This window comes from Osmerus mordax, chromosome 1, assembly GCF_038355195.1.
Source record: "Osmerus mordax isolate fOsmMor3 chromosome 1, fOsmMor3.pri, whole genome shotgun sequence".
Taxonomy (NCBI): domain Eukaryota; kingdom Metazoa; phylum Chordata; class Actinopteri; order Osmeriformes; family Osmeridae; genus Osmerus; species Osmerus mordax.
This window is the reverse complement of record NC_090050.1, coordinates 9,792,084-9,929,467: the sequence shown is the minus strand read 5'-3', so window position 1 is coordinate 9,929,467 and position 137,384 is coordinate 9,792,084. Positions and strand designations below refer to the sequence as shown.

Here is a 137,384-nt window from a genome sequence, read left to right as displayed (position 1 = left end):
TAAGGTTTGACGTGCAGAGGTTTACTATCTGCTTCCAGTATGAATCCCTCAATAATGTGTACCAAAAAGCATGACTCTGGTACTCACTACAATATATGACTATATGGTATATATGGTTTTCACCTTTTATGAAAGCTCTATAATCAATCTATAGATTGATTATAGAGCTTATACTATGTGACATATGTTAGCTAATAAATACAGACAGTCTAGGCTACACAATACTTAAACAACATGATAGAGGTATGTTTCTTTGTAGGAATAAGAAATAACATACACATTTCAAGTCAGTATATTATCATGCACTCTTTTTGAAGATTTGCCTGCAGGTTTTATCTTCACAGGTGATCTCCTTCAAGAAGAGAGGAAACCAATATTTTCATTAGGAATATATATTCAAGCTATGTGGCTGTATTCTTGGTTAACAAGTTGAGTGGTGTTCTCAAAATGCATGATTCAATACTTACCAGATAGAGCTGGTCTCCCTCTATCCAATGTGTCCACCCTCGATTTTTCTTTTCTCCTTTCTGGACACACACAAGTTTATCGTTTTCCCAGTTGACAATAGTCTGATGGCACAGAAGAAACCAGTTCATGGGGAATGCTTTGCAACAAAGGCCCAATTACAATAAATGAATACATATAATAAAATAATGACAACTTAGAGAAGACTGCTTGCTTTTTAGTGTCACTGTTTCTACCTTGCATGTTCTGTTATCCATTCCTTTGGTCACATCTTCAAACTCTTCACCAATCTTGAATGAGGTTGTAAGGTTCTTGAATGTAGTAAAGGTTTTAATAGTGAAAGAATCACCATTTTGCTCAATCACCTTCTGAGGCTTTAACACACTTGCAATCTTCCGAGTTGCAAAATCAATCCCTGTGCAATACATTTACACGAAGACAAAGGTTATAAGTCAAGAAGAAAAACCCGTTCACAATGCTATCTGAGAATCATTATGTGTGTTTTGCTAAAACCCTAAAACTGATCCAGCCCATGTAACATCCTTGCCTCTGACTGGCCTACATTATGTGTCCTATCTAAATCTAGATGGAAAAAACACAAGGTAGGCCCACACACAGAACTGGGACCAAGGCACAACACTAGGTCTGACAGAATTATTATTATTATTTCTTTGTTGGTGTTTATCGATGATCTAACAATGTAACCACGTTTTCAATAGCAGTAACATTTCTAGAATACTTACCAAGAGCAACCATATAAGCTTCAAAGTTTTCATTGCTTATGATGTCCCAGGTTCCACTGTAGTCGACAGGCATGTTGGATGTAATTTCGGCACCACGATAACTTCAATTGACAAACATTTGGTTTGAGTGAACATATTTGTAGGCACTTTGGTGGGATGTTCCCTGGCGTGATAAAATAGGGCAGGGGTGACCTCTTGCATGGTGGCAAAGTGTACAATGGAGCAGCAGCAGAGGGTGGATCATGACTTTTTGCACACTTGTGTTAGGAAATTGTGCTATTCTCTAGAGGTATGTGCCTCTAAATATGATATAATGAATTGCCCATATGGTGCTATTACTGTTTAACAATCGAACATCATCGCAAAATACAATATTAGGAAAAGGCATAGCAAATATTCTAGGATATTATAGAGAAATAAAGATTAGGCATATCTTAGTAGCCTTGTCACGAAAGTTCACCGTAGTTGCAGCAGCATGTTATTAAGATTAGTGACGTCTTCTAAAATAAAATTTTAATTGCACAGTGTACAAAGACATTTGATCTGTTTGCCCCTTTTTAGGTTAGGAGCATGATGATAAAGTTTCTCTAGGCTACAGAATACAGGATGTTTCATTACGCGCTTGTCTACATGGCATATTTTTTCAGTAGATGGCTACCAAGGAACCAAAGGTCGAAATTGTAAGTTGGGGGGTGTGGTGAGAGAGTGTAGAAATGTATTTAAATTTTTTATCAAATTGTTCTAAGTAAGTGAACAAAAATAATTGTGTTGTTAGACATAAATATGGATGTAGCCATTATCACTAAGCTGTTCTTGTAATAACATCTTGTCTTACAGTCAAATAATAAATGTAGTTTTTGTGATGCTCGTCGTCATTCCTCAAGTTTATGTCCTGACAAGGTGAGTTCAAACATATTTTAGTTTCAACAATAGGTTATTGTTAGCACGTCGTATTTTGAGACGGCAATTTTTAACTGTCTGTTTTTACTCAGACTCAGATCTTCCCGTTATTGTCGGCAGCCTCTCCTAAGCAATCTCTCGGCCTCTATTGTATTATCCTTCATGGCTACAGGTAACATTTCCTTTATCCAAGTCTTGCCTCAATCAGAAAACAAAATGTATGTAAAAATACACACATGTATACGTTATGAAGATACCTAAAGGTTTGTCACCACATCACAAATATTAGTTGTCTATTTCACTCTTTTTTAACTCTCTAACTGTGCCTGACTAGGTTTTGCAGTGATATTCACATTGATGGACCCTGTACCCCAGGGCTTCAGGGCCGCCTACCATATGTTTGGGTTGGTGTCCTTTGGCCAAGGACTGTGTACCATAATCATGACTCTTACAGCAGCAACATGCGTAAGATATCTAGATAAAGCTGCCTCAACCTCATCCATGTGACCTTTGCTTATAGTGCATGTTTATTATAAATGGTCAAATGCAGACATAATAAAGTACTAATTTATCCACAGGCAAAAACCACTCCAGAGTTGTACTACCTGTCATTGATTTTGTCGTCCGCTTGCATTCTCAGTACAGGTAAATTACAATACTGATGTTCTATTTGTTCAGTACCATAATCTGACTGATTGTTGTATGTTTGTAATTTACTAAATTGTGGGTGTCTTCTTTCAGCATTTGTTTCGGTGAAGGGAGGACTCTGGGTAACTCAGAGACTTCCCTCTGTTTGGTCTGAGAGACAATGAAGAAACCAGGCAACAGTGTTACGTTTCACTATTCTCTTTAGAAATCAATATTTAATAGGGTTTCCATGTCAACACACTGTAGGCCCACTGAATGGCAGTATGTGAAGTATAATAATGTGGAAACATTTGTTCTCATTTAGTTTGAAAATGTGTGGTATGTAGTATGTTTCAGTCCTCTGACAAAAGAGAAATTCATAATTTATTGTGAATACCCTTACAAATTACTTTTCTCAATTATCAAGTATGGCCTACTACAAAAGTGGAAACATTGCTTGAAAGTTCCAAGCAAACATGGTCAAGCTAACAACGTTAGGAATGATCATATTCTAAAAGGCACTTTAAATATAAAAATGTATAAGGCCCTACTTAGTCCACTCTCAACAAATTAAAAATCATACCGTCAAATCAAATGGCATGCAACGTAAACCGTGTAACTGTTGATGTTAGATTGAGGGAATCGGGCTAGTAATCCGAAGGTTGCCAGTTCGATTCCCGGTCATGCCAGCTGACGTTGTGTCCTTGGGCAAGGCACTTCACCCTACTTGCCTCGGGGGAATGTCCCTGTACTTACTGTAAGTCGCTCTGGATAAGAGCGTTTGCTAAATGACTAAATGTAATGTAATGTAAATGTAGATTGATTGGAAAACTAAAAAGAGAGGGAACATCAAGAAATTGACCGAACATGGTTACAAAATGATGTAATATTTGGGAATGTGCAGTTGGGGCATGTAATATTTGGAACCATGTACCTGGTAAAATTATATATTAAGCAGCAAAAAAACAATGTAGTTGTCAAAAAGTTTGTGAATTTGTCTATTTTCCATAAGAAAAAAAAATCATATATTGTGTAATTTTGCACATATTATCAGTAGTCTTATCAGGTACATTCACACGTACTTTGGATGCCTCATTCAAAATGCTTTCCTGAGTTCAATCTCTGGCAACCCCTCACACTTCATTTCCCACCAACACACAAGTGCACATTATTGCTGTGTGAGACTGACAGAACAATGTATATGAATCATTACATTCTTGGTCAAAATACAGCATAAAAAGATTCCACCTACAGCAAATTCCTTCTCATTTAATGTACAGCTACATTCTCCTACGGCTACAATTGAACAAAGTCGCTGCTCTGTTACCTCACTTTTCTACCCTAAAAGAGCATCATAGTCTATGTACCATACTAGCTTGCCACTGTTTGGCTGAACTCCAGTTATGGGCCACTTCTTGGGGTCATCCTTGACTCGGCTTAGCTGAGTGACCAGCTCATGCTTGCTCTTACCCATTACAAGCACCGCAACCTTGTGGGCACGATTTAAGACATTAAGGGTGAGGCTCATCCGCTGGTGGGGCTTCACTGGGCTCTCTGTAAGAACCACCAAGCTGTCCCCATGGTTGACCTGGGATCCTGGGAACAAAGAGGCGGTGTGCCCGTCGTAGCCCACGCCCAGCAGAACAAAGTGGAAGCTGGAGGTATTGACCAGATGGAGGATGTCTTTCTCGTAGAGCGGTGCGCCTCGATCTTCTTCCACACACAGTCGCTGGTTGAGCTGAACAGGCATGGGGTGGATGTTAGTGTATGGAATCCTCACGTGCGCGAGCAGGTTGTTGTGAAGATGGAAGAAATTAGAGTCCACCTCTGTTAGGGGAACACATCTCTCATCCACCAACCATACGTGGGTGTCCCTCCAGGGGAAGGAGTAGTGGTGCTCCACCAGCCTCTGGAACAGAGCTATGGGGCTAGAGCCCCCAGACAGGGCCAGGTGGAAGGTGCCTCCCTCCCTCACAGCCGCCTCGGCAGATTCTTGCATGTCGGCAGCCAGCCTCTCCACAAGATCCTCCGACCATGCAGACACCATGTCAGTGCCCTTGTACTTCCCCTGCATCGTCTGGAAACTCGTCGACGCTGCCCCACCCATCATGTCCTGGGAGATCATGACCACGGCTTCACTGGAAAATTTCACTTCCTGTCCTTGCAGGTGGAAGTCCAGCAGGTTGGTATTGTCAGCGCCCCCGGGGTAGATGCGAGGGAAAGAGCCATGCAGGCTTTCCAGAAGGGGAGTCCAGAAGCTCCAGGAGGCCAACAGGTTCTCAGCACTGATGAAGTTTTCCTTTCGGCCGTGGTATAGCTGAGAAATAAGTTCTGTATAGGCCTCCTTCTGCACTATTGGTGTTTGCACATAGTAGTCCGAGATGGGTAATCCCAGTACACTGACAACTTTGTGCTCCGTCACCTCTTTCCACTCACTGTTGATTAGTTGTGGCTTAAAGAGGTTCTTGGTAACTAAAATAGCTGGGTAATGCAGACTACCATGTCCAAAGTAGAATATGATCTGTTTGGGCTTACAGTAAATGCTTTTGTAGTTCTGGACACAAAATATGTCATTCTTGAAGAGAATACGAGCATATCCAACCCTTTCATCAAGCATCTTCCCTGAGGTAAGAATGATTGGCAGTCCATCGTACTGGGCCATGTCAATGTGCACCATTACACCTTCAATACAAAGACATAATCTTGTAAGTGTCTTGAAAAACAATCGTCAACAGCAGAAACTGTGTTTATGAATGTCATACGATAAATGGAAATCACGTTTTTCAGAAGCTCCTCATTCAATGCAGGAATCGAGTTGAAACCTACTCCACACTTACCAGCGAAGGTGGGGGTGAGGCTGACGTGATCCTTGGTCTTGTTCAGTTCTTGCTGGACCTCTGCATTGTATGTTTGGTACTGACCAATGACAGCTTGCCTCTTGTCTAGGGGCTTCAGGACACTGAAGATCTTTAACTTGTTCTGTAGAATGTCATCACAGTTGCTCAAGTTGGCTGGGAGACTGAGGGTCAACAGGGTCATGACCTCCGTCAGATGATTCTGGATCACATCTCTGATGACTCCATACTGGTCATAGAATGAAATACGCCCTGTGTATAGGATAGTCGAACAAGTGGATACCATGACAATTTATTAGACAGATTAAATTAGTTGACAAGTCTGTTGATGCTTGAGTTTTACCCCTCGGCCCACACCAAGTTACATGGACAACTTCTGCAACAATATTCATTCACTCTTCATCTTTATTGTTATTCAATATGGTCAATGGTGGGATTGAGTTTGACACTCCTAGTCTAATGAGAAAGATGAACACAAACCTTTGGCATCCAGGGTTTCCTTCAGAACAATCTCTATTCTCTCAATGTGGTGTTTGTTCCAGATGGGATCCAGAAACTTTTTGTTCTCCTTCCTGAATGGCAATATTCCAGAGACGACCTTTTGATTCGGAGAACAAAACAACAAAAAAACATATTTAGAAATATCGTTTACACATTTCAACCCCCTAAATGAACGATTTTCTTGTGAGCGTGTGGCCGGAGAAATAGCCATATCTTTCGTCACCTGCTTTCCTAGGTAGTGGTCAATCCTATACATTTCCTTATCCGCCAGGGAGTTCGCAAGGTCAGTCACAAGAGTTTGAGCATTGTGGAAATCATGGCCAAAGGGTTTCTCCAGAACCACTCTTAGCCATGCCCCTGTGGCCGGCCTGCAACTGCCGTTGATCTTTTTTGCAATGTCTGTATAGGCAAAGGCTGGCACAGATAGGTAGAAGAGGCGGCCTGCCTCTGTCAACCCCTCTTGTGTAATCTGTTTACGAAGTTGCGTATTCAGCTCCTGGTAATGCTTCGTGGTGTTCAGCTGCTTGTACTGAGCCAGCCGTAGGAACTGCTCCTTCAACAGGGCACAGCGCTCCGCGGACACATCCTTGCTGCATGCCACTCCCTTCAGGATCTTGAACAGTATCGGTTTGGCCTTATCTGCAGGTGACAGTCCCCCGCCATAAAAGGAAAAACTGTGTCCACTACTGACCTGGTTAATGTAGAGCTGGAAGAAACCTTGCCACAAGTACTTCTTCGCCAAGTCACCAGTGCTACCCACTATGACCACAGAGACATGCCCCAGGCTCGGTTCCCCCCCACCCTCCTCGGGATCAGCTCTATGGCCGCACACAGTCACCGAGAGCCACACTGCCCACACAACCTTCCACATGCTTTATTCCGTCCTAGCTCAGCCCCTACAAGGACAAGGAAAACGTTATTACAGAATAGTAAAGCTTTGATAATGCAATAAGGCAATACATACTTCTTTGGCATCAAATTAACTATTGCTGATTCTGTCTGATGCAAGCAGGATCTTAAGGAGGTACTATCGTGCATTTCAGGTCATTTGCTCCTGGGAGTATAATATTTCAAAATATACCTCCTGTAAAATGATGTCATATGCAGATGAGTGAGCTACATTCAAATGATTTAGTCAACAAATTAAATGTATTTTACAGGTATGCATGAGACTCAGATATTGCGGTAATGTCGGGATAATATCCATACTTATCAATGTAAAGGCACTGGTCATTTTAAGGGGTTAAGTCTAGAATACATTTACCTGGTAAACAAACCATATCCCGTAAAGTTACCCAATCACCACTACCAGTAAAGTTGAACCCTGCTTACACAGTGGTTGTTAAAACAAACAACATAGGGCACATACATTTTATACAGCCATGAAAAAAAGTTTGAACAACTCCTTTAAAATATGATTTTATAATTTGTGTTTGTTCTGTATGACCAATAGCCTTGAGTGAATCATTATAAATACAGGCTGGGATATTATTAGTAATAGGATATGACTTAAATTATTGATACTTTCTGCACTGCAGCAGCATCAATGCTCCCAAAATACTCTCAGTCCACTTCTAGACAAGAGTTCTGTTGATAAGACCTTATGTGCCTGGCTGACTCACTTACATAATCACCAAACACAGGCTATCTGGACAGTATGGACCTGTTAGTTTGTCAAGCTAAATGTCTGTTTGTGATATATTCAGCAAACAAAGTCAAACCCAAAGCCACAATTAAATATTTCTATTCACCTCATGGCAATACGACAGTTGCCACAAAGAAAGCAACGATTGTGCTGTACAACTGTCAATAGATTTAGGGTGCTATATCGCATTTGTTTAATATTATGCTGTGAATCTGAATACATCAGCAGCATAGTGTTTTACTTTCCTGGCCGAGTTTGACATGATAATAACACCTTGCTATTGCTAAACATTACTATCTAGCTAGACCTGCCTGCGCTGGTCCAGCTTTGGTCACACGAAGGGCCTATTGACAACCATGTGCGCTAATGTGCATAGCCATCACTACTCATACAAAAGGTTGTCACTGTCAGTTTGCAGTTGTCAAACGCAGATTTCGTGTGCAATAGTTCCTCAAATATTCATAAAAAATGACGTACAAGTCTGTATAACACTATACTACACGTGTCTGAAACGTTAGTAAAAAATCACAATAGGCAATGTGAGATATAAACCAACACATACCTGTTCTCTGTTGGCAAATTAGAAGAATGGTGCAACCTTTGTCAAAGCTTCAGCTCAGTTGCTTCCTCCCAGAACAATCACGTGACATTAAGCTGTGGGCTACACACGTGTGACTGTTTGAGTGTATTTAACCCTTGTGCTGCCTTCGGGTCACATGACCCAAAGGTTCATAACGAACTATCGTTGTGTTTACCCAATTTTACCCAATACAAAAACAAATAAAAACAATTTTATTTTAACCCTTGCAATGTGGGGGGTCTGAGACAGCCCAACGGTTAAAAGAAAATGCTTCACTTTGTTTTTGTATGCGGTAAAGTTGTCGCAATACGACGGTGGGTCACAATGACGGATGGGTCAGAATGACCCGAAGATAAATTAACCCGGTAAGACCCCTTGTTGTAATATTATAACGTCACCTTTAGCTCTCCAAAAAACACATTTTCCAAAAAAAATGTTGGGGAAAGACCACATTTTCATAGACATTGGGTCTTATTGTATTGCCTTGCAATGCCATTGGATACTAAATGTGTATACAGATCTGGCTATTCATAGATGCCACCTACGTCACTTCCAAACAGACCGCCGCCATATGCACTACCGATCTCGCCCAGTATGGCCGCCCACACTAGTGATGGGCATTCCGGCTCTTTTTCATGAGCCGGCTCGTATGGCTCAGCTCACTAAAAAGAGCCGGCTCTTTTGGCTCCCGAACGGCTCTTTAAAAAATACATGTTTTAACTATGAATTTGACTATGATAAGTGTGAAAAAACAATTTGAATTAAATTATGAAATGAAATCATACTCGACCGTAAACACATATCTTAAAAAATGCATAAAAAATGCATTGATTTGTCGTGGCTCTCCTCCGAGTTTTGACTACTCTCTGACTGTGTGAGTTGGCTCGGCCCTCCCTCATGCAGGATTGACAGGAACAGAATGTGAGGATGATCGTGTGCGCCTTTAAGCCTACAAGTATTTTTTTGTTGTTCTTTGAATTAGTCAATTATTTTAAATACAATTAAAATTCATTATATCATAATTATTTAGTTTTCATAGGCTGTATTAATCTATTAAAAATAGAGTCGGCTCTTCAGATATGCGAGCCAGCTCCCGACGTTCACCTTCAAGAGCCGGCTCTTAGAGCCGGATCGTTCGCGAACGACCCATCACTAGCCCACACTGCCAATTTCAATGAGAAAGTGAGACAGAGATATGTCCTTAGCCTATTTGTTTTCTTTGGTTCCTTATTATCTGCCCCAGGCTTGTCCCAATTGGCTTACCATGACAGAGCTAGCTATAAACATTTATCTTGTACATAACCCTCCCCATACAGTGGGGATAGCTTGAATGCTTTCAAGAGTACGGATGTTTATCAATATGCTGTGGCTGGATGGGTGAATGACGTGAAAGTGCGGCACATGGCCACCAAGGACTTATATTTAATCATTTACATTTACATTTACATTTATTCATTTAGCAGACGCTTTTATCCAAAGCGACTTCCAAGAGAGAGCTTTACAAAGTGCATAGGTCACTGATCATAACAACAAGATAGCCAAAAAACATCGCGAGTAGCCAAAATATGAAGCACACATTGTGAACAACCAAAGTAAGTGCCAAAGGGAAGAACCATAAGAGCATGTAGTTAAACAAGTTACAATTAAACAACATGAACAGCTATAAGTGCAAGTGTACCTGTGGAAAAAAGCAAGCAACAGTAATAAAACAATATATCACAGCGAGAACAAAAATTTAAATCAGTTACCACTAACCACAAGAGCAACAAGTCTCTAAGCAAGAGTCATTGTGATCCTTGAGGAAACTAACATCGGGTCAAGCGAACCGTTCCTAAGTACCGTTGTACTCCCGGAACAAGTGCGTCTTGAGCCTTTTCTTGAAGGTGGAGAGACAGTCAGTGTCTCTGATGGAGGTGGGGAGATGATTCCACCACTGGGGGGCCAGACAGGAGAAGAGCTTGTGTTGGGACCGGGCGGTCTTGAGCGGTGGGACCACCAGGCGGTTGTCTGAAGAAGACCTTAGGTGACGGGTGGGGGTGTAAGGCTGCAGGAGAGACTTGATGTAGACGGGTGCAGTCCCGTTCACTGCTCGGAAGGTCAATACCAGGGTCTTGAATCTGATACGGGCCATGATAGGTAGCCAGTGGAGAGAGATGAGTAGCGGGGTAACATGGGAGCGTCTGGGTAGATTGTAGACCAGGCGGGCCGCCGCGTTCTGAATCCTCTGAAGAGGGCGGGTTGCACATGCTGGGAGACCAGCGAGCAGCGAGTTGCAATAGTCCAACTTGGAGAGGACGAGTGCTTGGACTAGCAGCTGGGTGGAGTGCTCAGACAGGTATCTCCTGATCTTCCGGATGTTGTAGAGGGTGAATCTACACGACCGGGAGACCGCAGCAATGTGGGCCGTGAGGGAGAGCTCGTCGTCCATGGTAACCCCAAGGTTCCTGGCAGAGGATGAAGGGGTCACCGTCGCAGATCCCAGGGTGATTGAGAGATCGTGGGAGATGGAGGGTTTAGCCGGGATGATGAGAAGTTCTGTTTTGGCGAGGTTCAGCTGGAGGTGGTGCTCGGTCATCCAGGCGGAGATGTCTGTGAGGCAGGCCTCAATCCTAGCTGAGATCCCCGGATCGGTCGGGGGGAACGACAGGTACAGCTGCGTGTCGTCAGCGTAGCAGTGGTAGGAGAAGCCATGGGAGGTGATGATTGGTCCAAGTGAGGTGGTGTACAGAGAGAAGAGGAGGGGTCCAAGGACGGAGCCCTGTGGGACACCAGTGGAGAGCTGGCGAGGGCCTGACAGTTTGCCTCCCCAGGAAACCTGGTAGGATCTTCCCGACAGGTAGGATGATATCCACTGGAGTGCAGTGCCAGTGATGCCCATCTCAGAAAGTCTGGCGAGCAGGATCTGGTGGTTAACCGTATCAAACGCTGCAGAAAGGTCCAGCAGAATGATAACGGATGACCTGGAAGCCGCTCTGGCAGACTGGAGGGCAGTGGTGACTGAAAGGAGGGCAGTCTCTGTGGAGTGGCCAGTCTTGAAGCCCGATTGGTTGGGGTCAAGCAGGTTGTTCTGAGAGAGAAAGTTAGACATCAAGTTAATCATGGGAAAGTTATTTATTATTTGCCCAAATATCTGCTTGTTGCACAAAGCAGATACTGTTTGTGGAAAGCTTTGGAGGATGGTTGTTAAGGGACAAGTGTAAATGTTTTGGAATGTGGGGGTTGCATGTATGGTGCATTGTTCTGGGACAGGTGTGAATGGTCTGCTGGATGTAAGAGATCTGGGGGGTTGTATCTTCCTTTTAGAATGTTAAGTAGAAAGCACATTAGGCTAGCCAGACAGTATTGTGTGCCTTCAGTGGAATGTACTGCATGAAATAAGTTTCAAATGCATTGGAATTAGGTATACTTGAACATACTCTAACTTTTATTTCCATTTCAGAATGACACCACCAAGGAGAGTTTACTTCAGTATGCATGATGTCATTGATGCTATCCAAAATGGAGAAAGTGATGTTGACATGGAATCAGACACCAGTGATTCGAGTTATGAGGAGGTGGTTGAAAATGTTGAGGAAGTGGAAAAAGAGAATCAGAGACTCACTGACCAACACAAGCCAACCAAACCCCAACATATGCGCTGTCAAGTGGTATGACAACAGGGCAGTCAAACTTGTGTCATCCTTTGCTGGTATTGATTCTGTGCAAAAGATTCAATGCTGGAACAAAGTCACCAAATCCTACATTGAAGTTGAGAGACCTCATATTGTGGGTGCATACAACAAATGCATGGGCGGTGTGGATTTGCTGGACTAATTTGGAGCCAAATAAAAGTTCCTCATGAAATTGCGCCGCTGATACAGTTACATTTTCTGGCACACTATTATCATTGCTGTGATCAATTCCTGTCTCCTCTACAAATGGGACTGCAAGGCTCTCAATATTCCCAAGAAAAAGATGTTGAACAGGAGACTGTTTCAGGCGCAACTAGCTTCCTCTCTCATCCTGACAAACACAGCTGTCAACACACCAAGGAGATGGTGGCCATCTTCAGCCAGTGGGAGCCCTTTGACGTCGATAACTGTGACACCTCAGAGACCTGTGACTGCTCAGAAGAGGTAAACAGGTAGTCAGGTGGCTGAGCGGTTAGAGAATCGGGCTAGTAATCAGAAGGTCGCTGGTTCGATTCCCGGCCGTGCAAATGACGTTGTGTCCTTGGGCAAGGCACTTCACCCTACTTGCCTCGGGGGGAATGTCCCTGTACTTACCGTAAGTCGCTCTGGATAAGAGCGTCTGCTAAATGACTAAATGTAAGAGACCATCCTCAGGTAATGGGGGTCCACCAAATGGGGTCCCAGCCAAGAGGGCATGTGAACCACCAACGGATGTGCGCAGGGACATGGTCGCACATTTCCGGTGAAGACAACGAGAGGACGTTGCAGTCACGGCATAAAAGGATATTCTAATACGCTCTGCAGAACGTGCAGTCTCTGCTTTTCAGAGGAAAGGAACTGCTTTTGGGACTACCATTGCACGTGAACAATGGACCCCGGGGTCTTTTAAGTTTTCATTCTGTTTTTATAATATTTATCCAGTTTTTATTTTGTTTTATAAATTCTGATTAATCAAAATATGACTGTTGGGTGATTATTATTAATGAAATGTACTGTTATAGTGCTATGTAAGCAATCCACACTCAAAATTAACCATTAGTTGTTTTGTGTATTTGTTCTGACAGTATGAGAGCAAATGCTGAAATTCTGCTACCAACTAGGCCCAACGTTGCATTATTACAAAGTTTCCCTAAAAACTTACAAAAGCATATTTTTTTGAATAAATACTTCATTATCTTCATCAGAAGAGTCTTACAACATCATCTGACTTAAAAAAAAAAATTGGGACATTATTTTTATGTTTGGGTCTTACAGGGTTAAAGGACTGTTTAAGAGCTCAATTTATGTGAGCTGGATGTATTTGTGTGCTCTGTTTGCGTGATCATTTGTAGTAAAAAGCTCGCATTGATCTATAGAACAGGTAGGCCTAGAACCGATTGACACGAACAGACCTGCACTACGGTGAAAGTAGACTCGTTTTTTGGGAACAACATTAATTGCTCAAAGTCAATGTAGAATTTATTTGGTTTATCTTCACAACTTGTGTACAGTACTGTAGCCTATCATTGAGTTATCACAATATTTTAATCGTTTTTACAGTCTATCGTTTTTGTGATCAAACTGTTTATTTTAAATTAGGTTACATTTTATTGATCTATCCGTTGAACCTTGCCCAATAGCCTAATTTTGAGCAGGTCATCAGGTCCGACAACCCTTGGGTCAGCTACCTCTCCGTGCTTACCCTTGACTGCCAGCCTGTGGTGGGTCCCTTTCTGTCTGTCGGCCATGAACATTTTAATTATTCGCCACTGTGTTAATTGTACACTGTACATATATATTTTTTTTTTACACAAGATTTTAAAATATAGATTTAGGCTTCATATCGAGACACACTGTTAAAAGTTGGCTTCTTAGCATTATCTGTGAGGAAAGGTGTCTGTAAAGGTAGTTTAATTTTCTCCACTAAAAAAGATTGGCCATTTGTTGTTATCACAACCCTGTTTGTGCAGCATTGATTAGCTGCCTGCATCATCACTCACCCTCAGACCCACCTCATAGAAAGCAGGTGCACTATTGTTGAAGACCACAGTGTTAGTTACACCTTCTGGTCTCTAAGTATGTTTACACACAGATGTCATGCCAGATTAGAATTAGGGTCAGATGCATTAAACTGCTTTCTAAGTAGGACCACAGCAGGTAGATGTGTTTTGTCTGACAGTGTCAGTGACATAGTTTTTTTGTTTTTGTTTCAGAAGGCAAAATATGTCTGTTCTATTACGTGTATGTTCTACACCTCCCACCTCAGCCTCAGCCACCCCACACACACTAAACGTACATGCATGCTCCTAGACCAAGCAACCTAGCAAACTCACGCACACCCTCACATGCAGCTGTAAGGCCTGACCAAACCACAGAGCCCTCCCAAGTAGGCCATCCACTGTGAAATGTAAACGCCAAACAAGGCACAACTTCCTGAGTGTGTGTGCGCGTGTGAGAGTGTGAATATGCATGTGTCTGTAAGAATGTGTGTGTGTGTGTGTGTGTGTGTCAATGGGCCCATGCAGAGCCTGCTAGCCCAGCTGTTGCTGTCGCAAACCTAACTTGTGAGGCCTGGCAAGCTCTGCTAGATACAAGCAGGAGGGCCACAGTGTGTGATATCAGCCCCCTACCCCAGGCATTCTCCTCAGCCCCTGGCTTCCTTCCTTCCCTTTGTTTAGGCGGGCTCCGGGGCAGACTTCGTCAAGCTGAGCACACAAAGCAACGCACATAAATGTGTACTGTCATCTTTATTGGAGCCCTTTGCCAACATGCATCACATTTACCACAACACATCACATTTACCACAACACATCACTTGATGACATTTCTCTTTTAATAGCTCAGTCTTTCCCCACTCCTACATGTATTACCAGACAAGCCTGTCCCTGTGGGGGTGAGACACAAACCCCAATACACAACCTTCATTTCATCCTTAAGGAAGTATTTTGGAGTAAATGATAGAGAATATTCTGCTATAGTGTCAGTAACGACATAACTTTTTTATAAAGATTGGCTTTTGCTGAAACAAAAGATTTCCTTTTAAATCTTACGTATTTGACTTGACAGAATAGTACTCCAAAATTCCTCTACAACAAAGTCTAGATACCAAAAATCCCTCATGTAGTCACCGTGATAATAATGAGTGAGAGGGCAGCAGTTCAAGTTTGTGGTGATGAGCAACATTCAAAATATGATGCGATAAGGAAGACCTTTCAGTGCATGATAAACAATGTTTTGAGTCACTCTGGTGCATTGTCACATTACTTATCTTCCTGAAGTGAAAACTTGTCTGAACATGTTCATTTTGTTCCTCATTCTTTTGTTCTTCCATCAAAAACATGGGTCCTGTGTTACACACAGACGCCCGCCCAAATTCCTTTTGATAGAGGTAGTGTTTTATGGGACCAAGGTTTCAGTGTGAGAATCCCAAAAGGTTGTGAAAGAGAACCTTATGGAATGTACACCATGTTACAGATCACAGTATGGAGTATTTAGCAATGCTGTAGGCCTGTGTCTTAGCAACATGAAGTCACAAAGTTGTGATTTTTTATGTGCTATGGTAGCTGTTCAAACCCCTAAATAATTTGTAAACATATAAAATATAAATGTGAAAGTTATTTCTGTTTTGTAATTTCCTTTAGTGTACTGTTTTACATGAAGAAGAAAAGACGAAGAGAATCGAAGACTAATCACAAACTAAAATCATAATCAACATCATGCATACGACTTTGTGCTAAGACACTTGTGTCACAAAATGTTTTTAACAATACATTTTGATTATGAAAACAAATGTGAGCACTTCTAGAATTGTTATCACTGATCATCTAGTACAGGTGCCCTAACCGTGAGAATTGGAGAAAACGGTAGGCCCATTTGATGTCGGCATTACACAAAAACTCCCCAGAGCTCACAGTGGTGCTCCTCCTCTCTGTTTGCTGATACCACAAGAGGTGCAAGAAAAGTGGGGGAGTGGGGTGACAGAGCCTGAATGACGTGGTGTCGATGCTGCCGCTGCTCAGTGACCCTCAAAATGCAGACCTGGCCCCCAGTGTGAAGTACTTTTGTGTTGGCAGACCCCTATGAAGCAGAGGACCAGTAAAGGGGGGGTGGTGTGGGCGTGCCTACAATCCACTCTTCAGCAGGACGCATGCTCCATAGGTGGATAAAGAAGCCTGTATTGTAATGAAAGCATTTGCATACTTGTGCGCCAGAAAGGGTGTTAACCTTTGACACCTATGTGAAACGACTGACAACAGAAACCACTCTCCGATTTTCTGTGTATTAACATTCTTGAAACACATAACACCTCACTTTACTTCAGCGTCTCTCGAGGCTGTAGAGAGAAGAGTGTTTAATCCTTATGAGTGCCCATGGAACTTCCTTCAGATGAAAGTGTGTGCTAACTTCAAACCTATAATGGTCAATCTAATGTTACCGGGTCTAAAGATAACCTCAGACAGGTCTGAAGAGAACGATCACGTGGTGATCAGACAACTCGGTTTTGACAAAGATGACAAAGCTGACAATCCCAGTTGGGATTTATACAAAAACAAATGAGGCCCACTTTACTCATTCCTGAAATTATTACGACATTGCGTTGTCTTTAGCAAAGATGTGTATACATTTTAAAGATGATGATCGATGATGACAAATGGGGATGACAAATATCTCCAGTTATATCCAAAAAAGGAACCAACGGCGCCAGTAAGGGAGTTTTTCTGCATTAATTAATGTTATCTGCTTTCTTCAACAACAGTCCAAAGCCAACACACTCCAACGTGCACTTAACTCGTTAATCCATTTTTAACCAACAACTTTCACTCTCTCTGTTGTATGATTAATGTCCGTGTATGGTAACATCAGACAAGACAATGTATGTGTCTGCTGTTGATTTTTCGGTGTCTTTGTCCGGGCCACTGGTTGTGTTCGGCTGTCAGTTCAAGGAGCTCTCATGAGTTCTGTCCAAGTACACGCCTCTCGACAATGAGGACTTGACTCTGACATTCCTTCAGATAAGAGTTGCTAGGTGATGCCATTGTCCAGGCTTTTTGTATTCACATATTCATACCCAAATTGTGAGGTTCTTTATGAAAACTGTCTCATTAGTAGTCATATATTCATACCAGTCCACCCCCCTACTTGACCCCTCCCTTTCCTGGCGTGGGAAAAACTTGTCTTAGGTAAGACATTGTGGAAGACAGTTAGAATGAGCAACGGTCCTCAACTTCCTCATTTATGACATGCTACTTTACCACACAAGTAAATGCTTTTGTTGAATGTTCCAGATGTTTTGGAAGTAGCATAGGCCCTACTGTATAAGACCCAGTTGTAAATAATTGTAATTTAATTGAGATGGGTTCCTTGCAAATCCAGTTGTAAAAGCTAGGCTTATCAATGTTTTCAATTAGGCTAGTGAAATTTGAATTAGTCTGTTGCATTTCATCCAGCACAGTCAGAAAATGTTTTTATTGTTCTTTTGTTTGGAATAAATTGAAACTTTTTTGAAGATAGATTTATTATGAATTAGCATGTGCCGATTTGTTTATTTGACATATTTAAAGATATATTTAAAGAGAATAATGGAGGAAATCAGTTTTCGTGTGTTTCCCCGTTCGCAAAGCTTACAATGATTTACATCAATACACATTCGTTTTGAACAGGTAGGCTGCAGTACGACAGCCTAGACCACACCCCTCCAGCATACCATATTTGGAATGGGCCAGCATTCCAGGCGGAGCTCATGACGCCACCTGTTTCTCAATGGACTTTCGAGAGAACAGTCGAGAGTAGAGTAGCCACACTTAAGTTTTTGAGGTACTACCACCGGTGACTGAGACGGAGGAGCTAAAAGATAAGAAAATGGATTCCCGTCGTGCACATTTTTATTCCTTGTTTTTGTACATATTCATGAACCTTGTATTTATTAGTCTACAATCTAAAGAACGTAAGTAGTCTTCTATTTTATTTCACGATTATAACTCATCAAGGCTTGTGCTCAAGATACGTTAAAATGTATGGAAGAGTTGTAGCTGCTTTTAATGTTTTAGTTGGGCTAGTTGTTTAAATTATAGTTTTACTTTAGCCAAAACATTTTCTGATAATTTCTTGGTGGTTATGTCATTTGAATAATTTTAAATAGTTAAACTGTTAAATATAGGCTAGAATAAAGATATAATTAAGATATGCTGAAATGTACACTATTATATCTATTGTATTATTTATATGAAGGCTATAACACCAGCATTGGGCTACATTATGAAAAAATTTAGCACATCCTTTATAATAACAGAATAAAATTTAGTTGTAACATTCTAAACCTTGGTGTACATTTACAATTCATAAATATCTGAAAAGGGGCAAAATTAAGCAACTAGGGTAGGTTTGTTCATTTGGAAATTAAACTGTAAACAACAAACAGAACTACAGAATAATGTCCCAGACTGTACATTTGAATGGTGGTGTATTGTTAAAGGGAAGAGATAATGTGTGGGTTTATAATTCATCTAGCCACAGCTTTGTATGAGTATTTAATCCAGAAGTTTCATGTTTTATGCTTTGTCACTACCCCCGCTTTTCTCAGCCATCATTAAGCTGACTCCTAAAATGCAGAGGTCATGGTGAATGAAACTTTCACACAAACGGAAACGCTTGATTTAAACGTTATGGAAAGGCATGTGCCCCCCATAAGGCTGTTGTGACCTGGCTAGTTGGACACTGTCACCCTGTTCATATTGTGACCTGGCTAGTTGGACACTGTCACCCTGTTCACAATCCCCCTGTTGTTAAAGTTAGGCTTCATTTCTGTAATGACGCTATTGCGACAGTTGAATTCAAATATCAATATGTATGTTTCTGTCTGTAGAAGTTCTTCTGGACATGAAAGCCTCAGGAAGTGAGCTGGGCTGGTTGACCATGCCATATGAGGAGGGGGTAAGTATTTATACCACACTGAGACATTGTACGAATTCCAGTCCTGCTGATTTGTATCGAGAATATCTTTCTTCGGCAATACACTACAGGGCAGTGTAGATGTAGACCTATCCCAAATATAAAATGAAAGTCTGCAAGTATTTACATGGACAAATTTTGACATTGTATTCATTTATCAGATGCTTCATCCAAAGCAATATACAAATAGTGCATACAGTATGTGTTACATTTGAATAGGACCATAATGTGTGTGCTTCTGAAGAAGAGTTGTGAAGGCATTCTTTCTGCTTGCTCCTTCCATTTGAATAGCTTTCTGGGAACGATGGAATGAGTGGCAGCTAAAGAACTTTTGGCAAAGCTGGTCTGCTCTTGTTTTAAAGCAACCCTTTCATAACGGAACAGTGGATGTCATTACAGTGTTAGGTTTTGAGTTGCATAGAAATTCACAGAACAGGAGTGCATTCTCTAAAAGTGAACGCTCAACAGGTTGTTATCATTCCTACAGAGTCCACACAAAGCTAGATGTTGTGTTTTTTATATATTTGTAGAGAGAGGGTGAGCTGAGATATAAACTTGGGAGGATCAATCAAGACAGAACATGAGCTGAAGAGAAAGGAAAGCAGGCTGGTTATGTGGGAGAACCTTTCCTCTATCTATAGTTCTGTGGCCACCTGACTAAAATAAGCAACAAGACGTGGTTAGGTCCAGTTTTGTGACTACTTTCCTCGTGGAACACTCACGTTCACACATCCAGAGTTTCTCATTGTAGCTTGTTTTCTGATGTTTGTCCATTCTCATCCAACTTCCTCAACCATTTCTAACAAAAAACGATACATTAAATACATTGCATGCCATTAAGCGCCACTCTCTTCAATCTACTTGTGTATTTCATTTCTCTTTCTCAGTAACTAGATTTGAGTTTGAAATTAAAGGACCAGTAAAACATCCATAGATGGTGGCCAGCTGAGGTGTTAAATGAATTCATGATGGTTATTCTTTTAAAAGGCCCTCATTTAATTAATGGAGGCTTTTAAATGTTTCTACCAGGCAAGCGTTTCCATCTCTTCCCTCTCCTAAAAGTCCATAATTACAGCCAATATTACACTCATGTTTTTGCCATGAGCTCATAAAACTCATTTAACTGGCATAGTGTTTGTTGGTATTCCGCAGCAGTAGCTTATTTGTTCTAGAAGATGAATGTCTGTCTCTCGTATTCACCGTGCCACATCCCAAAGCGTCTGTTTGTGGAAACCACACACGTTGTGAGCACAGCACATGTCCAGACCAATTCCCCACCTCGTGTAAAGTAGCACGGCAGCTTGTGCCGTTTATGGGCGTCTCACTACACATGCAAGGAGTTGTCTTAACAATTCCAACAACTGGTCCTTAACAAGAACAAAGTCCCTCAACCCTTCTCTAATTCTGTGAAAGCAAGGCCTCCCTCTTTATTCCTGTGTCTGACTGACAGTGACCCCTGCCCTCTAAACTCTTCTCTTCCCACCCGCCCCCTCTCTGTTGCAGTGGGAGATAGTCCAGACGGTGGTGAATGGCTCCCTTCTCTACACCTACAGCGTGTGTAAGATAGATGCTGGTGACCAGGACAATTGGCTGCGTACCACATTCATCCAGCGCCGGCCAGGGGCCACCAGAGTCTCGGTGGAGCTCCGCTTTGTGGTGCGGGACTGCAACACCTTCGACGGCGCCTCGCTGTCCTGCAAAGAGACGATCAACTTGTTCCTCTCCGAGGCCGACGCCGACGTGGGCACCACCTTCCGGAAGGGCCAGTTCCGCAAAGTGGCCACCATCGCCCCAGACGAGATCACCCGGGGCCGGGATCTGAAGATCAACCTGGAGACCAGGACGGTGGGGCCTCTATCCAGGAAGGGCTTCTATCTGGCCTTCCAGGACATGGGGGCTTGTGTGGCACTGCTCTCTGTGAGGGTGTACTACAAGATGTGCCCGGCCACCGTGCGGAACCTGGCGGCCTTCCCAGAGACGGTGGCCGATGCTTTGAAGGAGGTGGAGGGAACATGTGTGGAGAAGGCCATCAGCCAGGGCTCCCCACGCATTTACTGCACAGCTAAAGGAGAGTGGGTGGTGCCCGTGGGACAGTGCCAATGCCTCGCCGGCTATGAAGCCGTCGGAGATTCCTGCCAAGGTAAGACCTGACTATGCTTTGTTGACGGTTGTTTGTTTTTAAAGGCAGCTGTATTTAGACAAGCATTGATTGAGCCCATAACCACTATGTGGGCTATGTTTGAGAAATGACTGCAAAGGAATGTTAATTGTGGTATCCTTCTGTTATCTCACACGTCTCACCAAAGACAAGCTGCTCATTTTTGTTGGGGAGTAAGTCAAGAAAAGTAGGACTTTTTTGTCTTTTAGGATGACATGAAAAGGGATTTGGAATAATTTGTTGGTTTTGTTTTAATGAGGGGACTTTATGACAGAAGTCCTACCAACCCACAGCTTTTGTATACAGTCTATAAACTGTATATATACAGCAGCGACTTTTTTAGGTTTGAAGTAAGTATTGCTGTTAATGAATCATCTTACCTGTTCCGGTTGGACAATACATTCTTTCCACTGTCTCACAGCGTGTAAGAATGGGGCGGGGTAAGGACACACAGAGTGTGAGTGTGGGGGAGAAATGGAGATAGATAGCAGATTGTACATCTAAGAATTACACTTGAGTCCACTGCGAAACACTTCAGCACTGTGTACAGTAACATCGGGTCTGTTTGCTCGCTTTGTTTGTATGGAAGTTGCCCTGTCTTGGGTATTCCGGGGTGTGGTATGTTGAACTATCTGGAGGAAACGTGGGTGGAGAGAGGGGAAGGAGAGACTGAAAGGGAGGGACAGACATGTCTGCTCGTTGAGCTGTGGGGATTTTCTACAAGGCATTCTTTCGCCCTCACGTCACCTACAGTAAGTGATTGACCAAGGAGAGTCGTGTGAATGTGCCCGCAGAAGACTACCTGAGCGGTGTGTCTTCTCCACGCAGCTGTTTGTGTGCATCCGTTGCCATGGCTGCCAAAACCACAGATTACAGGGATAGTGCCGACACGCCTATCTCGAGGTATTCTGAGTCAGAATGTGGTTTATGACTATAGGTTCCCTTGTTGAGCTACTAGTGATTCTGGTCACCTTGGGTGGCAGAATGAGTTCAAAGCTGGACTCTAACCCAATGACTTCTCATGGGCAGTCACCTACAAAAACATTATTTGGAGTCTTTTCAAATAATTCCAGTTCTAAAAGATTGGCTGTGAGAGCACTTCAAAAAAGGAGATAGTTAAACTCTGGAATGTTCCAGAGGTCCCAGACGTAGGAATATATCTGCACCTGAAACGGAAGACTGCAGGCCATTCGGCAGGAAGAGGGAAATATTAATGACCGGAAAAAGGCAGATTCCAAACTCCAAGATGACCATGTTATCAGGATACAGAAAACATGTTTTGTCACCTTTATAAATGTTAGAACTTGTTATAAAAGAAGAAATGCATTGACTATTTTAAATTCATTCATTACTTAGACCCTAAAAGAAATGCATGTCTTAGAACCTAATTTATAGATTTCACATGAAACACAGTGGCTACACTTTTTAATTTCCGTTGAAGTAAAAGAGCCCACTAGCCTTCCTGTTCCGGAAGAACTCAGTTCTGTTGATTATACACGTTTTAAAATATACAGTCATTGACATCTATCCTATATCCACTTTGTTTTTCAAATCCCAACATGTCTGAGCTGCTAGATGTCTAAGATTTCAGTCTAGGTTCAAATGTGCTGGGAACAAAGAGCTGAGGAGGAATGTAGAGTGACACAAATAAGCAGGTTGTACGTGAGAAGGAGAGAGGAAGGGCAGTAGGTCGACAGTTGGCGTATGAGGTTTGTTAGGTGCGTGGCTGCTTAGTTGGGTGTGCTGGTGTAATTTAGTCAAGAGGATTAGTAGACCCACAGGCCAGCTGTTAGCCAATGACATCCCCTGCTTTGCTCTTCTTTGCTCTTTCATCCGGTCGTTAACACACGCAACAAGCTCCCTAATCCATGTTCCCACTCATTAGAACAATGGATCGACATAGAGAGCAGAAAACAGATTCAATTAACCGACGCATTGGTGTGCACATAAGTCCTTTCATAAGAGTCTTTAATCAGAAGACCTCTATGAGGCAATTCTTCAAACACGTTCTCAACCAGGACCAGACTGATAACCAACCTTTTTAAATGAATGTAGCACAAATAACACAATGTCGCACAAAATCAAATAAACACATTTATTTTGTGTAGTACTATGTAATGATCCACCACAATCAAAGTGCAACAGTCCACCAAAACAGAAGTTTTTCGTCCAAACCCCTCAAAGAAATTCAAACATCTGGAATGTTCTTTCTCTACAAAAATTACTTTCCCCCATTGATGAATGCTGAGCACATGCCACTATTCTAATGTCCGAAGGTTCTAATGACTCAACATTCAAAATTCAACATATTTATGGCACCACTCTGTCCAATCTCAGCAACAATAGATGAATAGGTCCAGAGGGGTGGTTGGTACGTGACAGAGGCCCTGCTGCTTCAGCTCAAGATGAAAAAGGCAGGCCCCCTTTTCTTATGCGAGAGACCCCTAGCCACCCCCACACACCCCCGCACACCCCAAGTGACTCCCCAGGGAGAGCTTCTGTTGGCACTCAGGACCTTAACCCATCCCCCATCCACCCGTCTATTCATCGAAATCCCTTCTACTCATACTCAGACTCGCTCCCATTCAACTATTGTAGGGATAGTTGTAACACAGGGGTCCGTCTGCCATGCTGGTTAAGTAAGAAGCTGATCCCTGATGGCTCTCCTCTCCCCCCGGCCACCAATACACAGGTCACATGAAAGCCTGACCCCTAGGGATATAGGAAATGAATGGAGGAAAAACAATCTCTCAAAAGAACCCCTTCTCCCGTGTTCTTTAAGTAAACAGTCCCCTCACTCGTCCCCCATGATAGATGTGCGTTCAGACTCCATCAGCACAGTCACAGACTCCCTTCAGCGGCCCTTCTTCCTCCAGACTTCCCCTCTCCCCCACTCCATCCTGGTATGCTGTCATTCCTAGCGGTCACAGGAAGAGAGGAAGGAAGGAGGGAAGGAGAGGCTCAGCACAGCATCCCGGTTTCTGTCCACCACACACTCGTTAACCCCTGGCCCTGAAAGGGGATTTTTTTTCGCTATATTCAGAAGTCAAATGAAACACCTTCAGTGTGCACAAGGCTAACCGCAGATATTTGGTTCAAAAGAGAGTTCAAAAAGGGAAGGGTTGAGGGATTATCTGGGGGGGACTCAGTGTCATCCGGTTTACTCTGTCAGTGCGACTTGAGAAGAGGACTGGAGGCAGCTAGAACAAGTGGAGGCAAATCTTAAGGAAAACCCCATTCCTTGCCTTCAGTTTTGTTCTTACGGGGTAACCACAGAAGGGGCTCCTGGCCAAGCCCGGGTGATGGACAGTTTTATTGTAGAAACGGGATCTCATTTCACAATTTTGAGTTCTTAAGTTTGCGTGTGTGTGTGTGTACTATGACTGATACGCACGCACTTGTCTCCCACAGCGTGTACACAAGGCTCCTATAAGCCGGCAGCGTCCAATGAGTCGTGTGAGATCTGTCCTGCGAACACCAAGGCCTCCTCCCCCGGCGCCCTCCTGTGTCCGTGTAAGGAAGGCTTCTACCGCTCCCCCTCTGACCCACCCACATCAGCCTGTTCTGGTAAGCCTCCCTTTCAGCGCGCGACGACAAACACAGTAGAGCCAGGTGGCTGAGCGGTTAGAGAATCGTGCTAGTAATCTGAAGGTTTCCAGTTCGATTCTTGGCTGTGCAAAATGACGTTGTGTCCTTGGGCAAGGCACTTCACCCTACTTGCCTCGGGGGAATGTCCCTGTACTTACTGTAAGTCGCTCTGGATAAGAGCGTCTGCTAAATGACTAAATGTAAACACGTCCCCCTCGGGCTGAGCGTAGACTAACTGGCCTTCGGAAGCAGGTTGTTCTTCCCAATTATGCAATTGCCCAACCGGTTCTTCATCACAATGACGACTTGGCAGTAGTGGCAGTTTGAAAAGGATGTGGCTTATGTGTGACAACTCCACTCATGTCTGCTTCCTCTCACCCCCCCCCCCCCCCCCCCAGCACTCCCCAGTGCCCCTCGTGACCTGTCCTCCACCACCCTGTCGGCCGACGGGCGTCTGCAGCTCTCCTGGGCGCCCCCGCTGGTGACGGGCGGCCGCAGTGACATCACCTACAGCGTGGTGTGCGAGCACTGCGACGGGGCCTTTTGTGTTCCCTGCGGGGAGATGGTCCGCTTCAAGCCAGGCTCCGCAGACCTGCGGGACACCGTGGTAACGGCCAGCGGGCTGGAGCCCCACCTTAACTACACCTTCACCGTGGACGCCCACAGCGGGGTGTCTCAGTACAGCAGCGAGACACCCAGCAGCACCATCACCACTGCTCTGCACTACACAGGTTAGGGTCAGCTCAAGTCAGTGGCCACCATGGTCGCCCTGTCTCAACTCTGTCTAGCATGGCCATGTCTAAGAAAACAAAACAACCATTGAACAGGATGTTTGATTGTCTTTCTTTATCCTCTACTTCCTCCTTTGATCCTTCCTCTTCCCCCAGATCCCCCCAGAGTGACATCCATCCACCTGGATGAGCGTGGCCCCACCAGCCTGTCTCTGTCCTGGGCCCTCTCGCGTCGAGCTCCAGCTCATATCAACCACCGCTATGAACTCATGTTCCGCAGGAAGGTAGGAGACACAAGGACTTCCTTTGTTTTCTTTTCCTTTTATTTCTTTTGTTGTGTTTTCTTTCTTCCTTCCATGTGAATCTCCTCTCAGTAACCCCCCCCTCTCTCTCTCTGCCCCATGCAGGAGGATGAGAGCGAGCGCGACGTCACCACGTATACAGTCCTAGTTCTGGACAAAAACTCGGCCCAGATTGGGGACCTCTCCCCTGGTACCACCTACATATTCCGGGTCCAGGCCTTAAGTCCTGAAGGCCACCCTGGCAGCTACAGCATGGAGCATGAGTTCCGCACGCTGGCTCTACGTAAGTGTCCTATCAAACAACAAACAAGAGGGGATTGAGTGTCTTTTTGTCGAGCTCTTTAATTGGCAGTTTGTGTTCAAAACTAATAGCTCCTTTCCTGTTCTTTCAGCGGAGTCTCAGATCCAGAGCAGCTCCACGTGGGCTGTGGGAGCTGTCATTGGAGGAGGGGTCATGCTGATTATCGTTGTGGTGGTTCTACTGCTGCACAGACGGTTAGAAAAAAACACTACTCAACATAGTCCTTCTCTGGCCTGTCTGTCCCTAGATAAAGCCTGGCACCACATGGGCTGCCTGCAAAGATAACCTACTTTAACTGAAGGACGTACATTTTGAAGAGTTCAGGACATGGTTTATCTTACATTTTGAAGATCTAAAAGTTACCATTCTGATGCTTCTCACAGGAGATTGATTTCCCATGGGAGAGGTGGACCTGAGGACCCGTACTTTTCCAACACAGGTAAAGACTACAATACCCATGGAGGCTGAACACTAATCCCACATTGCCTTAGACCAAGGTCTAATTCCGTAGAATCCGTAAGAGCATGTCAGTGTCCCTCGTTTCCATATTAACATTATTCCACTATTACCTCCTCAGATCAGCTGAAGCCTCTGAAGACTTATGTTGATCCGCACATGTACGAGGACCCCAACATAGCCGTCCTGAAGTTTGCCAGTGAGATTCATCCTAGTCACATCACCAAACAGAAGGTCATTGGAGCAGGTATGAGTGAAATCTATGATACTGTTTTGCAAATGGGATTGGCTGCTTATCTACAGGAGTTAGCGGATGTTGGTGTTTACCTGTCTTCACCTGTCTGCCTCAGGAGAGTTTGGAGAGGTGTTCTGGGGAGTCCTGAAGGGCCCGGGGCGGAAGGAGGTGGCAGTTGCCATCAAGACTTTAAAGCCAGGATACACAGAGAAACAGAGGCAGGACTTCCTGAGTGAAGCCAGCATCATGGGCCAGTTCTCCCATCAGAATATCATCCGTCTGGAGGGAGTGGTCACCAAATGTGAGTCCCTCCTCAATGACACGCACTGTATGCTCATCAACCTCCAGTTAGTGCAGTGTTAGTCGTGGATGTTATCAAGAAGCCTCTCCCATTTCCTCTATTGATTTGTAACTTTTCTTTTATCTTGTTCACCAGTTAAACACGCCATGATTGTGACAGAGTACATGGAGAATGGAGCTCTGGATAACTATCTAAGGGTAGGTCCATGTTTACATTTGTATGACAAAGAAGATATGTTGTCAGTGAATGTTATCCGACTGCATGGATGTTCAAAGAATAAGCACTCATTTTGCGAATGTCTCTGGTGTTCAGGACCATGATGGGGAGATAGCTTCGTACCAGCTGGTGGGTATGCTGCGTGGCATCGCCGCGGGTATGAAGTACCTGTCAGACATGAACTACGTCCATCGCGATCTCGCTGCCAGGAACGTTCTAGTCAACAGCCACCTGGAGTGTAAAGTTTCTGACTTCGGCCTTTCTCGAGTGTTGGAGGATGACCCGGAAGGCACCTACACTACCAGCGTGAGTCCTACTGACAAAGATCAGATATTCCTCTTCTGCACAGTCAATACTCTGAACTTCCTGATGTGTAACAACAAAATAATTGACGAGCAGTTCTAACCCTAACCCACCAGAGGTGGTCTTTGTCTTCAGTCCCATTAACATGCTGTGTCTATGTCAGGGAGGAAAAATCCCCATCCGATGGACAGCTCCCGAAGCCATTGCCTACAGGAAGTTCACATCGGCCAGCGATGTGTGGAGCTTTGGCATTGTCATGTGGGAGGTCATGGCCTTTGGAGAACGGCCATACTGGGACATGAGCAATCATGAGGTAAACACACAAGATCTCTGTACTCTACTCTGTTGCCTTTGGAGTCTGTATGTGTGGTGTTGAAGGATGCTTTAACAAAAGACCAAGTTCTCACACACCTCGTCACATAAAGCAGTCGGCGTTCACTCATAAATAACAGCGGCACACGCTCCCGAATGGGAAACATCAGGGGATAGTGAAAACAGTCTAACTCGGCCTCTACCTCATTTCCTCAGGTGATGAAGGCCATCAACGAAGCCTTCCGGCTGCCCGCCCCGATGGACTGTCCATCCACGGTGTACCAGCTGATGTTGCAGTGCTGGCTACAGGATCGCTCCAAACGACCCCGCTTCCCCGACATTGTCAACATCTTGGACAAGCTGCTCCAAAGCCCAGAGTCTTTAAAAACCATTGCTGACTTTGACCCACGGTATGTGGAGAACGAACCTGCTGTGTCCTCCACCAGATTAGAAAGCGAAATTGAGATGATAGATATTATTGGAATTATATGTGTTGATGAGTGGATGGTTGATGACTCATTTAGTTCCTTGGTGGTCCTCCCCCAGAGTGTCCATCCGACTTCCCAGCACCAGTGGCTGTGACGGCACTACATTCCGGTCGGTGTCGGAGTGGCTGGAGTCCATCAAGATGAGCCAGTACAATGAAAGCTTTGCCTGTGCAGGAATCACAAGCATGGAGCAGGTGCTAGCCATGAGGCCTGAGTAAGTGCACACATGTTGACAGACACATGGCCCAGATGCAACATTGTCACAGTGCATTAGCATAGCTGGCACACTGCTATTTAGGGGGAACACAGAGAGGGTATTCAGATCTGCCTCGGACATTTGTCATTTGGTATTTTTGAATGTGGCAATACTATACTCTCATCTCATGCCCATTTCATTCACACCATTCTTCTGTGCCGCGCCCTACCTCAACAGGACATTTGTGCGCTGCTTGATTATGAATCCCATAGCTTAAACATGGCTTTGCTCTCTTCTATTTAATGTGTTAATTTTATTTTGACATCTGCTAGCAAGTATGTTAAGTGATTCTTACATTAATGTATTCATTCTTCATTTGATCATTTGGAAACCTAATATGAGAATATGATTGAAATAATGACATGTATGGTAATAGTCTGTCTTCTCCTTCTTAGGGATATCAGGAACATTGGAGTGAGGCTACCCGGTCACATGAAAAGAATTGCCTACAGCATCCTTGGTCTGAAGGACCAGACAAGCACACTCAGTGTGTTTGCAGTGTGACCCAATAATGTGATTCCCCAGAATCAGACTGCACTGACCGCACATTTTTACAGGCACACTGAATACGGAGAAAAGAGTTGGTGGGGCAGGATATGACTGAGCTATGACCAGGATTATTTACTCAGACTTGGCAATCTATATATACGGTGTGACTGAAGAGGACCCTGCCCTGGCCACTCAGAAAAGACTGAGATTATACACTTTGAAGTACTTTATGCCAAGAAAATTAATAAAAAAGTATGTATCATATGTACATAATGTTTTATATTATCAGACATGTAAACATAATGACAGATTGGAAAACAGCCTTAAAAAGGAAAAAGATAGATCTGAAACTGTTCTGTGTTGTATTTTTCTAAACTGGAAGTCTTACGAGAAAACAGGGAGGAACGGGAACAAATCATTCCAACATCGATTTCTCAACCCTAATGAGGCTTTGCAATAACTCATAAATAGAAGAGTAATTTTACCATTTTAGGAATTGTATTTTGATTTATTGTGCTCAGGGCAACTTATCATATCAATACACTCCTCCATTTTTGTTAGCTAACTGTTTTATTTTGTCTGTCTACAATCCAACTCTAAGTGTTCCTTTCCTATTGTTGTTATTTTTTTACACTTTGTCCACAAGTAGTCTTACAATGTTTTATTTTCAGTTGTATTTAATATTTATTGTATTGCATATTTATTGAAAGACACTGACCTGGCACATTTAAAATAAATATTGTATGTTACTGTACCAATAAAATCAGTGTTGAATACAAGTCTTGTGGGTTGGGTCTAACAGTCATTCTCCAGTTGGTAAGAGACAGAGTCAGATGGTGACTACCAGATAGCTAGGAATGTCACAGCTCTACACAACTGTTGACTCATTCATAAGCTTCTGTGTCTGTGCTAAATTCCCCTTTCTTCTGTTAAATCATCTTTATTACCCTTTTGTTTATAGTTCTGTTTGCTTTTTAACCGCGGCTTCCATGTAATGCCGTACAGAAACGGAGAGCGACAAGTAGTGCAGGAATAACTGAAGGTGGGTGCGTGGATGAGTTTGCAGTGTTGGATGTTACAGCATTCATCTTTCAATTCTTGCACTCTCCCTTCTGACAAATATAGCACACTGTTCTCTGACCTAACATTTACACACCCTTGCTCACACACTCTAGTCAAGAATCCCTCTAGCTGACAGTATAAAAGAGTAGCAGGGGAGAAATGCGAAGAGCTTTCCTACAGAACACATGGGACTGGTAAAGTACAGTACATGAAACCAACCTCCTCTGCATCATACACTCTCAGGCCTCAATGGAGAACAGTGAAGATATCCTCCCTCGAGAATTAGGATCGTCCACAACTGTACCCAATGATCAACAGAAATGTGCAGGTCAGTCAGAATTGCAGATATGTTTTCATGTATTTTTGGTCCAAACTATTTTTTTTTTATCTCTATAGTTATGCTGTTCAAATATTCAAGGCTTTTATTCAAGGCTTTTACAACCAGGTCACACTCATCCCACGGGAAAGATCCAGACTTTTGGGGACATTTATCAGTTCACAGTAGATGTGAGTGAATTTTCTCTTGAGGATGTTGTGATCACTACTTCAAATAATCTCATAGAGGTCCGTGCAGAAAAGGTGAGTTGTTTAGAGACACACATTCTTATTGACTTTACTCTATGCTGTGTTGATGGCCACGGTCTATTTCTTGATTTTCTTCACTTTTGTCCTTAGTATGCTGAGAATGGCACAGCCATAAACACTTCTGTTCACAAATGCCAGTTTCCAGTGGACGTGGATCCCGTATTATTAGGGCCGTATTATCGTTTTGTCCCTTTAGTAAATCGAACACACATTTAAGTATAACGGCTTGTTTTTGGTTGTTTCGGGGTTTTTTGAATAATGAAATAACCATATAACACACATGGGAGCCATTATTCGTTGTTTTAATTATTCCATATCCTTTATGCTGGTATCTGCAAAAAATGAAAAATAGACTCGTAATATTGTTTTGTCCATTTTGGATGTCAGAACCAGATTATGGGGAAAGGCTTGGTTTCTGTTGTTTTGTTTCATTTTGGAATTACGGAATATCTATATAACACAAATGGTATAACGAGCCATTTCCTTATTTGTTTGATCGGCCGTATTATGCATACTGGCACAAGTGAAAAAGAGAGAGAGGGGGAGAGATGTGAAACTATTGTGTGTTGGGTGTTATTACTTGCGAACACCAGAGGGCAGCAACGACTAGCTTTTAAAAAAAAATCCTGTGATCTGCAGGCCTACAATCTTGACGACATAGCAGCAGGTTCTTTAGTAGAAGACACACACCAAACTGTAGGCACATGTTGACCGCGTTTGCTAGTTGCTACTTAATTAATCTTTGATGAACCCTAGTTTCTTTAATATATATTAGAAACATTACAAGACGGGGCCCCCGTGTGTGTTCAAACAAGGCCAAAAGTGCCAGACGGTATCAGATGAAAAAGACAATCACACCCGTGCAGAATCACTCCCCAACCCTCCCTCCCCCCACCTAAATTACCGCTTTCAGCTCTGTTGTACGTTTTAATGAAGTACATTGATGCAATCATAGTGAGCAAGTTGAGGTCATGTGGGCTACCTTTGCAGTTTACATAGACACACAACTGACAGAGGCACTGTTGTGGATACTTTTCTGTTCTGATCATATTCTATGTCCAAATTCAACTTCTTCAAAGTCCAAAAACAGCACGGAGCAGCAACGAGAGGGTTCCCAGGAAAATCTGATTTCTTTTGTCTGTGCTACACCTTTCATATCCAACAAATTACACCCCTGAACTTTTAAAACAGATCTATTGGCCTACTACAATTGTAAATATCCTATGACTTCTGCTCCAATTTGGCCTTGATGCAATGCCATCTAATATTTTCTGCTGTTTCTGCAACATTTTTGGGAACTATCCAGGGACCAAACCAGTACCTTGCGCCCAGTTCCTCTATTCTGCCCTACTATAGTAGCCTACAACTCTGTATTAACCTGTCGGACACGCCTCCGAGCGTGAACTGTGGGAAGGCAAGCAGTGCAGAGGGCGTTAAAAAACGCTGTAGTTAGTATCTCATAATTATGACTTACGTATCTCATAATTATGACTTAATTTGTCATCTTTTTTTTTTTTTACTGGCGGAAATGGGCTTCCATATCCATATGGTTGAGTATGATTTGAGTATGATAAATTTCCCCGACACAATAGTGATCACTGGTTGAGAAAAATCCTCGCAGTTGTGAAGCCGCCTGGTGTTTGAAATGTGCAAATGCATCTCTTGACTCATCTCGTGAGTCTTGAATGGATAAAAGTATGGATAGGGGACTTTTATTCTGAAATGTTATGGTTGTCAAGGAACTTGCAAGAGTTTGAGGAAGAGACTACGGTAGCTACAAGTAGCATGTCTGTTATCCATGTATGCTGTTATCTACCGAAACTTGATCTATTTTGATAATTGTTATCACATTTTAATTGATGAACTGCAGCAAGATAACTATTGTAATTATTTAATCTGATGACCACATTTAGCTTAATATATATGCCTAGGCGATATGGCAGTAATGCTTGATCCAGGGTCATTAATAGTAGCGGATTGGCATCGATCCTTAGAGAGCAAGGACTTTTTTGGTCGAATTCTGTTCAAGAAAAGACGCAGACACTTTGGTGGGAACCTTTTTTATGTTTACATCGTAACCAGTAATACGTTCAATGTCTCATAACATATTATAGTTCTTTTAAGTCTGCACCCTTGTTTTACTAGAATTGTGTTTTAGGCCTTCTAGAGGCTCCAGTGATGCCTCCCAATGTTGCTGTGGACACAGCCCACTACAAGGTCTTCCTCTCGGGGAAAAGCGGAGTGGGCAAGACGGCGCTTGCTGCGCGTCTGGCTGGACTGAACATTCCAAAGTTGCACTACGAAACAACAGGCAGGGCGACCTATGTTCTTCCTTATGCTTTCTATGTAAAACTAAACTAGCTAGCAAGCACATTTGCGAGAGAAAAAAATCTATTCAGGCAAGAACCTCAACATTTAGCCAGTTCTGCTAACAGTAAAGTTGTATTTAACATGGTTTGAGATTGACAATGTCTTGCAGGAATTGAAGCCACAGTGATTTATTGGCCTGTGAAGCTTAGAGAGAGTGGACGTGTGCTCTTCTTCCGCTTGCAGCTGTTCGACTGTGGGGAGAACGCCTTGCGTAGATTTGACCATTTGCTTCCAGTATGCACCACATTCACATCACACGCACGGAATATGATTCAACAAAACAGCAACATTAAATCGCGGAATAAAAAGTGAAAGACTGCAGTGTTTGTATCTTGTGTTTCAGTCTTGTAAGGAACAGGTGGACGCCATCCTCTTCCTCTTCTCGTTTACTGACAGAGCCTCGTTTGATGACCTGACCAACCAGATTGCCAAGAGCCGGTCTGAACCCTCAGACAGAGCTGTCAGACTGGTGGTTGGAACAAAGTATCCTACAACACCCATGTTCAGGAAACAGGAAACTTTGCATGTTTAAATCGATGAAATCCATCTTTGCCCTTGACAGTGCTCTCAGGTTCGACCTCTTCATGCACACGGATGTGACACAGAGCGAGGTCGGAAGCTTCCAGGAGGTCCTGGGGCTGCCTGTGTTCTGTGTGGGGGGTGAGGTCAGCGACGGGCTGGATGAGGTGGCACCCCTCCTCAACTGCCTGGCTGAGCATCTGTGGCATCAGGACTGCGTGGCAGCCAGCAAGACCACCACCCTCCCCTTACAGCCAGGAATGACGAGTATGAGCTCAATGAACTGAAATGCATTGGTCAGTTGGACTACAGTGTACGCATCGCAAATGGTACCCAGAGGGGATAAAGGATGACCTCAGAGCAGCAACAGAACATTTATGACGAGATGACATGCAGTTTTGATGGTTGGTAGGTTTGCCAGTGTACCACCCGATGTCATAAAAAGGTATTTGTTAACAATGTACTTTATAGTATTAATTCAAAATGTATATTGAACCAGGGACACATCTCCAACTGCACACATCTGAAGATTTAGAACAAAGACAAGTTTAATATAAATTTATGAATTAAAAAAAAGGGTGAAGAGCATTCATCGTTGTCTCAAGGATCTGTCACTGTTGACTTTGTAGTGGATAGAGCCTTCATCCATGTCTGTAGGTCGGACCTTAAAAACACATTTACGGCGTATAAATTCGAGAACATGCTACCTCCTCAGTCGCCATTTAGGTTTTACATTCGAGATGGTACAACGCAGCAGATTCTCACATTGTGTGCGACACCAGTATGAGGGCAATGGCCTGGCCTGCATGGTTCCGAGACAGTCGCAGCAAGAAGGATTCCGAGGGCAGACCAGTGACCTCTTTTAACGGCTCCGTGCACACATGGCTGGGAAACGCAGCATAATCCAGCACACTGAAACGCAGACCCCTGTGAGGTAGAGAAGAGGAGGTATGGGTTTGTGATGAACATGAGTGAAACAACGAAGCAATGTGTTGTGCGGGAATCTCCACGTGTGTAAACCCCTACTTTTTCAAGGAGATCAGCAACAAGTCATTGAAGAGGTGGATGTAGATTTCCTTGAAGGTCACCTTGGTGCCCCACGAGCTTCCCAGCAGCGGCTGCCTCAGAGAGCCCTCATGCAACAGATAACGTCCACTAATGATCAAAGCGATTGACTGGTGAGAGGAGAAAAATGTTTGTGAGATGCAATGTTTCTACTTTGAGGCATCCCTGACATATTTGGGTAAAAGGGATTTCCGTCACCGGTTCCCCTCTCAGTCAAGAAGTGAAAGTTCTCACAGACGTCACCCGAGTAGCACGAGAAAGAATAACCTTGACTTTGCGGAAGTACACAAGCTTCTCCAAGTGTACTAGTTCCTCAATCTGTTTCATCCGCTGGGTCTGCTCATTACACTCCGACACAATCTGGTCTCAGCAGCAGAGATGGACAAGGGGAGGAAATTATACATTTTATGTAAAATAAAAATCTACAGTAACAGTCAAAAGTTTGGACACAATGGGAAAATGTGTCCAACTTTTGACTGGTCATTTACATCTATGGATCCCCCACCTTGTGTATAGCTTCGATAGCCTCTCTGAGACAAGGAACTGAATCCGAGTCTTTTTCAGTCAACTTCACGATGCTCTGAAATGAAAGCCGAGATTCACTGGACTGGCAGACATGGTCCCTGGCTACTGAGTCACGCGTGTCTTTGAGGCTGAGAAAAAAAAATCTTAATTTGTTACCTCCATTATAATCTTCAGACGAGTAATTCGCTGGAATGGCAGGACCAGGAAGGACTTCAGCCTCTGTCTTTGACACACCGAATCACTCTCTAGCTTTGTCACCGCAAGCAGAAACTCCCTGTTCTCCTGCCTAAATGAAGAGCATAAACAGCAGCGTAAACGGGAGTCAGGTGGCTGAGCGGTGAGGGAGTCGGGCTAGTAATCAGAAGGTTGCCAGTTCAATTCCCGGCCGTGCCAAAATGACACTGTGTCCTTGGGCAAGGCACTTCACCCTACTTGCCTCGGGGGGAATGTCCCTGTACTTACTGTAAGTCGCTCTGGATAAGAGCGTCTGCTAAATGACTAAATGTAAATGTAAACAAACAGCAGTGTAAACAAAAGACAAGTCAAAACAAGGACCCTCCAAAGACTCAGTGGAGACTAACAGCAGCCTCTTGAAGAGGGCCTCCTGGTACATCATGTTGGTCACATAGGGCACGTAGAGGGAGCGAAACACCGGGCAGTGGCGCAGGACAATGTCCCCAACCTGGGATATCATCACATCCTCCCCCAGGCGAACCTCGAGGTCCTTCAGAAACCTGGGAGAATGAGTACACAAAGAGGAACATTGATAAGACCATGACACAGGATGTGCAAATCGAATCAAAAGAGCCTCACCTCTCACTAGCTGTCTGCACGACGCAGAGGTTAGAGAACAGAATGCGATGCTCCATCTTGGACAGGGTCAGTCTCAGTGTCTTCGATGTGAAGAAGTGATTGATGACGACACCTAGGCTCTTCAGATAGGACGCCTCAGAGACGATCATCTCAAACTTGGACTTCGGAAAACCAAAAGGCAAACATTGCACATCGAGTGGACGGTACGACAAACGTGAATGTACAAGAGGAAACTAACTGGGTTTGTACAGGGTCGACGTGTTCGGTGCCCACATGCAGTACCTCCTGTAGGCGAATCTCTCCAAGGGCCAGGGAGGTGAGCAGCCTTCGCTCCCTCACCTCAGCAAGTTCCTGCCAAAGTGTACACGGCGTCACCTTGAGGATGTGCTGTGGGGGGGAGGCGGTGTCCAGACTGGTGCAAGGTGGGCTCTGAAGGCCCAGGAGACACTGGGAGGTCACTAGCTTGGACAAGTTCATCATGTCACCTTTTCCAGAGGTTTTACAATAGTCCTGATACAGAGGGCCTGGGAAGGAATTAGTGGATGAAACCAGGTAAAGCAAGGCACGCATGGTGACAATTCACTGTTTGAGACCCATCAACACAGGTAGTGATTTAATAAACACCAACAAAAGGAATAATGCACTCAAATCTCACTGTTGAATACTTACAACCATGAATGTACTTGGATTTAAAATTTGTCGCAGGTTTATGCTTTCCAAATGACCTAGAAAGAACAAAATCACTTTAGGAAGCCACTTCCTTAAGGTTAGAAGGTAATTGATGCAATTAATTTGTTTGCAGTTATATAAACTTATACCATTGGTGTTTGGCCTTTGAGTCTGAGGAGTCCTTGTTCTGGTCAGGCACAGGGCATGGCTGAGACTCCGGTGAGTCACACCCTCCATGACCCCACATATGGAAAGCCACAGACTTGAGTGCTGAAGTTATGCCCCCAGGAGTGCTAACCACAGAACACTACACCGTTATCACACAACAACAAATATGGAAATCTAAACTTTGTATATGGTGAAGCTGTATACCCAAACAAGTGGTCCAGTTGGTTTGCAGCCTCGCTCCCCTTATCCTCGGTTACACCGTTCATCTGTTTGGTGCAACCCTCAGCACTCGCATAATCACTGTTATCAGACCAGGAACAACCAAGGTCATGCTGAGACATTGTGCGCTCACCTGCTGACAGAAGACAGGCCAGTGTTGTCAGACATACGCACACATGCAGTAGTTGATTGATCCCGGGAAGTAAAGAAATTCACAAAACTATTATGGATGTAAAGCTTGTGCAAGATAGGATTAGATCATCACAAGTGACAAGACCAACCTGCTTCAGAAGGGATTCGGCAGTCAGTAGGTACAGCTGGGCGTTGCTGTGACTCGTTACATCATCAAGCACCCCAATCACAACAAGTACTTGCAGGTGTGCAGGCTTAGGAACATTCTTGCAACGTGAGGAGACGCCGACCCTAAAACTGCATAAAAAGCTTCAGGGATGTAAAAACAAAGGACAGACAGATCTTAAGCATTTTTTAAATTCCGAACTTGAAAAGGATGGGGAAGATAGAACACTCAAATGACGGTAATTAGAAATAAACAGTTTTTTATTTATTTTTTATTTGCATGTTTAAATTTGGTACAAGATAAAAGTAAATACTTTGATCAGCCTGCCTGACGTTGGGACATCGGCATAAAATAATTATTCTTATCCTAAGTTGTTTTGACAGCTTGACCAGATGACACCTATTGAAGATGGATGATTTCACTAATGATGAAGCTATATAATTAGGTGAAACTGGAACTACTGAAAGGTCTAAAATCAATAGATCGGAATTTCTAAGATGTGCTATGCCAGTGTTGCAAGCACAACACACTGAAGACAATCTCCTAACCCTACCAGCTCACTTTCACATTAAATGGCCCAAAATCTATGCATTGCTTTCATACCACATATTCCCATAAATCCTTTCCATCGCTCCCCTGTGCATCGCAGAGGAAAAGGAAAAAATATTCCCGCTTGATCTGACCTAAAATACTGGTTTATCAACCATAAAAACACCCTTAAATCCCAGAAGATTGGCAATGGCTGCATGACAGGATGACTTGCCATGACTGCTAAGTGATGAAAAGGATTCAGCAGCACGCATAGAAACACCTCCTGAAATGTAGCAGTATCCACAGTGTTAGTGTTTGAATAGGCTTGGTTGGCTTTATTTAAAGAATTGAGGATCGTTTTAGTCAAAGCAAAGGAAAATAACTAACAGGAAAAACAAAACAACTCACCCCCCCCTAAAAAAAATACATTTCAGCTTTAAAATGACTACTGGGGCATGGCTAGAACGTTGATATAATATCTACCTCAGTGAATCAGGTTCTACCTCACACAGAAAACTAATCATCGATGGATATCCTCTCGCTCATTACTCCATCAATTAGGCGTTCAAATGTAATTAGAACCAAGTACATGGGGGCCTTTAAAATATTTGGGGCAAAAACATCGATGCGAGGACATTTAACATACCAAATCATTTTTTTTTTAAACCCATCAAACAAAGGCCTTCGGAGACATCAACAGTAGCTGAATGCACACACTCACCCCCACCTACTAAACCCAGTTAACAAATGCCAGCTGTTTTTAGCTTTACGGTCTGTCAGACACACACACAGCGTTGAACCCCCCTTTCTCCCTGTAGCAGAAGGAACAAGCGGCTGAGATGTCAGTATCAAGAACGAGACAAAGGTATAAAAACACTAAAGATGTCGAGAGGAGAGCGTGCGGGCCTTCTCAGGTGGGCACAGTGATGTTTCGGGCCAGAAGGGCCATCAGAGCCAGCTCCACACTCCCCCGGGCTTGTTCCAGAGCCTCGGCCGCCTCCCCGGCAGAGAAACCAGCCGCCTGGATCCTCTGGATGTGCTCTGACGGAAACCGTCCCGGCGAGAGTCCTGGAGCGGAGAACAGCCGGGCGGAGGAGCTGGCCTGGGGGTTGGAGGGGGAGGAGGAGAGGGGCGACACGCTAGGGGCCTCCTCCGGGGAGCCCACGGCCAGCGACAAGGGGCTCAGCTGACCGGGCTCCAGCCGGAGGTCGAGAGCGTCCGGGGCGTCGGAGGCGCCCGAGGCTCTTCCGTCGGCCACGCCCCGCCCCTGCTGGCCCTCCGGGGGCTCCCGGAGGGTCAGGTTGCCTTGACGAGGAGAGGGGCCCTCCGTTTCCGTCACGCCGGCATCCTTCGACCCGCGTCTGTCCGCTCTCCTTCCCCAGGAGCGGTCCGAGGCCTGCGGACGTCCCTGTCCCTTCGTCGCCTCGGTGGCCGTCTCCGTCCCCGGGGTCTCCTCCTCCTGGCCGGAGGAGCCAGGCACCAGACACGCGGGCGGCGCGTCTCTGGCAGGCACAGCAGCGTGGTTTGCTTTGGCATCGCTCGTGTCTGCACCAGTGGTGATGATGGCAGTAGAGGGGGGAGGGTCGGGGTTCTCAGGGGTCGGGGCGGTCCGGAGGGGCTCCGCTTGGCGGTTGCCGTCCAGTCCCTCGGCATCCAAGCGAAAGGGACGGGAGGGGGAGCAGGAGGCGCTGCGGTCCTGGGCCGGGGCGTGGCTGTTGGACACCAGCAGCTCGTGGAGCTCCAGCAGGGCTGCGGCCAGGGAGGGGATGTTGTCCGAGCCGGGGCCGCGCTCGCCCTCTGGCTGGTCCCTCTCAGACGGCACCGCTCCCTGGGAGGAGGGAGACTCCATCTCAGCAGAGCCGGGCTGCTGGTCCGGCACGCCATCGCGGGCCGAGGCTGGGATACAGGTCCCCAGGGGCAGGGAGGGGGCAGTGGACATGGGCTGATGTTGGGGACTGCCTTCCCCCTCTGTGGCCCGTGGAGCCCTCGGAGATGTCCCCTCGGTACTGGCTGACACGTCCCCTTCCTGCTCCATGGGCTGTGTGGGGGACAGATCATCTGGGTGGGGGAGGAGCTGGCCTTCCGCCCCCACCTCGGAGCCAGTGTCCGCCTCTGGAGCAGTGGGTACCTGACCCTCTGCATCTGCTGGTGGAGGAGTGCCAGTCGCAGCCTTGTCTGCTGGGGGAGGGGAGGACGTGGACAGTAGGTCTAGAGCTGACGGGGTGGGTGGAGGAGGAGGTAGGGTAGGGTTGGTAGTAGCTGGGGGAGAAGCTTTGGGGGCTGTAGGAGCGGTGGCCTGGATCTGGGACGAGGACCCAGGAACTCCCGGGGAGCCAGGCTGACTGGGGCTCTGCCCCGCTGTCGGAGCCTGGTGCATGGAGGCTGGAGCTGATTCGGAGCGGCCAAGGCTTCGGAGATGGCTTGGCGTAGACGAGGTTGAGGTGGCTGTTTGATTGAGGGGTCTGGGCATTGGGAATGGTGAGGAGCTTGGTGAGGTAGTTTGTCCATCTGCAGTGTCTATCATGGTAGAAACGGCAGAATCATAATGATTAGAAGCAAACTCAAGTCGGAAACGTCGGAAACCTGCTATGGATCAGTCTCACAAACCATGCTTTTTGTTTTTGGGTCCATGCCAGCTTTTGAAATGAAATATGATACATAGAAATGATGAGACACCTAATCATCGACTTAACTTATAAACGGGAAAGACTTTCGTATGATAGTCGTTCGATAATTCCATTACCAGTTTTCCTATCATATCGCTTCCAATAAGCTGGAAATAACAGATCCGACAACAAAATATGTAGAGCGGAGAAAAGGAAAGAAACGTCATTGGACTTAGCTAGCTTGGTCTCTGTAGATGTGCAGTACCTGGTTGGTAGGACCCTCTCCAGCTGGCTTCTCCAAAAGAATCAGTGCTGTCCTGCTCAGGGTTAGGGCACACACCACACATCATGCAGAGGGACGCAGAGAGTTAGCACTCGCACAGAGCATGCGTCACACGGTCAACCTTTTCACTCCCAGTGGTGAAGAGTGTATCAGCCAAAGAACTAGGACCTAGGACCCTCAAAAAGGGGGTCACTGTACGATCACATCTGCTGTCATCTGACCTCAGAGCACAATTGGGCTCAAAAGGGGGATTTCTTTTTCCTGAACTGTAAAAACAAAACCTTTTTAACCAATTCACTTTCTAATAATAATAATACTTTCACCACACAAAACTTGACCGCAGCAATTATAAGGCCCCGCTTGAAGTCCCAACTTTAGAAGGCTTGTTTACCAGTTACATATGACGCAACTTGTACTTGGCCGCTGGTAAACTCGGGTCTCAATTTCACCACCTCCCGGGCCTTCTGCAGATACGTTTTCAAAGATGACATGAGGCGATGACACCAAGTGATCTTTATGCAGACGACTGCATAAACGGGGCTCGCGAGTCCGAAGCGTCGAAACCGGGCGCATGCAAACGTGGGCTCATGTCCGAACAAGCTGGGAGGTCCACTCCTCCCCGGCCCTCAAGGTTTCCCCTCCCCCGCTTCCCCTTACCGCTCTCCTGCACAGATCTCTCCAGCGCCTCAGCAAGCTCCCTGTCGGCCATTTCCTCTTGGCGAATGTCCTCGCGACCCTCGGCCCCGTACGCCAGGCGGGCGCACTCGGGTAACTCCGATTCGGGCAAAAAGTGAGTTTCGGTGCCCGTGGTGCCAATCAGGACCAAGTTCTTCTTCAGGTCGATAGAACACTAAGGATAAAGATGGGAACATATGAATTTGGAGTGTCGTTTTCCACCCCGGAATGTAATGCTGTGACACACAGTGGGAGTTGTATTTCCGGGGGGGCCGGAGCAGATACCTGATGTCTCTTCAGCATGTCTAGGCCCAGCAACATGTCCATAGGCTGATCCTCCAGGATAGAGAAGGAGCAGGGCAAGAAGTCTCCTTCTATCTGCACTTGAGCTTGACAAGACCAAACGCAAAAGACCAGGCACAGAGTTGCTTAGGTGACAGAATACACACTAGCTAAGGCACAGCCATGATTACAGTTCTGCTAAAAACTCACATCCGGAATAGATCTTGCCATAGTCGCAAACAGGTTGAATACGACTATAAACACTGAAATGCTACTTAAGTGGGAGGTTAAATCGTTGAAAGAGCAGAGCCGTACCAAGGTGCACTCTGCCGATGATCTTCTGGGTCCCCACGCCCTTGGCGATGCCTGCCCAGCGCCGGTCCACCAGACGCATGATGTTACAGCGCTCGGCACAGGCCTGACTCATGATTGTCATCTGGGCTCCTGGTGCGCCCAAGACCCCGCGGAGGTAAAGAGGAGGGGAGGAGGATGTGGATGTGAATGATCAGGCAACCTTTTTCACGGATTTACGTAGAAGGGACATATTAGAGACGCGTGGAATATGGTTACCTGAGTCCACAAAAGCCTTCACAGGATGCCCGTTGACTTTGCAGTTGATGTAGAGCATAACCACCTGCCCGAAACTCTCTGGAGCCTCTTCCATGGCAATGGTCATGTTTTCTTCAACATTATGCTGCCTGGGGCACAAAGATATGACGACACATTGTAGAGATGTTCCATGAGGACGTGGCAGACTAGCCTTGCGTACTTCAAATTGGTCACAGACATTTATTGGTCTAGGGCCTATTTAGTTACCCCCCAGTCCCACCTCTGACCTGCATTCAAGCCCTCCATGTTGCTGCCCCACATTATTGAATAGACTACCTGATGTCCTCCTCAATCTTAGCCTGAGCGTCCAAGTCAAACGGGTCGGCAGTCAGCAGTCGGATCCTCTCCTGCTCCCTGCGCGCACGGTCCTGCTGCTGCTCCGACAGCACTTTAGTGAAACGCTCTGGAATACACACAGTCAGACAATATGAAGCTCTGGACTAGACACAGTCAGACAATATGAAGCTCTGGAATACACACAGACAATATGAAGCTCTGGAATACACACAGTCAGACAATATGAAGCTCTGGACTAGACACAGTCAGACAATATGAAGCTCTGGAATACACACAGACAATATGAAGCTCTGGAATACACACAGTCAGACAATATGAAGCTCTGGAATACACACAGTCAGACAATATGAAACTCTGGAATACACACAGTCAGACAATATGAAGCTCTGGAATACACACAGACAATATGAAGCTCTGGACTAGACACAGTCAGACAATATGAAGCTCTGGAATACACACAGACAATATGAAGCTCTGGAATACACACAGTCAGACAATATGAAGCTCTGGACTAGACACGGTCAGACAATACAGTCTTTCCTCTAGGATTTTTTTTAGCGGTGGGGGCAAGTCTGTCCGAGCCCCCCCCCCCCCCCCCCCCCCCCCCCCGCGCGCGCTATCGCTATCGAATCGACATGTGCAATTTCGCTAGCAGGGGAAGAATACAAACAACGACAATCACCAGTTAACTAATTTAAATTTGCAAGAACTATAGACTAATACAATAACAGGCTTAAATGAACTGACAACATAAGTTACGACTTACAGTTCTCAAGGACGCACACACGCAATCTCAACTGCGCTGTGAAGCGATTGTCCGTGCTATTCTCCGATATGCACTCTAACAATCACTGCTTGTAGACGGCCTAAAATGTTGTACAGCCCTATTTCTGATACCGTGGCGGAAGACATTTTTTCAAAAAATCAACATAGCGGAAACACTGCAATATGAAGCTTGGAATAGACACAGTCAGACAATATGAAGCTCTGGAATAGACACAGTCACACAATATGAAGCTCTTAAATAGACACAGTCAGACAATATGAAGCTCTTAAATAGACACAGTCACACAATATGAAGCTCTTAAATAGACACAGTCACACAATATGAAGCTCTTAAATAGACACAGTCCCTCACCCAGGTCTCCACTTAGCAGGGCTTCAGCCAGCGGTGGGTTGCGCTCCTTGAGGAGCGACAGCTCGTGAGGGTTGGCCAGAAGCATCTGCTGGAGCAAGGCTGGATCATCCAGTCCCTGTGGAGAAGAAGCAGAGCCACCCAGGGTTGGGGGTGCAGGAGGGGGCGGAGAACGTTGCTGCTGCTGGGAGTTTGGAGACTGATGTGGCTGCTGCTGCTGCTGCCTTGTGGCAGGCCGTTGACTAGCAGTGGAGGTGCCTGGGACTGCGATGGAACTGAAGTCAATACGAGGCAGACCTAAGGGGTTAAGACGGAACAGGGAAGGTAACATTTTGACATGAGAATGGATTACACTTCAAAGTATATTGTCCAATCTCAACTTTAAGTGATAATGGGGCTTATCGTTTCCAATGGATTTAAAGGGAAATCATTTGTTAACGTAATCAGAGAGAAATCAAGTATGGCTCTCATTCCTTCAGCTTCCTGAAGAGCAATTTCGAATCAACAATTTACCTGAGAAAGCTGGCGGAGGCCGTCTGTCAGCCTGTCGAAGAACCACCACATCCCCATCCTTCAAACCATAGGTCCCCAAGGCACGAGTCAGGTCTTTAAGAGGTTGCTCTATATATAATATCTGGAAAAACAGGTTAATCGATAAAGTAACAAATGTCTGGCAACAATCAGTGAGGCAAAATTCCCTTCATCTTCACAGTATAGAGAAACACCGAGTCATTTATGCTCTAGCTTATAATCAAAATACAGTGGCGAGAGCTCAAGTATCAGACAGACATCCAGATAACACTAAAAACAAGCAAAGCTAACAAGTTAGCTAGCCATTGCAAGTAGCTCCAAGACATATGCTAGCATAGTTAAGCTAGCTATATAGCTTAGCTAGCTAGCATCTTTTGTTTTACCTGAATTTCTCCAGCCGGGATCCCTGATTCTAGTTCACAAAGCGCTACGAAGTCTCTAAGTTCGAGCTCTGGAGACACATCTAGGGCAAATGTTGTTTCTGGAAGGTCCCTCGGTGCGCAGAATACGGTCACCAGCATTGCTGTTCTTGGGCTGGTCAGTGTAGCTAGCTAGCTAACTTGTAACTTGCTGTGATAGAATATTTTAGCTTGGGTGTAGTTTCTTGTATCACTCTCAAGCTAATAGCTAAATATGTCCGCGTATATTTGTAAGCAAACACAAATGTCAATAAAAACGCGCATCGAAGTGCAATTAGCTTACTAACATGACATAACGAAATGTCAAATGACATTCATGCCAACGAAACATTAAAATAGTGTCTGGTCGGTCCCTTTATTAGCTTTCGGTTCCACTTGTGAACCAAACAACCGTTACCGTATTCCGACAGCTGCTACATTTGCAATGTGTTGTCGTAATTACGATCGCCACCCTTTGACGACGCCACCACCACAATGTAAATCCGTTTTCCACCCCGATCACTACTCAGAAAGTATTTAAGTAGCACAATTTATTCAACTGTGCAACCCATACCTATTACTTCTGGTACCACACTTTGATCATTTACATATATGTTATGTGCAACTATAAGATATATAGAAATAGGTAGGCTATATGGCCAGGATATGATGTAACCTACATTACACTGTGAACAGAAGGTCGAAACTTAACCTGTCTGTCAGCTCATTATGAGAGTACGTTAAGTCTATTCTTAATTTACAACCGTAAAAATATGACCGTTTTTTCTCCATGGAGGAAGTTGCGTGTTAGCAGGAAACGTTGTAGACTATTTCCATGGAATCCAGTCTCAACTTCTGACTAAAAACAAACCAGTTTCCGTTAACCCACAGTCACACTTAGGAAGCAGTCTAGAGATTGTACATCTCTTGTAAAAAAATAAAAAAGACAAAAGAAAGTGCACTTCTTAATGTTTCTATACACGATATCCTGTTGTTCATAATATATAAACAAATCCTTATATAAACATTATTTGCCAGAGTGACACCCTTAAATACAATACAATAAAGTAGTCATGTTGACTTGGCTTTACATCACACTGTACTTTATTTTTAACCACTATCAGTCACTTTTTAAAGCCGATAGCACAACAACTTTCAGTGTGCCTCAGTGGGTCAGATCCTGCACTTCACATCCAGGTGGTGTGCCTCCAACAATCTTGTCCTCAATGTGCAGAAGGTGAAGGAGCTGCTTGTGGGGCTGTAGTGGTGGAGCATGTCTCCAACTTTACTTTTCTTGGAGTCCACATCAAAAAGGACCTCTCCTGGAAATCAATGACCTTCTCCCTCATGAAGAAGGCCCAACAACGTCTGTATGAGGAGGCTGAGGAGTGCCCACCTGTTACCCAGAATCATTCTTTAACCACTGCACCTGAAAGCATCTTGACCAGCTGCATCTCAGTGTGGTACAGTAAATCCACATCCTGCAGAAGGTCGTCAAGTCGGATCAGCATATCACTGGTACCCAGCTCCAAGCCATAAAATACAATCATCATATCAATGTAGGCAGATGAGCAGAGCTCTCAGCATCAGCGATCCCACGCACCACCCCAACACCATCCCAACACCATCCCATGCACCACCCCAACACCATCCCATGCACCACCCCAACACCACCGCTACAGGAGCCTCCCAGCCTGTACTACCAGGCTCACAAACAGCTTCTTCTTCCCCCAGGCTGTTACCCGACTGAACCCAACTACTCACTCATTCACTCACTCACTCACTCACTCATTATACTATTAAAAGATCTAAACTATCATCTCAGTATGCCTGCGCCTTGTCCATTAATTGTATATAGCGGGAGAAGTTATCCTTTACCTCTCAGCGTGAGAAATGGTTGAAATGCGTGAGAAATACAAAGTGTTGCGTGAGAGCGTGAGAAATGGCTGAAATGCGTGAGTCTCACAGCGAATGCGTGAGACTTGAGAGCCCTGGAAGTAATATTTTTGAAATATAACTTAAAATAGACAAAGAATGGGCAAATGGGAATAGTAAGACAACAAACATGTTTTACAGGTAATACAATTTTATTTAGGCATCCGACCGAGAAATGATGCCAGATGTGTGTCAGATGATGAAACACAGATAGGCCCACACAGAACATCCTTGGACCGCTTTTCTATGGTAGGCTCAAAGGAAGGAAATTACGGGGATTTATTCATTCAAAAAAAAAAAGTCTTTAGTTCCTTTTATCACAAAAATTTAAGCCAGTGAAATGTTGCCGTACATTTTTAATTCAATATGCATGAATTAGGCTACACTAGCCTAGGACATAATTAAATAGGCCTATTCATTCATATTGGGAGTGTAGTTTAAACAACTCTGCAATGCTTTGTAATACATTATTATGCTATGTTAAGGGTGGTTTTAGAAAATACAGTAACTTTTTTCTACTTACGTAAACAAACATTATGGCCATGCATATTATAGCCAACTCGATATGGTATATATTTGGGTGTAGCCTATATTTCTAGGTCGGTCTATGTAGGCTAAAAGCAGGCAGATATTGTTCCGATGAATAACAAGCTGGTTACTATACATCAAGGAAAGGAGGCGTGTGCATAAAGGTTCAGTTGATTCAACACTAAGATCACACGCAGAGATACCAAAGTATCTGTCATCTGAGGTTTTGATCTTTTTGCATAGAGATTCTGATTTTAAATTGGTTTCTGTCTTTTGCCTTCTAAAGGTATAGTCTAGCAGCTGTGCTCATATCTAAGGCTTTTTCCCAAATCTCATAATGAACTTGAGTGGAATTAGTGCTCTTGTAACGCTAATGTGCTCTATTAACGTTCCGGGACTGTATGTGGCTGGAGTGTGCGGTAAAGGTAAAGCAGCCTATATTCAAAATTACCATTGCTATGTCTAAACTGGTGTTACGGTATAGCCTATAGTTTTGAAGTCCTAATTTAGATTGAGATAATGCTAATCATAATGGACATAAAGTATAGGCTAATCACATATTTATGTGATATGTGATATTTTTTATTTGTTAGATTCACTTTAAGTTATCCTCCTATTATTACTATATTATTTGTGCTTATACTACAGGTAGTTCAGACCTCGAAATGGGACTATCTGAGCCATGGTAGATACTAGGTAGTATGATATAGTCTACTATGAGGATATTTCTCTGCATCGAACATAGGTTATTAGTAAACACGTTTATTCATCATCATGTTACAATGTTCTGCATACTGAATATAAATGATCCAATTTGTATTGTCTTGCTGGTACTGAAGGGAAGAGTTTACCACTAAACTAACTTCAGGAACTTATCTTCTTGATATATCAGGATATATCCCAAATGTGCTGTGTTGCAGTCATGCCACGTCCTCTCTTGGTTTATTGATTAATTATATCTGTTCAATATATTTTCTTTATCAAGGTAAGAGGATAGATTCAAGAAAAGGGTGTGCTGACTGTTCCGAAAACAGTTACCAGCCAACACCAAATGATTCACAGTTTTGTCAGCCATGTACCATTTGTTCCAACAGTAAGTCATACATCCTTTCTTATCTTTATAAGTGTTCTTATACATTACCTGTATCTTCTGTCTCATCATATAGTCTGTCTCTCAATTGGTGATATTATTAGTAAGCCTATATACGGTATTAATGGTATTATTATCTAAGGCAAGGACAAGATACACATTGCCCAATTAATTTGTTCTATCTAGAGCGTTGGAGTGTAGAGGTGAACACGTGCACAAGGATTATGGACACAACCTGCAAATGCCAGGATGGATTTGTCCCCATGAATAACAAATCTTATGCATGCAAGTGTGACAAGGGATCAGGAATAAAGCATGTGGAAGGTAAAGGTTGAGCTCAAAATACATCATATGATTATCTTTAATGAGGTTTGTAGTCTGTTTGTGTTCATTTGCCATTGAGTCCAATTTCTTTGTCTTAGGTCAACCAATATGCCGTGAGTGCGAGAATGGATTCTTTACATCAGAAAAGGACGTTTCTTGTGTGAAATGGAAAGAGTTAGTACATTCAATAGTCTTTTCTATTTTGTTATGATATGTTTAAATTATGTTTTTGATATGATGCTGTAACATAGTATAGACTTTACACTCAATATAACAATGTAATATAGTAGTGCTACATCTTTTCCTGCAGCATTGGAGACTTTACAGTTTTGTACTAACCTTGTATTTCCTTGTGTTCCAGATGTAGTAGTGGAGTTAGAGTGAGTGGCACTAAGACGTCGGATGTGATCTGCAACAATAATTCAGAAATCAGGATTCCCCCCACTCCACCCCCCTCTCCTCTCACCATCCAGACGAGATTCTCCAAGAGACCCCCCCTTGAGCTGACTTCTCCTACCTTTATATCAACCCCCTCCAAAAACGAGAATGGTAGTTCAATTACAAACCTCAAATATGGTCAATGTTCTTTGCTCCCAGCTCTGTGGCATCTCCATGGCCAACTAATCTTATTTTGTATAATCTCAGCTAGCCAAGACTTGCGTCTAAAATATTGACGTAGACATTAACAACGGTGTTGTTTCTGTTCGGCAGGAACATTACCCTTGACCTTAGGCTTAATCTTTGGACTTACTCTGCTGGTGTTGGTTTTCCTGACCTACAAATTTACCATCACTCCTTGTGTTGAAAACTACAAGTTGCAAATAGTAAAAACAGGTATGAGGCTCCTTTATAGATTATAAATTGGACTGTACCATATTCTTGTGCTTAAACGAGTTGGGAATGAGCAGGTAAACATTTACATTTACATTTAGTCATTTAGCAGACGCTCTTATCCAGAGCGACTTACAGTAAGTACAGGGACATTCCCCCCGAGGCAAGTAGGGTGAAGTGCCTTTCCCAAGGACACAACGTCAGTTGGCATGACCGGGAATCGAACTGGCAACCTTCAGATTACTAGCCCGATTCCCTCACATTCCCTCCCTCACTGAGCTGCCTCAGCCACCTCAGTGTTTAGGGAGCTCCCTCCCTAAACACTGTGCAGAGTATCTTTTACATTCATAGTCAATATGTATTCTGACTGTTGTTTTCCCCCAGCTCAGGGCTCATGTCGAAGGCCAGTTGAGGAAAGTGGGGACAATACTCTGTCCTCTCTGGTTAAATCAGGTGCTGAGGAGCCATGATAGAACACAAACCATCCAAGAAAAAGAAAGTATCTTCATCACTGCCAGTATTTGTCAGTTAACTTATTCTGAAACATTGTCAATATTTGACATCAGTGTATTTTTTTGGGATTAAAGTGTATCAAATACATTAAATCAACACATTTGTAAAAAGTTACTTATCAATCAACTCCTGTCTTACTTAGACATTGATGAATGTAGCTGACTAAGGACTGTCAATGCTAAATATATCTACTGTCTGATGTTACAGATGGGCTAACGACAAATTCTGAGAAACTGTTAAGTTTACTATTTCATAGGCATGTACATAATTAATGCTTTTCTGGATAAATATGTATTTGCTGAAAATCTCTCTGTGTGAAAAATGTCTATGTGTGCATTGCTTATTCTGTCTGGAGATGAGTAGGGCTTAGATTTTGTTTCTCTGATGTTATGCTAATGTATTTCGATAAAGTTCTTTGGGTAATGTTGAGTTCTGAGAATCTGAGACGTTGGGACTTGAACTGGTGAAACAAAGAGACAAACAGGAGGAGGAGTGGTTTCAGAAGCAGAGTTAGAGGTTTCCCCTACAGTGGTTTTAAGCCTACCTCGTTTCCATGAGAAACCTGGTATGAGATTGAACCTGCAGAGTAGCAAATATATGAATACTGTCACATGATAAAGACTTTGTTAGTAATCATCTACTATTCAGGGCACAAAAATCATCAATTTATTAACTCTTTTACTCAGCACCTCGCATGTTAGATATTGCTTTAAATGGAAAGTCAAAAGATTTTCTGTCTAAAAACAACTTTTTCCTCTCCCTACTTTCGTCATTATTATGATTATTATCAGTTTCAGGGAAAGGTCACCACATCTGTCGTGGAAAAACAATCAGTGCACCTTGAACAGTGAAATGTCCTGGCACCTTGTTTAAAAAAAACGCATCAAAATGCAACAAGTCTGTTTTTTAAACGCGACAAATTCTGCTGTGTGTGTGCCTGTTTGCGTGCAAAGTAAAGGTATTTCAAGCACTAGTACCGTCACTTTCAAATTGATTTTTGATCTCTGTCAAATTGACTTGGCGCTGCTTTATTAAATGTACAGGATAGCAAGTTTCAGGGAGAAAAACAATGATCAAATTTTAATCTTACATTCTTTTTTTTGGTACAAGATTGTTAGCAACACAAAGTGCTTTTGTCAGGGAGTCAAAGCAGGAGTCCCACATTGTAATGTTACCAAATCTTTCATGATGTGTCATCATTTAATCCAAGTTGGACTACTGCAACTCGCTGCTCGCCGGTCTCCCAGCATGCGCAACCCGCCTTCTCCAGGATTCAGAACGCAGCGGCCCGCCTGGTCTTCAATCTACCCAGACGCTCCCATGTTACCCCACTCCTCATCTCCCTCCACTGGCTTCCCATCATGGCCCGTATCAGATTCAAGACCCTGGTACTGACCTTCCGAGCGGTGAACGGGACTGCGCCCGACTACATCAAGTCTCTCCTCCAGCCTTACACCCCCACTCGCCACCTACGGTCTTCTTCTGACAACCGTCTTGATCAGTGACCTATGCACTTTTGTAAAGCTCTCTCTTGGAAGTCGCTTTGGATAAAAGCGTCTGCTAAATGAATAAACTATGTAATGTAAATGTTTAATCAACAACCCACAACAATTCTCTGTTATTTTGATCAAGTTTATTTTTTATTCATGGAAATAAAATGGCCTTTACAATATTCTATTGTGTTGTGTTTAATAAAGACAAACCATTGGCTATATTTTTCAAAATAATGAAAAACAAGAACAATATTATAAATGTTTACATTCATTCTAAAGGATCAAGTAAATTTCCAAACAACATCCTTCATAAATTAACGAGTAGAATGTTAATATATTATGAACATAATTGTGTATTACAGTATCATATACTATCATATTACTTATTACCATGCATGGTTGCATTTTGTAAATTGTTCTGATACTGCTGTCTTAATGACAGTTTACATGTCATTCATCCTGTGGGTAGTTGTGAGTAGGCTTTGTTAACAGTGATACCTCACTTACGGAAAATTGTATGTCTGAAAGTTACGTAGATGGAGTGTGACATTTCAGGTTATCCAACATCCACCACGTGCTTTTGGTGGTCATATGCTGCAGCTGACGTCTCTGAGTTGGTGGTAGCAAGTGTGACGTACATTTGTGGCACCTTCCCATTTCAGGCTAGGGGTGTGTGTGTGTGTGTGTTTGTGGGTAGCATACAGTGACAGAGATAAAGAGGAAGAGAAAGACAGTGAATTGAAGTTCATTGTGACAGTGTTTGAGAACATGTAAGCCACACATTGGTGGGTGTGAAACAAGAAATAGGGGTATCACCAAACTTGACTCAGAGTGAGAAAGGTCTTGCACTTGCTTATGGTGTAATCATAAAAACAAAGAATGGAATACCTCCTCATTACACAAGAAAACTGTTCATAGCATCCGCAAAAATCCTTGCATATGTACAGATGTTTTTTATACCTTCATTCACCATGTGATGTAACCAGGGGCGTCTTAATAGCACTTGAGGCCCCTGGGCTATGGACTAATCGCACAATCGCACGAGTTGCTTGTATTGTTATTTACATTCCGTTGCACGGTTTAGGCTGAAATTCAGTTTTTGTGGTAAAAAGTGCCTTGTGTCAACGAAGGGAACTCAGTGCTAGCTTACGTCACAACGTCAGCACACGTTAGCAACGACGCATGGATACAACGTGCATTGCTGTTGCACAGCAAGTATCGTATTGTGCAGTGGTGTACTAGCATTATACATTTAAGCAATTCAAGACTTGCATGTACAGTAAGTAATGTCACAATAAATTATGTATTTAAACTCAAGCTTGTGTGGTGCGTCGCTGTATTCAATGCCACAGCCTAAACTTTGTCAAAACAAACGTTAATTTCTGGCGCATTCAAACAATCCCCTCAGTGAAGTTTGGCTATAAACAGCAGCTAGGCTAGCTTGCTCGTAGCACAATTCAGCTTCTCCACGCAGGGCTCTACTGTAGACTGAGACCAAAAAGTCGCGTTTGGGGGCATATTTTCAGTTAGCAGATGGTACCGTTTGAATCGCTATTCCATCTGAAAAATACTGCCAGTGACAACGTTGTTAGAATAGCTTGTCTCAAAGGGGGTTCAGCTTGTTTCATATTAAATGGACCCATCTGCAACCGACGCAAGCAAGCACACCCTACAAATTGTACCCTCTCTAGTTTTTGTTACATTTTGTTTAGATAAGGGGGAGGGGGGGCCTCCCCTGCCTCCACATACAACACCAGATGCCACTGAGCAGAGTAATGACATCGCGAATACGGACGTTTATCATCATTATTATTTTGTATTATTATTAAGAGGCCCCTGATTGGTCGAGGCCCCGGGCTTAAGCCCAGGTAAACCCGTGTACTATTAAGGCGCCACTGGATGTAACACGCACGTGCAGAGAACAAGGCACTGTGCCATCATACCACCTTTACTTTTAATCACCCCAGTACTTACCTCACCCTATCTTTCAGCAAACCCCATAACAAGGCCCTCCAAACCCCTTCTTCTTTTTTAGCACCATCCTACTCACTAAACGTACTTGCGCTTTGTGACTGCGACCACAGCTTCGTAGCAGTACATAGCATGGTAACCACAAAGGCCGGCGTGACGTCTGCATGTCGTCTCATAAAACCTGTCAGGGAGTTGAGCGGAGAGGAAACTGACAAGAATGGACGTGTTTCATCTTTATCAGACAGTTATTTGTTTTTTGACTGTTTGGACAATTGGACTGGCGGTAAATTGCAATAATAATCAGTTTGAGAGAAATGGATTATGTTGTGATGTTTGTCCTCCAGGTAAGCAATGCTAACAATTGCAACATATAGGGAATGACAAAACAATTTATTTTATAAAGTTTAGATGTTTATTTACAGTTGTAGTTGAATAAAATGAAATCAATGCAGCCACATCAACACAATATTTCTCTCTGTTTTGATTGTGTTGTCGAACATTCTTTCTTGCTCTTAGGAAAATATGTCAAGGAGACCTGCACTAAGGATAAAACCACTGTCTGTGTCAACTGCCCAGAGGGCTATTTCTCTGAGTACCCTGACAGACTTCAGAGCTGTCTGCCATGCCTCCAATGTGAACAGGGTAAATTAATTTGACATGAGCTTCAATGGTTCAAAATGGAGAGCAAATTTGTTTTCATCCTCACTACATCTGAGAATCCCTATCTATTTCCTTGGTGCCATTAACGTTTGAAAACTACTATTAACTTGTCAAAACATAGTATACCACAACACAAGAATATCTAAAGCTCAGAGGACTATCTGATTGACATATTATGAGAAACTGCACTTATGGTACTGAAATGCATCGTCCTTCTGAATTGACCAGATTTGTCCGTGCTATCAATGTCAAATTGTAAATGTCATGTGTTTTATATTTCTCTGTGGTACTTCATCTTTATCACCTGGACATATTGTGTCTTTTCACTGCAGATTATAACAGAAAATGCACCCTGACCACAAATGCAAAGTGCTCATGTCGATCTGGTTTCCGGTGCTCAGACCATGTCTGCTCAAAATGTGAAGAGGACAAGAAATGCCAAAAGGGGGAGGAACTGAAGATGACCGGTAAAAAAACACTCAGGTTTTGAAAGAGAAGGTTCCTTATTATTTCACATTCAACAACCAGGTTTTCCCTCAATTGCAGGTTCCAGGGATTATTCCTTTAAGTGTGATCCATGCCCTGATAACACATACTCTGACACAAGGGAGGGTATCTGCAAGCAGTTTACACGGTAAGATGACTATGTAGAGACATTGTGTCATCAGAGTAGAGCTTTACACATTTACCATCTGAACTAACAATGTGTACTCTGGTACCACTGAATGTGGCAACTTCTAATGTACAGGTGTGGTGACATTGGTCTCGCAGTGGGATTTCCTGGAAACAAGACCCACAACTCAAATTGCCATGCTCATGCTCATGGTATGTTGAACATGACCATCTAAAACATTGAGATGTATTATAATGCATTGTTTTGATGAATCACTTGGTCGTCCATCAGCCCAGAGTGGCACCCTGCAGATTACAGCCATTGGACTCTTCTTGTTTGCCTTTGCCCTCCTGATATTTCTCTCCCAAACCTGCATAAAGAAAATCAGGCAGAGAAAACGCAAAGCCAGTGAGTACCAAAGATATATTTGATTATGTCTCATCACACTTTTATTTAATTAAGTAATCAAATAAACTTGCATTAATAACTAGTTTTACAGTAAACAGCAATGAGTGGCTTGAGTGCTATTCAGTGGAAGAAACAGTCTGCCAATGTCCTCTCCCTCACAGGAAACTGTCCTGTAGCAATCATCTCAGCAAATGTTCCAGAAACATCTTGGTGTCCTCTGTCGAAAGAGGAGATTGGGAACCAGCTGATCCAGCAGATCAAGCTAAACTCAATACATAACAGCGTTCTCTCTCTGGAACACCAGCAAACTATGCTCTGACCAGAATGGTTATCATGGTCAGATCTCTGAACTGAAAGAGATTACATTGAATTGAAGATTGCAGGACATTAAATTGCTGGTGTTTTCTGTTGAGATCCTACCCTGCATTTGATTTACAGTAGTTACCTTTTCTCATATAAACTACTTTTAAGTGACAATATACTACAGTTTAACTGGTGAACTAATTGACGAATCTGACATCCCTCTGATCTGACTAATTCCTCTGATCAGGGTGGCATTCTATAAAATGTTATTCTGATCTTTTCATGCTCATTTGTTTGTCTAAAGTGATTTTTTTTCTTTCTGTTTGTAGTTTGTAGTTTGTTCATTTAGTTTACTTGCAACTAGAAAGTAATGTTCTCTGTTTATAATTGACATTTATTTTTTTAGATTTGTCGTGTGCACTGCATAAATACTTAAGTGCAGATGTAGTCTTTTACATAAATCTTTTCAATTGGTTTTGTAAATAATAATGTGAAACATGTGTGAGTCAGGTGGCTGAGCGGTTAGGGAATCGGGTTGGTAATCAGAAGGTTGCCAGTTCAATTCCCTGTGCCAAGTTTGTGCCAAATGACGTTGTGTCCTTGGGCAAGGCACTTCACCCTACTTGCCTCGGGGAGAATGTCCCTGTACTTACTGTAAGTCGCTCTGGATAAGAGCTTCTGCTAAATGACTAAATGTAAATGTGTAACACATGAACAGTGACATAGGTTAATGCAATCAATACTTTTTTTCAGATGACTGGTATGCATATGTTATGCAATAAATGTATAAATCATACATAGTCATGGATTGGATTTAAGTAAGAGAAGGGTATAATTATGAACGCATCCACGTGGGGGCGTTGTGAGGCATGGGCAAGGACTAAGTCATATGACAGCTGACAACCAGCCAGCCACCACCACGCACTTCCTTGTCACTTTTGCGGAAACGCCAAACAGACAACAACAATTACAGCAAAGTTCAGTGAGCACGTCCACCCGAAAATGCTGGCCCTCATAAACCGGCTTTTAGACTGGTTCAAGTCACTGTTTTGGAAAGAGGAGATGGAGTTGACTCTTGTTGGACTTCAATACTCGGGGAAAACCACATTTGTTAATGTGATCGCTGTAAGTCTTCTAGCCTCAGTGTTAGCAACCTAACACTTTAGCACTCTTGACGACTTCTAGCTAGCTAACAGCTAGGCTAGCCAATTAGCTAGCTACTACGAGCTGTGTAACTATCTTAGCACATCCTCATCAGCTTAGCACACACATTGTAGCTAGGCTAGCTACATCACTAGCTATTGTTATTGTACTCGGCTTGTTTCCCTCAGCTTTTGAATAGCTCGAGGAAACAGAGTAGACAGCTAGTGTAGCTCTATTGATGGACTACCTACAAACTCAGAGCTAGGCTTACCATGTCAGCTAGCTGCTAGCGTTAAGTGTTTCCAGCATCCCCAACTTATGAACGTGCAACATCGTAGGGATCACATAGCGCTTGCTTAGCTACATGTTTACCAACAATGGAAAACTAGCTTGGCTACTGTAGCCATGTATTTTATTTAGTTTCCCGTAGATAGCTGGAGATCAGGCTACTATAGACAGCCACATTTGAATGAATTCCATATTCTGCTCCATATGGTGGTGTCATTCAACATAGTGGTGCAGTTTCTTAGAACATCCTGGGTAAATATTACTGGATGTAGCACAACTCATATCAATTAGGTTTGGTTTACCATCTGCCAGTGTTTTAGTCCACATAGGTAACCTAACCCAGTGACACAGCTTTAGATAACAATGAGTATATCTTTAGCTCAAGAGTGCCTTAAGATAAAATAAAGTAGACCAAAAGAATCTATCTTCTCTGTACATTTAAATTCAAAAGGTTTTCATTTTAATTGTACACTGCTGTTATTATGCTCCATGTTGTTTCAAAGTTGCACCACATCAATATTGGTATCTACCTCCATCAGTCTAACCATGAGTTGGCATTGACCATGGCTGAACCTGAGAGCTCCCCCTGTTGCCCCAGCAGCAGTAGTTATAGTGTTAACTGGTTCTGCTGTATTGTACTGTGTACGCCAAGGTCTTCTCAAAATCACTGCCTTGTTATTTTGCCACAGTGAATCAAAACACTAACAGAACATTCAACATTTTGTGACAAAGCTAGTGGATGTGAACACTTTTTGGCTTGCTCTTTTGCAACGAGTTGCACAAAAACAAGCTCTACTGTATTGTGCAAACTGTATATTACCAGTATTTCAAAAGGATGGCTAGAATACAATAATCTCTGGAATTTTTTTATCTTTCCTATTGGGGCTGGACACATTTGAACACTGATATCATGACATCTAAGAACTGACAATAGCAATGCTATGCATTCTAACTCTGATGCTACATGCTTGCCTTTCACCTATTTATTGTATTCTCAGTAATAAGTCAATATGTATAATCCATGTTCGTATGTTCAACCCTGTTCTGTGACACATTTGTGACTAAGATCCCTGTAAATGATGTAGCAGTGATTGGTGATGGTCAGAATTGTATGAATGGACACAGTGGGGGTGGTGCTCACAGGCTTCAGTCATGAGATCTCTGCATTCACTTCCACTTAGTTTTTGCTCAGGTGACTTTGCTAGTCATGTGGTACTACAAGTGAGCCAAAATATAACTGATTGCTACCACAGAGACTGTAAGGATGCAAGAAAGGGGGCACTTCTGAAGTCTTTCTTATGAAAATGAAATTCTAACAGTTTAAGTCCTATTGTCACTGTTAAAGAACAAATATGTCTTTCCTTATGTATAGCTGGATTTCCCCTCACTGCCTCTCTGTCTCGGGGAGGTTTCCTTTTTCTAAATCCACATAAGAATCTTGGAAATCTGATATTTACTGCTGAAGCCGTGACCACTCAGAAGCCTTTAGCTTACTTTGGCATTGCAAAAGTGCAATGTACAGTCGTGGCCATAGGTTTTGGCAATGACATGTTGTGTTGTGCAAAGTTTGCTGGTTCAGTATTTGAGGAAAATGTTTTCACATGTTTCTATAGAATACTGGAATACAATAAGGAACATTTCATATTTCTTTCAAGCTTTTTTGGAGCGAAAATGTTCAATATTTGCAAATAGTCCCCTCTTGACAGCAATCAATCTGCTCTTAAAATCCAATCAGAATGTTAGAGGGATTTCACCTGGCTAGAACTAGTTCACACTTTCCCCTGTGCTGATGATATGACTTACTGAAATTAAGTCATTTTATGCCAAGGCCCAGCAAGCTTTGCAAACACAAAATGTATGTCGCTCCCAATACTTTTGGCCACGGCTGTACAGCTATAATAGTATTGGTTTTGTGACTATACATGTTTTGTCTTCTATTTCAGTCTGGGCAGTTCAGTGAAGATATGATTCCCACAGTTGGATTCAACATGAGAAAAGTCACAAAAGGAAACGTCACCATCAAGGTAGGTATTATCAGCCCCGTATATTCAAATAGATGAGATTCAACTGGATTTGTTATAAAAATAGTAACATTTTATAAAGTTAGAGTAGAGCGTAGAGCTCTCCGTCACTGTTGACCTCACCTCTCGCTTGGCAAGACACCTAGGCGTCATCCTTGATGACAACCTGCAAGCACCTGGCTTGCACTTTGGAGGACATTGCTAGTGGCACCTTCAAAACCTGGACCTTTCTGCATGGTGTATTTGAGATCCGGATAGCACATCTCGCCACCAGACTGCACCTACAAAACTGTTTTTTGATGTTGCCATTAAAAGTACTATGTGACATTGTCGTTGAGATGTTGTACTGTGCCGGGTGAAATGCCACCCGTTCCCTGGCTCTAACCACCACGATGCTGTTAGAACTGCACTTCTGATCCCTGCTCAGCTGCGGGGCTCTCTGTATGCACTGTTTATGTCACTTTCAAGAAATCAATCGTATGTATTTATGCAGCACATTTAAGAACAAGTGTCAACCATTTTGCCTCAGAAACTAAGCAGATCGAGCTTTGGACTAAAGTCTTTGCTAAATGAATACAATTTAAATGTCTGTAGCTTTGTCATGTTACAGCTGTGGCATCTAGTGTCAGTCGGTAGGACGCCCCTTTTATATATATATATATATATATTTCTAAAACATATTTCATGCTTCTAATTTTCCAGATCTGGGACATAGGGGGACAGCCAAGGTTCCGGAGCATGTGGGAGCGCTACTGTCGTGGAGTCAATGCCATTGTGTACGTACCCTTACGTTTGGCCTTCCATGACAGTCTTCATCGGCACCATGGTGTAAGAGTTATGGTTAACGGTGTAAACAACAGTTGTGGTTCCTGAACATTTAGGATGATAAAAAAGCATGACCTTTTATGATACTTTGTGTTTTTTTGTGTTCAATTATTTAGATACATGGCGGATGCAGTTGTGGTTCCTGAACATTTAGGATGATAAAAAAGCAGGACCTTTTTTGATACTATATATGCTTTTTTTGGTGTTCAATTATTTAGATACATGGTGGATGCAGCAGATAAAGAGAAAGTGGAAGCATCCAGAAATGAGCTGCATAATTTATTAGACAAGCCGCAATTGCAAGGAATTCCTGTGAGTACCTGTATGCAGGAAATAACATTCTATACAGATGACTTCAGTTTGACACTATAGGCTTTCACGTCTTTCATCTGCTTTGAAAAACGTGCAACATTCATAAAATGGAGGGATGTTTTGCCACAAGAAACCTGAAATGTTGTCCATTTTCAGGTGTTGGTACTCGGCAACAAAAGAGATCTCCCCAGTGCCTTAGACGAGAAGCAGCTCATTGAAAGAATGTGAGTCAGAAGGATGTCATGGGAAACAAGGGACAGTGTACCAGAGCTCTACTACCTAGTGGACTCAACACAGTCACAAGCCTTTTCTATTATATTCCTCCCATGTGATTCTAATGTAATATTTTTTATTTCAAGAGAAACCATCTGGAAACAAATATGCATTGGTTTTTACTGTTATAACATTCTTCCGACAGCATATTGTTTACATGCCAAGAGGAGTGTTTTGGAGCTTTTGTTTATGCTCTGCCTGGATTTTCTAAATGGACATAAATTGATTCCAAAATGAACAAGGACATTTTCTTAGAGCAGTGTTTCACTCCAAATGTATATCTGGCGTCTATAACGGTGACCACATTTTTTTTCGTGCTTTAGCTTAACCCTTGAGCTGCCTTCGAGTCACAATGACCCGAAGGTTCACAACGACCCATCGTCGTGTTGCGACAACTTAACCCAATACAAGAACAAAGTGAAGCTCTTTTTTTTCAACCTTCGTGCTGATGGGGGGGGGGGTGTCTTTTTATTTGTGTGAGCCCGACGGTTAAAAGAAAATGCTTCACTTTATTTTTGTATGAGACAAAGTTGTCGCAACACGACAGTGGGTCACAATGACTTAAGGGTCACAATGACCCTAAGGTAACACAAGGGATTTATTCATGCTTCCCACTGTTTCATTGCGTTGGAGGAATGTTTATGAGTCACTTTCTTCGGTTCTGCAGGAATCTGGCAGCAATCCAAGACAGAGAGATTTGCTGCTATTCTATTTCCTGCAAAGAAAAGGACAACATAGGTGGGTGAGGGCTGTAGAGGCGGCGTCGGCATGTGTCAGTGTCCTATGTCGCAGGCCTCTGTATCACACACTGATCTAACCATCAGTCACTCCTTACCAACCCTCTGTTCCTCTCCACCTTTCCAGACATCACACTGCAGTGGCTCATCCAGCACTCCAAATCCCGGAGAAGTTGAAAGTGCAGGATCAGTCTCCCAGCTACATCTGCCATGTTCCCCCCCTGTTCACTTTGTGAAATGCAGTTGTCCCACCAACTCACTATGCTGCCCTCCTCTGCTCGTGTCTCCCTGTTACTGTTTCGCCCCCTGGTTCTCCCTCTAACCCCTGTAATGCACTACTAGATGTCCCCTACATCTCTACCATAGACACAAAATCTGCATTATATCTTCTGGAATTTGCAACTTTGGCCTTCGATACTGAGAATATCAGTCATAATCTGCTGGCTAAATGACAGGTATATCCAGTTGTGTAAGCCCCCAAATCCTGTTGTCTGTAACACCAGTAGTGTTGGGGATGGATTGGCACCATATCCTCAGGATGACTGTTTAGTCAGTCTATGGGGTCTCTAGAATCATGAATGATACTAGGTGATTCTATAAGTGTTCTCAAGATAGTCCAGTAGTGAAGGAGAGGAATCCAAGTGGACTCCTTCCTGTCTATGTTATGTTTAACTGTGAGATTGTATTTTTTTTTTATGGCTATTGCTTTTTTTTTGCCAAATCAAAGCGTATCTCTCAAGGAAATTTATATTGTTTTAGAGAAGAGAGCAATGAAGTAAAAAAAGAAAAACAAACATTAAAAATGTAGTTTTGTAGTTCAGAAGGTATGTATGAATATCAAGCTGGCAAGATTTTTACTGAGAAAGCTGAGCATATCTGAATGTGATTTTATTTAAAGTTTGAATGTACGGAAGGTAAATTTGTATTGGATTGTGTGGATATCAGCCTTTATTGTGTGTAATTAGCCTCAGTGGAATGATGTCCTCTGTGCTGTCTATAAGCTTGGAGAGAGAGAGAGTGGCAGAAATTACAGTGCCTTGTGCAATATCTCTCACCTCTGAAGCAAAGCAGCATGAAAGGTGTGCCTACTTCAGCAAATAAAAAATTTAAAACCCACTCATATTCAATAAATCAAATGGCATGCTTTTTAATTTAGACGGTGGTGTTATTGTATTCACACGCACAGATTTCTTTACATCCGCCGTGTTCAACATGTTGTGTGGTTTCTACTCATCCACTCAATATTTCATAAATATTGTAGTACTGGTAATAAGCAATGTCAGAATGAGTGTCACTGTCGCCTAAATCGATGAAAATGAACTTTCTGGGACTTCTGCTTGTGGCTATTTTCCATTGGCCAGAAAGATGTCTTGCTCTAATGACGAGGCATGCCACAATTCAGAGGTAGGATTCTGATGGACATGCAGTCAGCCAATTGCAGTGACTTGCCTGTACCTACATTCTAATGACGACTTGACTGAAGGTCCAATCACACTTCAAACCCGGGGAGGGGCTGGTTTGTTGACAGGAAGCAGAAAGTGGTGCGTTATCAGACAGCCTCTTTGTGGCTTTTGACCAAAGAACAGTTGGTGCAAAATACTTCAATCGTATTTACCTCGAAGGTCAGAGGAAGTTAATTATGGTTTTTAAGACCGACTCTGGGCAAAGATGCAATGGAGGTCAATAGTAGTTGGTCTTCTCGTGCTGAGACTGACTCTCAGTTGTCTGTTATGGTTAGCGTTTGGTTTGGTACCGAGCTGGGGTTTCAACTTCCCTTTAAATTTTAATTTCAATTTGCACAAAATAGAGCTGTTCAGAGAGAACGAGGGGGTGACCGTGAAGACTAACTCTTGGTCACAGCAAACACAGAACCATGGAGAAAGTGACACACGACAGACCTCATGTCCCAAGATGGGTGATGACTCCAGCAAAAGGTCTTACCTGAATCTCTTTGATGGCAACAGGGACGAATATGCAAGGAAGTACAACTCCTTCCCAGACACCCTCAAGACAAAAATGAGACATATGGCTAAAGAAATGTTTTACTTTGGATATGACAACTACATGAAATATGCCTTTCCCGAGGATGAGCTGAATCCTATTGACTGTCAAGGAAGGGGGCCTGACGTTCTGAACCCGTGAGTCTTCCAAAAAGTGAAATAATACGTATTGTAGACATTCAGCACACATTTAGGTCTATGTGATCTGTTAAGAGACCGAGGTATTCCAGTTGGTTAATGGACTGAGCCGTTTTATGTGGCCAAAATTTGCGTGGACAGTAAGCAAATGAGTGACTGTAAAGTCTGAGAATTTCAAGTTTACTTCTGCCACGAAGCAAGTTATGTAGTTAGTACAACATTCCTGATAACTGAAAGCTGTTTCTGGAGTTTTTACCATGACAGTCAAATAGCTTTCAATGGTTCACTTTTGTAACTTGGTTCATAGTGCTAAGAAAGGGTCTAATTATGTTCTCTCAATTCAATATAGCCTAGATCTAGTGAATAACCCATGTTCTGATTGGTTGTATTTGTGTGTATTTTCTTTCAGGTCAAACATCAACATCAATGATGTCTTGGGAAACTATTCCCTCACACTCATTGACACCTTAGACACTCTTGTGGTAAAACATTTTGGTTTTATTTGTGTGAGCTTCAGACAAGTTAGGCTGTATAGTCTTTCAGATCAAATAGAATAGCTTACCTATGTGAAAGATAGTGATGTATGTCCCCTTGAACAATAGGTAGTTAGTGGTGGTTCTGCTCTGCACCAATGTGAAGCTAGGGCTTCATGATTTAGTGTCCGGCATTCAGTAAAGGACTAATGGTTAGTTTCTCTTTTCAGGTGCTGGGCAACGTCTCAGAGTTTCACAGAGCTGTTAAGTTAGTGATAGAAACTGTGTCCTTTGACAAGGACTCAACAGTGCAAGTGTTTGAGGCAAACATCAGGTATACATGACTTTCCTTCAAATGTTTATCTGGTTTTCTACATTCTATGTCTAGATTCTAGAAACAAGTGTGTCAGGGAAGTGTTTCATTTCCATGGTAAATCATAAGATGTGTTAAATCCTAATCTGGCTAAAGGCTGCATGGCATGCCTGATAATGGCAGTTATAAAGCTCCAGGAAACTGCCAATAATGTGTCTAATCCAGAAAAGTCGAGATCATATGTTGTAGAGTAGAACTAAGTACATTTGTCTCCAACCCTACCAAAAATGTCAGCAGTCTTAATCACTGACTTGCTTTCCTTTTTTGTCTTTTTAAAAGGATTTTAGGAAGCCTTATCTCATCTCACATTCTCCTGACTGACTCCAAACATCCCTTTGGAAATGTGGGCCTGAAGGACTATGATAACGAGCTGCTCCACTTGGCCCACGACCTGGCCGTGCGCCTGCTTCCCGCCTTCCAGAACACAGGCACCGGCATCCCCTACCCCAGGGTGAGAACATGCTGCTGCTGTGGATGCTAACGGTCCACGCAAAGCCCGAGGGGGAGATATCAGTGCTCTGGAAATCCACTCTCACACTCACTCTCTTGACAGTTGCCTTTTGCTCGTGACCTTTGATCCTGGGTTTGGTTTCCCCTTTCCCAGGTGAACCTGAAGAACGGGGTTCCTCCGGACAGCATCAACGAGACCTGCACGGCAGGGGCGGGCTCTCTGCTTGTGGAGTTTGGGATCCTCAGCCGCCTGATAGGGGACTCGACGTTTGAATGGGTCGCTCGACGGGCTGTCCGGGCCCTCTGGAGTCTGAGAAGCAATGAGACCGGCTTGCTAGGTCAGTAGAGAAGGTTTGGCATCGGTGTTACGTTAAGCACAACTTGACTATATAGCAATACATCCTTGAAGTTACACAGGAACTGCTGTGCAGTTCCACATCATTACGGTTTAGCGGTACAAGCTGTTGGGATGGGAGAGGTTGGGCTTTCCAGGGTTAAGTGGGTGTTACCGTCGATCTTGTTTTGCTGACACAAGTTTCAACCGCCCCGTTACTGACACTGTGATCCAAATCAACGTACAAGGGAGGATTTGAACATGCATCTTCTTGTTCTGCAGTCAACTGCTGTACCAGTAAACTACACTGTGCCATTTGTTTGAACATTTGTCTCTACATCAACTTTGTTTTTGCCGACCACCTCTTCAACCTGCAGGGAATGTGGTGAACATCCAGACAGGCCAGTGGGTTGGCAAGCAGAGCGGTCTAGGAGCTGGGATGGACTCCTTCTATGAGTATCTGCTCAAGTCCTACATCCTGTTTGGAGAGAAGGAGGACTACCGGATGTTCCAAGCCGCTTACGGGAGCATCCAGAATCACCTCAGAAGAGGGTCAGTACTGCACTATGGAATTAGAAAGTCTGGATGCTATCTTGAGTACGTTGGTGGGCCCCCTGTTGTAGATCGGGGTGTTTCTATAAACAGCAAGACGCTCTTTCTCTGAACCACACGCTTCCATACGCAGTTTTCAGCATGCACGTTCTACGCCGCCCTGTTTCCCCATGCAGGAGGGAGTCCTGTAACGAAGGGGAAGGCGACCCACCGCTCTATGTCAATGTGAACATGTTCAGTGGCCAGATCATGAACACCTGGATCGACTCCCTGCAAGCGTTCTTCCCTGGTCTCCAGGTAGGATTGTGGGGGCTCAAGCGAATGATCTCCCCGAAAATACACTTGAATATACCAAAAATATACAAGAAAAAGTCTGAAATGTACGTGATCGTTTTGCGTCATCAACATCAACGTCACCTCTGCATTGTGTGGCATAATGGACTGCTGCCTCACCCATGACATTGATCCCTGTTATCTCATTTACCTGACCTGAATTTGAAACTTGATCCATCATACACTTATCATATGTATATTTCTGTTGTCTCTGGAAGAAATAATCTGCATCGTCGTCTTCTGTTACCTTTGACGGCCTTTTTAGGTTTTGAGTGGAGATGTGGAGAATGCCATATGCTTGCATGCCTTCTACTATGCCATCTGGAAGCGCTTCGGGGCTCTTCCTGAGAGGTACAACTGGCATCTGCAGGCTCCGGATGTCCTCTTCTACCCTCTGAGGCCAGAGCTGGTGGAGTCCACCTACCTACTGTATCAGGTACCAGGACATGACCCGCCCCACGTCCAACACATGAACAGTTAGCAGCAAAGTTAGCAAAGCAGCAGTTAACTTTTAGTATTTCATGCTGTCCCAAGATCAATTAAAAGCCAAGTCTGGTCCATTGCCAACTTCTCTTAGATATATTTCCTGCAAATCTTTTGGAGGGTGAAGGTTTTACTGTATGTGTGTCAATATACCCGCAGGCATGTGCAGTTTATAGTGTGGTTTGACCCAAATTGTCCTTGCAGGCAAACAAACATTGATCATTTTGTAACCGTACATAATCTAAATGACAAGAAATGCATTGCTGTCTAAAGATATGCGTTTCTAATTGTATGTGGAATTCCAAAATAGTCTGTTTAAGTTAAAACACTTTCTTTTCTTTTTTACCTCACAGGCAACTAAGAATCCATTCTATTTACACGTTGGAATGGATATCCTTCAGAGTCTGGAGAAACATGCCAAAGTCAGGTGAGAGACGTCGCTGTTTTCACACAGAATCAGAAGGGGGATAAATGGTGTCGTTTCACAGAAACAGGATCAAGAAGTGCAGTGATTTCGACGCATTTCAATAGTCATGAAACTCCTAGGTGTGGTTACGCTACTCTTCACCATGTGGTGGACAAATCCAAAGAGGATCGCATGGAGAGCTTCTTCCTCAGCGAGACCTGTAAATACCTTTACCTGGTATGTACAGCGGGTTCCGCCTGGGGTTTTGGATCAGATGTCCCATCCCTTAGCTCAGTCAAAGGAAGCCCACACCCTCCAATGAGAACACCTGTCTTTGTCTCCCGCAGCTGTTCGACGACGACAACCCGCTGCACAAATCGGAGAATAAGTACATCTTCACCACCGAGGGCCACATGGTGCCTATAGACGAGCGCTTCCGGGAGAAGCAGTGCAACGACCTGTTCCCCTGCCTGGAAGACGCTCCGCCCGACTGGCACCCCACCAGCCGGCCTCCCAGCAACAGCACCAACGTAAACCCCCCCCCCCCCCCCTCCCCACACACACACTCACTCCTGCTGGGGCTTCTATGTCTCTGTGGAACTGCCCACTGTGCCCCCACAAGAGCGTGTTTGAGGGGGCTCGTTGTGGGGCCCGCTTGCTCCTTCTGTCCCCCCCCGCCCCCCCCCCCCCCCCCCCTGCCTGTAAAGTCACACGTCCGTGTCCTCTGCTTCTCTCCAGTGCGACCGGATCTCCGAGGAGAGACGCTACGCGCTGCCTCTGAAGAGCGTGTACATGAGGCAGATCGATCACATGGTGGGACTGTTCTGAGCTGGAGGCTGGAGGGGGAGCCGTAGGAGGGGGCGCCCGTCCACGCCCCCTCACTCCCAGCTGTAGTGAGGGGGTGCGCTCAGAGGTGGGTGGCCTCCTCTGAGCGTGCCCCCCCCCCCCCCCCCCCCCCCCCCCGCTTGGGTTGTCTACCGCTCAGGACCGGGAGAGAAAAGACCAACGTTAGGCAACACTTTCAAATCGAAGTTTGTTCATGTGTTGTATTCATTGAAAGTATACGCAGCCTTTGAGTCCTTCTTTGATTCAAACTTTTTTGGGGAATTTAAGAGGAGACGTAACCCGTTTTGTGGAATCTTGTTCCACAACATTTTCGAGTGTGTGAGTCACTACGGGGTTGGGTTTGAGTATGACTGAGATTAGTTTTTGTTCAGGAATGAATGACACAAAAAGGGCTTTCCTGTTTTTAGGTATTGGTTTAGGTGTGTGTGTACGCGCATGTGTACATTTTCGGAACAAACACCTATGTGAATATTGTGCTGTTGAGGGAACAGTGGCATCCAGTTCCACATTAAGTTTGAAGCTGCTTACTACACAGAGAGATCTCACTACACAGTGACTAGTGCCTCACATCAAATAGGATTTTCACTTGACCTAGTGTTATTTGTCAAGGGCTTTACACTAACAAATGGGCAAGATTCTTAACACAACTAGTCACACGATGGATGTAAATTGGGCAGCTGCCTGTTTCCTAGATTGTGCATTGTCCATTATCTTATATAAATTGTTCACATACACAATTACGTTTAACATTTTGAAAATTCTTGCAGAAAGAGTTACAAGTGCATGTGGAAATAAACAGAACATGACATGGTGATAGGTTTTCAGGACTACACAGACCCTTTAAAAGTGCCTTTGGCCTTTTGGTAGCTGAATCCGGAGCCGTGCTTTAGTCCACTAGTTGTGATGCTCATCAGTAGTTGACGTTAGCGTCACAGCAGGTTGACTCAAACTAAGACAGGTCTGAAGCTAAGTCTGCTTTTTAGGAACCTCATGATGTTGAATCAAGAGGAGAAGTATTTATCTCTACGAGGCCATGAACATTATGCCAAGATGGGCACCATTCCTTAATAGTATGTGTGGTGTTGTATCGTATTGACACTGATCATGGCACAGGCTCTCTCTGACACAGGGACTGTCAGGACTGAACAAAGCCATAACTTTGTCATTTCGTCGGTGGATGTTTGTGTGTAAAGTTTCTCGAACAGAATGGATGTGAATTTCAATAGCCAAGCATGAATAATACCGATGTGTTACCTGTCCACAGAGTTTATATGCTGCATAGTTATTTGAACATGGGTGTACCAAGTAACCATAGTGACCTGTAGGGTTATGGGACATCACTATGTGTATTGGCATGAGCCTATATCACACCATGCTCAGACAAAGCCCCCCTCACCTAGGGTGTAACCCCAGGAAGATACTCAGGGATTGACGAATATCACTTTCTTTTTGTTGTTGCAGTGAATACTATTGTTGATGACTGTCTTAACATCTTGCTGCCTACCGTGACAAGGCCCGACCTTGTGCATTTTTGGGGGGATCATAAAACAGATTTGTTTTTAAATGATTTTAATTTTGTTTGATTTCTTACTGAAATGTCTCTTGTCAATGTCTGCAATAAATGCAAAATACTGTTCATGATACTATTTAGTGCGAGTGCTTTATCCCAAACTGCAGTCCTACATTTGCAAATCGAATGTTACACACATTCTGTATTGGTGCCATAAGGAATCACAACAATCACAATTTTTACATTTTCTACGGAAGCTTTAATAAGATCATTTCAGACTTCTTTCATAATTTTCATTTATGTACAGACTCCAGGGCTCAAAGGCCTACATGTTTGTAATTCCTTGCAACACATATTTCAAAATGTTGCTTTAGCACAGTCACTGAACAATGGAGCAGAACAACACTGGAGGGTTCCTCACTGTGATATTTCACTAACTACCGTGTAAGTAGAACTGGCCCAATGAGACACGATAAAGGTCTTCTCCCGCTTGTCGTTTATTCCTCGTTCGAATTCCTAGTTACAAATAACGGTGTTTTCTAAGATGTGTGCGACATCTACGTGTCCGACGCCTTTTAGCTGACGAACGACTCTTTGCGTCGTAACAGAAGTTGAAGTGCATATGCAGGTGTGGAGAGGCCTTCTTCTTTTGTTAGCAGTTTGGCTTTGTGGGCCTTTACTATAGCTCAGATATGTTTGCCTTACGACGCACTTGCACTCACTGATGGGCCTGAGAAGACATGTCGCTGTTTGCCATCAGAAGCGTCTACATCTCCACTACAGTTTGCTTAGCACTGCGACGAAAATGAATTTCTATTCCAGAAGGTTGTGATGTAACAGCTTTACTAAGATCAACTTGTAATGGACATCAGTACAGGGCGTATCCGCTAACTCTCAGGTCACACCTAGGTTAGGTTTGTTACTTCAACTGGTCTTAAACTACCGTGGTAGTCTTTGGACAAAAAACTGATGTGTATTTTTGAACGATCAAATTCATAGATGTATGCGTGCGTACATTTGGGTGCGTGTGTCTGAGTGTTTGCAGAGACCATTTCTTGTCCTGGCTCTCATTGGATGTCCTGTTGGGTTGAGGAGTGAATGTCCACACATTGAATATAGGTAGCTTAGGAGTGATGGGTCAAGATTAGACCAACACCCTGAAAGAAAGACAGACATTGTCACTAGCTAACAAGACCTTATTTACCAGATGGCATTGTGCATAGTGAAGGGAACAATAAGGTGTGCTTCCCGGACCAGAGACCAAAACCCTTACCTGCTCCGGGCCATGCACAGCGTGGCTCTTAGAAGAGACCACAGTCCTTGAGATTTTCTTTAATGATGATGTCAGTTACGGCATCAAACACAAACTTGACGTTCTCTGTGTCTGTGGCACAAGTCATGTGCGAGTAGACCTCCTTGACGTCTCGTGCCAAGTTGAGGTCCAGGAACTGGAGTTTGATGTAGTTACCGGCGTCCTCATAGGTGTTGGGGCCTGTCATGAAGATTTAGAACGTTTTGTCACACCTGAGGATCTGACTATCATCTAGTCTCGTGAAAACGCTTCCTGTTGCGTTTTCAGAAGGCATACAAGGAGTACATTTGAAAAAGAAAATGGGCCAGACTGAATGAGATCTGCAATTGAGGTCTCACCATCATAGTCAGGGAAGCACATGCTGAGGTGAGCCTTCTTGATCTTCTCAGTGAAGACATCTTTCTTGTTGAGGAAGAGTACAATAGAGGTGGTGCGAAAGTAGCGGTGGTTGCAGATACTGTTGAACAAGTGAAGACTCTCATGCATTCGATTCTAAACCGGAAGGAAATCATGTAAAAAAGAGATACATTTGATTATAATCCAAGGAAACGTAATCAAACAGCTTCACTACAGTTAAGTCTACTGTAAAACAACACATCCCAATCATAGGAGGAGAATAAAGACTAATGACTAACACCACTGTGAAGTGCAGTGACCATGTTTCTGCAGCGATACCTACATGCTGGGGGCTGGCTACCAGGACAGTTAGCACAAGAACACATCAACTTGTTGGGACACATCAACACATCAACAATCCTTGGGCAAGGCACTTCACCCTGCTTGCCTCGGGGGAATGTCCCTGTATTTACTGTAAGTCGCTCTGGATAAGAGCTTCTGCTAAATGACTAAATGTAAATGTAAACTTGACGCTTAAGGCCATCACAATCGATACGATTCGTTTATATCTCATTCTATGATACGGCTTATTCGATCTGTCGTGTCTAAATCAAGCTCCTTCTCGTCAGGTCACCGTATCTCACCACTTCATCGTCCTCCACCAGCACCATGTCGTAGGCGCTCAGAGCAGCGATGAAGATGATGCAGGTCACCCCCTCGAAGCAGTGGATCCATTTCTTCCTCTCAGACCTCTGGCCTCCGACGTCAAACATCCTGCGAGAGAGACGGGGAGAGACGTCAGCTTTCGTTCTACCTTCACGTCTCCAGACGCCGAGTGGCGTTTCCGCGGTTTCCGTGTCTGGCGTCGTTTCGTATCCTGAGAGGAAGACTCACCTGAAGTTCAGATCTTTCAATCCGAACTGAGTCTCGATGATACCGGTGGTCTTCACTCTTGATCGCAGCATGTCCTGCTCGGTGGGGATGTACCCTGGCTGGATTAGCCTCTCCAGGTCCTTCAGGTAGCTACGAGGGAGACACAAGTCACGTTTAGACATTCCAACGCAAAGGACAGCTCGGGAGACTTTCAAAGAAGAGAGGATGTTCGTTTGGAGAGAGAGCCGTAGAGAAGATGACCCACTATCCAGCTGAGTCGTTGAGCTGGTACTCAGAAGCTCTGTCGTAGCACGCCTGGATCCCAGAATCCTTCCAGAGACGGATGATGATCTCTGCCAGCTCCTTGGGCATGGAGCCCTCCTCTATGGTGTCGGCCAAGTGCATGAGCTTCCGGGCGTCGTCCTAACAACACACTGTCTGTTACAAACCGATAAACACTGGTAGAGAGCAGGCGGACACACTTTTTGAGAACGCGTTTGCCAAACAGAAGCGAGTCAGCGGAATGATCACCATCGGAAGGTCGGAAGAAAGGAAGTGGCTGCATTTTGGTGAGGAAACGGGAGGACGCCTGCATAGAGCAGCTGTAGAAATACACAGATAACGATGACCTTGTTACCTGTGAGGCACGGGGACACCTACCTGCTGAGCGGGATCGCCATAGCCAATGTTGAGGGTCGTCATGGCCTTGACAATAGCCATGGCGGACTGCAAGGTGTTGCTGTAGATGATGGTGACAAACTCCATACTCTCTTCAAGTGAGTAACCATCTTGATGGATGATTCTGTGGAGTGCAGAAGATAGGCCATGGAGGAAGAACATGCACATAAACATACACAGTCGTGGATTCACAGGTCACAGAAACGCAGAACATTTTGAGGGTCAGCACTCACTTCATCTGTTTGACAATTGTGCTTTTTCCTGATTCTCCAGCACCTGTAGACAGAAAGGGACAACAGTCAGACAGTGTGGAGAAGTAGCACCAACTGTCAATATATCTGCCAAAAACATTGGTAAACAGTTGTGTACATTGTAGTCCTTACAATACAAGCCATTACATTCAGTTCAGGCCATCTTTGTAAATAAGAATTTGAAGAATTTGTTCTTAATGATCTTGCCTGGGTCAATAAAAAAATAAATAAAATGGCTTATTTGGAGGGACTTTCATTGTCAGTCTTTGGGGCAGGTTTAAAAATCGAAAAGAATCATGATGTTTACCAGGTGTGACCACAAGGGCTCAGTGTTTAGTCATAATTATATCTAAAGGGACGGTTCTGCCAATGTGCATTTTACCAGTATAAACAAAACAGAGAAATGATTGCAATCTGCCGCTCTATTGACAATTCCCAAATTCTGCTTCCTGTTTTTCTCTCAACTTTGCAACTCTGCAGGATAATTGATCCTTGGTGATTTGAACAAACACTTTGAATTTACCAGTGGTGACCACTGGGGTGTGGTGGCCTGCTGTAAAACCATCTCAAACCTTGCTCCTCCTCAGTGCTGGCCGCCAGCACCCTGACCTAGTGGGAATCCACCTGTGGGTGGGAATCTCATTACTAAGCCCCCCATAGCTGATGTCAGGGGGAATATTTTCTGTCCCTGACCTACATGATCATAAAGATGTAAGGCCCCTGACAGCGCTGAGGGGGAGTGACTTCACCTGATTATGATTACCCGATCAGCTTGAGTCAGATTCAGTCCCCTACAATCCATGACTGGGATATTTCTAAGTACTATACAGCTGATGAGGAATTTGGTGGTTGGAAAAAGAACGTCTTGGATCTCTCCATGTATGTCTATGGATCCACCGTATCGACAAATCCTTTTCTTTTCACCTAAGTACATAAATGTTTGTTAGGTGCTGAGGGAGGTGAAGGATCTCCTGGTCAGTGGGGCTTTGAGGAGTTTGTCTTTGGGTTAGGCTGATGGCTTAGTGAGTAGCACAGCGAACCCTGTGGACTGGAACAGTTGTTGTTTTAGGATTATAAAAGATTGAGGCGAGCAATTACCAAAGTGTTTCAATCAACACAGTGACAGGGGTGGATAAGCTGTTTTCAGCTCCAGCAGAGTTTGCAAGGAAGATAATCCACAGGAGATAGTAGCTTGCACCCTCTTGGCAGGTACATCAATGTTCCTAATGTACATTTAGAAACTACTTTAAAGACTACTGAACTTCTATGAGACACATTTGTTTAACACGTTATATTTAGAATGACGGTCTATTCTGTTTAAGGGCTCTATAGCAGTATCTATGAAATTACAAGTTACCAAAAGACACAAAGCAGTGATCAAGCCCACAAATTGTCTAAAGCAAATATTATCTGAAGTATGAACGTTTTTCCAACATCTTTAGTACTTTCATAAAGTCCGTGAAGTATGAAAATAAATGGCCTGAGATTCCCAACAACGCCTGTCCTAAGTAATATAAACAGTGGAATGAGAAACTCGGAATCAAACTTTCCCAGAGTAGTCCTTGGGAGGGACTTTTTAACAATCTCCTCACGCCAAAAGTACATGATCATGCCCTAGGGTCCTGTTAGGGGGGTTTCTGAAGACGGAGTTTGTTTACGGGTGACTCAGATGGGAGCTCCAGAAGGATACCTGACTTCCATTCTTTATACCACCTTTCCTGTGCCTCAGGCCCCCTAGACCACCAGTCCACCAGTCCCCCAGCTCCCCAGGCCTTCCCCCAGAGACAGCCAAACATTACCCAGCAGCAGCAGCTTGACTGTCCTGGCGTCCTTGTCGGCATCCTCCTTCAGCTTCTTCTCCAGCTCCCTGGAGTGCTTCTCCTCACTACTCGCTCCTGCCCCCATTCTCACTCACCGGCTTCGGCCCTGATACTCACAACCAAATGGCGGGAAAAAAAAATGGAAGGTCCTAGCAGATTGCCTACAGGCCGCCTGGTGCCGTCAACTACGCCGCTGGCCAAGTCAACTGCTACTAACCAACACTGGCAAATTGCTGAGTGTTTCCCTGTCTTAGGGAGGATTTGGGGCATCCTCTGTCCACCTGATCAGGTTCGGCCAATGAGCCACAAGGACAGGAGGGTTCTGGCGCTCGGAAGGAGGGAGTGCGAGGCAGGGGTGCGCTTGGTGTGCGAGCATACGACCTCACCTTCGTTTTTAGGGGACTTTGCTGTGCTCAGCTGAAGATGCACATCGGCTCAAGTGCTTATCTGCCCTCACTGTTCTCAGCTGTCTTTAAAAGAGGAGTGGAAAGAAGGAGACTGAGTTGTGTTTGTCTCTGATGGTAAGACGGAAGTAAAGGGTTCTACACTAGTATACTGTGCGGACACATAACTGCTCGAATGACTGTGAGGTGTGAATAACGAGCACAGTGTTTTCGTTTGGTTTCTGGTCGACGATGGAGGACTCCTGGAAGGCATTTGCCTTTGTCCGTCTCATGTATGAAACCTAGATTAAAACACACCAGGACAATGTCCACCACAGCCCTTCGTGTAGTAACAAAACTGTACACACTGATATCCTATGCACTACTGCAAATTGAGGGGTGAGTTATAAAGTACTTAAAGAGCTTTGCATTCTCACCTGACAGATCTCATTGACCTCAATCTGAAGACGGCAAGATATCCTAATCTACTCTCGTGTGTCCTTTTAGAGAGAAAGGGAGAGAGAGATAGACAGACAGACAGAGAGAGAGAGATAAATAGTGACACCATTACCATGCTCTCCTCTTGTACATTAACACAGATACCAATCACTGGCCCACAAAATAAACTGCCTGTATTTATAAAATATAGAGCTTTAATTTATTAGTCAGCAACATCGATGAGAAAGGAGAGATACTGTACTCATTTATAGAAGTCATTACAATAACATCAAATGTGCATTATACCCTATGTAACCTTTCCTCTTAAACCCCACGGGCTAAGATTACAGAAGAAAAAACGATGCAAATGTTGGAAATAAACTGATAGATTTTACAGAGGGAGAGGGAAAGAGAGATATAGAGAGAGAGGAAGAGAGGTAGGTCTAAAACCCATTTCTTTGTTATGTATTCCACCATAAGGGTGAACCTGTCTTTCCTGCCTTCCCCTGACACTATCCCCACGTTCCCACAGAGAGAGAGACGTCCACTGACATCCACAACAACATAGCATTTTTGGACTAATATCATATACGTTACATATACATTTCATGCACACAATGAAAAGCCACCATCCCAAGATTTTGGCATGTGTTTTTCTGTGTTTCGATGTGTTCAGACATCCTAGTGGTTTTAATTATGTACAAAACGTTCCGTTTGGAAGCAGAGTTGTCGGAGGAAAGATCTGTGGCATATTAAACGTCTCGATGTGTTTTGGGAAGATGCCATCAGCACCACCTGATCAAGCAGTGCTGAATAAACAGCTCAGGCAATACACCGGACACCAAAGAGCCCCATTCTCCCCTAAATGGAGCTTAGCGTGCGTTTGCTCAGGAAGACTGACGACAGCTGCTCAAAATCCACTTGAATCAGCGACAACTCACGGCTACACACTACAATCTTCCACTCTTCCTCCGGTACGTCTACATGGCCAGCCTGCGTTCTGCTCTCTCCGCTTCCCCCAGGCTCCATCCAACCTTGGCAGGGGGACGGCACCACATCTGACCCACGGGCGACCGGTCACACCAGCGCTGACCCTGGACACTCTCCCGGGGTCCGGGACCACAAGCTTGCGAATCAAACAATCCCGCTCCTTTAAGTGTCTTCAGACACTCGTCAACTTGGACAACTCCCAACAGTGTTGATGTTGACTTGTGATATCATTTCACCATCGTCCTCAGACACTTATGTTGCTGACCTGAAGTTATGGCAATATGGGCATCTAGTGGAATGCAAACTATAACTGTATAGTTCTGTTCGGATCAGTTTGGAAGCAAGAAATACATTTGACAAGTTATTATACTCTCCCATAGACAAAAACACAATACATGCGTTGGATGTGAAGTATATGCCACAAATACCAACAAATGTTACGTATTATTCACCAACGACCAATTCAGGTAGTGGATGATGCTCTGTGGGTCTCTTGTGCACAAACAAATTGTGAAAACTTACATAGCTGCTTGCTGGAGATTCTCAGTTTTAGTGTGGACAACAACAGGCTCTTTTCCCTCAAAACAGCTTTTCTAAGCATCACATTCTCAAGGATACAACATTGAGATGTAATAATTACACATAAACAAAACAACACCCCACAGTAACTACTTTGGAAGAGACTTGGCAGGTATTGTAGATGTAGCAGGAAGGGGGGGGGGGGGGGCTCAAGGAGAAAAGGATGGAAGCCTCCTTCAGCAGTCTGTGGAAGAACGACAAGGTTCTGGGTCTTTTCAAACCCATTGGTCAGCTAACCCTACGGCACCTCCCATCACACAGGTGTGGCCAATGAATATACTCAAAGCTGCAGTCTGTGGGCTTTCCCTTTCTCTGCATTCATTAAAATGCCTTATCTTAAGAGTCCATTGGCTGTGTCCCTTAATAGAGTCAGCTGTTCATTCTGAAGGTCCTGGATAGTGTTCCATATCAGAGGCTGGTCACCACCAACAGTTGAAGTTGATCCAACATGCAGCCAGTGGACTATAACCTTTCTTAAAGAATCTACATCAGTCCTCCAATGTCCATGTCCATAAATCCATGTCCATGATATATACACTTTCAGTTCTCTTCATGTTCTATGAAGTGCTGCTGTTTCTCCAAACAACAAAGCATAAAGATATTTGTAATATAACACAATTTGTAATAAACAATACAACTAACGACAATAATATCATAATAACAACAATATTTGCACAGATTTACCTATTCACAAAAAAACGTTCCTAGTTAAGTACAAAGAAATGCACAGAATCCTACTATGTACAACCTACAATAAATACTGTGTAACTTTTCCAACAGTTAAGAAGATCCTGTTTGCTGATGGCGTTTCTTGGGGGGGGTGTTGAGCTTTGGGTTTTCGAATCCTGTGTGGAGGTCTTTCCCATGTAAGGGTGTGCAGAGAGGGAGACAGATACAAGAGAGGGTGGGGGGGGGAGAGGAGATGTAGAGGAGGGGTGCGTGAGAGGGGGCCGTCCCCGGGGGGGGGGGGGGCAGGGCCCTCATGTATCGACCGGGGTGGTGTGCTCATCGTGATGCCGGCGGTTGCGAGGCTTCTTCTGCTCCTTGAGCTCCTTCAGTCCCTTGGCCTTGCTGACCCCTGGGGAGGCCTCCGCCAGGCTGCCTTCCCCCAGCTGCCAGTAGTCCTGGCAGTACTGGTTGATGAGGCCCATCTCAGGCTGGCTCAGGATGGTCAGCAGGTCCTTGTACTGGCCGGCGCTGGGCGTCCAGGCGCTGGACTGGAGGGGCGGCAGGGCGGGGCTGCCCGTCTCCACCAGCACGTTGTTGACGGTGCGCCCGGAGAGCACCACCAGCTGCAGCTTGACCAGGGTGTGCTTGAAGTTCTTCTCGGTGGACGTGCACTGGTAGACGCCGCTGTCGGACGCCTGCAGGGAGCGCAGGAGCAGGCCCTGCTCCGTCTTCAGCAGGCGGCCCTCCGAGCGGATCTGGACGGGGCAGAGGGGGGGGGGAGAGGGCGGTTAGCATCACCCGCGAGCGCGCACAGGCTCACGCCGGGCTGTTCCGTCGTCGCCTTTATAGGCAGAAGGCCTGGCTCAATCGGACAGGGGCAGAGGTTATGACAGTGTATGACAGGGCGCTGTGCTCTCACCTCCTTCCTCCTGTCACTGTTCTCCCTCTGCAGGTGCCACTTGAGAGACACGTGAGGGGAGCGCGCCTGGCACTCCAGGAAGGTGGTGCTGCCCTCCACCCCGTACTGAACCATCTCCAGGGTGTTCTTATTGGCTGCGGCACAACGTCACATGGGTTTAGACATCCGCCCGACCCGAGGTCAAGACAGCGATATGAATGCATGCATGCAGACACGAAGGAATTCAAACTCTTTCATAATGAAACGCACAACGTGCTGCGTTTACAAAGCGCTGTTGGTGCGAGAGTGACTTTCTTCCAGCGCTGCCTAGGTGCGCATGTGTGAGGACAGAGCGTGCGTGAGGACAGAGCGTGCGTGAGGGCAGAGCGTGCGTGAGGGCAGAGCGTGCGTGAGGGCAGAGCGTGCGTGAGGGCAGAGCGTGCGTGAGGACAGAGCGTGCGTGAGGACAGAGCGTGCGTGAGGACAGAGCGTGCGTGAGGGCAGAGCGTGCGTGAGGGCAGAGCGTGCGTGAGAGCAGAGCGTGCGTGAGGGCAGAGCGTGCGTGAGGGCAGAGCGTGTGTGAGGGCAGAGCGTGCGTGAGGGCAGAGCGTGTGTGAGGGCAGAGCGTGCGCGAGGGCAGAGCGTGTTCTCACCGTTAGAGTTGTAGCCGCGGCACTGGCGGATTGGGTTGCCGTACTTCACATCCTGCCGGCGGCTGCGCCTGGAGGGGTCAGATCAACATTCCCCAAATAAAGAGGTTAACTACAACATGCTCTACACCACCACACCTCTGTGTGGTCCACGTCGACATGAGGTCAAACGTTCCCAAAGGGACTTAAGGCCCTCATACACACACACACACATTTTCTTGGTCTCTCTCTCTCTTTCTTGATCCTCACCTCTTCTGGGAGGCAGAGTAGCGTGAGCAGGAGTTGCCGTCCCAGGCGCAGTAGGGGTCTCTGGCCAGGCAGCAGTCGGCGCAGGCCTCCCCGTACACGTCACAGCGGTGCAGGGCCAGGTGGGTGACGCCCAGCACGGAGCCCACGTACAGCTGTTGCTGTAGGGAGAGAAACAGGACAAGGGATGAAAGGCGTGAGAGAGGGAGAGAGGGGAGAGAGACGGCCTTCTCAGATAAGAGCGGCTTTGTGACGTGGGTTTCCAAATGGGGTCGGAAAATGTAAACCTACCCTCTTGGAGGAAATCTTCATGGTGGTGATGGGGGTCGGAATCTGAAAGGGTAAAGGTTGGCGGGAGGTCAGGGTTGAGGTCGATACGCAGGGCCGAAGGTGAGGACAAAGAAGAAAAGGAGAGAGAGAGAGAAAGAGAGCGAGAGAAAGAGAGAGAGAGAAAGAAAGAGAGAAAGAGAGAGAAAGACAGAGAGAGAGACTCACCCTGAACACTTCCACCTCCTCCAGGACCAGCTCCTCAGTCTGCAGGTCGTCTCTGGGCAGGACGATCACCTTCTGCACCGTGCCGCGGTCTGGGAACACGCCAGACAGCCGCCGTCACTCACAACCCCTGGGTCACCTCCCACCTCTGCCTCTCTACCCCTCGCAACCCCCTCCCCCCCCGGCGCCCTCCTCCCATAACTGTCTGCATCCCCCAACCCGACACTGTGAGAACACCAGGGAGGATGGTCTCCCGCGTGGCGGAGAGTTCCGCGCCCGGGCCCGTTCGTCATGGAGATGAGCTCCGCCGAACGCAGCAGCTCGAGGGGCTCCTACTCTCTGATCCAGCTGTGATTAATCGTCCGAGGGAGAGAGAGAGCGAGCGAGGCCGTGAGAAGCTCTGCCAGAGGGAGAGAGCGGGCCGGCCTTACGCAACGCTCGCAAACCCTCCCCTCCCTCTACGATAACCCCAGCGTGCGATCCAGTAGGAGAGCGAGTTCCCAAGGCTTTCCGAGACCACCGCACGTCGTGGAAGACCGCGAGAGCCCGACATCCCGTGGACTCACCTGTCCCAAGAAACAGCACCTCGTAGCTCCCGTCCGCGGCCGCCACCTGGTCCACGGTGATGGTGGTGAACTCGTAGTCCACGTTGGTGCGCACCACCAGGGGGCGCTTGTGCACTGGGTACACAGAGTTGTACATGGTCGGGTGGTTCCTCATGAAGTTGATGACCTCGTCGGGGTAGTCCTTAGTGGACTTCATGTTGGGGGTGAACGTGCCTCCGGGACACTGCGTTTGCGAGGAGAGAAGAAGTCGTTGAAATAACAAATCGAAAGCCCCAGCGAGTACTTGAATAAAAGGTATTTTAGTCAAGAGTGATGAGGATGATTATGTTGATGATAGTGATTACGGAGACCGCGATGATGATGATGATGATGATGATGATGATGATGATGATGATAATGATGATTGAAAACTGGAATTTGCGTGCCCGGGTCTGCGTCTGTTTGCGCAAATGTGTCACACACTCAACCGGGCGTGTTTAGCCAGCCACGTACCGTCCCAGGACGAGGGTAAGGGATCTTCCCAGTGTAGGCCACCCACTGGTAGTTGGGACCTTCCTTGTGGGCGAAGGGTCCGTTGAAGACCTGCCGGATGTCAGCCATGGAGTAGACACACACCGCAGAGCCCTTGAACACCGAGCTAAAGATAAGAGATAAAGACAAAGGCAGGTGAGAATCTGTAAGCATGGCAACCAAGCCCATTCCAACTCACTCACGTCCCCACACTCACACACACACACCTGGACGCACATAACCCTTTCGTGTACACGCGTCGAGTGTACTCGAACACGGTGACGCATGCGCGCTCTCGATCCAACCGAAGCGTCGCCGAGCCCGTTTGACACGATGACGTTCAGCGGCAAACGCCCACACATGCGGGATTCGGATCATGCCGGCATCTTACTGCCGCTGAGAAGGGCGGGCTGTGTTTATGTCTGATGTCACAGACACCTCTCATTACCGCTTCTTTCCGTTGTTATCAACTGTGCCGCCGGCTGGGGGATCCACCGACCGAGAGACGGGGAAACGATTGTAGCACATGTGACAGGGAGACGCCCAGATCCTGTTGGTGACGCCTCGCCGCGTTTCAGCTCCCTCTGCGTGCGTTTACATCCACTCGACGTCTCCCTTTACACACGTGAGGCTTGACGACCGCTTCCCTGAATCCTAATGCCGAGTGCTGACTGACGGCCTGTCATCAAAGCTGACCCCATGAGGGGCTGTCCTCTCTCTCTCTCTTCCCCCCCCCTCTCTCTCCCCTCTCTCTCTCTCTCTCCCTCTCTCTCTCTCTCCCCTCTCTCTCTTTCCCTCTCTCTCTCTCTTCCCCTCTCTCTCCCTCTTTCTCTCTCTGGGGACCCTCGGCCTCAGAGCCCTGGGCCCATTTCCTCTCAGGTCTTTGTAGTCGGCTCGGCGGCGCAGCATGCGAGGAGAGGAGTGCCTCAATAAGGGAGAGACGGGCGAGCAGGTGCCTTCAGGCCGAATGAATATGGATGGAGGACCGGAGAGCACAGAGGGAAGCCCCGGCCCATCTGGCTCGCATCAACAGGTCAGGAGACAGGACACGAGTCGGGAGTTTTTGGTCGTTTGTTTGGTTGCATTGTTAGTTTGTCAGTCGGTACTCACCCCGAAACGGAGAACACTCCGTAGATGACCGGGTTCTTGGTGTCCTGAGTGGGCTGGATGTACACGTCCCCTGTTAGACAGACAGAGAATCCGTCAGAGGAGCAGTTCAAGTGGTACTGCGCGGTGTATGTCGGCTATACCCATAGTAGATGATGGTTTCTGAAAGGTCGATGTGGGATAAAGGGGAGCGTTTGATGTCTATCCCACAGGCTGTACAGGCCTGCCAGGTTAGCCAGCGGCTTGACGTTTTCTGACCGTGAGCCGTAAGCGTGACATGGAGGCAGTTTCTCCTTCCTCCCTTTACACGAGAGGCAGGTTCCAGGAGAGGCCCGTGGGGCCATAGTGAGGTCTTCCATCCCAGCCCTTCCTGAGCAAACACCCGATCCTGAGTTAGAGTTCTAGACACAGAGGTCTCTGGAGGAACGGGACTTTAATTGGAGCCATATGGATTCCAAAAGGGTGAGGCTGTTCATCCAATGGCTTTAATGAGCAACAAGTGAAAGGAAAAACAAAAACGGGAACATTTAAATCAATTCAAAATAGACTACCTCAGAACAACACTGTTCCAGACTGTTTTATGACCAGGGAAATAAGTCAGGGGAGAATATCTAATGGCTCAGCATGGACGAGGACGTACAGAGTCTATAGGAGCACGCAGCCACAAGTCCCTGGGAAGGCCAGTCGCTACGAATATCTAATACGATAAGATGAAGCATGGAACACTCTCCTCTCTGTCTATAACTTGGGACATTTTTCCAGGGCATTTATGAGACAAGGGCAATCATGTGGCACACCCCAGGGTTAACAAGGCCCTCACCCCACATCACTCCAATCTATGTCACACGCTTGCTTCAAAGGCAACAGAGCGACACAGCCCACTCTCTGTCCCCAGCCTCCGCGTCCCTCTGGACTGAGAGTCACGTTCAAGAAACAGAACCTCCCTTTTCCGCCCGAAGGCGCAAGTCATATCATCCAGTACGGATCGCAGTATGGAGAACGTCCAACCGATACCGTAAAGAGCTTTCACCACGCCCCCTCCCCCCCCCCCTGCTTTGTAGTGATTCGCTCATAGTTGTAGCGGTCGTATTATCGCTTTGACATTTATGAGCTGTAATCATCACAAAAGAAAATCCTTTTTGCTGGCAGGGTAAAAGGGTGACGAGAAGGGGGCGCAAACAAGAGCAGGAATTAACTTCTGGCAACCGGGAAGATGTTTCGTAACCCATCTGACGCCAGTTTGACGGAACTCCCGGCTCCAGACTAAGAGGGAGGGGGAGAGAAAACGTCCATAAAACAAAAACGAAACAAGTTGCATCACCGACTTTGACTTGAAACTGTCAGAGCAGGTTAAGAGCACGAGGCTGATGCCCATGTGCTGATTCTGGGCAATACAGAAAGAAGACATGTAGGAGAGAGAGAGACAAAGAAAGACAGAAAGAAATATCGTGTACAGGATATATATATCGAGAGTTACTGCCGAGAAAGAGAGAGGATGAGAGAGAGGCAATGACAGACAGCGGGAGAAGAGAACAAATGAATGAGGGATGTAAGTCTTTTCCTCAACGGTCCTGTTTAACCAGAGAGGACGAGGGGCTGTCGGATGACGGCAGACAGTATTTGGCCGTGTCTCTGATGGCTGCTTGGACGGCAAGCAGACTAATAAAAGCCACACTGCTCCCTCGGTGACACCAAAAATAACACAGAGCCAACATTTCCAAACAAAAAGCCGTTGCTCAAGAAATGAAGACAAAAAAAAAGACAAATAAAAGAGACTGTGTCTGCTGATCCGAGGCAGAAGATCACTCAGACAAGATGACTCAGGCCCAGAATAGCCTTCAACATCATATTTTAGAACATGCAATAAAGTCTACACACACACACACCCATTCATCCTCGTAGTTTTGACTGAAACATGGGCCCTACGGGATGCCTGTCAGCTCTCTTCAGATCGACATTCTTTACCGTGCCTGCTGTAGCTTACAGACTGGGCAGGCTGTATGCTTTTAGTCCTTTTCTCCCCAGGTTTCCCAGCATCTCCTAGCCCCTTCTCCCTGACCCCTCACAGCCCCTCTCTGAGCCTCCTCCGAGCTCCACCAGCACCAGGAACACGCAGAGATCACTCATCTGCTGCCCACGGTTGAGGGGGAACCACAGCACAGAAGGCAGGGCTGTCGTACTGTACCTCAGGTCGACCATGTGACCTCACTCGGGGGGTGACCCTGCCTGTGCTCAGGATTGGGTTCACCCCCCTAGAGGGACCGTGGCACTGACAGAAGAGAAACACACCGTGTTTGGGGGAAGTTTGCCTCTAATAGCCGCCATAAGCTACAATTTGAATACAGCAGGGTCACCCAGTAGATCATCATTCATCATCATTTTACCCTTCTCTCTGTCTGTCTCTCTCCCTCTCGTCAGAAACACACTTGTGATATACCTCTCGCTAACTCTTAACATGTGTAGTATCAGTCATCCAGAGGACATAAACCTCAGACGCCTCGCTGTTCCATAAAACCGCTCGTACGCGATTCCCACGTCTGTGTGTGTGTGTGTGTGTGCGTGCACCAGAGCCGACATCGTCCGTGAGACGTCAAATGAAAAGGGAGTGTGGCTGATGTTGAGCACGCGTCGAGCTCGCTCGACGGCGGTGTCGACTGACAAAAGCAGGAAGACTTACGGAGCTCGTCGAAGTGCGTCTCGATCCCGTCTGCCCCGGGCACGGAGCAGATGAGCCGGGCCTTCAGGAAGGTGCTCCACTTGTTGACCAGGCAGCAGTGACCACCATCGTCATTCTGAGGGGGGAGGAGGGGTAAAAGACACTGTAACACCCCCTGGAAACCACCACAAGTGGAACAGTCCACATAGATCCAACCCAACAGCTGTTTGCGATGACTCAAGAGGAAGGAGCCACGTCTGGCTCGGAGGGGACGTTCGCTCCGTGTCGCGTTCTGTGTGTCCGCCCCCATCTGCTGGGGATGCGTGCCAGCCTACAGTACATTTCCGAGGTGGGGAGCAGAAACCCAGAGAACTGGGTGACAGAACGGCCCACAGCCTCTCACACGTCAAGAACTGTGAAGCGTGGGAAAAGAACGGGAGTCTTAGCACTTCTAGAAGTTCTGCACTACTAGACGTTCCGGAGTGTCTGGGTTCACATGGAAGGATCTGTTTGTGTCTGGGTTTGGTTGTTCGCTCAGGAATCCTGCAGCACTCCAGTATCCTGGTCTGAATGTTCCATTACTGTATCTGTTTCATCCAGGTTCAGGAAATGTATCGAGTCAAACTCTAAACCATATGCTCCGAGTCTGCGGGTTTTAGGTTTGTTTAGGCGCAGTCATGTGGGCATCTGTGAAGCCCTTTGTGACACTGCTTGTAAAAATGGCCGTTCAAATACAATTTGATTTGGAGTCAAGGGGGGCTATAGTATTCAATGGAGGACAGGGGCAGAGGGAAGACAGACCATGGACAGAATGACAGACAGACGGCAGACGAAACCTAGACAGACCCTAGACAAGCAGACAGACAGGATTGGATTTAATATGAGACACACTGCAGTGAGAGCGAGAGGTCACCCCCTAACACCCCCCCCCCCCAGGAGCATAAACACAACCACACCACAACTGGGACTCACACTGTTGAATAAACATTGCTCCGAAATCCCCAGTACATGCTTGTATGCATATGTTCATGTATGTTTACACGGCGGGGAAAAAGGCAAACTCTCCCACTGTTACAGTTTATGATTAAGAAACAAAAACATTCCTTCGAAAGACAATACGATATCCTTCATGTAGACTGGCAGTTAAGGAAAAGGGGGAGGGCAAGTGGTATGGGTCTCCAGCAGTGTTGAACGGCCAGAGACAGCACGTGCTTGGTGGGACCCGTCCCGACGTCAACATGACAACGGGACCAGGTACCAACTTGTGAGGTTGCTCTATGGGGGTCCCACTCACCAGGCAGATGCGGCCGATCCTGGACTGAGCCATGGGGCTCTGGCCCATCTCGGACGCCTTCTCCCGGAAGAAGAAGTACAGCTTGTCGTCGTTCTTTTCCGCACTGTCTGGGATGAGGTGTGCGTGGATGAATGTGGGGTCTGAAAGAAAGAGAGAGTTATCTTAGGACTATTTTAAGCCTAAGCAAGAGAGAAAGAGCAGACAACAAGAAACAGCCAGCCATACGGGAATCCCACTGCCAGACACTTCTGCCTGTATACAGTGCTGGTCATACAGCAGAGCCCCCAGGGAGAGACTCCCCACTCTATCTGTCGCCTGCTACGGAGCTAAGAGGCTAGCATCATCCTCCGGGATGTGTGGCTGTCTTTCATGTGTGAAACGACCACGCAGAGGGTGAGATCGACCAATAAGAACGTTACCGTTTAACCATCGAGAGTTGTACTGGTCTGTCCTCATGGCTGTATTCTTTCCCAGCGTCCGGAAGATGGCCGAATCAGTCCCCATGAAGTCAATGTAGACCCCCGCATAGAGCTCTCCATCTGCCAGTAAGAAATAAGGGGAGAAGAGGGTGGTAGGGAAGAAAGGATGACAGGTTATATACCATGTCAGGTGTACAGTAATAACACAAAGGAACGTTTCAACTAAAGAAAGAGCAGTCTGTTTGTATATTTGTATGAGGCACAGCCCTGAGGGCAAGTTATGTACAGGATGGTAGCTGCTTTCTAAGTGTTAGGTCTGTTGGGGCTACAGGACGTTTTAGACACACACACACACACACGCACGCACACACACACACACACACACACACACACACACACACACACACACACACACACACACACACACACACACACACACACACACACACACACACACACACACACACACACACACACACACACTCACACACACTGGGGGGTAGAAGGTCAGAAGGGTCAAGACAGGGAGGAAGAGGTCAGCATCAAGACTGTCCATCTGCAAGCCGCTGACAACTAAGAGCAGACCACCTGCTGCTAGCTTAGAACGACAAGTTAAAACACGTCATGTCGTTTAGTGGAGCAGGCCAGGCCTGTAGCACTGCACAAGTACAAAGGTATTTGAAATCCCAAATGTATTTGATGTCGCAATAATATCATTAAGACTCCAAATACAGATGGTGTATTGGTGAGATGTATTGGAGGGTATTAGTCTGGTTAGGGTTTTCTACATATTGAAATAAGGGGGCACTGGTACTTACTGATCAAAGACGAGACACTGTTGAGCTTAGGGTCATACGGGCATTTCCCTTTCCCAGAATCCACTTTGCCCGGCTCCAACCGAAAAATGTACTCCTGAGTAAAGAAGAGACCGGAAGCAACACAAGCAGAGACAAGAGAAAAATGATGAATCACATTTTGCTTCAGAGCTTTTGGAGCATTATTACCCTTCCTTCTACCACACTCAAGGCATCCGTGACTTCTGTTGGTGGAGTGTCTGGCTTCCAGGGAAAGTGTTAGGACATGAGAATATCACTGCCTGACATTTTGTTGCAATACTGCAATAGCATGCCACTATAGCATGTTTTGCAGTCATAAACAGACAGGCAACAAGAATGTACATGAGTTACCACACCGCCCAGTGCTGAAACAAATGACTATGTAAGTCACACTCGGGTTGGTGCCATTGTATTAGATTGCAAAAGCAAGAGCACACATGTTATCAGTTATTATCCAGCTGGAGATCTTGAGACAAGAGCAGAACGTAGTTCCAGATCTCTTCCATCTAGCTTCTAGAGTCAGTGAGGCGGATGGCAGCTCCTCACTGCCCAGGACAGGAGGACTGCAGCCCTGGGATCAGCCTTGGACGGACAGCCTAGTCCTGACTGTGTAGGATGGATATGTTTGACCACAGTGGGGCCCAAATAAAGGCGACACAAACCAATATCTGTACCACTGTATTTTTGTACCATTTGTACCACCTTCAAAGGGCTTTTGGAAAAGCACAATTATTCCCTATGAGGTCATTAGCATACTAATGCACCAATGAAAGCAGATTTGTTTCGCAGTTAAAACAGCCTGTTGGACCTTGATGGTGTCTGTGGTTTCTGGTCTATAGGCTTTATCCCAGTGAGGCTCCCCTTGATAGGCTTGTGTTTCTGCAGAACAACGTATTCTTTTGTTCTCCAAGCTACTGGAAGGATTCGAGATTTTGACATTGCAAGAAATGCATATGTATTACAAAGCTTTGACAGTATATGTTATGGGGTCACAAGTTGAGCATATTTTACAGCTCGTTGTGGAACTCTATGGAAAGACTCAAGTTATGGTAATCCGCCATCACTGTTGTTTGTCTTGGATGGCTCTGAGTGATTTGGCAAATACTCTGCCTGTCTCAGCAAACAGTGGAGCCAAGATGAACCATAGGCCAAGTCAAAAGCTTTGTGCTTTGCATTGTTTGTTGTATAATTCGTTATGGTCACGAAACCTAAGGGCATTTTATGGTAATAACTGGTTGCACCATGATACCAAACATGATCTCAACATGCTCACTCTTGAACCCTCATGAAATCCTCAATAACCCTATCACCCTTCTCTGGGCTGTCTAGAGACACATATCTTCAATCACCGTATCGCTACATTATCTTCCCCATTCAGCACCATCCATGTAAAACGTTTGGATGACTGAGATTAAAGATGGACGCCGGACCCAGATTTGCTGACGTACCAGATGTAGTCCCAGTCTTAAGACGCAAACCCAGACCCAGAACCGATCGAGACCCCAACCAGACCCAGAAGGGGGGTCCGAACCTAAACCCAACGCCCGGGCCCAGAGGATCCCCGAGCCGCGGCCCACCTTTAACTCCAGAGGCCCTGCTGTGGTGCTGAAGTCTGCTGCCCGACTGGTCCTCCCTCCTGCCTGAGGTGCCTGGAGGTAGAGGGAGCCCTAGAACAGAGGAGATGACACAGCGTGCCGTGGGCATTACCACCACGAGCACCCCAGACCACCCACCCTACAGTCCTCTGGAGACGACCACAGGAGAACCATGAAGAAGAACCCCGACGGCAACAGTGACGGCAACAGCCCAAAGAAAGAGTGTACTAAATGGAGAACGGAATGGAGAAAGAAAAGACTGAAGAACGATCAGCACTGAGAGAACACTAAAGCGTCCGACGGAACCAGACTGAAGATATCACGAGAGGTTCTGAGATTGTGTTTACGTGCAAGAATCAGTAGTGAAGAACAAAGAACATGCACGAAACGCTCCACGGCATGCATCCAGTGGCTTCCACAGACATACGTTTCATCACATGAACATAAAGAGAAGAGAAATCGGGACGAAAAAAAGCAGCGGTGAAAAGGAACTCTGAGAGACTGCAGCGAGTGGAAAAACGTGAGAATGTGCGAGGAAGTATCTGGAGAAGCTCTGGGGCCGTCCACTTACATGTGGGAGCCCTCCAGTCAACTGGGAGGATTCCTAAACAAACCGTTTTACGTCTCCCACCTCTAATTTCACTTAAGAAAATCTTTACAGTTTAAATGACACAGCTACAGGGCCTTGGGAGGGGGGGGGAGAGGGGGGGGGGAGGGGGGGAGGGGCTTTGACAGTAGGACGGCTGGTCTCGACACTGAAACCCAATTCTCTAATTAACCAGTGAGACTAAACAGGAGGAATCGTAACTGTAAGTGCACACTGGGGGACAACAGCTGCTGCCGCTCCAATGGCCGTCCATCAGGAGAGAGAGAGAGAGAGAGAGGGAGGGAGGGATGGGTAGGGAGGGGAAGCGAGGCGGGGGAAGGGGAGGGGTGAGTTACAAGCCCGCTGATGGATGAGGGGCTCCACCAGTAATGATAGCCTTCCAGAGGCTCCCAGACGGACGGCGGAGAGGCCGCTAATGCTGAGGCTCTGCTGCCTCTAAACAGGTGAGGGCGGTGAGAGCAGACAGGGTGCGCCCTGGGGACAGTTGTTTCAGATCAACTGTCGACATGCTTCCCCCCTGCAGGAGGAAACGGAAGGGCGTTTCCGGTGACGTGACTGCGGTGGCAGCTAGCATCGTGAGCAGCAGGAGCCAGTGGAACGACGCTCTCCCCTGGGTTCGGCAGCTCAGCTCGCTACGACCCTTTCTCCAGGGTCACTGGACCGCGGAGAAAGCAAATCAGGGAAAGACTAGGAAGCGGAAAATGACAGACGAAAAGAACAGCCCCGTGACAGAAAGCAACAAGAAGCAAAATGAGATTATTGACCCGTGATGGATTGACAGGTCCAATAGCAGAGAGAGAGAGAGAGACAATGAGAGAGAGAGACAATGAGAGCGAGAGAGAGAGCGAGAGGGAGACGGTCAACGTGTCTCCGTGGAGGGTCAGATGTGTCTCTGGTTACCTGGGACCTGCGGCCTCGGTCCACATAGGTGCAGACGGGGTTGTAAGCGCCGGTCCCACACACGTACAGGTGGGTGCGGTTCCACGGCTCGATGAGGCGGATGAAGTTGCCACACTCCCCCTACAGGAGAACAGTGAGACACAACCACACCAACGTGAAGAGCAACGTTCCTTTTCTGAAATTAAATGGTCATTAACACATAATTATATGAATGTACACTACCGTTCAAAGGTTTGGGGTCACCCAGACAATTTCGTGTTTTCCATGAAAACTCACACTTTTATTTATCAAATAACTTTCAAAATTAATAGAAAATATAGTCAAGACATTTACAAGGTTAATTAATATTATTAGAAATAATTATTTTTATTTTAAATATAAATTTTGTTCTTCAAACTTTGCTTTCGTCAAATAATGCTCCATTTGCAGCATCTAATTCTAATCCTTCTAATCATCCATTAGTCTTCTAAGGCAATTAGCAAACAAAATGTACCATTCGAACACATACAGTAATAGTTGCTGGAAATGGGCCTCTATACACCTATGTAGATATTTCATTAAAAACCCAGACGTTTCCACCTAGAACAGTTATGTACCACATTAACAATGTATAGTGTATTTCTGATTAATTTAACGTTATCTTCATTGAAAAAAACAGTGCTTTTCTTTGAAAAATAAGGACATTTTTAAGTGACCCCAAACTTTTGAACGGTATTGTATAGAACAATAGGAAACAAAAATCCCTTGGGAATATTGAACTGATAATGCTGACAGAAACATGTCTTGATAAAAGACCTTTTATTCTTTGAGACCAAAACAAAGCAGCTCCCATTTCTGATGACTATGAGTGCTGATGAGGGGTGGGGTTATTGTATGTGTGGCACAGCTCATCCCAGGAACAGTCTTTGGAGCAGGTTTAGCTCCCGGAAACGAAGGAGCAGGTAATAGCAACAGTAATGTTCTGACTTCTAAAGGTTCTAATCTGTCCTGCCAGCTGTCTGGAACCACAGCAAGACCCACACTGTGACACACACACACACACAGCCAGGCAAGCAGGGAGGCAGGCCGGCAGATTATATCTCCGCTAATTCTGCATGCCGTGTGGCAGGGACGCAAGTGACAGCTGGAAAGAGGGGGAAAAAAAGGATGTACAAACCACAACACGGCTTGGTGTCGAAAAAGATAAACCATTTCAACAGACCTCAGCAACATGACAGATGCCCAAATACACATTTTCACGTGTGTGTGTGTGCTTGGGTGTGAGTGCGTGCGTGTCTATTATTCATTGCACAGTGCCTCCCCCCCACAGAGAGAGCTGTAGGCATGATTGCCTTTGACCTCCCGCCTGAACCGACATCCCCTCTGAATTGCTTCCGAATTGTGATCATCTGTCATCCCCTAAAGAGACACAGGTTTGCCGAGACGTCCACAGCCAATTTCATCTCGGAAGTCGAGGCGAAATTCGACGTCTGGCGCAACGCGCGCACAGACACGCGCGTGCGCGCGCACGTCACCTCATACGTGCGCGTACACACACACAAACAGAGGACCATACAAGGTTGCCAGAGGCGTTGAGCGGCACGGGTCACTGAGTGTGTATAAATGAGCATTCCAGTTGGATAAACAGCAGCCTGCTCTCTCTCTAGCAGCAGGGGGGCCCGGTTATTATCCCGAGCCCTTCATCTACCCCTCAGCGCCTGCCACCGTGCACACACCCCCAAGATGGAAGGTGGGGGGATGTCGACATTTGCGAACGAATCGAAAAGAGAAATCAGAGGCGGATCGGGTTGAGATCGGGGAATTTGAATGCTTTCCACTTTTGGGGTGGGGGGGGGGGGGGGGGGGGGGGGCGGTTGTGGTGGCGGGTGTCATTTGAGAGCGTGTGTGTTTGTGAGAGGGTGTGTAGGGGATTTAACCCTTCACGCTGATCTGCTGAAGCCGGGAAAGCAACATCTAGGGGAAGTTGACTTGATATGATTAACTCCAGGTCAGGGGGTCAGGGTGTTTAGAGTCCTTCACAGGATTTAGCCTGTCAGAGCTCGTGGAGAGAATGACTCAGGAGGAACCTGGAGTTCTAGTTAGTGACGCTTAGTCACGGCTCTTGCGAAGTCGGTCAGAAGGAGGAGGAGGGTTCAACTACTCAGACTTTAAGTACTTGGAAGTCAAGGTGGATTTGGTTTGGTGACGATACCGGATCTGTACTCACGTTGATGTCCTTCCCGGACAACACACACTCCGTCCTCCTCTGCGTGGCCACGGGCCAGTGGATCTGAGGGAGAGAGAAGGTCCCATTTAGAGCTTCGGACACCCTGTAAGGTTCAGAGCTAGCTGATGAGACGGCGGTTCTCTTACTATGAGAGGCTCCTTGTTGATGTCGTGCAGGTCCAGAGACAGGATGTAGTCCTTGCTGCCCACGTACATGCGGTCGTGGTCCTCGTCCATCCGCAGGATACGATAGTCCGTCGAGTTGAGCAGGAAGGAGAAATGGTGAGCCGTGCCAGTGGACTTGAGCTCTGCAAGGAGGGAAGGAGAGAGGGTGGATGCAGGTTGGGTTGTAGCCACACAGTATACACTGAGAAACACATCCAAACCACACAGAGATTTGTCTTTATGATAGGAGTCAGTTCAGGCGAGATGCTTTTCTATGCCAGAACTATAAAAGTTACTTATTTTCTTTTGGAAAATCCTGTTTCCTCCATATAAAATGAAGCCAAACACATCTAGGCAAGGGGAAGAAAATATACCCTTGTGCCATGCTAAACTTCAACCCCTCATAAACTATTTCTCAAATCAAGACCTCAAACCATCCTGCCCACATACAGTAGCAGTCGTGGCGTGACGCCCAGCCAAGACTGATATGATGTTTACATTCGGCCGTTTTGCATGAACCTCAACAATTGGCTGTTCCAGGTCCCAAGAGGCACCATCACTGGCACAGTGTGGTCAGAGACACCTCGGCAACAGAACCCATACAACAGACCTTTCTCCCTTCAGTCACATGGTAAGAGGGAGGATGAAGGGGCGATGGGGAAACGAACCCAGGTTGTGCTCTCTGTCACAGACACCCGTAGACACAGAAAGGGAGGGGACGATCCAGGGCAGGACCTCACCGCGAAATGTCACGTGTGGTTTCAGCAGAAGCCGTCGCCTGCACGTATTTTTGAGAGGAGAGGAGTGGAGATATGGGAGCAGACTACCCTGGCCAGGGCCAGAACATTATCTCTGATCTGACCTACTATAGGTCAGATCAGGACATGTAACACAACCCTCATGTGTAGTGCCACTGGTAGAGACATGTAAGAGAGATGGAAAGCAAACCAGAAACAAAGAACAATCCCGCTTTTTTTGCACGGTCCGTTCGAGCCATTCGAGTACACGCATTCCATTTGAGCGGTCGCTTTGGTGAGCTTTAAAAAAAGAATAGAAACCAAATCTGTCCCCAATGAATGGCATGTGGCCTTAATGCTGGGTTCGTGTGCGAGAGCCAATGGGTGAGCGTGTGTGTGTGTTTCGGTGTGACACGAGGGCAGATAGTTGGAGGTCTGAAACACAGAGAGCAGCTTTGTCTCTTTCGTGATGCTGTTATTCTAAACTGGTGTGGTATGAAAATGGCTCCATTAGTGGCCCGGGAGAGGAAAGCGGAGTTCAGCTTGGGTGCTAGCTGGGTACAAGGCCATCTAAACGGGGGCTGGGTCTCTCAAGGCGGGCCTCTGAGAGTCCTGGGAAAGCCGATCCTGCTCCTGGTTCCACAGGACACTACCGCGGAGGTCCTGCTCATTTTCCAGTCCAACGGGTACACACAAACCACCCTGGTGTCTTCCCTCACCACCCCCCACCCCCCCCCCCCACACACACACACACCCAACCCTGGGCCCAAATGGTAAGGTCCACTGAACTTAGAAGAGAAAGTTGGAAGCCGACTCTGATGATATATAACCAAAAAAGTCCAGACAACAGCTGATGCTCCACATCTGTCTTCGTGGAGATCGAGTGTTTCTCTGGTGTGTCAGACGGAGCCCGTTTATGAGAGATGCCGCCCGGAGCCGCGGAGGCAGAGAGAGGGAGTGACACCGACACGAGTCCTCCTCTGAGGCTCTGAGGGCGCGCCTCCTTCAGGAAGCGTGTCACGGCGTGGTCACGGCATCGCCACACACTGAGGGGAGGGGGGGGGAGGGGGGAAGGGGGGGGGTCAGGGACGACCGGCGGGTATCTCCTTCCCTCGTAACGTTCCCCATGCCGCATTGTAGATGCTCACGCCCGAACGCACACATGCCCGGGGAGCAGACGCGCACCTGCTCTGTAACTAGACTCAGTAACTAGAGCAAGGACACAGGTGCAAGCAGTGATGGCAGCAGACTGAAGAGGCATATCCACACTGGATACCTTATATCCCATTCACACACACACACACACAGACGCACGCACGCACACACATCCACGTGGACACGCCGCAAACTCGACACAGCCAGTGCAGTAAAAGGTCATCTTCCTCCGTAAACGACCAGGTCGGGCGGTTCGACCGCTGCCATGTCGTCAGCCATGACCATCGGCAGGGCGCCAGGCCTCCCTCGCCCAGACCACCCCCACCCGCCACCTCCCTCCCTCCCCGCCCCCCCTTTGGCAAGACACTGGAGACGCCGGGTTTAGAGGACACGCCGTCAACGGCTGACATCTCGCATTCATCACCTCACCACTCAGATTAGCGCTCAGGGTCGTTCGAGAGAGGGACGGCTGGGTGCCTCCCCGGACTGTGGTGATACCTCGAGCCAAAGACGCAAGCAGGCCCAAGGTCACCGGACACACACACATACACACACGGACAGACGGATGGATTTCTTGTTACTGGGTAACATCCATCAAACACCTTATCAGTCCCCCAACAGCCAGCTGTAGGTGTCTGTCTGTCTGTCTGTCTGTCTGGGCAGATGGTTCACCTCACCTCCAACGATCTGTCGAGACCATTTGATCCGACTGTTATCCCATCACACGGCTCTCCGACCAGATAAAGATGGCTGAAGCATAACTATACAGAGGACCCATAATGATGTGATTATTGGCTGCTAGAAGCAAAACGACTTGCGTTAGAGAAGAAAATAAATCTGCAATAACATCCCAGCCCTCGGAGAGAACTTACAATAATGTTTAAGTAGCGAGACACTCAATAGCTTTGGGGTGTGCTTTAGCCTAATCAGAGGCACGGATAGTTAACAAAATACACACGTGAGGTGCACGTTCCCCACCTTGAAATACTATCAAAACAGCCATGTAACGAAACACTTTTAAAATAGAATAATTGCTCTCGAAGCTTACAGTGGTCTGTGCTCCGGTCTGTGGTTTGTTTTTCGAGTCGGACATTTCATGTAATTGTGTTTTGGAGAGCTCAATGCATCCAACAATCTCAAAGTACACCATCATCATCACCAAGTCTGAGTCCATGGAGTTCGTTCGAATCCTTTCCTACGTTGTAAGTCCCGAGCATGAACAGATAATGGGAAAGATCTCTGGCGTCGTTAAGCATAAAACAACACGCGGGAGGGAAAATGGGCTTGGTGTGGGGCTGTTCTGGGTACATTCCTGGTAGCTACACTACCAGACACACAGTCTATGTCTCTCGTTTCAAATTGGGTGACTGAGAAGCACAGACTGCCAAACGTACAGCATGGCAGGCCCTTGCATGAATACAGGGTGAAGATGGATGGGGGGTAGACTCTGGGGGCATTTAGCAGGCAAGGTGTGTGTGTGCGTGTGTGTGTGGTGTGGGGAGTCTAGAGATGGAACAGGTTTCTGACTGACTCTCCGTCTTTCTGATGAGCAACTAGGCCTAAAAACATGGGGGTTTAATAGTTTGGAATCAGGATCTAAGGAGTTTTAATAAGGGGCATGCTTGTCCTCCAACAGTGTGCCCATCTCTTACTGGGCGCTGCAGAAGCACAGCAGGTATAGGCAGGGACACAGAGAGAGGCTGGGCACAAGACCCAAAGAGGACAACTGTCTCCTCGTGATCAGATTAGTAATCCTTTTGCGACACCTACAGCAGAGCAGCATGAAGGCCAAGCGCCGCTCCCGGTGAGAGACACCATCCAGAGCTAAAGCTCTCCCAAGGCGATGGGCTAGGAGGTATTGCTGCCTTTGCAATGCGCATGCTAAAACATGTTTTTTTTTTTTATGGTACTGTTGCGAAGTCTTTGTTGCGGTCTGGTTTAATCATGGCGACATTTGGATGACTCTCAGTACCCAAGGCGGTGTGGAATGATCTTGTGGCAACAAGATCATGAGGACTTCTTCAGTGCCCATCTAACACAACTGTCAGATAGACAGGATAGGTTGAAGCAGAGAGAGAGAAAGAGAGATAAAGAGAGAGCAGGGAAAGAGTGTCATCCCTACTAGATTATGGAATGTAACAAGCAAAGAACCTTATGAACTGGATGCACGCCTCTCGCATTTGCCTTTGCACGGCAGAGAATTAAGATGATTTAGGACCATGGGATAATCTCCTTAGCTTAGAACAGACTGTTATGGCTTTGAGTCCAACAGGACGGAGAAGCTATCTACCGCAGAGCCGTTTCGGTGTCTATAAAACATCTGCTAGTAAGATGAGCCTGTGCTACGTCCACCTGTTGGTGTGATTCATCCGCACCCTTGTCCCTCCCGACTCTGTGGAAGAGGCAGGGCAGGGCAGGGTCAACTGGTACACTTGAAACAGAGAAACCTGTTGTTTTCTATGTGACTCTCTCGGGGTGGAGGCTGAAGGGCCCAAGCTGCCACGGGAACCCGTGGACACACAGAGAAGCAGCCCCCCAGCACACTGACACTGAGGAGGTCTGATCCACTCATCCACTGATGTCAGACCAGAGGATCTTCTACCCCCTCCTACGCCCTACTTCCTAGCTTCCTACCCTCTAGCTCCTACCTCCTGGCTCCTAGCCTCCTCTACTGCAGTGAGAGGGCCGACCGCAGCAAATCCCTCGTACCCGTCCAGGCACCTACCTCCTCCATCCTATCTGAACCCTCCCACCCCCCACCCCCCAACCCTCCAACCCCCCTACCTCCTACCTCCAACCCCCCCTTGCAGCGGGAGGTGCCGACAGCAGCAAAATCCCTCATACCCGTCCAGGCACCTACCTCCTCCACCCTACCTGCACCCCCCCACCCCCACCCCCCAACCCTCCGACCCCCCTACCTCCTACCTCCAACCCCCCTTGCAGCGGGAGGTGCCGACAGCAGCAAAATCCCTCATACCTGTCCAGGCATCCCCGGTATGTGGTCTGAATTCCCCATCTCCACTCATGTCCACAGTCTCATCACGGGAGCCTGTGGCTCCACCCAGCTCGGGCTCGCCTCCAGCCACGTGTCTGTCTGCGTGGACGGGTGTGCTGTCTCAAGATCCTTGTCCGACTACTCCTGACAGTCAGTAGATACACAGGATTTACAATGTTCTTTTCAGGGGTTGGAGAATCTACCTTCACTATGGATGGTGTGCGTTGGAAAGCTCCACAGAAGGGAAAGAATGATCTCAACACTTTCACCCTGTGCCCCCTCGTCAATTTCTCTCCGTTTTTTTTCTTCTTCTTTCAATCTCTCCATCTGTTTGCGAACATAAAAGGAGCGATGTTTCTCCATAAAGAACGATCGCTTAAATCTCTCGTCTGCTGGAAGGGCATGTGTGTGTGGGAGTAAATATGTGTTCAATTAGTGTGCGAGTGAGCGAGGGGGGGGGGAGGGGGGGGGGGGGAGCTCGAGGGGTCATTCGTTCATGCTGAACAGCGTTGGAGAGAGGACATCCAGGACATCGCCGAGAGCCCAGCGGGGGGTCTCATCACAGTGACAGACAGCCCTCTGTTTGCCTCCCGTCGACACCTCCTAATCAGGCCCTGAACACCCGCCCACGGCCCAGGTTATTGACTCTGAACACATGTCACTGGAGCTGATTAGTGTTTACCTTCGCCTGCCAGAGGGAAATAATTGGTCCGAGATTACGTCTTATCTCTTAGCTTCCGGATTCTGTCACTCCAAGGCTCTTGTTCGTCTCTGCGGGGTTGAGTGTGTCTGTGTGGCTCTTTGGTGTCTGTGTGTGCTTCTGTGGTGTGTGTGTGTGTGTGTATAGACACAGCACAACAGTGAGGCTCTCTCATTTCCACACCAGATCAGGGACACCTGTCTCCCCCTGCTCCAGTCAGGAGGAGGAAACATTGATTGTTCTGTTGCGGCAGCACTCTGTTGGGGACTGGAAACAGGAGATTATAAAAATCTATTTCTGCTTCTTGGATGACAGGAGAGGTTAATTAAAGCATAGGGGGTGAAGCGGATGATCTGAAGATCATCCGACAAGGTAGATGATTTTTTTCTCCCCCCCCCCCCCTTCTCTCTCTCTCTTTCTCTCTCTCTCTCTTTCTCTATCAATCTCTCTCAATCTCTCTCTCTCGCTCTCTCTCCACGCATGAACCCCAGATCCCGTCTCCTCATTAAAACTCCATCTTCCGATCCTTGGTATTCATTAACGGAGAGATGGATGGAGAAGTGACGATCAAGAGGATGAAACAACAAGGGAGGTGAAGAGGAAAGGAGGGGAAGAACGGAGAAGAAGAATGGAGAAGAGGGCCGAAGAACTACCGAATACCTGGGAGAGTCACCATAAGAGCTTGCTCTGTCACACTGGTCAGTCAAAGAAACCGCATACGGGGTGAAAATAGCGAGCCATTCCACACAATGCCGGGCAAATGGAGGGGAAGGACGCGATGATGAACACTATGTGAGGGGTGATGGATGACCGGAGTCTCCAAAACAAACACGGACACTCTGGGCTCCACAGGCCAAGACGAACAGATGCCTGCCCCCACCCAGGGGTCACAGGTGAAGGGTGAAAGGTCACAAGGGGGTCTGATGGGAAGGCCCATTTTGACCGTAACACGCTGCTCCAACATAATCTGGGATTATCTCGGGGGGGGGGGGGGGGGGGGGGTCAGGATGTTTGGTCCATGCTTGATCAGAATCAGGACCCGGGGATGGGGGTGGGGTGGGTCTGGAAGATTAGGAGGGCAATGCTAGTCGCTAGAAACAGGGAGGAGACCGTGAGGGTGAAAGTTAAGGAGAGGTGCCTTTATTAATCACAGGACGAAAAACGGTGACAAAATAATAACTCTCCGTCTGTTTTACTCATCAACATCCAAAATGCAAGACAAAGCCTCTCATCCAACTGTCTAGTCCTCCACTCAGCAGTCCTCCACCAGTGAAAATACAGACCGACTCCAGCCAAAATCACTTGCTTTACAGCTCACCGAGAATTATGTTTTTTCAGTACCCACAAAAAACCCAACTAAAAAAGCAGCGGCGATGCCAAAAAGGATGAGCTCCATATTTATAGGATTTGTTAATGCAGTAAAGTTGTGCCCTGCAGCGTGTCAGTCTGTCTGGTTCTAATCCCAGGGTTCTGCTGAACATGGACAACGCTGTGCGGGTTCCTCGCTTTGTTTACTCTGGGCCTATCCCAATGGTGCTGTCTGAGCTGCTGGCTAGCCAGCCTTGTGTATGTGGGCTTGAAATAGAGTGTGTGTGCATGAGTGTGTGTGGGTGTAAGGGTGTGTGTGGGTGTAGGGTGTGTGGGCGTTCATGGTGCAGGGGCAGCTAGTCCCTGTGAAGATGGCGATGACGCGGTGTTTATTGTATTAGCTGTGCTGCGTTGGAGCTGGCAGGGGCGAGAGGTGTGTGGTCTGGAGGTGGTCAGCGGTGGAGCCACAGGTCAGGGTCGGGGTGGGGGCTGAGGGGTGGGGGGGTGGGGGCGGTGGAGGTCAGGGAAGGGTTGAATAATGAGACAGAGCTGGTGTGAATGAACGAAGCATCCATCTCTCCCTTTCTCCCCCCCCCCCCTCACTCTTTTGACCTTTGACTTGGCACTTAAAGCAAACACTCTCCCAGTCAGCTGCATCAACACAACTATGATGTATTTATTGGATGGAGTCTGTCTTTGTTCCCCTGGCGACGTCTCCTGATGCCCCTCCATCCATCCCACCTGCCTGCTTCCTCATAGGACCTTCACCAGCACAGAGCCGCAGGCTCAACGAGAACCACCGCATGCTTCGTGCGGTGCCCCCGACGCGATCTGGGGTGTCAGCCCCCCCTCCCCCACCTACTCCAGCCCCCCTCGGTGACAAGGTCATGGTCACTCACGCAGGGGAAATGAGAGGGGGGGTAATTAGGGGGTACATTTAGAGAGGCCATTAAAGAGGCAACGGTGTTGACTCAGGACCTACCGGGGACGCCATCATCCGCCTTTCCCCGCCCTCGGTGTTCTGGTGCAGGGGCGGCGCTGCGAGGCTGGCGTGCCCTCCCTGGTCATTCGTCAGGTCCAGCAGGGAGTGGTTGGGGGGGGGGGGGGGGGGAGCAGGGTGAGGATGGTGGAAGGAGTCCCCAGGGGCGGGAAGGTCCGACAGGCTACCTAAGAGCTTTCATTCATCAATGAAAGGGGGGAAAGTGCCGCGGTAACCCAGCCCTGGGCCTGACACTGAGAGGCTGTGTGAAGGGCTACCGGGAGACGGAGATAGACCCCCTTTTGTGCTGGAGGGCCGGAGAACACTCGGCTCTCTTCCATTTCCCCTCTGGAAGTGGCTCTCAGGCGCGCAGGCGCTCTCCGAGGCAGCCGTGCCAGGATTGGGCAAGAGGGGGGAAAACTCCCAGGGAGTAGTGACCCTCAAAGACAAACAGGCAGACGTGATGTGGAGGGAGAGAAAGGGAAGGTCGGGAAAGGGAAGAGAGGAAAGGAGGAGAGGAAAGGGAGGAGAGGAAAGGAGAGGAAAGGAGAAGGGAAAGGAAAGGGAGGAGGGGAAAGGAAGAGAGAAAAGGGAGGAGAGGAAAGGAGAGAAAAGGAGAAGGGAAAGGAAAGGGAGGAGGGGAAAGGAGGAGAGAAAAGGGAGGAGAGGAAAGGAGGAGAGGAAAGGAGGAGAGAAAAGAGAGGAAAGGAGGAGAGGAAAGGAGGAGAGAAAAGGGAGGAGAGGAAGAGAGAAGGGAAAGGTAATACCGGACCGGCATTGATCCCAGAAGACTGTCTTGTCTCAAACAGAAGTGCAACGTCAGCCTTAGCTCCACTTTAGCACTTGAGCACTACGACATCAGTAACATCCCGGCGCTACTTTCCTTTCCCTGCTCCACCCCCTCATCATGTAACGGCCTCAATAACGTCTACTTCTATTGGCCTTTGTTTCGGTCTGAAATCTTCCCTCCTTCCATATGTTATCTTCACAACCAAAAATGTCCCCTCTGGTCTTTATGCAGTAACTCAACATGTCTCGACGTCGACGGTTCGTGCATTTCCTCAGGATCGCCAAGTCTGGGTCTTTATGGAGACGGCTTGTGAATACGCAGCAGACATAACAGCCTGTTCAATACAAGCTATGATTATCATAGTCTTCACTTTTCATATGCTTACTCTGTGTCTTTGAGATAAACAGCAAGGTAGCATAATAGGTAGCATTATAGAAAGGCTGTAAAATGAACGTGAACAGTGCCACAGTGCTGTTATTGCACCTGTGTAATTTCCTAGAAAGTCTGTAGGCTCTGTGGTTCCTAGGATGTTGGCAGAGCGTTTACAAGGCGTTAGTTCCAGAACTTGGGGATTACACAGACAGCGCAAAGTAGTACTCATCTAAAATGAGTTTGCGTGCAAGCTAACTCCTGAAAGAGATCGACCTTCCTCTGTGGCCAGAGGAATGGAGGTGGTTTGATTTGATCTCCACGTTCCTCCTCTCCCCTCTCCACGGGCAGTGTTGTGGGCCAGAACCATGTATCAAGTTAGATGTTGCTTCATGACCCTTGAGGCCCGTTGTCCTCGGGTTCACTGGATGTGCTTTCTCTAATAACAAGCTTTCCACTTTGTGCTACATCATGCTGCACCTGCGTTGCCGCCTCACAGCCAGAGTCTGGGTGGAGCATCAGGCCAGGCATGAGGTCATCGACTGGGTGCAATGCAATATGGTCGATAATCCCTCTGTCTGTTTGACGAGAACTACTTTAAATGAAGGGGGTACCTGGAAGGTTCTCCTCACAGGGTATGAGGAGATACCTGAACAGGGTTTGTGAGGAATGGTTTTTACAGGTTTAGGCACAGTTCCGTTCAGAGGTCTGTTTTCGAACAGATTCCCTCGCTTCTCCTCTCTGATCATGCTTTGTTGGAGAACTTCCTTTGCCGTGAGATGGCTTTTACGTACAGTGCAACAATGTACATGGCCAAAAAAGAAAATAGGATTTCCCCGTGTTTCTTAACAAGACATTTAAAAGGGATTGTATTCAGTCACGTACATGCAGCCACGGTTAGGTTCACATCCGACTAGGTGCGGTACTGCTCATTCCAACGCCTTGGCCCAGAGAACTATAGCGATAAATACATCCAATAAATCCTGATAGATTGAACCTGGTTGGAAGTTAAACAGTGCTGGACACTTTCCAGGCCATGGCCGTTTTTCTGCATTACTTGAATGAAAATGTTTTCCTTCATGTCATCCCAATCAGGCATCTGTCAGGAGGACGCCTGATTGGGACGCAGCAGATGAAGGTGGCCAACCACAGTGAGATAAGCCAAGCCCCTGCTTCCTATTTCATCTAATCAGACTCCAGCATCTCTCCAGAGCCAGTATCTCAGCGATGCATCTCCCCGCTCTCCCTGTCGGGTCCTGCCTCACCTCCTCCTCCCCCGGTGTGTCCCAACAACACCCCCTCCTCTTCCACCCTCGCGGAGAACGGGAGAGGATTCTCGGAAGGGCGTTGTCACGGTCTCGGGTTCGAACGCGAAGCCTGAACCCTCCCCCGTGCTCCGGTCTACCTCGCGAGTCCCCGTCTGCACAGCACTGTCTATCCGTTCCCGTCTTCGGGTACCTCTCCCTCCCCCCGTCGCCTTGTCTGATCCTGCCAGCACCAATCCCCCCCCTCCCCTCCCCTCTCCCCCACCCCCTCCCATCTGCATTCCAGCCCAGTGAGATAACGCAGGCCTCCTTCCTTTCTCTGGCACCTGGCGTGACCCAGGTGGTGGAGCCGGGAGTGATGGAGGCAGCGCAGGCGTGAGGCGCGCCAGGCCTCGCGGCCCACGGCCCCGGGAAAGAGGGACGATAATGGACGGGTCTGACGCGATTCCGTCTGGTCACCTGAGAATCTGGGGGGGGGGGGGGGGGGGGGGGGGGGGAAGCTGAGCTCGTGGGAAGCGGGATTCAAGTGGCGGAGCTCTCAGACGACTCAGCCTGTCTGGGTCTCACGCATCAACAAAGATTTCCGTTGGGAAGAAAGAGAGAAGCGGCTAAAGAGCTGCTGGCCTGCCCAGGGAGGAGGTTATCACCCGAATATCCCCACGGGTGAGAAAGCCCTCCGGGACCACATGGCCCCCCCCCTCCAGGCGACCAGGCCTGGAGACCCCCGACTTGACCCCCGCGTCTGCACGAACACAAAGACGGGGTCACCCCCAACCAGGTACACCGACCCCAGGCCCTGCCCCCCTGCCCTAATGCCATGTGACAGGCAGGGGACGGGCCGGATAAAGGGTGCGAGGTGGCGGGGTGTTGTGCAGCGTGGCGTGGCCCATTGACAGGGTGTCAGAGGAGGGTCCAGTCTGCGTGTCGGCAGCGGGAGCAGCTCATTCAGCAGACAGGCCGGCTGCTCCTTCAGACGGTGGAGGCCGTGTTGCTAAGGGGACGTGACAGCTGTGTCGAGCATTAGGACGGCAGGGGAGACATGAGCCTTACTATGACAGTCACTGACACAGACCATTAGGACAAGTAACTGCCTATCGTCTCCGCTATTTAGGCCCTCAAACAGGATTGGTTCATCTCACCAGCATGGTCAATTTATCATGTCAACTACAAGAAATCTGTTGGATAAATAATGGTATAAAATAATGGGGAAAATGTATGAACAGGAATGTAGAAATTACAGTGGATATATACTGAATATATATCCATGGCTTCGAACTGTGAATTTACAGTACAGTATGGGATTGATTGCTTACATTAAAGTTTCTCAGAGAAGGTTTCCTTTCCATCAAATCTCCCCAGAGAAGTCCAGAAATGGAATTCCTTCACTTATTCATTCCATGACTGCCATTCTGCTCACACACACACACACGCACACACACACACACACACACGAGCCAACACAGGTAAACCAGTGGATCAATACTATATTGACCCAGCCAGAAGGTTGCGTGGATAATTACAGTGAAAAAGCAAACTCTCCCTCCAGAGTCTGTTAAAGTCCACGACCGTGACCCTGGCTCAGAATAACATACTAACCCACAGGTTCCTACGAAGATTCCTAAGTAAATCCTTAAACAAAAACAAAGAAAGAGTTCTGACAAGTTGTTCCAGTTCACCCCTGTGCTGTTATTGCTCTGGAAGAGCCAGGCTCAATATTGTGCTTCCCTTCTCATGCCCTGGGAAGACAGACAGACAGACGACAGACAGACGACAGAGGGACAGACAGAGCTGCTGCTGGGAGACATCTCCCACTTTTCTCCTTGGCCTGTCTGGGTCTGCCCTGGGTCTGCCTGGGTCTGCCCTGGGTCTGCCCTGGGTCTGCCTGGGTCTGCCCTGGGTCTGCCCTGGGTCTGCCCTGGGTCTGCCTGGGTCTGTCTGGGTCTGCCTGGGTCTGCCTGGGTCTGGATCCAGCATTAACAACACAAAGCCTCACCAGAAAGAGTGGAATGACGTCACAGTACCCCTGTCTACCCCAACCAGGGCCATCTTTCATCATTCTCCCTTTCACCAGCCTCACACCCTCACACACACACCCTCACACACACGCCTGACACTGCCGCAGGAACACAGCAGACTCCGTGTGACCTTGTCCATGGGAAACATGAGCGGGCTGTGCATAACAGCGCACACCCCCCCCCCCCCCCCCCCCCCCCCCATGGGTGCGTTCACACACATTCTACATTGGACGCAGGCTTTGAGAGAAGCGCAGCGGGTGTGGTTTGGTTCGGGGTCGCGGAGGGGGGGGGAGACGAGAGAAAGAGACGGCGGGGGTGCCGTGAGTGACAGACAGGACTCTCCTGGAGCCCTGATCCCTCCCTCCCATCGTCTGCCTGGTGGGTATGAATGAGGAGCGGGGGTGGCGACGGGGAAGAGGGCTGTCAGTCAAGGCCGTTCCTTGCTCTCTGCGGGGGTCCGCGACGGAGGTAATGATAGTGGGGATGGAGGGAGCGGGGCGGAGGTGTAGGGGGAGGGGCTGGGAGGAAGGGGGTGTCTTAAGACTCGTAGACAGAGGGGTAATGCGTTGTTTTGGGGGGGGAAATGATGGTCGGGCTGTGTCTCTCTGGTGATGCGGTCTGCTGTGGAGTGGAGACATGTTGCTTTATGTCCTAATGAAATGCAAATGTTTAGAATACGTTCGAATCTATTTCCCTGTCTAACATCCGGCTGAGAGGCTGAGAAATGACTGACTAAATTGCTATACTGTACCCACATCACACAGCTGCACACAAGGGTGTGGAGTAATGCAGTATTTGTATTGTTGCAAAATTGTTCAAATGATGGATCGAAATGGCTCTCATGCCGAGTTTAGATACAGGGAAATGAATGGAAAACAAAATCAAACACTCTCCAGACATAAATGGCCCGAAATTCCTTTCAAATGAGGTGCACTCGTACAAAATAATTGCAGCCTAAACTACCATTTTACATTCCAATAGGGAAGAAAAACAGGGCTTTGAAAAGCAAATTTGTCATTCAAGATGAAACATGTTGGCAGCCATCTCTGATGGTTCATGTGAATAGTGGCTTTTGGGGGCGGGCTCTCCCCTCTCATCCTCCTGTGTAATTAAAGCAGCGATGCCCAAGGCCAGACTGACGGACAGGCCAATAGATTACTGCCTCATAGTGTAACCCACAGCCCTTTTACTCTCCCTGCTGACTGACGCGCTAAACCCACCCATTATGAACAACAAGGCCCGGTCGCCTTGGCCCTTTCATGTTTGATGGACAGGTGGGACATCCTACCCTGTGACCCCGTGACCCTGTTCTCACCCGTGACCACTCGGGTGGGTGTGCAGGGGAGCGTCGAGAGGGAAGGGGAGTGGAGGCTTGAACCGCTCCGGTTCCTCCTGAGACGGAAAGGTCGTGACCCCCCGTGACGTCCACTTGAAGGCCCATGCTGCTATGGATCACTTTACAGATCATACATAAGCCCCTTCGGATAAAGCTGGTCTGAGCCGGGCTGGTCCATCACAGCTCTATACAAGCACAGAGAGAGAGAGGGAGAGAGAGAGAGAGAGAGAGAGAGAGAGAGAGAGAGGGAGAGAGAGAGAGAGAGAGAGAGAGAGAGAGAGAGAGGGAGAGAGAGAGAGAGAGAGAGAGGGGAGAGAGAGAGAGAGAGAGAGAGGGAGGGAGAAGAGAGAGAGAGAGAGAGAGAGAGAGAGAGAGAGAGAGAGAGAGAGAGAGAGAGAGAGAGAGAGAGAGAGAGAGAGAGAGAGAGAGAGAGAGAGAGAGAGAGAGAGGGAGAGAGAGAGAGAGAGGGAGAGAGAGCAGGCCGACACAGGACCACAAGCAACAGGCCAGTCAGAGAGGCCGATAAACAGACATTCCTACCCTCTGCTTTCTCCCTCCATTACACAGTACAATAATTACCACAAACCAGCCATGAAATCCACTAATACGATTGTCCCTTGTTCAGATTAGGAGATTAATGACTCTTATGAGCCAAGCGGAACAAAACTCGTTGCAACGAGCAGCTAACATCGGATCATAAACTGTTCGTAATTTCAACGGCATGTTATTGTTGGCTGCCCTGCCCAGAGAGACCTAATAACGTACAGCCGCTTGGACGGTTTTCTCTCTAGCCACACAGGACAGTGGGACAGACAGACCTCTCGTATCGTGTGTTCTAGGCCCTCAGGATCCATCGTCACATGCTGACACATTCATCATCTTATAGGAGGAATTCGTTGCCTCTAAGCTTCATGCCCTTTTCAAGTCGATTGCTGGCCCTCCAAGTCACCAACGCGGCCTGCTAGGAGGCAGGCAGGTCGTAGGAGAGAAGTACGAGCTGATCTGCATCTGCTTCCCCTGTGGCCTGTCAGCCATGTTTGAGACGAAGAGGGAGAGCGAGAGAGAGAGACAGAGAGAGAAAGAGAGAGCATGATGTTAGAGTTGGGTGGCATGCGTAAAAGTGGGAAGTCCGGGTCCGTCAGGTGGCGTGTTTGCGGACGGCCTGTGATGTCGGGGACACGCGGGCCGCTTAAAGCTCTCTTATCACCCCCCCTTCATACCTGCTCACACATCCGTGCTGCAGCCATCCGCTTGGCACTGATAAGCGAGACAAACGCAGGCACATCCACACAGGGGGGAGAAGAGACGACTCGCCCATTGCAGTCAAAGAGTCCTCTCTCTTTCTTTCTCGTCAACCCACGCACTCGCACACACCCACACACACCTATCTCCTATCTGTTTTTCACCGATCTGATTAGAACAGCGGACGTGTTCTTTTTTTCCGCTCCGGGGCTTGTTTGCTTGTGTTGCCAGGTTTGGGAGAGAAGACTGTCCAGAGTTCAGATGCTCCTCTGAGAGCCAGAGCTAGTGTTCACACAAGGGTGAGCTGGGAGGCAGCCAGGAGATGATACTATCGCTGTCTCATGATCTGCTGTAAAATATGAACGGACAACGCGTTTCATTTAACATGTCTTTTCTGCTGGTAACTTTAGCTGCAACAATATATCTTCGATAACACGAGCGTGTCAGTCACGGTTTAGTCTGGAGCCTTCCGCAAACCGGCAAGAAACTCGACCTGCACTCTGGGATGTCGGCTGGAGCACCTTATAAACCCATCCTCTGAAGAGTGACTTATGAAAAACATATTTTTGGAGTTAGGCTACAATCACACAGTGTGCTTCACAAACCTGTGAAATACAGTCCAGAAGAAGGATACCAAAACCAAAGTATTCCAGAAAATGTTATACAGCTGTCCACAAGCATCTTAAGATGTTTATTTGAATAATTTCATCCTCAGTTACGCACCTCCCCTCAACAGAACTAAACTTCTCAGCCACCTCAGACTTGGGGTCAGGTCATCAAGTCTCCAACTGTTGCAACAATAGGATTTCCTGCCATAAAGCTGACCTTTTGTCTTTACAAGGGTCTAAGAAATCCTATCATTTTAACATAATTCGTCAAAATAGATCTTTTGCAACATAAGGGTGTTTCCAGATGGGCAGGAAGCCAGCACTGTTGTAGCCTAACAACCACAGGAAACGTCTACTGTTAGAGAGCAGACAAAGAAAGATCCATTGTGCTTCCCTGTGCTCATGACCCTGTCGTTTGAGCTGAGTGGTGACTAGCGTGGTTATGTTTCACGGTCTAATTTGCCATAATTCAATGCCTTGCCATGAATTAATTATGCCTAGATGCTTTAGTGGGCCAGTGTGGGTCAGCCACGCTGGTGAATAGGTGAATTTCACGCTGCGCACCAATCCCATGTGAGACAGTAGTGTAATCAGTCTTCTGGGAGGCTAATGAATTCCAGCCTGTTTACGTTTCTAAAGGTGATTAACCATGACAACAGAGTTTTTAACTTCCTCATCGCCCTCGAGCCGAAAGAGATCGGATTCGTTTTCTTATGTCTGTTAGCCAACTGAGCGGACCGCACCATTAAAAGGAAATCCATCCGACATGGGAGTGTGTCTCTATCTGGTATTGACTCGTTGGGTCTGGCGGTTCTGCTCCTCGTGACGTTCCTGAGGGCTGTGGAACCTTCCGCGGAGGGCTCGACATGGGACAGCGGAACGCATCCATTCACCCGACCCTGAAACTCTATGGAACAGGAAAGCCGGGGATCATTGCCATGTTTTGGGGCCGAGATCGCCCAAGCATGTTCACCCAGGGGAAGAGAGAGGGGAGCGGGAACGGAGCGAGCGAGAGCAGAGAGGTAACGAGAGCGACGTTCCGCATTCAACATGAGCTCACTGGCAATGTCGTACGCCACTCCTCCTCCGCTTCCTCGGCGACATGAATGAACTGGGTGAATGATGGACCTAGCCCACACAAACGCCCCTCCGCTGCAGAGACGGAACAGTCCTTTCACGGCGATGAGTGAGGAGGCGACACCACCAACAACAATAACAACAGAAACATAGTCCCCCCCCCCCCCTCATAGAGGCCCTCGTCCCCATTTCGCATTCATGCAAACCCACACACACACAGACACACACACACAAACGCACACAGATTGCCAACATGCCATTAGGGACACCTAGAGAGGAGTTCCTGAGAACAGGAGCCACTGACAAAGCGGAGGGGCAAAGGGGAGGGGGTAGGATGGGCCAGGGCAGGGCGGGGGAGGGGGGAGAAGGGGGATGGAGGTGGGGAGGGTCTTGGCATCACGTCAATGCAACAGCCAGAAAGATCAGGGATGAGAGGCCATCTCCTCCCCCCGACGATCAGCACATTATCTACGGAAGAGCGAGCCCCATCAGTGCATGAGCCCGAAAAACAAGGCTCCAAACCTCATGATCCCACCACACTCTCCACTGCTGCTCGCCAGGGCCAGGAGCGGATCCAGGGGTCCCGGCCCACCCAGGGGAGACCTCTGGGGGGGGGGGGGGGGGGGAGGGGGTGTGGGGGGGAGTGCCACAGCTCTGACACCCACTCTCTCACACACCGTTTGACTCGACTCCCAGCAAGAGCGGCTGTGGAAAACGCAACGAGAGAACCGATCCGTTTGGACGGAGAACAATCCGACTTTGAGGCCCCACCGCCATTTATCAAGTCTCCCCGCGGCAGCCTGAAGGTAGGGCTTTGTAATGAGGTTAGCGTTTGACTCCGTGCCACGGCATCAGTGAAACCACAGCTCTCCAAACGCTCAGGCCCGGGGGCTCGGTCTCCACGGCACGCACACGCGCCCCAGGACAGATCGGGTGCCGGTGATAGGATGCCGTGTGTCAAATACAGGAGCCTTCAGAGAGGTGCATGTTCAGACGGAGGTACCTGGTTAGAAACAGCCCTCCCCCCACCCCCCCAGTCAAATGACTTTGTCTGTGCTCATTACACCCCCAGCCTCCTGACGTACCTGGTGGAGAGGGAACGCCGGCGACGAGACGCGGGGCGTGAACTGTGGGGGGTGCGGTTGGGATGTGGGGAGGGGGGGAGGGGGGGCGACACGCCCATCTATCAGAGGGAGGGGTGAGGAATGTTCCGGCCTTTCCCCGTCCGGCAGAGCGGTGCAGCTGGGAAGCTGAGAGCCTTCGCCACGTGCTCCCCCTCCTTCCAGAAACGAGAACTTGGACATTGTCCCGCACGCTCTCAAGACGACCATTTGCGGTATCTGCTTTCGAGTCTAACCTGATAATTGTTCCTCTCTGGTGAACTTACAGCGTGAGGTCTCAGAGCAAGAAGTCCATCTATGGCGATACACAGCCAACCATACACAAAGACAATTTGCCAAATTGGTATGTCGAAAAAGACGTCCTTGCCAGTAATACTTCTCTAAGACAAATATTAGTATATCTTCCCACTCTGGCATACTTGGACCGCCAGAGAATGAGTGTGGAGATTAGATTAGTTTGAGAGTGAGTGTAGGGCTCAAACACACACCAGGCTCTGGTCCAGAAAGCTCTCTGATGCCAAATGATCTAAAGTGTTCACTTGAAGACAATTTGTCTGACAGGTCCTAAGTGTGAATCGAGCCAGGGGTGTGTTGACTTTCCGATAGGCCCTTCCAGCAGGGGTTATCGTGGGGGCAAGGCCATGCAGCCGAGCAGCCACAGCAACAGCTGAGGTGAACCCTCTCCGCCAGCACCCACTCCTCACGGGCGTCCTAATGGGAAACAGACCCGCTGTTTGATCAGAGCCTCCAGCTCCCACGCTGGCCTCGTCGTTGTCATCCTCCTCCTCCCTCCCTCTTCCCTCCCATCTCCCTCTCTTCTCCCTCCCTTCTCCCTCCCTTCTCCCTCCCTTCTCCCTTCTCCCCTCCTCCCTCCCTTCTCCCTCCCTTCACCCTCCCTTCTCCCCTCCTCCCTCCCTTCTCCCTCCCTTCTCCCTCCCTCCTCCCTCCCTCCTCCCTCCCTCCCTCCTCCCTCCTCCCTCCCTTCCCTCTCCCTTCACCCTCCCTCCATCCTTCACTAGCCTCTGTGAGATACCAGGCCTGACACTGATGCCCCAGCATCCATTAGCGCTATCTCAGCCCTCTCTGAGTCTCCTCCACTACTCCCTGCAGAATATCACTTCTTCCTCCCCACGTCTCTCTCTGGCTCCCCCCCAGCTCTTCGTCTGTCACATCTCTCTCTCACCCCCCCCCCCCCCCTCCTCCGTATCTCCCTTCTTCTCTTTCTCTCTTTCTCTCTGTCCCTCCCTCTCCCTCTCTCTGCCCCTTGTCCTCGATCACTCTCCGCCTCTCTCTCTCTCTCTCTCAGAAGGAAAACGAGCCCAGTCCATCCGTTCCGAATGTCAGGCTGTCTGTAGGGGAGGAGCCTGCGGCGACTCGCCCCAGGAGGGGGACGCGACGTCATCGCGATACGAAGAGAAGGATCCTCCGTGACGGGCTCGCCCCCCAGACGCACCCACCCACCGTCGGCTCCATCTCGGCCTTCATCCGCCCCGGCAGCTCTCCAGCCGGGATGGTGTGTGATCGACCTGCGCTCCTGTCCTGCCCTTGTCCCCCTCACTCTATGTCCTTCTCCAAGCACGGGGGGGGGGGGATAGATAGCCGTAGCCATGCTATAACAGTTAGCAGCATTGTGGCAACGGGACCCAGCACCAACTGACATGTGGTAATGAATGGCCGTCTGGGTAAACAAGGCTGAGGGCCCCCTTAAACGCCCCGTCCCGCCCTCCCCCCGTCCCGTCTCTTTAATTTTCAGCCCTGACCACTAACCACACTGGGGGCACATCTGGTGGGGACTGAAGGGTGCGAGAAGCTTGTCCTTGAAGAATGGGCTCATTCCCATTCTCACCTCCGCCCCCCCCCCCCCCCCCCCACACCCTCTAACACACCCACCCACCAAGTTAAATTACACTGACAAGATCAAACCCCAGTGAGAGTCCATTGTTTCAGCAAATCTCCTTTTTAAAGTTATTTATCTCAGCTGCTTCTCTTCCTTCTCTGGTCTTTAATACTCCAGACTTGTCACTGGGCAGACATGACAACAAACACTGAACCGTCAGGGGAAATAAGCCCAATACTGAGATTGCATTTCTCTCCACGGAAGACAGAACCATTTGAACCCTGTCGGCTTGGAGAGAAGTGACAGGTTTTGAACCCTGTCGGCTTGGAGAGAAGTGACAGGTAGGGGCTGCCATGGCAACCGAGCGAAAGCGTCGTCCTTCCTCCGGATCCTCGCGGAATCTCTCCTCGCAGTGAGACACGTGTTGGCTCCATTTTCTTTGTGCTCGAGAGCACCGAAACAAGAGCTGCGAGGAGACGCAGACACACGAGCACGCGCACAGACACACACGCGCGCACGGGCGCGGTGAGATAAGTATTCACGTCCGCGCACTCCCCCCTCCTCCTCCTCCTCCTCCCCTGTCACTTTGAATCTGAAGAGAAACACTTCCAAAGAGAGAGAAAACCTATTATGTTCTCTCCCTGTGCCTTTTTTTAACCACAACTGCTGCCATCCCCCCATCCCTCACCTCTCCCCTTCCTCCTCCACTGTCAGTCAGCATCTCAGTTTCGGGGGAGTGTAATTGACTGTAGCTAGTGTCTCCGTGCTCATTTATTATAAACAAAGGACCCCAGTGATCACAGCAGACAGGGGCCTGGTCTGCAGTCTCTACATTCATCTAGCGGGCTTTAGTGGTCCCATCTACGGCAGTTACAGGCTTCATATTTAACAATAGGCAATCTGTGGATAAAAAAACCCGCTAGAAACCTAGCCTCTAGACACGGTGGACGTCTGGATGCTCGGCGCTCGGCGGCTGGGTTCTGCGGCAGGGGAGATATGAGGTGACGTCGTGTCATCGACGCCAGAGGCCCGGCCCCTATTTTTATCCTGTCTGTCACATTTCGATCAGGCTAAAAAGGCAACAAACAATACCGGGAGACATCCAGGCACACACACATGCACGCACACATCCACAAATACACGCGGGTACACCCACACAGACAAATCCATCACAGAGTGACTGTCTCTCGCCCCTGCTGAGTGCTGGCCCCCTTAAGCACGGCAGAGAGAGAAACAGACGGGTCATTTATCAAGCACGCCAAAATGAAGGCCCCCATGTGAAGACAACTATTGTCTACATGTGATATCATTCTGAACAATATTTCAAATTGCACTTGGGGGGAAACCCATAAAAAAATGTTTATCGGATTTTGCATGGGTGATCCGAATTCGAGGAAGGAAAAAGAGAATTCCTTCCACGCACACATGCATGAATGGATTCATTGGGGCGTATAAAACAACCATCTTAAAACATCATGCTATTACCGTAGTTACCCCTGGGGAGCTACGATGCCATGGGGAGGGCAACTGTTGAGAGGTAAAATGCAGATGAAAAACACAGAGATGGAGTACAGAGAGAAGGAGTGTGAGAATGCGGAGAGGAAAGGCCGAGAATATGGAGAGTGGAAAGGACTGGCAGACACTGTCTATCCTCTTTTGCAGTCACTGACTTGTCTGTCTGTCTGGGTGTCTGTCTGTCTAAGTGTCTGTCTGTCTGTCTGCCCGACTATCGGTCTGTCTGTCTGCCTGACTATTGGTGTATCTGAGTAAATGTCTGGCTAAGTGTCTGTCTGTCTGTCTGCCTGACTATCTGTCTGTCTGAGTAAATGTCTGACTAAGTGCCTGTCTGTCTGCCTGACTGTCTGTCTGGTTGACTGGCTGTTTCAACAGTTCCCTCCATATGCCAGTCCACCACGCTGCCTGATCCAGCAGAAACACACCAGGCGGGCTGATCCCTGAGATGAGCAGATCTGCTCTTCCCCGGAGCAGAGAACAGCTCTGGCAGTGATTAAAATGCCTGACCCGAGCTGCAGATTAGGAATAATAAAAGCAGAATAATTGTGATTTCATTTGGATGGTGTGCGCCTCGGTCTCTGTGGGGAGAGATTGCCGGATGATTAAGCTCAGGGTTCTGGGTTTGTCTTGCTGTCATCTGCTAATGTGAACTACTCCCATGAGTCTAAACCATATCAACCTGCTTTTCATTTCCAAGCCGTTTCCCGTGCCACAAGTTGGGAATACTATGTGCCCCATTGCAACATGACCCAGGACAAGGACTCCCTGGTAACAGAGCTCTGTTGTTGTGTCTCTGGGACTCTCGGTTGTAAATGAGTCTCTAAAAGAGCCGATAGGTCAAAACCTTCTGTCCCGTGCACGACCCTCTCCACCCTTACCCCACCCGCGCCCCAGTGAAAGTCTGGACCCTTTCGGAGTCCACGTTCTAGCAGGCTAAAACGGGGGAAGGGGACTAAGGGTCGCGTTCCCCCGCTGCGGCAAGCACGCCGGGCCTTTTCCTTCCCCATGCTCCGCCCGGCCTGCCAACCTCTCACCGTCAGGCAGGGGAGAGGGTGTGAGGAGGAGATGGAAGCAGACAGAAAGAGAGACAGGAAGGACACTATATTTAGAGCTCAAGCTGTCACCTTCTGTTTTTCCTCCCTGAATAATCACAGTTTGACAGCACGGATCCTTTCGGAGCAGAGGTTGCTGTGGATGCACTGCGCCCCCCCCCCCCCCCCTCCTCCCCCACGTCCCCTCCCTCCGCTTCCCACTAACCCCCCTCCTGCCCGCCAGCGTCTCCGGAGAGACACAGGCAGCGAGAGGTAATAGTGTTTGCTGCAGGCTTGCGTGCCACCGCCAGCGCACATCGTTCTGTTTTCCGTTTTTAAACCTGAATTTCCCCAAAAAAAACTGAGAGAGAGAGAGAGGGGGGGGAGAGAGAGAGAGGGGGAGAGAGAGAGAGAGAGGGGGAGAGAGAGAGAGAGAGAGAGAGAGAGAGAGAGAGAGAGAGAGAGAGAGAGAGAGAGAGAGAGAGAGAGAGAGAGAGAGAGAAGAATGCTGCTGGTCTGCTGATATTCATATTCATATGATATTCATGTGACTTCCATGGTCTGTTGGGTTAGCCTGAGACTGTTACGGCAACCCTCACCTCCAGCATGGATGTGTGGAAAACCCTGACAGGACGCCACTATCAGCGAAAGGAAATCTCAGACCGTCCAAGCGACACTGACTCCAGCCTGCATCACCCGAATCCGGCGCCCTCAGACGGAAAACGCTAAACTTAGCAACTCAGTCGACGCAGTAACAGCGCGTCGCAAACGGCCGTCTCTCGTATCGCTGCGTGAACAGATCCCCCTCGTCCTCCACAGGATACCGGGAGGCTGTCAGAGACGCCGCGGCCAATCACAGCTGGCGCAGCCGTAAACTCGGGGGATGGAGAGGAGGCGGAGGACCAGATTAGACATGACACGGCAGCAGATGTGCAGAGTAAAAAAAAAGGAGGGGGGGGGGGCGGAGTACCTCCGTCGGTGCAGACGGAGGATAGCAGGCTCTGCTGGGGGATCTGCAGCACGGGGATGCGAGCTACACACCTGCGTGTACGGTGTGCACCGCCACACGGACGGTGTGTCGTGGGGCTGTACCCCCACACACCATCCTCGCCCCGTCCCCCGTCCCCAAAAGCTCCCTCGGTGCCACCACCAAGGTGGGGGATTAGGGGTGAGGGGGGTCCACAGGGCCTTCGTGACATTCAGTCGTGCAGTAGGAGATGGGTGGTTATGCAACTAATGAGCAAATTTGCAGAGACTTTTCCGAGCACTCTCCTGGGAAGCACCTGTTTATGTCGTCTGACGCGGCGGAGCCGAGAGACAAGCTTCCGAACGTTCGCTCGGAAGAAGGGAGGGCTCTGGCAGTGAGAAGGAGCCGGGGGAAAAACGTCCAACACGCAGACCCCCGCTGTCGTCTCGACGGTTCCCGTACCTTGCCGTTTTTTTTTTTTCCGAGCCGGGCCAAGGTTACAGAACTGAAGCCGACTGTGGGACACATGCCTCACGGGTTGGCGGGGGCAGGGCTGCTCTTGTACAGGTGGATGCGGTTTCTGTGTGAGTGGTACAGTGTGACTTCCTGCTACGGCGTGTCCGGTGCGCAAAGAGACAGCTCCTCACGGAAGGCACAGATTGCCCCCCCCCCTCCCCTGAATAGGTTTCCTTACAGTACGGTAACCACAAGAACAGTCAGGGTCTGCACGTCAACGCGCACATCTATAATCTAAGCCTATTGTAACTGCAGAGGCCCCAGAAAGTTCATTCGGAGCAGCAGCCTAATTCGCATAATGGGGGGACGAGGGTGAGAGCTGATCTTAGCCGCTAATGTATTCTGCCCCTGACTGCGCAGACAGCGGAGGTGAGCTAACACTGAGCTCTTTGTGCTGCCGTAACAATCATTTAACCATTACGTTACGCCTGGAGGAAAGGGGGGAGGGGGGGGGGGGGGGGGAGTGGGGAGAGGCCGCGAGGACGAGCGAGGGAAAGAGTACAAAAAAAAACAGGGTAAGTTGAAACAACCTTGAGATTTCTCGACGAGAAAACGGTCCAATGATAACACCGTCCGCGGCTCTGTCTTTCCTCTGAGCGGTCTTGTTCTCTCATGACGGCCAAAGGTGCTCCCAGGTGTGTTCCTTCCACACCGAAGGGACAAGAAAAACAAAGTTAAACACTCTCAAATGGGAGTGAAGATTGCTCTGACAAGCTATTACTGGTTAATACGCTACTATTCTCCCCCCACCCCCCTCCCCCCCAGTGAGAGGGCGGTTAACCCCGTGTGTGCCTGGTTCCTGTTGTCAGGGTCCCGACCCCACAGCCCCCAGCTCTGAAATAGAACGGGATCAGACCCTGTTTGAGGGTAAATATAGGAGCCCCCCCCCCCCCCCCCCCCCCCCCCCCCACAGAAGCTGATGCCACTTAGTTGTATTCACTCTATACCGAAGGCAAGGGGTACATCAAATGAATAACACAAGAGGTTATCCTTTGTTTGTCTTGTAATATGTTACTATGTTGATTCACTTACTCTGAGTTTTCCACGGGGTCGAAACAATGTCTCAGTCAGACACAGAAACAGAACAAACAATGTCTGTCTCAAACCTGCTATTTATTATCTCCGTAAAAGACTCAGAAGCACCCTTTTTAATGTCTAATCGAAAGCACCTCTTCATCGCCCCAACCTCCTCACGTCAATATCCACACTATGGTCTGGTAAGCACCTTTGCAATTCGATTCGATTGTGTATGTTAAGTGCATGCATGTGTTGCTACCCATTTTGCTAAGCCTTGTAAAAGACAGATGCCCAGCAGTCGAGAGCAGACATTCCTTTGCTACTAGTCGAGGTTTACGCTCTCCTTATCACAAGCCGTAACTCAGAGATCAGCCCTGACACTGACCCACTGCCTGCTTTTATAGACCCCTCCATCATCATCATCGGATTTGGTCAAAGAGGATTAAAACGGTGCACTTCTCAAAATACTAGGATATGTTTTACAAATAGGAATCTGAACTAGAATGATGTTAAACTATCGGGGTGATGGCCCTGAGCCAATGAATAAAAAGGATCCATTCACATTTTAGGACTATGTATATTCCATGTATAAAAAAGCTTCTCTGCAACATGGGCAAGACGTCCTCAGAGCAATTTCTTTCATTTTGTTTTCTCAACCATTGTGTAGGAAAAGAATCAGCATGGATCTGCTGTCATGTCAAAAAGGAGTTATGTGATGGCCAGCATGTGACGTGACTCTCTCCTTTGGGCAATCTTTTAGCATGTAAATCCTTAAGCTTTCAGTCATGCAGCGCATGGCTTTTCTCAGATCGGAATAAAAGACACTAGATAAAAAGAGATTTAAAACCATTTCCATGCAAATAGAATAGAATTAAAAAAAATTCTGAGGGGTTTGAAGGGCATAGTGAACTCTTTTTGACTTTAAAAAATGCTTAGTAATTTTTAGGAAACATAAGACATGGTGGAATTTAAACTTAACAAGTGCATTATAGTGTAGAATCATTGAGCCTTAAACTCATTCACCCCAACCTACTTGCCTTATTAATGACTGAAAAAGTAAACGTTCATTTTTACTATTTAGTGTGCATGTCTTTGCCAAGATCCTCACAAACACACTACTTGAAGGGACTAGATAACCTTGATCTTCCTTAATGAAGTAATCGGTTTGCCTTCAAGCTTTTTCTGACTCTCTGTCCCCTCTCAATTCTCAGTAGATCGTTGGGTAGATAGGTCAGGACAAAGTCTACTTTCTCTGATGACCAGCTTGCAGATGCCAGTTATTGAAATCCACACTAGTTTAGCAGCTTATTATTAGCATTGACCAAACTCAACTTATGGGCTCTGCCAAAGAGTCCTGACAAAACACAATTAGGTGAAAGGCAGGCTTTAACGGGCCTCCAGTTCTCATAAATGACAACAACATCCACAATTCTTAAGATTGAGTCTGAAGTGTTTTTAGTTGCAAGGGTCATGGCTGTCTCATTGGTGTTTGGAAACACCTCATCAACACAAAGGAAGATAAAGAGGTTGGTATTATTAGCTAAAGACTTTAGATAGGATTCAGACAGACAGAGATGGAGAGCCTGTGCATGATTTAATAGTTACCAGAGGAGAACAATATTCATTAAAACTCACTACTTTAGAGATGTGTTGCATTTATTATGCCATGCGCACACTTACCAAACTCAGTCAAATTTACTAGACAGCAATTACTGTAGAAACCTTGCTCCCCATTGTTACACATTTAAAAGAAAATGTAAGCTAATTATTTGGCTAAACAAGGTTGATAGACTCACAGTGAAGTTTAAAAGCAATTCCACTCAACATGAGCAAAGCTAGCGCAATTGAAAAAAAATTGGCAGCTTATGTTCAATTTTAACAGCCAACTAAGTTGCTCTGTCAAGCATAGAGGTCTCTCAAAAACCAATTAAAAACTAAAAAGGAACTTAATTAAAATAAATAGGAAAGACATTTCCAGCAGTGCAATGTGAAAACCAGCAGACTGTAAAATGTGTCCAACCTGATTATAGAGGGCAAGCAAGGTAAGCCAAAGCAGGTAAGCCAAAAGAAAAGAGAGACAGAGGGAGTATTGTCTTAAGTACCAAAGCCGATGAACTTGTGTTGGTCCGTCTAAGTTTTCCTCTTCAAATCATAACGCATAAGAGCCATGCTTCTATAGCATGTTTATACTGTATGTAGCTGTCAGGTTATTTGCAGCACCGATCCAATCCACAGATGAGGAATTACATGTGTGACAGATCAATGCATTGTGCACATAATGCATTTTGGATCCTTTATTTAAATATTTGGGTGACTTAAAAGAATAGACTCGAATCTAAGGAAATGGATACACAAAACATGTCATTAAGATGAAACTGATTAGTTGAAGAAAAAGCCTTCCTCTAGGCTATGTTGAGTCTTAACACAGACTACTTACTGCCATCATTCTCCATGCCTGAGAGAAACTTAAAAGCAAGTCAAAGAGAGATCAGAAAACCAGCTTGTCAGTCTTTTTCTCACGTGAGAAGACTAGGATTTTAAATAATCTGAGGCTTAGCCAGGCCTCCTCTGCTTAGAGTCACAGGTCCACTTCATGACTACCACTCCATGTCTGTTGTACGTACTCTGATTAGGTTGACAGGGAAATGACAGCGCTCTCGAGAAGGCACCATTAAGACCCCTTTTAAATGTACAGTTCAACACACGGGGCGTCATGTGACACTGAGGCGCATTCATAACATGCTGGGTCTGGGCCCTGGATGTGTGCCCAGCCAAGCGTTAAATCCAACTTGATTTCAGAAGGGAGCCAGGGGCAGACAAAGCCCCGTTTGGAGGACTCTGGAAGCTAGTCTGGCTAATGAAGATGTGCTCTGAACAGCAGAGACAACCAGCAGCACCTCTCCTTGTTCCCTTCCCCCAGGCAGATAACCAGGGTTCACAGCTGGGAGAGAGTGGACTGACCCACCAGTCTGCCAAGCACAGTTGGCTGTATTGCCCCATTCCCCCCAAAACCCCACAGCCAGGAAGAATTTATGGCCCACCACAGGAGTAAGCATATCCATCTGGGTTTTGGAAGAGTGAGTCATAGCGAGCTGTAGAAAACAACAGGGCCAGGCCCAGTAATGTAGAGCATGCGAGTGAGAGTGGGACTTACCTTTGAAGGACAGGAAGACTCGGGGGGCTGAGAGGGGCTCATTGGGGGAGGGCAGCGCCCCCGCTGCCAGGGCCAACAGGGTCTGCAGCCACCACAGGTTGTCCCACAGCATGGTCCCTCTGTTTCCACACAGAGGAGGGGAGAGAATCCTGGAGCCTGGCACAGAAGGAAAGGTCGATGATGTTAAAAGTTTCAAATAAACTCGTAAATAGAACCTTTAAGTCTTGCCAATAAAGTTTGGGGGATATGAGTATGGAGAGTTTGTTGAAAGACACAAAAAGTTGGGATGTTTTAGGGTCAACTTTTATAGTAGGCTATGTATGGTTTCAATGACCATGGACACTCACGATAAAATGTATTCTCATTAACACAGTAATGTATCAAAGGAAAAACAGCTGCAGGTGAAAATGTAGTCGGCCTCAGTCATGCACTATAGTATATCCAGGTAGGACTGAGGTTAACGCTGTAGATAGTCTGAAAAAACTATGGAATTTTGTGGGGCGCGGCTGGTGCTGACATGAGGCTTTGCTCTCCCCCCTTTGCTTTTACTTTGCGTCCATCCTCTGTCTCAGTTCACTCACGAGACAACCGAAACATCCCACGCTGTCAATTATTTTAAGCTCCTCTCTACCGCACTGTCCTCTCATAGTAAAGAAACTCCACCACTAACGCCGATAGCAAGGACAGCGGGCGCAAATCTCGAAGTCCCGAAAAAGGTTTCGGTCAGTTTCGCTTTTAAGCAGCCTGCGGGTTGCCGAGTAATTACATTTTGTCTGGTCCTGCCAAGCTGTCTTGACACTATCGCCGACATTTCTGTCGACCAAGTTGCGACTACATGGACAAGTGGGTCCAGTTGTACGTTGTCGAACGTCTTTGGCAGCCAAAGCATTCTTAATTTTTATCTGAAATATACATCACTAAAATGTTCTTCAATATTGATTGAAAGTATAATGATTATAAGAGTGATAATGATTATACATTTAGAAAAGAAAGTATAGAGCAATTGTGGATAACCAATACTTAAAGAGATTGTATGCAGAAGGGGCGCTTCAATTACGCATGGTGAACTTGAATAAGGCTCATAACCTCGAGCATGAAACGCATCTGGCCAAAGACGCCAATAAGTAGGCCTACTGATTTGATTAAGCTGGATGAATGGGCAAAAGAAGAAAAAACGGGGGACCGTGAAACAATATCCACTAGGGTCAAAACAAATTCTGATAAGGTAGGTGTTCAATAGATGTAAAAAGGGAGACGCAACGTCAAATGAACACTAAATAGGACTAATAAAATGCACACATTTTCTCAAGATCACCACACTGAGACTGTAAATAAATGGTTATTAACGGAGCGTGAAGCATATAAATGCTTCTTTAAGACCTGCTTTGCCAATTAATCATTGCTGCAATGACACTTCTCTGCTTGTAAACGGGGGTCAACAGGGTATGAGGTCAAGCTGCCACGGAGGGTCTTAGGATCAAGTTCCTTATAAGTCTTCAGTCCTCAAGGTAGATCTCTGAGCATAACATTCTAAATTAGATAATGTAGCCAACATTTTGAATGTGGGGTAGGCTATTCTTATCTAAGAACTTCATGCATACAGTCCAATAAGTAAATAAATGAACAACATTAACCTCTCAGTTGCCAAGACATGCAACATGTAAATGCTTGCATGCATAAACCGAACAAAGAGATTCTGAGTGCTGAAATTAAAACCTGTAACGCTGTTATAACAAGACATAGCGTAGACCTAATCTAGTCATAGTTTTTAGTGAATAGGCCAACTACCGAAAAAATATCATGGCAAATGTAATAAAATAAATACGTTGTAAAGGTGTTTGCACAACCTCCACAGTAGGCTATCATTTAAATAGAAGCGAAGGCAAATGTAGGCAAAAATGATTATAATCTATCTTAATTTTACTGTTCTTTATTTAATTACCAGTAGCATACACACTTCTTTTATCACGTTTCAACATTGTGTTATGATTTTGTTAGGCTTTTCATCATGTTCGACTAACTCCACTTAACACATGATTAGCCAACTAATCGGTTTGTCAGAGCCAAAAAGTCTAAATCTAATCATTGAATATAAAACAGGAAAATTGTATCAGACATACCGGTTCAATGTTATCCTTAAAGAACTACGTTGATTCCAATCATTTAGAAAGCGGCCAACCTGATCCTCGTTCTCTGTCCAATGTAAGCCGCAAAAATCCTCCACGATGACTCGGAAACAAAGCGCGGATCCAATTAAACTTCAGAAAGCCATGAGCCTGTGGTATTTGTCTTAAAATCACCTATGGCAGTAGTGTACAATCCCACTTTTTCATATAGAGTTCCTTGAGAGAAAGGAGTTGTCGAAGTTCAGCAGTGCGCACAGCAGCACCCGGTAATGAAGAGAAGACGCATTGGCAGGTGGATACAGTGTGGTCCCCCGTATCAAGACACACCCATAGGGCGGGAACTTACCTTGGCATCAACTGGCTCCGTACCGCCCTAAAATATACCAAAAAAGACTAATGCATCATCTTTCGCTCCCAGGTAAATAATTAGAAAACCATATAATCTTTAACGCCACAGTATTTGAAGGTGTGCGTTACGGGAACATCATTTGAATTAAGCCGAAAATATCATACAATGGAGAAAGAACCTACTTTGGATGAGAGAAATCGCTAGGCTATACAGTTTTAGATGTCGTGGTTGTGTGAGTTAATTCGCAGCGCATCGGATTATTTTAGATTTGCCTGGATTTTAAAAGAAACGTCATGAAATCCCATCTGGATCATTGATTTTAAAAGATTTTAAGTTGTTGTGGTTTTCCTCCCCCACCATTTTTTTTTTATCAGTGAAGCACAACCAAGATAACTACGCAGTGTGAGTCGATGGAGTAGGGAGGATCATGTGGACAGGTTAGTGGACGCACGGTCAGAGCGTAAACACACCTGCTGCCCTGGTAGCGGCAACCATGGTGGGTCTATCAATCGACAGGATCGGTTAGAAAGTACTTTGACATGGGCTCTAGGACGAAACTAAGTAGGCTATGCTCATACCAACATAACTTTGAATACCGAGACAAATCATTTCTACCAATGATTGCAAGTTAACCTACAAGTATAAAATCTTGTGTCTGAAAGTGGAGATTTATGACAGGACATTTTTATCTTTACAGCCTGGCTGGAACCTGGAATGTGGGCACAGGTGTGCTTCACAGAGGTAACTGTTGAAGAACTGCCAAGATGCAGATAAGAGAAATTGCGTCCAACACCTTGTCAGAGAACCATTTTTAAACAATGATAGGTATCTAAACTATTCACAGGCACAGTGAGCCAGAAATACTGTACAAATCTCAACCTTCCTCCTGTTCTTACTGGAATCTTTAGCTATCCATCTAGGTGCAGCAGATGCCCTGTGTACAAACACTAGGGTCAGATGCTGGACCCCTATCCAGAGAGAGGGAAGGGGCAGAACTATATTAACTATACAGTATGTACTTATCAAAATATACCTATAAAGGCTACTCAATCCTATGATACACAGATTACAGTGCATAAAAATTTAGAGAAAAATTATTTCCCCTTTATCTCTTGTCCAGAGAGAAATATGTATTCCAAGCAGAAGTCTCCAGGACAAGGTCCATGACCAGGGTGCGAATTACGGGGGGGGATTGGGGGGTCTGACCCCCCTAATTAAGACTTGGACCCCCCCCCCCAAAAGAGGTAAAAACAACAGGTCAGGCGGGTCGATACACGCCCTGGAGAAGAAGTTGACCCCGCCCGATTGTCATTGTGTAATCCGCACTGTGTCCATGAACACGTCTTGTCCTCAAGGAGACACCTCTCCGTGGATAGTCTCTGACCAGACCATGGGGCAGCTGGCAGGGAGACAGCAGGGGAGGCTTGCGACTTTTAACTTTTCAATTTCACATTCTGTTGGCCTTTCTAAACCGGTTTTGGGAAAAGGGAAAACACTTATCACATCTGTCTGTGGAAATGAGCGGGCTTCCGAGGGGTGACCTCGTGCTTTGATATGTGCAGCAGAGAGGAAGAGACTCCAGAGCCATAGATGAAGGTCATAAAAACAAGTTTTTAAATTTCCCCTGCCACTCACTAGCAGGAGGGTCTGAGAAACCAGTTTCTCCCACACGAACACACCCACACACATAAGGTGCAAAGGAGACTTTTATTGGAACGGTGGTATACATCTCTGGTCTTGCAATCATGGCAAAAAAAAAAAAAAACAGGGTCTCCTTACCCAAACACACACCCGTTCAGACTGGGGTTCCACCCCTGCTTGGTACAGGCTCCGTCGTCGAGGATGTAGTGGAGGTGGCTTGGTGAACGCTTGCCCTTCGCGTGGGACCACCTCACCGCAGGAGCGTGGTGTCTGCTTGCACCTGTACCCCCCCCCCATCGCTGGCCCCGTTCGACTGTCTCCACTCATCACTCTTCCTGCCCTCTCTGTCTTTCAGTCACTTCCTTCCCTTTCGTCCCCCCCCCCCCCTCTCTATCTCTCTCTCTCTCTCTCTCTCTCTCTCTGTTGGGGCTAACAGCTGTCAGTTGTTCTCTCTTGTCTAGTTCCTTTTTAATCAACGTTATTATTTCCATCACCCAGGCCAGTGAAGTTCTGCCATCTGTCACTAGCTTGAGACAAGAGCAGAGTAATTACCCAGTCCTGGCTCTGTCAAACATTTGCCTTCACAAAAGTCCTTTAAGCTTTCCAATTTTGTTTCTGGAGGCCCAGTCTTCAGCAGCCATTTGAAGAGGGAAGTTCCATGGCAGCAACAAAGCTATGAGGAAAGAGAAATTTATCAAAAGAAGACCAGAAGGGAGAAGTTCATCAATGTGTTGATCATTTATATTGAATTATGTGAGCTGGCATGTGTTTTTTTCAGTTGGACTGGGAATAATGATTAGATGCTAATTTAATTCCAGTGGAAATAGTATGCACACTTGCATTTAATAGTGGACATCCAAATAGAATATATGCTCATATTTAAGGACAATATTATTTATTGGCCGCTAACAACATTGTCCTCTCTCCTACCACACCCTTCCCTTAATCCCCCGTCTGCAGTCGGATCACAATGATAATATCACACTTTTATTAAACAGTGAGAACGCGTTCCTGTCTCTGATCTCCAGTAACTGGCACCGTTGGAGATAGAGAATGACCATGTCTTCCGAACACTCGTTAGATCCACCGGAACGAGAGCCTGGGGGAATATAAACCAATGAATACCCAGGATGGTAGGTTATTCCTCCAGATGAATTTGATTACACTTGATGAATTTTCCCCTGACCTTGTGCCATCCACACAGAGGCCGATGACTATAGCAGACGTGGAAAGTAATTTGTAACAGGCTGTGACAACCTTAACCTCTGTTGGCTTAACCACAACTCCGGGAGGTTATTAACTCACATTTATTATTAATGAGGTGAGGGTACAATTGCACTCACGCGGATGTAAATGAGACAGATTGGCATGAACACACACCTGGCCCCATGTAGAGTATTAGGGCACACAGAGTCTCCCATCAGCCACACACATCCAGTTCCCTGACACAGCCTGTGCCCCAGCCCTCCCTTTGGGTCAGAGCCTCTGTTGAATTTAATGAGTGAACGTGTACTCATCCCTACACCTGAACGGGAGAACTGTTACCTTTTGGTGAGATAAGATATTAAAATTTCACACTCTTTCGCCACGCTTTGACTAGTATAGCAGCACTCTCATTAGCATTTAAATGGGAAAAAGATAAGACTGGGGTTGGCAGAGTCATATTTCCACCACAGGGCTGGCAGACAACGGAGGGGAACTTGAATGTGGCCTTTTTCAAACTTGGGCTGTTGTTAAGAAGTCAAGAACGGAAACACCGTCACAATAGCTGTATTAGCATTTTGAGTAACGTTTAGTTTGAGAAACTCCATGAGATCTTAAAATTCAGTGAGAGCATGGTATTGCGTAACCTTCGCCTTACTGAGTGTTTTCGAATCTCCTGTCCGCTGTGTTCATTGGTGTGTACATTTTAAGGGACAGCGTCAGAGAAAAAGCCCTACTGTAAGCACATAGCTCATGGCCCTGATTTGATCAGCCACCTTCTCCCAACTCCCTGTTTCTGTTTTGCAGAGCAAGCAACATGAATGTTCAACGCTGGGAGAAACACAACGGTTTGAGAGGAACCCAATACACAAACTGTTCTCAGTCTGTACCACAATTCACACACAACATGCCCTCTCACATACTGGCGTGAAAGATGCCAGGATTACGAGGATTAAACTGAACAGTTCTGGGATTGGGCCTTGCCAATGTTTCTCTTAGTCAGATCAAAAAAGTCCAAGTGATTCATTTATCAAGTGCACGGTACAAACGTGAGGTCGTTCTGAACAATGGTATTCTCCGGATGTGGCTCACCACAGCTATGCTGTCTAGCGGCAGGGGTAGGATTCGTAGCGATCCCCCGGTATTTGAGACCGACTCGATTTTCCCTCCTCAAGTTGGACCGTGACTCAACTCTGGGCTTTGCGCGAGTTAAAACAGGACAGCTGCTCTTTTTAAATGACACAAGTCTGTCTCTTTGTATCGGCGTCGGTTTTGCGGCTCCCTGGGAAATAAGGGGATGAGCGCAGCTGTGGTGGGATGATTTGGGAAGAATCAGAGGCTGTGTCCTATGAGGCTCCGGAGGGTCTGATCCATCCCTGCGCGTCCGTACGACGCTCTTTCAGTTCCTGTCATGCAACCGGAGGAGCAAACGGATTACATTATGTCAGCATCTCGCTGTGAAAGTGTCCGGCGAACACTAACAGTGGTTGCACATTGGGCATGGTTTCTGGGGTTGAACAAGCCTCCGTGCTGGTGCTGTATACCTGCGGTGGTTTGGTTGTGTAATCGTTTTCCCAGCGTTGTTGGTCCCTTCCCCCCCAGGTCTGTTCTACAGTATCCTTCCTCACCCCCACCAAACCACAGCTCCCCCGGCTGAGGGGGAGACGGAGGACAGGCACAGGAAATGACTCGGGTTTGATTCCACAGGTCACTTAGCAGGAAGCGGTCAACTGCTCTTATTCAAGCTACTCCAGCAAAGTCTGCTCTAACAGTTTGGGGGTAATAACTCGGAGCTGAGAGCGTACAGCATGGAAGAAAGTAATGGCCGTGCTTGTCTAGTGGGAGATTCTCTGCTATGTCCGTCTCTGCTTGGTTCTAACGTGCTGCCCTCTACACCAGCATGTCCCAAATAATCAGTGTGTCCATCTTTGATTCACTCCTCCTTAATGTCTCTCCCAGGACCTGATGCCATGCCTGGCAGTTGATCCTGCCTCCCCTCCCTCCCTCTTATCCCTTCCTCCCCTCCCCTCGCTCTCTCCCCTCCCTCCTCCTGTCACCACCTCCTCCGATGAGGCCGGGAAACAGGTGGCTGTGTGGCACAGGGAAGACGCAGACCTCACAGAATGAGCGTGTGCGTGCAGGTGTGTGTGTTTATGAGTAAGTTAGGGAAGGAGGGGAGCTTTGCAGCTTTTCCACATCCCAAACCTTGATCCTGATCCAGGACTAACCAGAGCATAGCCAATGTCTTCACTGGCAGGAATGACCATGCAGGATACATAAAACTCCAGCACAGAAAGAGAGTTATGACTGATTCATAACGCAATTCCAGTCGAAACACTGTGACCTAAGATTGGAACAGAAACTTTCTCTGATCAGTACATAATTAACGACGTAATTTAGACTAAACTCAGTAAACAAACCAGACAATTGCCTCGTGTGTCTTTCACTGATGAAGAAAACCCTCCTCACACATCTGTTCCTGGAATTTCCCAGCTACTAGTTGTGTTGTGAGGGATCCTGTTCTCTCTACAAAGTAGTCTGGAGCCTGTGTGGCGCATCGAGTGAATTTTCCGAATGTCTCTTTCACCATGGCTTAGCGCTCAATCTAATTAAGTGTGACAGTGTCGTCAGAGTGATGTCACAACCTCCAATGGTTTCTCAGCGAGTACAAGTCCTGAGATGGTTATCTCAGTCATCTTCTCCATCCTATCTCCTCTCCCACATGCATTGGAAATTGACAGTATAACCCTCACTCTGCATCACACAAACATCACTGCTCAGTCTGGGTCACAGTCGAAAAGGTCGCAGTTGTAACCATCAGCGTCTGGACATTGGCTTTTCCAGGCGCACCAATAACACTACAGCCCTTCCAATGTCCCACGTAAGGCCAATATAACAATCGATGCACGCTAAAGCAAGTTCACTTTGTTACATAACGTTAAGGTATGTGAGGTTTCGTGATGAATATGTCCGTTGATTTACTGTGCCAGGGTTGGAGGGGAACAGCCTCCTGACATCTGTACAGTTCATCACCGAGGACAGAGGCCCACCCCATACATCTGCCTTCACATGGCAGTTACGCTTCCTAATGCTGCACTAATAAGCGGTAGCCTCGGTTTTCGAAACCAGCGCTGCCAGTTAGTCGTCAGCCAAGGTAAACCAACCCAACGCTCTCGTCCTGAAGCTGTGAAGCTGTCAGCTGGGGATTAGCCTGTACTGTATGCAGGCGCACCGCTGCTCTGTATCCTTCCACACCACAATAAAACACCCTCTGACAGTCCTCCCCCCCCCCTACCAACGAGGTGTTCTGAAAACCACCGCTTTGGACCAAGATGGTGGAGCTTTGTGTGTGCGTTCATGCGGGCGTGTGTGTGTGTGTTTGGATATTGGAATGGAGAGGTCTGCTCACAGCGGTTTGGAACATGGAAGTCTTGTCAGAGCCTTCACTTTTACCCGACTTGTAGAAAGACAAGGAAAGGGGACAGCTCAGCTCCTTCGTGCGGGTGTAACGGAGTGAGAACCGTGAAACTCACTCCTCAGGTATGTATGAGGCCACCCGCGTCAAAGAAGAGCTTTTCTTTGGGGTAGTTGGTAGTGGTCGCGCTTGGCAAGTCAGAGGCCGAGCGTTCGGAGGAATTCCCGTGAGTGGCGAACTACCTTGTCAGACGGAGAGTGGCTACGGCTCTTCCAGACCCGTCACACTGGGACTAAGCAGCATCTGTTGGTGACGATGGTCATCATTTGGCTGTAAATACGATCAATCTAAAGACTCGGATTTTGGATACAAAATGATCCAGCGTCCAGGTTTTTGTAATGAGTGGAGACATCGTGTCTGGAAAGTCCGTTGCTGTGATGAGGCCACGCACCGTTTGGCTTGTTTCTGTTCCCTGTCAGTTTTCCCATGTGTTAGTGTTTCATTGTTCCTCCACGCTTCCTCTCTGCCTCTGTTGGCTTTCCACAAGGGCTGTCGTCTTAAAGGGATGCGTGACAGGGCCCGTTGCTCAATCTCTGGAGTTGGACCAATCACAAGCCGGTGTCGAAAAAGCAGAGCGTGCTAATCCAGGCGGGAGACGGCTTCAGGCCCCCCCCCCCCCGGGGGGCCTGTCAGAGACGCCGGCCCGGTACGCAGAGGCTCCACGTCAAGAGCACGGACGCTGGAGCGCAGACGACAGGCTCATCTGTTGAACAAACCCCCTGCCCCCCCCCCCCCCCTCTCTATACAAGCCCCCCCCCCGGATGAAAACGCAGCTTCGCCGCGGAGCCATCGGTACGTGAAAGCGGCGCGCCTGTTTTCCGAGGACGTCGGGGGGCCGGAGCTAAAGATGACAAGCTAATTTTCAATCAGGCAAATGAACTGTTAATGAAAGGGGGCCCGTCGAACGCCAAGGCTGGCGGCCCGCAGAGCTGCTGATGGATGAGCTGACACCTCCCCGGCTCTCTACGTACTAATAGTAAGGCTGCGTACGCACGCACGCAAACACGCATGGGGCTCACACCCATGTCGACTCTTAACACCTTTGCCAGGCCACACACATGCACACACGCCCCCCTCCCACTCTCTCCTCGATGCCGGGGCGCAGAAGGCAGCGACACATGCAGTCAGGGGGGGGGGGGGGGGACCTGACTGGAATAGAGACAGCCACCAGACAGACCTAGGCCGCTCTGGGAGAGGTGGCGCCCGTCACCGTGGAATGGATCTCATTAAAAGGGGGCCCCGGGTCACACTTTGATGGACAGGGGAGATGTCAGTCATCCGCCGGGGGTGGATTAGCACTGAGTCACAGCCGACCCCCCCCCCCCCTCCGGCCACCCCTCTGTCACCCCCCCCCCCCCCCCCCCCCCATGAGAACACACGGCATACCAAGTGGGTCCACGCAGACTCTCATGTGAGACCCCCCCCTCCGTCATCCGCACCCGACAGTCACAGATACAAAGCTGCGTGTTCGGCTCCCGACACATCCTCCGGGCCTGGAGCAGGGGGGGGAGGTGTGGTACCAGTTCATCCCAGCTTCCTGGTCTGGGAGCTGGACGACTGGAGCTCGTCTGCCCCCTCCCCCCCACCACATCTCCTGTCTGCACCACCCGCCACTGCAGCCTCGGTATTTTCATGAGCCTTACAATCTAAACACTTTGCCGCAAGTCAAACAAGCAGGCCGTTTCCGAGCCGGCTAGCATCAATTTTGACCTATCCGAAACTCGAACCAGACCTTGTGCCGTATACCCACGCCACCACCTCTTGACCATTGTTATCCCCAGAACCACATACTTGGAGAATGGTTTGCGATATTCCTAACAGTGTTCACATACTCTTCCACATTGTGGTGATGTTCCTCCGGCTAATGCTGGCAGCGTGACCCTGGCCTGTCCTCGCTCCTGCCTCTTGTAGGACAAGTGATCGTGTAGCCTCCTACTGTATCACTGCATTCCCTGGAGATCAAGTCTCTAACAATAGACCTCTGGCACCATGCCCAGGACAGGAGCGCGGGTGGTGGGCGAGCAGGCAGGCAGCGTGATTGGTCAATCCTCAGGACTCTGCGAACCTTCATCTGACTCCTCAACCAGACCACAGAAACCGTATAGGAGATGAAGTATTTGACATGACCTTTAGTAAAGTCGCTATGAAATTATCCTTTTAGATAACATTTTCCAATGATATTTACGTTACTTCGGAATATATACCATTCAACAATTTGTTTGATGGTTCGTTATTCATGAGTTCATGACCAAAGAAGGGTTAAGATGGATGACTGTTATCACGTAGTGTCTCCAATAAAACGGCATTGAGTGGAAGTTAGGTGAAGGTGACTGCTGCGCTGGATCCAGATGGCTTATATGGATTATAAATGAACTTACAAATGGCTTATAAAGGTCTTGTAAATGAATATGATCATAAAGTGTTACCACCCCATTTGAATAACATCTAAATCCATGGCTAAATCCAGAGCTGTCATCTACAGCAGTTGTTCTGGTTCTTGGCAGGGACTCATCCAACCTATTTCGAGAGCCGAGAGAGATAATGACTTAGTTACGAGCGTATTCTGTGATGATGCCTCGAAAACGGGCGTCTCTAACTGTTGTTGTTTAGTCGTTTGGCACCTTATTCCCTACCACTGGTAGACAAGAGCAGTAATCCTCATTCATCACCCAGCAGCTTTCAGTGTGTCATACCGAACTTCGTGCGTCTAGCCTGACAAAGGCAGAGAAATGTTCAGTCATGCCCCGTGCCCAGTTACAAGTATCAACAGAGCCGACACGCCAGTCATGCGCCCAAATCCCGGGGAGGTGTTAACGCCGTGCCATAACACACATAGCACTTTCACCGGCCACACCCCTGTTCACACTTACTGTCGCGGCAAAATAATGGATTCGCGATAACGTCGAAAGATTTCGGGCCTCGAATCATTCAGAAGACGGTTATAGAAAAAGCACATGCAGACTGTGGACTTGGCTGTGCTAACGTCCTACAGCGCCATGCACACTGATCTGGAGCTTGTAGATCTATTAGAGAGAGAGAGAGAGAGAGAGAGAGAGAGAGAGAGAGAGAGAGCGAGACAAAGAGAGAGAGTCAAAGAGAGAGGGACAGAGAGATAGAAAGAGTCAAAGAGAGAGAAGAGGAGATAGATAGATAGATAGAAAGAGTCAAAGATAAACAGGGAGTGAGAGAGAGAGAGAGAGAGAGAGAGAGAGAGAGAGAGAGAGAGAGAGAGAGAAAGAGAGAGAGTCAAAGAGAGAGGGACAGAGAGATAGAAAGAGTCAAAGAGAGAAGAGGAGATAGATAGATAGATAGATAGAAAGCGTCAAAGATAAACAGGGAGGGAGAGAGAGAGAGAGAGAGAGAGAGAGAGAGAGAGAGAGAGAGAGAGAGAGAGAGAGCAGAGCAGAGCGCTGAGGTGTACTCCACGGTGACAGAGAGGTCAGAGGGGATCAGCAGAGCCTGGGTATTAGCGTTACCTTTCTGAGGGATTATGACATTTTTAGGGTTCTGGGGAATGTGATCCCTCCCCTGAGTGGCCTGATGTGGCCCGCCTCCAGAGGTGCTCGGGATCGGGGTCAATCTGCCCTCTCACCTCCCTGCCGCTCCCTTCCGTCTCTCCCCCTCTCCCCGCCCACTCCCTTATATAACCTGAGTTGTGTGGGTATTTGTAGGAAATACCTTATGTGGAGAGCCACCATGCGCTTTGTTTTCCATTTCAAATGGCCTCACGGCGGAGATGTGTGGCTTTCAGCGGCTGCTCTGATGTCATGTGTTGTCATGTCACAGACTTTAGATACGTTGTATCATCACTGTGAAGTCTGTCCTGGGTGTGTGGTTTTTTTTTTTGCCGTGAGAGATTACAGGTCACTTGTGCTAGGTTAGCACAGTGTGGAAACAGCCCGAGGACGGGAACAGCTTAGCCCCTCAACACACAGGTGGGGGAGAGGAGCTTCCTGCACTGTGACACAGGACAAATGAGGAATTTACTCATTTATGAAGGGAAATACAAAGCATCCGTAATCACAGCAACATTGCTAATCCCTTCCCTAAAACAGCGGGGGGTGAACCTGTCGCCCCTTAAAACACAGGCCCCCCTGGAGCACAAAGACCCCCTGGCAGCCCACTGAGGCCTGACCATGGTCAGGGGTGGTGAGGGGAGGGGAGGGGAGGGAAGGGGGATGTTGATTCAATGCTTCGTTACCCTAACAAAGACCTCCGACAGTCTTTGATGGTCAGGAAACTGGACTGCAGATTGTCTTTGAGGCTGGCAGAGTGGAGGGAGGGGAGCAGGAGAGGGGAGGTGAGAGGGAGGCGCTGGACTAACAGAGAAATAGTCAAAGTTTATTGACAACCGGATCCTCCTCTGTCATGAATGTACAGCCAGAGGAGCGGAGCGGAGCGCGTGGCCTCGTGTCGAGAGCTCCTCCAGTAGGAACCAGTCAGTCTCTGAGGGACCTAGCTGTCATTTAGGCCTCCACAGAAGTTGAAAAGCAAGAAATATGAAAAGTATCCATGAGGATAATTATATATTGTTGCTTACTGCAGCAGTATTGTACGGTGAGACTTGGTTGCCAGGTTTTTTCTAATTAGCATCACGTTTCGCTAATGACAGCCGACATACAGTTTACGTACATGTGCGTCCCTCATTACCGAGCTGGAGAGCCTGTTTGTAATAATAGCCCCATCAGCAGGGTGAGGCTGATAAAGTAATCAAGCTCCAGTCCCCTTACAAGTCGTCTCTCTGGCCATGCATCTCTCCCCCGCCTGTCACTCACACAGATATCCCTCTCCGGCAATCTCGAAAATCAGCTGTCATCCCCGCTAATACGAAGCGACTGCTAGTTGCCATGAAGGGAAATCGTCCACGTCTTTAATGTCACTCCTCATTAGCGGGGAGGCAGAGGCAGGTAAGAGAGAGACCGTGCTCCGTGTGAACCCCAGCCTCCTCGGCGAGGGTAGCCTGCCCTCCGTTCCCTTCCAGCAGGGAGGAGGGCCAATCTTTTAGCCCTGGAGGGGCTCCCACTCCCAATAAACAAGCAATTAAAACATGGGGGTTGGTGCCTCTCGCTGCAGGAATGGCCCGTGAACTGACAGCGGGAGGGTCGACTTCTGCCGACTTCTGCCGTCCTGTAATTGGCTCTCTCTTTTCTTCCCCCCCTCCCTTTGGCATCCGAAAGTTATAAACAACAGTTGCTTCCTGTATTTTTATGACGGGTAGTGTCGGGCTTCTCTCTGCTCGGAGCTCGTCCTCATCTCTATCTCTCTCTCTCTCTCTATCTCTCTCTCTCTCTCTCTCTCTCTCTCTCTCTCTCTCTCTCCCCCGCCGCCTCCTCGGCGTGACTGCTGCCCAGGTCTATCATCCACCTCTGGGGAGACACCTCTTTAATATTAATGGCGCATTAGCCGCTTTCTGCCTGACATGCCGTTCACCCACAGCGAACAGAGGAGAGCGGGACATCTCGTATGAGGACGCATCGCGCCTGACAGCCCACCGTGGAGAAAGCTGCTGACGCACGGATGATTCCAGAAACCATTCCCCCGTCATCAGCCAATCACCCCCACCTCTCTGCTGTCCCCCCCTCTGCCTGTACCCAGGGGGAGGGGGACAGTCCCATCTGTCACAACGCCCAGGGATGATGTGTGTTCACTGGTTTGAATCTCAGAATCCATGTATCTTACAGTAGCTCCTTCCCCCCCATCTACCCCCAACCCCCTTTTGAATGTGTTGTCCCTGAGTCCAGTAACCATGACTATACGTCAACCGTACCAGACCTTGCGACAATGCGAGGCAGCACCTAAGAACAATAGTTTATTCTGCACCCCTACAAGACACAGTACTTGACTTGTTTTTTTTATTTGAAAGCCTACACAACTGTAGACCCGCCTGGCATAGTAAAAGCCATCAAGCTGTGTCAAGCATGACACATCTCTGCGAGACTACATGTTCTCCCAGGAACCGCCATGCACCCTCATGACATCTGACCCCGAATAACCCTCAATCAGGCCTCCAGGCCTCTCCGGAGACCCCGACCCCCCCCCCCACCCCCCACCTGCCGTGACATCAACTCCGTTCTGCAAATCTATCTGGTCACGCTTTGCATCAGAGCTGCGAACACCAGATCTACCCCTCTTCTCTTTGTTTCTGTGCACACACACACACACACACACACAGAGACACACACACTCCTGCATACAGGGGCTCAGGTATGCAGTAATCCCCAGCCTTGTAGATGCATCCCTGCTGTTCTCGACACAGGGAGAATGCCTCAGGACAAACCACCACTGTGCCTGATCACTGTGTGAGACTGGTGAGAGGAGGGTCAGATTAAAGGACAATTCACAGCAGTCTGGATTGGGTTTTAACTGGCCATGTAAAGACCCGAGATCCGTGCCCAGGGCACAGAGCTCCATGATGGCTCTGCTGCCGTTGACTAATGGTTCTCTGTGTAGGTGTGTGTTTGCGAGAGAGAGAGAGAGAGAGAGAGAGAGAGAGAGAGAGAGAGAGAGAGAGAGAGAGAGAGAGAGAGAGAGAGAGAGAGAGAGAGAGAGAGAGAGAGAGAGAGAGAGAGAGAGGGAGAAACTAGATACAGCAGGACACTTGCATAGTTCCTCTCCAGGCTTTTCTTCGCCCCATGTAGCTCCACAAACTTCTCCCCTCCTCTCTCCCGTCTCCTGAGCTCAGGGACCTCATGGAAGCAGGGGAAATAAATAACTGGGCAGCCATGTTGTACCTGTCTGCGATCCATTATTCAGCAGGCTGGAGCAGAGTTGATTTGATGCCGGGAGGAGGGATGGAGAGCCCAGGTATGGGAGAGAGCAGAGTGTCACATGACTCTCAGAGTGCCTGTGGCCAGCCGGAGGGAACAGCTGACACATCACGTCAGTGTGACCTGTCCCTCGCCCTCCATCCTCTCCCTGGCTGTCACATGACTCAGCCAGCCCAGCGAAGGACCGACTTCAGAATAGACTTCTGCACTGACAACAAACAAACTGTACAAGCACGGGTGCTAAAACACACACGTGCACGCGTGTACTGTCCGCACACACGTGCACGCACCGGACACGTGCTCACACACGCACGTGCTCACACACACACACGCGCACGCACACCACATTCACGCAGAGATAGTTTCACAAAAACACACGCAGGATGATCGCCTGCCAGCTCCCCAAACCTTCTCCCAGTGGCACTTCCACCTGGCTCTGCGGGAAGGCGTTTCCATGGAGACTGGGTGGTGAGCGCACTAACGAGCAATTGTTTGTGGGTATTTGTGTTTGTGTGTGTGTGTGTGTGTGTGAAGGGGCAGGTGTGATAAAGCAGTGAGGACAGGTGTTGGGAAGCTGTCAGTCTCTGAGATCTGTGCAGCTGATTGTGGCTGATTGTCTGGAGAAACTTGTTTAGGAGATAGTGCTGGTTAGACAAAAGGCTGGTTCAGAGAGAGGGCTGGTTAGACGAGGGCTGCTTCAGAGAGAGGGCTGGTTAGATGAGGGCTGGTTCAGAGAGAGGGCTGGTTAGACGAGGGATGGTTCAGAGAGAGGGATGGTTAGACGAGGGATGGTTCAGAGAGAGGGCTGGTTAGACGAGGGCTGCTTCAGAGAGAGGGCTGGTTAGACGAGGGCTGGTTCAGAGAGAGGGCTGGTTAGACGAGGGCTGGTTCAGAGAGAGGGCTGGTTAGATGAGGGCTAGTTCAGAGAGAGGGCTGGTTAGACGAGGGCTAGTTCAGAGAGAGGGCTGGTTAGACGAGGGCTAGTTCAGAGAGAGGGCTGGTTAGATGAGGGCTAGTTCAGAGAGAGGGCTGGTTAGACGAGGGATGGTTCAGAGAGAGGGCTGGTTAGATGAGGGCTAGTTCAGAGAGAGGGCTGGTTAGACGAGGGCTGGTTAGATGAGGGCTAGTTCAGAGAGAGGGCTGGTTAGACGAGGGCTGGTTAGATGAGGGCTAGTTCAGAGAGAGGGCTGGTTAGATGAGGGCTGCTTCAGAGAGAGGGCTGGTTAGTAGAGAGGCCTTGTTTGGTCATATGGTTGGTTAAGTGGGGCTGGTTTGGTGTTAGATGACACCTGGCCAATGAGAGAACCCAGACCCTCCTCTTATCGTCCTCTCAGTCTTATGGCATTGTCACACAAACTTTATTACTGCTCAACTCTTTGAGATTCCTCAGTCAACTACTGTAGCAACCATAGAAACAACAATAATAATAAATCAACAATAATAATAAATCAATAAATCAATAAATGAAAAATAAAAAACTTGCGATGACCCCAAGCATGCTTACCTGCCCAAGCTGACCAGGGAGCTTGGGTCACCGATGTGGAGCGGTGGCCAGATGATCTCGGAGATCAAGCCGTCGGCTTCGACGCGAGCTATAATAGGATGGGCTCTGTCTTTTCCGCGACCTTGAGGGCTCGCTGTCCCGCCAGCGCGTCAGCTCCTCTGATTAGACACGCTTTGATGACCCGCCAAGAAAACCCTCCTAAAAATACTAACGTCAGATCCCGCACGCAAACCTCTCAGCCATCAAGGATCGTC

General features: G+C 47.1%; 13 protein-coding genes across 17 annotated transcripts; 7 read left to right on the top strand and 6 right to left on the bottom strand.

The window, feature by feature from the left end:
• Positions 1–150: 150 nt before the first annotated feature.
• On the bottom strand, positions 151–1,308 carry rbp7b (retinol binding protein 7b, cellular). The gene is made up of 4 exons (XM_067233345.1): positions 1,209–1,308; positions 702–880; positions 468–569; positions 151–352 (listed from the first exon to the last, which is right to left on the bottom strand). Exons 1-4 carry the CDS (start codon positions 1,279–1,281, stop codon positions 299–301), a joined length of 408 nt encoding a protein of 135 aa, XP_067089446.1. The 5' UTR covers positions 1,282–1,308; the 3' UTR covers positions 151–298.
• Positions 1,309–1,814: 506 nt separating this feature from the next.
• On the top strand, positions 1,815–2,920 carry LOC136950983 (uncharacterized). Its single transcript, XM_067245540.1, has 6 exons — positions 1,815–1,888; positions 2,046–2,108; positions 2,201–2,280; positions 2,443–2,573; positions 2,687–2,753; positions 2,850–2,920. Exons 1-6 carry the CDS (start codon positions 1,815–1,817, stop codon positions 2,918–2,920), a joined length of 486 nt encoding a protein of 161 aa, XP_067101641.1.
• An 18-nt stretch (positions 2,921–2,938) lies between these two features.
• h6pd (hexose-6-phosphate dehydrogenase (glucose 1-dehydrogenase)) lies at positions 2,939–6,962 on the bottom strand. The gene is made up of 4 exons (XM_067246617.1): positions 6,315–6,962; positions 6,071–6,188; positions 5,573–5,842; positions 2,939–5,417 (listed from the first exon to the last, which is right to left on the bottom strand). Exons 1-4 carry the CDS (start codon positions 6,960–6,962, stop codon positions 4,072–4,074), a joined length of 2,382 nt encoding a protein of 793 aa, XP_067102718.1. The 3' UTR covers positions 2,939–4,071.
• A 10,815-nt stretch (positions 6,963–17,777) lies between these two features.
• Positions 17,778–29,829, top strand: epha2a (eph receptor A2 a). The gene is made up of 17 exons (XM_067252309.1): positions 17,778–17,910; positions 18,829–18,896; positions 20,418–21,054; positions 24,484–24,639; positions 25,059–25,391; positions 25,548–25,675; positions 25,799–25,976; positions 26,086–26,188; positions 26,378–26,433; positions 26,572–26,697; positions 26,801–26,986; positions 27,122–27,183; positions 27,299–27,508; positions 27,669–27,818; positions 28,034–28,227; positions 28,364–28,519; positions 28,957–29,829. Exons 1-17 carry the CDS (start codon positions 17,826–17,828, stop codon positions 29,063–29,065), a joined length of 2,937 nt encoding a protein of 978 aa, XP_067108410.1. The 5' UTR covers positions 17,778–17,825; the 3' UTR covers positions 29,066–29,829.
• A 2,637-nt stretch (positions 29,830–32,466) lies between these two features.
• Positions 32,467–34,167, top strand: cplane2 (ciliogenesis and planar polarity effector 2). The gene is made up of 5 exons (XM_067234855.1): positions 32,467–32,745; positions 32,856–33,008; positions 33,177–33,301; positions 33,411–33,550; positions 33,639–34,167. The coding sequence occupies exons 1-5, from the start codon at positions 32,634–32,636 to the stop codon at positions 33,871–33,873; spliced, it is 765 nt and encodes a 254-aa protein (XP_067090956.1). The 5' UTR covers positions 32,467–32,633; the 3' UTR covers positions 33,874–34,167.
• On the bottom strand, positions 33,471–37,264 carry si:ch73-15b2.5 (rho guanine nucleotide exchange factor 19). Its single transcript, XM_067234843.1, has 12 exons — positions 37,031–37,264; positions 36,808–36,951; positions 36,659–36,714; positions 36,272–36,513; positions 35,990–36,150; positions 35,758–35,910; positions 35,333–35,462; positions 35,157–35,231; positions 34,919–35,011; positions 34,613–34,761; positions 34,352–34,513; positions 33,471–34,250 (listed from the first exon to the last, which is right to left on the bottom strand). Exons 1-12 carry the CDS (start codon positions 37,165–37,167, stop codon positions 34,187–34,189), a joined length of 1,566 nt encoding a protein of 521 aa, XP_067090944.1. The 5' UTR covers positions 37,168–37,264; the 3' UTR covers positions 33,471–34,186.
• A 321-nt stretch (positions 37,265–37,585) lies between these two features.
• Positions 37,586–45,098, bottom strand: ddi2 (DNA-damage inducible protein 2). 2 transcript variants are annotated; one of them, XM_067241042.1, is made up of 10 exons: positions 44,676–45,098; positions 44,275–44,395; positions 43,765–44,058; positions 42,606–42,732; positions 42,291–42,418; positions 42,036–42,164; positions 41,724–41,827; positions 41,421–41,613; positions 40,746–40,797; positions 40,304–40,391 (listed from the first exon to the last, which is right to left on the bottom strand). In XM_067241042.1, exons 1-9 carry the CDS (start codon positions 44,811–44,813, stop codon positions 40,787–40,789), a joined length of 1,245 nt encoding a protein of 414 aa, XP_067097143.1. In that variant the 5' UTR covers positions 44,814–45,098; the 3' UTR covers positions 40,304–40,391; positions 40,746–40,786. The 2 variants fall into 2 exon arrangements, with proteins under 2 accessions (XP_067097134.1, XP_067097143.1); XM_067241033.1 differs by lacking the exon at positions 40,746–40,797 and having other exon boundaries at positions 37,586–40,391.
• A 2,269-nt stretch (positions 45,099–47,367) lies between these two features.
• si:ch73-361p23.3 (tumor necrosis factor receptor superfamily member 11A) lies at positions 47,368–50,218 on the top strand. The gene is made up of 7 exons (XM_067243890.1): positions 47,368–47,578; positions 48,139–48,246; positions 48,430–48,567; positions 48,666–48,741; positions 48,929–49,116; positions 49,279–49,401; positions 49,783–50,218. Exons 1-7 carry the CDS (start codon positions 47,491–47,493, stop codon positions 49,866–49,868), a joined length of 807 nt encoding a protein of 268 aa, XP_067099991.1. The 5' UTR covers positions 47,368–47,490; the 3' UTR covers positions 49,869–50,218.
• Positions 50,219–53,585: 3,367 nt separating this feature from the next.
• Positions 53,586–56,084, top strand: tnfrsf18 (tumor necrosis factor receptor superfamily, member 18). Its single transcript, XM_067243541.1, has 7 exons — positions 53,586–53,719; positions 53,892–54,017; positions 54,368–54,502; positions 54,582–54,669; positions 54,784–54,860; positions 54,940–55,056; positions 55,218–56,084. The coding sequence occupies exons 1-7, from the start codon at positions 53,593–53,595 to the stop codon at positions 55,373–55,375; spliced, it is 828 nt and encodes a 275-aa protein (XP_067099642.1). The 5' UTR covers positions 53,586–53,592; the 3' UTR covers positions 55,376–56,084.
• Positions 56,085–56,282: 198 nt separating this feature from the next.
• On the top strand, positions 56,283–62,113 carry arl8ba (ADP-ribosylation factor-like 8Ba). The gene is made up of 7 exons (XM_067234867.1): positions 56,283–56,484; positions 58,734–58,814; positions 59,514–59,587; positions 59,855–59,948; positions 60,105–60,172; positions 60,889–60,959; positions 61,086–62,113. The coding sequence occupies exons 1-7, from the start codon at positions 56,362–56,364 to the stop codon at positions 61,133–61,135; spliced, it is 561 nt and encodes a 186-aa protein (XP_067090968.1). The 5' UTR covers positions 56,283–56,361; the 3' UTR covers positions 61,136–62,113.
• A 366-nt stretch (positions 62,114–62,479) lies between these two features.
• On the top strand, positions 62,480–68,989 carry edem1 (ER degradation enhancer, mannosidase alpha-like 1). Its single transcript, XM_067244032.1, has 12 exons — positions 62,480–63,096; positions 63,506–63,578; positions 63,800–63,903; positions 64,222–64,393; positions 64,547–64,730; positions 65,104–65,278; positions 65,455–65,575; positions 65,877–66,047; positions 66,448–66,521; positions 66,641–66,737; positions 66,848–67,030; positions 67,239–68,989. Exons 1-12 carry the CDS (start codon positions 62,627–62,629, stop codon positions 67,326–67,328), a joined length of 1,914 nt encoding a protein of 637 aa, XP_067100133.1. The 5' UTR covers positions 62,480–62,626; the 3' UTR covers positions 67,329–68,989.
• A 111-nt stretch (positions 68,990–69,100) lies between these two features.
• On the bottom strand, positions 69,101–74,998 carry gnat1 (guanine nucleotide binding protein (G protein), alpha transducing activity polypeptide 1). The gene is made up of 9 exons (XM_067245344.1): positions 74,947–74,998; positions 72,289–72,331; positions 72,038–72,179; positions 71,643–71,800; positions 71,399–71,527; positions 71,149–71,278; positions 70,507–70,660; positions 70,130–70,348; positions 69,101–70,013 (listed from the first exon to the last, which is right to left on the bottom strand). The coding sequence occupies exons 2-8, from the start codon at positions 72,291–72,293 to the stop codon at positions 70,158–70,160; spliced, it is 909 nt and encodes a 302-aa protein (XP_067101445.1). The 5' UTR covers positions 72,294–72,331; positions 74,947–74,998; the 3' UTR covers positions 69,101–70,013; positions 70,130–70,157.
• Positions 74,999–75,161: 163 nt separating this feature from the next.
• Positions 75,162–122,402, bottom strand: sema3fa (sema domain, immunoglobulin domain (Ig), short basic domain, secreted, (semaphorin) 3Fa). Of its 4 annotated transcripts, none has more exons than XM_067257571.1 (19): positions 122,186–122,402; positions 120,066–120,221; positions 92,314–92,474; positions 92,168–92,230; positions 89,962–90,081; positions 88,437–88,526; positions 86,842–86,935; positions 86,024–86,143; positions 85,605–85,744; positions 84,332–84,446; positions 81,658–81,727; positions 80,530–80,674; positions 80,038–80,260; positions 79,475–79,563; positions 79,271–79,312; positions 78,983–79,140; positions 78,737–78,804; positions 78,105–78,238; positions 75,162–77,940 (listed from the first exon to the last, which is right to left on the bottom strand). In XM_067257571.1, exons 2-19 carry the CDS (start codon positions 120,175–120,177, stop codon positions 77,497–77,499), a joined length of 2,388 nt encoding a protein of 795 aa, XP_067113672.1. In that variant the 5' UTR covers positions 120,178–120,221; positions 122,186–122,402; the 3' UTR covers positions 75,162–77,496. The 4 variants fall into 4 exon arrangements, with proteins under 4 accessions (XP_067113672.1, XP_067113590.1, XP_067113800.1 ...); XM_067257489.1 differs by having other exon boundaries at positions 78,737–78,820; positions 78,984–79,140; XM_067257699.1 differs by lacking the exon at positions 88,437–88,526.
• Between the last annotated feature and the right edge of the window lie 14,982 nt (positions 122,403–137,384).

Excerpts from the sequence above, each read along its gene's own strand:
- cplane2 (XM_067234855.1), top strand. The coding sequence starts at position 32,634 with ATGGCAGTAATGCTTGATCCAGGGTCATTAATAGTAGCGGATTGGCAT. Across the intron at positions 32,746-32,855 it reads GAAAAGACGCAGACACTTTG|GCCTTCTAGAGGCTCCAGTG; the intron begins GTGGGAACCTTT and ends ATTGTGTTTTAG. Across the intron at positions 33,551-33,638 it reads AGACTGGTGGTTGGAACAAA|GTTCGACCTCTTCATGCACA; the intron begins GTATCCTACAAC and ends CAGTGCTCTCAG.
- sema3fa (XM_067257489.1), bottom strand. The coding sequence starts at position 120,177 with ATGCTGTGGGACAACCTGTGGTGGCTGCAGACCCTGTTGGCCCTGGCA. Across the intron at positions 81,728-84,331 it reads GACGCACTTCGACGAGCTCC|GGGACGTGTACATCCAGCCC; the intron begins GTAAGTCTTCCT and ends TCTGTCTAACAG. Across the intron at positions 80,675-81,657 it reads GGAGTGTTCTCCGTTTCGGG|CTCGGTGTTCAAGGGCTCTG; the intron begins GTGAGTACCGAC and ends TCTTATCTTTAG.
- h6pd (XM_067246617.1), bottom strand. The coding sequence starts at position 6,962 with ATGTGGAAGGTTGTGTGGGCAGTGTGGCTCTCGGTGACTGTGTGCGGC. Across the intron at positions 6,189-6,314 it reads ACCACTACCTAGGAAAGCAG|GTCGTCTCTGGAATATTGCC; the intron begins GTGACGAAAGAT and ends CCGAATCAAAAG. Across the intron at positions 5,843-6,070 it reads GGAAACCCTGGATGCCAAAG|GGCGTATTTCATTCTATGAC; the intron begins GTTTGTGTTCAT and ends TCCTATACACAG.
- LOC136950983 (XM_067245540.1), top strand. The coding sequence starts at position 1,815 with ATGTTTCATTACGCGCTTGTCTACATGGCATATTTTTTCAGTAGATGG. Across the intron at positions 2,574-2,686 it reads CTCTTACAGCAGCAACATGC|GCAAAAACCACTCCAGAGTT; the intron begins GTAAGATATCTA and ends ATTTATCCACAG. Across the intron at positions 2,754-2,849 it reads CGCTTGCATTCTCAGTACAG|CATTTGTTTCGGTGAAGGGA; the intron begins GTAAATTACAAT and ends GTCTTCTTTCAG.
- edem1 (XM_067244032.1), top strand. The coding sequence starts at position 62,627 with ATGCAATGGAGGTCAATAGTAGTTGGTCTTCTCGTGCTGAGACTGACT. Across the intron at positions 66,048-66,447 it reads CCACCTACCTACTGTATCAG|GCAACTAAGAATCCATTCTA; the intron begins GTACCAGGACAT and ends TTTACCTCACAG. Across the intron at positions 67,031-67,238 it reads CTCCCAGCAACAGCACCAAC|TGCGACCGGATCTCCGAGGA; the intron begins GTAAACCCCCCC and ends GCTTCTCTCCAG.
- rbp7b (XM_067233345.1), bottom strand. The coding sequence starts at position 1,281 with ATGCCTGTCGACTACAGTGGAACCTGGGACATCATAAGCAATGAAAAC. Across the intron at positions 881-1,208 it reads AGCTTATATGGTTGCTCTTG|GGATTGATTTTGCAACTCGG; the intron begins GTAAGTATTCTA and ends TGTATTGCACAG. Across the intron at positions 570-701 it reads TGGATAACAGAACATGCAAG|ACTATTGTCAACTGGGAAAA; the intron begins GTAGAAACAGTG and ends CTGTGCCATCAG.
- si:ch73-361p23.3 (XM_067243890.1), top strand. The coding sequence starts at position 47,491 with ATGAACTTGAGTGGAATTAGTGCTCTTGTAACGCTAATGTGCTCTATT. Across the intron at positions 48,568-48,665 it reads AGGAATAAAGCATGTGGAAG|GTCAACCAATATGCCGTGAG; the intron begins GTAAAGGTTGAG and ends TCTTTGTCTTAG. Across the intron at positions 49,117-49,278 it reads CCCCTCCAAAAACGAGAATG|GAACATTACCCTTGACCTTA; the intron begins GTAGTTCAATTA and ends TCTGTTCGGCAG.
- epha2a (XM_067252309.1), top strand. The coding sequence starts at position 17,826 with ATGGATTCCCGTCGTGCACATTTTTATTCCTTGTTTTTGTACATATTC. Across the intron at positions 17,911-18,828 it reads TAGTCTACAATCTAAAGAAC|AAGTTCTTCTGGACATGAAA; the intron begins GTAAGTAGTCTT and ends TTCTGTCTGTAG. Across the intron at positions 26,434-26,571 it reads CCCGTACTTTTCCAACACAG|ATCAGCTGAAGCCTCTGAAG; the intron begins GTAAAGACTACA and ends TTACCTCCTCAG.
- tnfrsf18 (XM_067243541.1), top strand. The coding sequence starts at position 53,593 with ATGGACGTGTTTCATCTTTATCAGACAGTTATTTGTTTTTTGACTGTT. Across the intron at positions 53,720-53,891 it reads TTGTGATGTTTGTCCTCCAG|GAAAATATGTCAAGGAGACC; the intron begins GTAAGCAATGCT and ends TCTTGCTCTTAG. Across the intron at positions 54,503-54,581 it reads GGAGGAACTGAAGATGACCG|GTTCCAGGGATTATTCCTTT; the intron begins GTAAAAAAACAC and ends CCTCAATTGCAG.
- arl8ba (XM_067234867.1), top strand. The coding sequence starts at position 56,362 with ATGCTGGCCCTCATAAACCGGCTTTTAGACTGGTTCAAGTCACTGTTT. Across the intron at positions 56,485-58,733 it reads CATTTGTTAATGTGATCGCT|TCTGGGCAGTTCAGTGAAGA; the intron begins GTAAGTCTTCTA and ends CTTCTATTTCAG. Across the intron at positions 59,588-59,854 it reads CGTGGAGTCAATGCCATTGT|ATACATGGTGGATGCAGCAG; the intron begins GTACGTACCCTT and ends TCAATTATTTAG.
- si:ch73-15b2.5 (XM_067234843.1), bottom strand. The coding sequence starts at position 37,167 with ATGTCTCAGCATGACCTTGGTTGTTCCTGGTCTGATAACAGTGATTAT. Across the intron at positions 36,952-37,030 it reads CAACTGGACCACTTGTTTGG|CACTCCTGGGGGCATAACTT; the intron begins GTATACAGCTTC and ends TTCTGTGGTTAG. Across the intron at positions 36,514-36,658 it reads ATCCAAGTACATTCATGGTT|GCCCTCTGTATCAGGACTAT; the intron begins GTAAGTATTCAA and ends ATTCCTTCCCAG.
- ddi2 (XM_067241033.1), bottom strand. The coding sequence starts at position 44,813 with ATGCTGGTGACCGTATTCTGCGCACCGAGGGACCTTCCAGAAACAACA. Across the intron at positions 41,614-41,723 it reads ACATGCTGAAGAGACATCAG|TGTTCTATCGACCTGAAGAA; the intron begins GTATCTGCTCCG and ends CTTTATCCTTAG. Across the intron at positions 40,392-41,420 it reads GAGATCTGTGCAGGAGAGCG|ACACTGCAGATGGACAAACT; the intron begins GTAAGGGGAAGC and ends CTACCATGATAG.
- gnat1 (XM_067245344.1), bottom strand. Across the intron at positions 71,279-71,398 it reads TTGAAAGATCTGAACTTCAG|GATGTTTGACGTCGGAGGCC; the intron begins GTGAGTCTTCCT and ends TCTCTCTCGCAG. Across the intron at positions 70,661-71,148 it reads TGGTGGAGGACGATGAAGTG|AATCGAATGCATGAGAGTCT; the intron begins GTGAGATACGGT and ends CTTCCGGTTTAG.